Source organism: Dendrobates tinctorius, unplaced genomic scaffold (genome assembly GCF_039654945.1).
Source record: "Dendrobates tinctorius isolate UK_male_01 unplaced genomic scaffold, ASM3965494v1 ptg000135l, whole genome shotgun sequence".
Lineage (NCBI taxonomy): Eukaryota > Metazoa > Chordata > Amphibia > Anura > Dendrobatidae > Dendrobates > Dendrobates tinctorius.
Window position 1 is genome coordinate 13,990,750 of NW_027361803.1, and position 144,179 is coordinate 14,134,928.

Below are 144,179 nucleotides of genomic sequence, written 5' to 3' on the forward strand. Positions count from 1 at the left end.
AGACTGCCCCTGAGCCCATGGATGTAGGCGCCCTCTCCCTGAAGGATACGGAGAGGAAACGCCGGAAGTTATGCTTTTACTGCGGTAAAACGGGACATTGGAAAAGGGAGTGCCCGAATTGCCCGTCTTCAAACCCGGTCGGCGGGAAACGACTAGGTCTGGGTAGTCAACGGGGAGGCTGCTCAGACCCACCCTCAGGTACCATTTTCCTCGTTTGCTAAAGTAGTACTGCCTGTGGAACTGTTTGTGGATGGTAGTTCTTTTTCCTCTACAGCCTTCGTGGACTGCGGATCATCTATTAACCTTATTGACTCCCGATTGGTCACACACTGCAAGGTAGGGACAGTTAGGCTCAAGGTTCCGATCAAGGTGATGGCCATTGACTCATCTCCCCTCACTAAGGAGGGAATTCGCTTTATGTCTGATGTGTTTTCGCTCAGAGTGGGCGCTACTCATGTGGAAAACATAAGTTGTTTTGTGCTGGACAATCTACCTGCAGGGTTGGTGTTGGGCATGCCCTGGTTACAACGCCATAACCCAGTTATTAACTGGAAAACAGGGGAGATTGTACAATGGGGGTATAATGATTTTGAGTTATGTGATAAATCCGCACTGCTGGTTGAACCTGTTAAATCTGTGTCTGTATCATCTGTCGAGCTGGAAGGTATTCCGGAATGCCTGAAGGACTTCGAAGATGTATTCTCCGAAAGCGAGGCCGAGACGTTACCGCCACATAGACCCTTTGACTGCGCTATTGAGCTGGTCCCGGGGGCTAAATTACCCAAAGCCCGTCTGTTTAATTTGTCCGGTCCTGAGTGCTTGGCTATGAAGGAGTACATTACTGAAAGTCTGCGCAAAGGACACATACGTCCTTCAGTCTCACCTGTGGCGGCAGGTTTCTTTTTTGTAAAGAAAAAAGATGGCGGGTTACGTCCCTGTCTCGACTTCCGGGAGCTTAATCAAATTACTGTACAGAATACGTACCCCCTTCCGTTGATTCCCGATTTATGTAACCAACTATCAGGGGCAAAGTGGTTTTCTAAACTGGACCTTTGGGGGGCATATAATTTGATAAGGGTCCGAGAGGGTGATGAATGGAAAACCGCGTTCCTCACGACTGAGGGACTATTTGAAAATTTAGTCATGCCATTTGGTCTTACCAACGCCCCTGCCATATTTCAGAATTTCATCAACGTGGTATTCTCGGATCTCATTGGTCGTTTTGTCGTTATCTACTTAGATGACATTTTGATATATTCCCCGACAAGTATTCTCATTTGGAACATGTACGAACTGTGCTCCAAAGGCTGAGAGAAAATCATTTGTATGCCAAATTGGAGAAATGTGTATTCTGTGTACAAGAGTTGTCCTTTTTGGGGTTAATTGTATCCGGTGAGGGTTTTCGCATGGACCCCAAGAAGGTGCAGGCCATTGCAGATTGGGTGCAACCCCGAGATCTTAAGGGTCTTCAGCGCTTCTTGGGGTTCGCCAATTATTACCGCAAATTTATCCGGGGGTTTTCGCAAGTGGTCAAAACTCTCATGGATCTAACATGCAAAGGTGCGGATGTGAGAAACTGGTCCTCGCTCGCAAAAGAGGCCTTTGCTATGCTGAAAAAATGTTTTATGTCTGCTCCTGTGTTAGTGCAGCCAGATCCGTCCAAACCATTCGTCGTGGAAGTGGACGCCTCTGAGGTGGGCGTGGGGGCGGTGTTGTCCCAAGGGCCTGCCACTCTAACCAACCTCAGGCCATGTGCTTTCTTTTCCAAGAAGTTCTCTGCTGCGGAAAGAAATTACGACATAGGCAATAGAGAGCTTCTTGCGGTCAAATTGGCGTTTGAAGAATGGAGGCACTTTTTGGAGGGGGCCAGTCACCCGGTTACGGTGATCACGGATCACAAAAATTTGTCATACATTGAGTCTGCTAAAAGACTAATGCCCAGTCAGGCCTGTTGGTCACTTTTTTTTTCCCGTTTTCAGTTTACGATTACATTTCGTCCAGGGTCTAAGAATGTCAAGGCTGACGCCTTATCACGCAGTTTTCAGCCGGTGTCGCCCCCTGAGCCACCGTCCTCCATTCTTCACCCTGGGGTTGTGATAGCAGAGGTCTCATCTGAATTGGAACGGGAGATTCAGGGGGCCCAGTCGCGGGCCCCGGCGGCTTAGCCGGAGGGGAAGTTGTTTGTCCCAGAGCAACTTCGCCGGAAACTCTTGCAGGAGTTCCATGAATCCAAGCTGAGTGCTCACCCTGGTATTTCAGCCACACGTCTGGCGGTGGCTAGGATCTTTTGGTGGCCTACCCTTGGTTCGGACATAAAAAAATTCATTGCTGGTTGTGGGGTCTGCGCTCGTTCTAAAAGCTCTCATAGCCGGCCGGCAGGGGAGCTGATACCCTTGGCAGTGCCCGAAAGGCCATGGACTCACTTTTGTTACCAATCTCCCTCCATCTAAGGGTAATACAGTGGTATGGGTAGTGGTGGACAGGTTTTCTAAGCAGGCTCATTTCGTACCCCTGTCCGCACTACCGTCAGCTGAGACGTTGTCCAGGCTGTTTGTGCAGCATGTGATCCAGTTGCATGGGGTACCCCTGAATGTGGTGTCTGATCGTGGTGTGCAGTTTGTGGCTAAGTTTTGGCGTGCTTTCTGCAAAAAATTAGGTATGTCTTTGTCTTTTTCGTCTGCATACCATCCTGAGAGCAATGGGCAGACGGAGCGCACTAACCAGTCCCTGGAACAGATCCTCAGGTGTCTAACCTCTGCTAGACAGAATGACTGGTGCGATGCGCTGCCGTTGGCTGAATTTGCCTTCAATAGTCGGGTGAGTCAATCCACGGGTATGACTCCTTTTTTGATCAATTATGGGTTCTGTCCTCATTTTGGTGAGTTTTCTTGTCTGGACTCGGGGTGTCCCGGGGCTGAGGGCTCTGTTCAGCGATTACAGAATATGTGGGCAGAAGTTCAGTGGAGTATATCTAGGTCTCAGGGCAGGTATAAGTTTTTCGCGGACAGGAAACGAACACTAGGGCCCACGTTTCAGGTTGGAGACAAGGTTTGGCTCTCCACGCGAAACATTAAGTTGAAGGTTCCTTCAGCCAAGTTGGGGCCCAAATTCATTGGCCCATACAAGATTGTGGAAAAAATCAATCCAGTGGCGTATAGGCTGTGCCTTCCACCCTCTTTCAAGATCCCTAACGTCTTCCACAAATCTCTACTGAAACCTTTTGAAGCAGTCCGGGGAGACTCCGAGTCTGCTGCTCCTCCTGTTTTGGTCGAGGGGCAGGTGGAGTACGAGGTTGGTCATATCGTAGATTCCAGGTTGGTACGGCGGGCGGTACAGTACCTGGTTCATTGGAAGGGGTATGGACCGGAGGACAGGTCCTGGGTACCGGCCCGGTTGATGCATGCTGATCGCCTGGTGCGGGCTTTCCATGCTAAGTACCCGGGCAACCCTGGGGGTCCAGAGGCCCCCCCGTTGAGAGGGGGGTACTGTCATGATTTCAGTGCGGGTTTTACTCGCACACGTGGGGTTAATGTCTGGAACCAGTGCTGATGACTGGCATTTCGGGGGTTAAAGGTTGTGATCCCGATGCAGGCTTACCTGCACACCTGGGGCTATGATTGTGGCCTCTCCCTGGTTCTGGGGGAGGCTTCTTATAGCCTCAGAACGCTCCCATCCCTGTCAGTTATACTTTCGCCCTTGGCATTGTGTGGTGACCCCTGAGTGTGTTTGTGCTGTGTTCTGGTTACTTGAATCTCTGTGTATGACTCAGTCTGTTCTCTGGATATCGCTTTGGATTCTGCCTGGTACCTTATATGTCTGTTTGGTTTTGATCTCTGCTTGGCCCTGATTATCCGCTCTGCCTCATCCCTGGTACTGTACTGTGATCCTGTTATGACCTTTGGCTTTATCTGACCTCCCGTCTGTTTATCCCTCCTGTACCTCGCTGGTCGGTACTGTACATGACCTCTGCTTTGCCATAATCTGAGTTCTTCGACTTCTCTGACGCTAAGCCCCGCCCCCTTGCAGCCACATGACCGTTCACATGACCGAAGGTCCTATACCTGCTTTCTAGTCTTCTTAGTGGATTTCCTGGCTATTCTTGTCCCCGGGGGTCCCTGCGGTGCAGGTGAGTCCCTGCTTAGCAGAGGCTGCTCGCCGGCGCTGTCAGGACCCTGACATTTACGATGACCATGTCTTGTTAGTTAAAAAGTTTAGCTTTATATATGTTACACATTGTCTCATGTTTCCCGGACTCCACTCCCTTCTCCTGGGTCCGCTGCCCTCTGTTGTGCTCCACATTGGGTTTTTCAGGTTGCCCAGCGTGGATCAATGACATCATCTCCTACACTTATTTAAGGCCCACTAATCACACAGCTGTGTCAGGATTGAGACACGGATGTTCCTTCCTTGGTGTAACCTATTATTTGTACTACAGTGTTTCATTACTCATCTATCCCTGTTGGATTCCCCTCTATCTGTCCGTCTACTCCTGAGTTTTCAGTTAGTCCCAGTACCAATGATTCCACATATCCTCTAGAACAGTGATGGAGAACCTTTCTGAGACCGAGTGCCCAAACTGCAAACTAAAACCCAATTATTTATGATGACGTGCCAACACGTGCCAAATGCCCCATCATGATCCCATTCATGCAGAAATATGCCCTATCATGATACTATTCATGCACAAATATGCCCCATCATGATTCCCTTCATGTAGAAATGTGCCCCATCATGATCCCCTTCATGCAGAAATATTCTCCATCATGATCCCATTCATGCAGAAATGTAGAAATTGCCCATTCCACCACCTCCATCATTTCCTCCTCCCCATCACCCCATCATTGCCCTCTTCCCACCACCATCGTTGCCCTCTCCCCATCACTCCCATCATTGGCACTCTCCCCATCACTCCCATCATTGGTCCTCTCCCAATCACTCCGATCATTGACCCTCTCCCCACCACCGCCATCATTGGCCTTCTCCTCATCACTCCCATCATTGGCCCTCTCCCCATCACTGGCCCTCTCCCCATCACTCCCTTCATTGACCCTCTCCCCATCATTGACACACACACCACAGCAGCTTCACTGGCACAGCGGCCACACTCACCTCTCTGCGCGCCGTCAGCTTCCTTCCTCTCACTGGCATAGCGGCCATGGAGCTGAATGATGATGTCATCCAGCCGCGGCTGCGCGCCACTCAGTGTGTGAAGCGGGAAGCTGCAGCTTGGAGCTCCGGAACAAGGATGACGCGATGCCGCATTCCAGCTGAGAGGGCTCTGCATGCCCTCTCTGGCACGCGTGCCATAGGTTCGCCATCGCTGCTCTAGAAGCTTCATGAACACCCGTGGTCTATGTATCCACCCGAACCAAAGGCTTAGCGGGTTCACCTGACCTGTTGATCCCTTACAGTATACAGGGATGAGGGGGCCATATCTTAGGAACAGAGAGGAGCAGGTGCACAAATAAATAACTCCAGATTCAAGATGTGAGCGGCATTTATATGCCTGGTTGTGATGCAATCTCTGCCACATAAGTCAGCTTCAGTGGGTGTTAAAGATGACTAGCCAGTAAACCTTCCAGATCGAGGTGGGGCAGGCAGCTGCGAGCCTTGTAGAGAACTACATTGTGGCCACCACTGGCTTTCACCCCGAGGCAGGGTAAAGATGCATGTAATATCCTCACAAGAATACCAGGTGCAACAATACGGCGTCTCGAGAGGGGAGAATCAACCATTACTATACCAATCAAAATGCATCAACAGACGAGTCCAGGTCAGAGGTGATACAACCTTAGCCACTGTCACATGAGTTCATACAAATCATAAGAAAGCTCTTCCATCCTGGTGGTATCCATATCTTGTCTTCTGAGGTTCTTAGAAGTGTCCTTTCATTTGAGTCATTGCATGTCGCTCTACACTTTCATAATAAAGTCACCAAATCTCGTGGTCATTTTGAACCAACTGATATTGAAAATCAGTAGCAATTTTTAGAAAGTTGTGGGAAGCAGGGTGTGTTGCAGTCCGCGCTGCCGAGATTCACAAATCACCTGGGATGCAAGATGTTGTAGCAGTGTACTCCTTTATTTCCTCCTACGCGTTTCGGCGCCCTTCCTGGCACCTTCCTCAGATCCCTGAGGAAGGTGCCAGGAAGGGCGCCGAAACGCGTAGGAGGAAATAAAGTACACTGCTACAACATCTTGCATCCCAGGTGATTTGTGAATCTCGGCAGCGCGGACTGCAACACACCCTGCTTCCCACAACTTTCTGAAGGTTTTTCCACGTGCGAGTGGTTGGTGGAGGTCCTGCAGCAGCTGATTCTGTGATATGCTCTCAAGCCAGTTGTGGGTTACACAACTGGAATAGGTGAGTGGAACTGTATTATACCGCTCATACTTCTAGTGTCACTAGTGATAGGGCACTATTGCGCCTCTTGTTCCCCCCACCATTTTTGTATTAGTAGCAATTTTTAGACACAGCAAAAGGTGAGGCATCATATATATGTGAGAGTGGTGGCATAGCAAGGGTTGCCAGTGCTCAAGAGAAAGCAGGCATTTTCTGCCCCCCTATCCTGTGAACATTTAGGACTCGTTAAGTCCCTTCCATAAGTTCGGTATTGAACCTATTACCATCAAGAACACACATTGTATTTAGTAAATACATGTATGTGTATGGAGCAGGCTCAGGAGCTGAGCTCGCTCCTTATAGGACAGATGCCATCTATAATACACAGCCGGCATCTGTCTGTAACTGCAAAAATTGGTAATATCGGTGAGTGCTGCAGTTTAACTGTTTCAATGCCACGGTTGATCAGCAGCATTTAAATAAGTGTGAACGCCAATGCAGGCAATCAACTGCACCCACCGTGATCCATAAGGCACCGATGGGTTACTATGGCAGAGGGAGGCTTGCAGAATGCCTCCATCGAAGCTGTAATCCGAGCTTCAAAGGATGTATTGTAGTATATAGTAAAAGTGATCAAAGATTAAAGTCCTCTAGATGGTCTAAAAAATAAAGTAAAAGATTAAAAAGAATGTTTTTAAAATATAACAAATATAACATGTTAAATCATCCCCCTTTTCCCAATTTTTAAACAAATAAAAAATAACAATAAACAAAATTAAGTTAACCCTTATTTAACCCTTACTCTAAACCTTGTTCTAACCCTAGACCCAGTCCTAACCCTTTGTCTAACCCTAACCCTAACCTTTATGATAAATCTAGCCCCAGCACTAATCCTTGCCCTAACCCTTATTCTAACTCTATCCCTAACCCTGGTTAAGGTTAGAAAAAGTATGTAAAAATGTAAATGTTATAATGTTAGTGTGAAGAGTATTGGAGATATAATTTCATGTCAATCATTTATATCCTATTTAGCATGGGATTATGAACCCCCCCCCTTCTTTGAGCAGCAGGAGCAGGAAACCTTGCTCAGCAGGTCATCCAGCATTCCGAAAGCCTCAGGAGAAAGCTGGCAGCTAGCTCAGCTGGTGGTCAAGCCTCAAAAGGTTGTAAGTGACAGATCTCACAACTTTTGCCAGCTAAGCTCAGGACAAAGACTTGTTTGCAATTATGATACATGCTAGCTGCACATGGTGTATATTTCCAAGATCCCCAGAACAGGGCGAATGCCTTCCAGGGTCTCAATCCATGCTAGCAACCCAAGGGAGGGGATTAACGTAACATGGCTAGTAGGAGCCAGGTAGCAAATCCATGTTTGGTCTCAATGCGTAGTATGGGCCCGACTGGATCCGATGGCGCTAAAACTGCCTCCCTAGGATCGTCCATTAAGGAGTTATGACTCATCTTAAGTTAGGAGTTTTTAGCTGCTAGAGTCAATGGGAGGGTATTTAGGTTCAGCCCAGAAGGGGAGTAACCCAAAGGGGTTAAATGCATGTGTAAAGCATGACCTATTGCTTTTCTCTGTCTGGGAAAGTCGCGATGACATATTGTGTGGGGAGAAGTCAAGGAACAGAGGGGACTATCAGTCTCCCATGTGGCAGCCCCTCCCCTACAAGCCAGGCCTTTCACCTGACTGGTAATTGACTCTTATATTCTGCATACTTTTGTCCTACCACTATTTGTATTTGCATATCTGACCATTGTATGTCTAAAACCATTGTGTATATAGTGTTTTCTCTAGTGTGCCCTTAAGGTGATTAAATATATAATTTAACCTTGGGCTGTGTTCTCGGCTGAACTCTCCATGCTACTGGGGCTGGTTTCTAGTCCGATATTATACCATTAATAGACCGAGCCTATATCGAAAAAGGAACTGATGGCAGGCCAACCAGGCTGGTAGCACGCTGTTTCTCTGGTGCGAGTGGAAGGGACCTGTCAGGGTTGTGAATGAGTTTGGGACCACGTCAGTGGCTGCGTGGGCCACACTCCCTCACTCACTGTGCCTCCCTGGGCCTGTGTGGATAGGGGATGTCTGGGTAAAACTGTGCCAAGCTGACCTTATGTGTCCCCAGGGGGTGCGGAATGTCATGTTGGCGCAAGTGAGGAGACCCTACCGCGTGATCCTTCTGATGGAAAAGTGACGTCAGGAGGGTTGGCAAGGTGCGGGTTCTTCACATGTGACAGCCACGGTGGGATTCTGGGTGATCTCTTAGCTGCTGTTCTTCACAGTTAGGGATTGCAAAGAAGTTGCTGTAGCTTTACTCATTCAATGCCTCTAATTCCCAAGGGCAATAAAGACAGTTTTACTTTTAAGCCGTTTCATAAAATCCCATTGCGAAAGATATGTCTTCATTAAGCCGTGTTCACATGACGGAACAAAAGAAAAATCAGAAACGGATTTCATGGAAAATCCATGTCAGAAATACAAATTTTTAATATTAGGTTTCACTGCACAATACACAGCTAGGGGCAACTAAGGAGTGGCTCCGTAAGAAGCATTACAAGGTCCTGGAGTCGCCTAGCCAGTCTCCAGACCTGAACCCAATGGAAAATCTATCTATCTATCTATTATCTATCTATATATCTATTATCTATCTATCTATTAGCTATCATCTATTTATATATTATCTATCTATTATCAATCTATTATCTATCATCTATTTATATATTATCTATCAGCTATTATCTATCTATTAGCTATCATCAATCTATCTATGTATCTATCTATCTATCATCTATCAATCCATCTATCTATTCATCATCTATCCACATAGTCTTACATTCTCTGCTACAAGCCTGTGTTCCTGTAATCTGGATGTATCTCTTGAATGAACATCCCGATTCCTGGTCTCCAGGGAGAATTTCTTGGCTCGGAACTTGCCTGGCCTTCTATCATGTTGTGTGCAGTGAATGGCCGGAGATCTCGGGGCTGTGGGAGAGGTTATTATAGGGCGCTGATCTCCCACTGCGGAGCTGAATGTGTTCTGTGGATCTTACCAGATAGAAGGATTCAGTCCTCTATTCAATCCCTATGAATCATATCCATCCTATGAAAGACAATGGAGCAATAATACAAGAGGTAGTCGGGGTCTTTCATAATTTTCTTGGGGTTCAGGACTATTATTTTCCATTGCTTTGTAGTTTTTGCAAGTTCGTGTAACCAAGATCGAGCTTTCTTCTACGGTCAAAAAGACTCCTGTCATCTACAATACAAATTATCAAAGGAGACTGTTTCATTTATTTGGACCATTTGACATCTTCAGGGGCCCAGCCCCCAGTTCACCTGATTCTTCATTACAAGTCAAAACTTATAGATGGAAATTGTTAAAGGAATTTTCGGCTGTTGTGTAATGCCTGTACAAATGAAATCTTCTAGAACTTTCTAATATACTTTATGTTTAAGTTCCTCTCCATTTACTATATACAGTGGGTACGGAAAGTATTCAGACCCCTTTTAAATTTTTCACTCTTTGTTTCATTGCAGCGATTTGGTAAATTCAAAAAAAAAGTTCATTTTTTTCTCATTAATGTACACCCTGCACCCCATGTTGACCGAAAAAAAACAGAAATGTAGAATTGTTTTGCAAATTTATTAAAAAAGAAAAACTGAAATATCACATGGTCATAAGTATTCAGACCCTTTGTTCAGTATTGAGTAGAAGCACCTTTTGAGCTAGTACAGCCATGAGTCTTCTTGGGAATGATGCCACAAGTTTTTCACCCCTGGAATTGGGGATTCTCTGCCATTCTTCCTTGCAGATCCTCTCCAGTTCCGTCAGGTTGGATGGTGAACGTTGGTGGACAGCCATTCTCAGGTCTCTCCAGAGATGCTCAACTGAGTTTAGGTCAGATCTCTGGCTGGGCCAGTCAAGAATGGTCACAGAGTTGTTCTGAAGCCGCTCCTTTGTTTTATTTTAATAAACCAGAAATCTATTTTCAGTAAGCCAGGAGGAATAGACTGTTATCTATATGTTGACTTTTGAATTTATGTGTTTCTTTCTTCGGTTGGTCAAGAATCTGAAATGGTGATTCTTCTTCTAGGTTAAATTGATATTTGTAAATCGATGAATGGTTGTTATTTACCTCTTATATCAGCTCCTACAGTTTATTGTACTGTTATCTTTGCAAAACAGGTATGCAGGGTCACTGAACAATGATATTTTCTGATATATGAATTACACATTATACCAGACCATGCAGTTTGTTGACATGCAATCACTAAAGGATAAACTAAATTATTAAACAATGTGAGTTAATCTCATCACCTCTTCCTTTTGACCTGTGTATAATGGCTTGAAGAACAGTTGTGAACTATAAAAATGGGATATTCCACTGTAACAATATACATCCAGACATCCAAGAGATCCATAGACTACAAAACCAATGCCAGGAATACACTACAGGATAGCTGTCAGATCATGTCTCTATAATGAGGGACACAGATTTGACATTTTACAGGATGCTAGCTTAGGTAACCCCAGCCCCAGCTGAAAGAATACAGATCTGCTCCATTCACCATCACTGAACCCATGGGGAGGTCAGGATGTGGATCCACCTGTCACCTGAGTCCCATGGATACGTTTGGGAAAGACAGGATTGGGACCCATCGGTTACATGACTACATGGAGAAGTTTGAATAAGCCAGGTTGTGACCCTCCGGTCACCGGGCCTTGTAACTTAATGGGCTGTCAGCCTCCTAAGCTTGTAGTTACCTCCTCTCTGTGCGTGCCACAGGTGGGGTAGTTGGAAGCTCTGAAGTCACAGCTGCTCTTATCCCAGTGAGTCAGCGAAAGGGTGAGACTCTGCAATTTTGCACCATCTTGGGTATTTTGTTGGGACTATTCTATGTGTTATTAACTGTTAACTGTTTTGTAGCTCAATAAAGTATTTCCACACTTTTACCCTCATCCTGTGTTGTCTGAGTAGTATTACGCCCACGGTAAAAGGAGACCGGGCGTTCGGTGGGATGAGCCCTGGTCCATGCGGTTTCGGCTAGTGGACCAGGGCACCCCCCATGTCTCCACACAAGGGAAGATGTACTGTACAGGGTTAAATTAAAATATCAATCGTACAAATATGCACTCACAGACAACAGAATGGAACACCTGGAAGTAAAGGGATGAAAAAACAAATAGGAAAGAATGAGGATATGCACACAGACAAATAACCAAGCAACAGTCTTCTGAACAACACTCCAAACAACTCCTCAAATAACCAAACCTCCAACTTCAGAATCAAGCAGTAGAAGGCTAAGGCTGGCAATCCCTGCTTGCCAGAAGTGAGTATATATAGCAGAGGGGAGTGGCCCACACTAAACAGCTGAGACCAACAAAGCAGGAAAACTTCCAAGAGCTCTCAACTGAACAGATTAACCCCTGCACTGCAAACCTTCATGACCAGCCCAAATTTTACAATTCTGACCACTGTCATTTTATGAGGTAATAACTCTTGACTGCTGCAACGCATCCCACTAATTCTGTTTTTTTCGTGACATATTGTACTCCATTATAGTGGTAAAATTTCTTCGATGTCACTTGCGTTTGCTTGTGAAAAAAATGGAAATTTGGCTAAAATTTTGAAAATGTTGCCATTTTCAAACTTTAAATTTTTATGCCCTTAAATCAGAGAGTTATATCACACAAAATAGTTAACAAATAACATTTCCCACATGTCTACATTGGCACAATTTTTTAAACATATTTTTTTTTTGTTTGGAAGTTAAACATTAACCAGTGATTTCTAATTTTTTCATCAAAATTTACAAAACCATTTTCTTTAGGGACCACATCACATTTGAAGTGACTTTGAGGGGCCTACATAGCAGAAAATATCCAAAAGTGACACCATTTTTAAAAAAATGCACCCCTCAAAGTCCTCAAAACCACATTCAAGAAGTTTATTAACTATTCAGGTGCTTCACAGGAATTTTTAGAATGCGGAAGGCAAATTGAACATTTAACTTTTTCACAAAAATTTAACTTTAGACCCGATTTTTTTATTTTCACAAGGGTAACAAAAAATCAACCCGACCACAAAATGTGTTGTGCAATTCCTCCTGAGCATGCTGATACCCCATATGTGGGGGAAAACTACTGTTTGGGTGCATAATAGGGCTCGGAAGGGAAGGAGCACATTTGACTTTTTGAATACAAAATTGGCTGGAATAATTAGCAGACGCCATGTTGCATTAAGAGAGCTCCTGATGAGCCTCAAGGAACTTATCTAAATGTGTGGTGAGAACCTTGGTGAGAACCTTGAATCCGAATATGCATCTTAGAAGTTTACAACATTGAGCCGTGAAAATTTTTTTTAAAAAAATTCCCATAAAAATGTTTTTAGCCCCAAATTTTGCATTTTTATAAGGGTAACAGGAGAAATTGAACCACACAATTTGTTTTTGCAATGTCTCCTGAGTATGCCGATGCCCAATATGAAGAGGAAAACTAATCTTTGGGCTCACAGCACAGCTTGAAAGAGCACCATTTGACTTTTTTAATGCAAAATTTGCTGGAATAATTAGCGGACGCCATGTCACAAGGTTGTAGGTAGGTGTGCCGACTGGGGGGTGGTCCCTTTTTCGCCGCAAACAGACTGCAGACAGAAGCCAATGTGCGTTCAACAAGTCCTCTTTATTGGCCGTCCTCCCGATGACCACAGCAACACAACAGCAGCACGACAGCTTCTACGCACAGGCCCGGGTACCTTTCACCTTTTGCTTTGTCTTTTACAGTGACGTCCCTCGCGTCTCTTTCACTGTGGCTGCCTTAGGCCCACCACCACAGCGCTTCACTTGTTTGAGTCCATCAGTCTGGTACCCCCGGGCTTCTTCTTCTGTCCGGCGGCTCTCCTGTCAGGGCCACCCCCCTGACTGTTCCTCCCTCCAGTCCCCTCCCAGAGTTCTTCCTCTCTGTCTCTTCCTCCTTCAGTCTCCTGCTCTGCTGAACTCCTCCTCCAGGACTGGCTACCTTCTGGAATTCTCTCTGCCTATTTATTCCCCTCCCTGGGAATTTCCCTCTAGAGCCCCTGTAACTCCGCCTACCATGACTACGCGGTTTCCTAAGCTGCTGTTAAGCCCTTTCCTCACTGCTCTCTGCCTCCATCTTGTGGCCAAACTCTCATACTGCACCGTCTCCTTTTCCTGCTGTTCTTCGTCTCCCCCTAGTGGTCAAAACCCAATACTTTACCATCCTTCACTGTCTCTAGCTGTCTCCCCACATACATTTACCAGTCCACGTCAGGTACATTTATGGTACATCTTGCATTCACCTTCCTGCTGCAGACAGGTCCACAGGTCAGTCCACTTCCCTACAAGGTAGCAGGAGAATGTGGACTGCAAAATTTGTTGTGCAAATTCTCCTGAGTTTGCAGATACCCCATATGTGGTGAAAATCTACTGTTTGGGCACACGGTAGGGGTCAGAAAGGAAGGAGCGACATTTTGTAAAGCAGATTTTGATGAAATGGTCTGAAGGTATCATGTCGCGTTTGGAGATCCACTGATGTGCCTAAACAGTTGAAATCACCCAAAAGTGACCTTGTTTTGGAAACTAGACCCCTTGAGGAATGTATCTAGGTGTGTGTTGAGCACCTTGAACACCCCCCCCCCCCCCCCCGGGCTGCTTCACAGAAGATTATAACGTACAGACATGAAATTTAAAAAAAAAAAAAAAAAATCACATTCTTCCTATAAAAAATGTTATTTTAACCCCAACTTTTTTATTTTCACAAGGGTAACAAAAGAAAATGGAACCCAAAATTTGCTGTGCAATTTATCCTGAGAGCTGATACCCCATATGTGGTCAAAAACTACTCTTGAGGCACAGTGTGAAGCTCAGAAGGGAAGGAGCGCCATATTGGAGTTAAAATTTTGCTGGACTGATTTGAGGGTTCCATGACACATTGGCAGAGCCCCTGACGTGCCAGGACAGCAAAAAAAACCATGTGGCCCCATTTTACAAACTACACCTCTCAGTGAATTAATCTAGGGGTGCAGTGATCATATTGACACCACGGGTGGGTCACAGAATTTTATACAATTGGGCAGTGAAGAAGAAAATAATTACATTTTTCCCAACCAAATGTTGTTTTAGCCCCAGATTTTACATTTTCACACTGCAACATGGGTAAAAATGGCACCAAAATTTGTCCCACAATGTCTGCGGAATGTAGAAACACCCCATATGTGGCTGTACTGTACTGATTAGCCGTATGGAGAGACTCGGGAAGGACGGAGCGCTATTTGCCTCCTGAAGCACAGATTTTTCTAGAAAAGTTTATGGACTCCATATACAGAGACCCTAAGTGCTACAGGAGCAGAAACCCCGTCAGGTGACCCCATTTTGAAAATTATACCCGTTTGGGAAATTATCTACAGGTGTAGTGACAATTTTTTTCCAGAAACAATCAGCAGTGGATGTTGCTCAGTGAAAACTGCAAAACTGAGGTGTAGTGACCAGTAAGTAATGTGAGGTGGTCCCTAAAAAAATGGTTTTGTAAATTTTGCTGGAAAAATGAGAAATCGCTGGTCAACTTTTAACCCTTATAAAGTCCTAACAAAAAAAGAATTGTTTCAGAAATTGTGCTGATGTAAAGTAAAGATGTGGGAAATGTTATTTATTAAGTATTTTGTCAAAGTTTGAAAATTGCTAAATTTTCCAAATTTTTCACCAAATTTCCAATTTTTTCACAAATAAAGGCAAGTTATATCGAATAAATGTTCCCACTATCATGAAGTACAACATGTCACAAAAAAACAAGCGCAGAATCAGTGGAATCCGTTGAAGCGTTCCAGAGTTATAACCTTATAAAGTGACACTGGTCCGAATTGTAAAAATTGGCCCGGTCATTAACGTGCAAACCACCGTGGGGGGGTAAAGGGGTTAAAAAAAACTAACAAGAATTTTGGAAATGCAGGATTTAATTGGGATACTGTGCAGAGTTAGAGCATATGGAAACAGGCCGGCGGTTCATCGTGAGCGGCAGCAGTGCTGAATGTGGACAAAGCCGTAATGTAGCACTGGGCCAATAGAATAGTCAGGGTTTAATGTCGGAGGTTGCGTGTGGCTCTACTTCTCTGTTTGTTGCTGCTTCATAGTCACTTTTCTTCTTCAAATAATTCTGGAACATGAGCTTACTCATGAATAATCCAACGATGGCAATGTGGTCCCGAACCACAGGTCACAGCACATATTACCAGGTTCCTTGGTCTAATTGTGCATCTGCTTTACAATAAATCAAGACATCTTGTAGTAATGTCCAGAAGATGATATTACTGATGTCCTCCTAAATTCAGTGGTGTGTGAGGTTCTTACAAGAGAACAGAAGTTTCTTTCTCCCTGCCCTCCCATGTAGACCCACAGGGTGCCTTCTTTTCCTCACATTTGACCCAAGGTCATTGAGGTGGATACAGTGATGGACGACTCTGAAGATCTTCTGATGGTCTAGCATGGAAAGGTCAATTTCTTAACACATGGGCGAGTGACATATAGAATTCCTGAAATATGGGAATCCCACCCAACTGCCGTATCCACCAATCATCATCTTCTGGAGCTCAACATACTACAACCTAATGTTCACATCACTGCCTCACTTTGATGATAGTTACCACTACACTTTTCGTACAGAAGTATTGCTTTTCGAGAGACCTGGGTTGACCCAATGAAATCCCCCAACATATGTCAGAGTCGGGGTTGTATCAAGTTCTCCGCACGTGTCTAGTGCTGTTGCTTCAGACGGAAACTATAGTCCTCAGACTTCAGTGGGACTGGAGTCTTTATGGAGTCCCCCAACTTTCCTCTACTGCCCACCCCTGTGAGATAAGTGTCACCAAATGCTGCTTCTCTCCTTTGGTGACACCATTTATTATTGTGCATGTTTGACCCTTCCGGACTTTCATCTACATAAATATTTTACTGGTTCTTGTAATGCGAAGGATGGGCAAGGAGATGGGGTCCAGTTTTTGGTGGTGGTCCCACTACTGGTAAACTGGAGTCCAAATCAAATAAAGGGTGTAGAACATTGGACCAGAATTAGCCCAACAGTGAGCAGACGGTTGGTTTGGCTGCCACCGATTAGCGCAGGGGCAAGAAACATACTTTTTGCACTGCCATGTTGCAAGTTGGATGGCACCATTAGTGTAGGGTCCACAGAACTGAGGCAGTACGACACCTCCGTAAGCTGAAGGGAACCACATTGCAGATGAGAATGCACAAAGGGAATGCGCCGGCGCTGCAGATTTGTCAAGTTAAGAAAGGGATTTTGAAAGTGCAAAGGGTAAAATCTGCAGCAAAATCCACGGCGAAATCTGCATCTGATTTTGCTGCAGATTTTCCGCTTTACGGCCTCTTGCTCCTTGCAGCATGTATGAGACCGGACGGCGCGATGTGAATAGTCTGCAGGGTGTTGAGTAATGTAGACAGAGGGAAACATTCAGTCGCACTCGTCTCTCATCTGTCCAGCAGGTGAAAATAACATTTCTCGTTGCACACTGACCGTGTCCTAATAAAGGGTCTGAGCCTGCCTAAATCTGTCCTCAGGGTGAGAGGAGATCAAAAGAAAATGTGACCACCAGCAGCGGTCCCCCAATGGAGGCCTTTAAGGAAAAGCATGAAGAAGAGGATGACACAATGACTCCCTGCCCGTGCAATTAAAGGGTCATTTTTTTTGCTATAGAGGGGTGTAGGGTTAAATTTAACCCCTTCTTCATACAAACTCAGAAGTGTAAAGTAGACACCTGGCACGTTGGAAAAATGCCAGCCACCACTGTACATTCATGGGGTCTTCATGCAATTGTGCAATAAATTGAGTTATTTTGCAAAAAAAGAAATTGGATTTGAGACGCACAACACTTTGAAAGTTCAGGACAAAGTGCAACAAAGTCTGTGAGGTGCAAAGTTTCGGTGCTACGACATGATTGACATTTGCAATCACCGCCTTTTTTTTTTTTGTGCGAGCCCGGCACTGCTTACGCAGAGTAAAGCGGTCGAGATGAGTTTGTCATCAGCTGCTGCGCTCTGCATAGGCTTCAACCAAAATGACAATTAAAAAAAAATGCTTTGTTATCTCGGTCGCTACTTATGCAGAGCAAAGCGCCGGGTGACAAACGCATCTCGACCGCTGCGCTCTGCATAAGCAGCAGAGTCTCTGCACGGGACACCCCTCCTAGGTCCAGCCTATTAGTCACCTGACATCAACGTTCTGTGTGATGTCACTGCCAAACCACGTCCGCCGCGTCTCTGACATTTACATGTTATCACTTTTATCATCATCTTTCTATGGGAGTGGTGACCGCAGGAAACCCCACAACATTGGTAATTATAGATTACATACATTGCTTTTTATTGAGTTCTTTAGCCCCTTTGTGCAAAACTGTGTGATCATCTGCTGGAGGACGGCTGAAATGGACAACATGAACTCTGATGTCTTCAGAAAATGACTTACTGTGTAAATCTTGTAGTCATATTTAACTTTCTGTCCTTTCAGAAAGAGTTTTCAGGAGGCTAATTATCAACACAGGCAGGATTGCAATCATAGGTACTATTTACCTCTGTACATAGCAGATAACAACAGCTCACCTCCTCCTCCTCCTGTACAATGACTGATAACACCTCTATATATAGTAGATAACACAGGATCCTCCATTCACAATAGGTGATGTCACAGCTCACCTCCTCCTCCTGTGCAATGACTGATAACACCCCTATATACAGTAGATAACACAGGATTCACCATTCACAATAGATGTCACAGATCACCTCCTCCTATTCAATGACTGATAACACCTCTATATACAGTAGATAATACAGGATCCACCTTTCGCAATAGGTGATATCACAGCTCACCTCCTCCTCCTGTACAGTGACTGATAACACCTCTATATACAGTAGGTAACACAGGATAAAACATTCACAATAGGTGATGTCACAGCTCACCTCCTCCTCCTGTACAATGACTGATAACTCCTCTATGCAGATTACACACAGGATCCACAAGAGTTAATGTCACAGCTCACCTCTTCCCTTCACAATGACCTGTGCACACGCTCATTAGATGTCTCAATACAAAAACTGGGTCAGAATCTGTTGATTGTGGCTAATGTGTGATTTTCCAGATACAATAAAAAGTCTAAAAAGCCCCAGTGGCCGACATAAAAACTGCAAAATTTCTAATTTTTAATACAAATTGTGATATGGAAAACAAAAACTGCCAACATTAAAAAAAATACATTGAGAAAAAAACATGATATGAACAACTGGTCATTGATAAAGTGATATTGGCAGCAAGATGCCTGGCATTAGTCCCTGATAGGTCATATGTTAGGTAACCCCACATATGATTGTGCATACGTTATATCTGGAAAAAAATAAAAAATCGCTAGGAAGCAGCTGCACGATCTATGAGTGCTTGAACCTCTCTCCATCACTCTGCTCCTCACTCCTCCTCTGATCTCCTCTCCATAGACTTCAATAGGCGGATGTAATCTGATCCCTCAGTGAGTTGGCAGTCTGTCTTGTCTCGATCAATTTTCCTGCAAGGTATTAGACAATGTTCATATGTGTCACTACACAGTGTACGGCGCTGTGCTATTCTAGCTGTATACCTGCAGATCACTGGTGGCGCCAGACATGGGACCAAACACATTTTACACCCATGTTACATAGTAGTCAGTACACGGCCGCCATCATTTGTAAGGATTCTCATTAGGCCCAGAAAGTTTTTCTGTTCTTGGAGAATTCACCTGAAAATTTTTGTTGTTGCATTTTTACAGTAAAAGCCATGATCCATAAACAGCTGACAACACAGCAAAGGAATCTCATTGTGGAAAGTTATTAGCCAGGAGAAGGGGACCAAAACATTATCAAGGCATTAAATATAGCATGGATACCGTGAAGACATCATCAGAAGTGGCTTAAATTTGTCCTGACAGTGACATTACCTAAAACGGAACATCACTCAAAAATTGATGAAAAGACATGAAGAAAATTAGTCCGGGAAGCTGCAGAGAAGCCAACAGCAACATTAAAGGAGCTGCAGGACTTTATGGCAAGTTCTGGTTGCGTCCTGCATGTGACAGCAATCTCCTGTATTCTCCATACTGTATGTCTGGGCTATGAAGTAGGTGGCAAATCGGAAGTTTTTTTTTTTACAAAGAAAAACATCCTTGCCCAGTTAAATATTACCAAAATATACAGGAAGTCTGCCAAAAACATGTGGGTAACGAATTATGCCTGACAAGGCCAAGCGGTAACTTTTTGGTCATAATTCCTAAAGGTGCAAAGATAACACTGCGCCTCAACAGTACATCATCATACCCACAGTGAGGCATGGTGGCAGCAGTATTGTGCTTTGGGACTGTTTTTTGGCAGTTGGAACTGTTGTTTTCCTTAAGATGGAGAGAATTATGAACAATCTGAATTGTCAGTTAATTTTGCAACAAAACCTTCAGGCCTCTGCTGAACACCTGAAGATGAAGAGGAATTTCACCTTTCAACACGATAGTAACCCTAATTGACCTCCAAATCATCAAAAGAACGGCTTCCCCAGAAGAAGACAAAAGAATGGAAAGTTCTAGACCTGAGACCAATGGAAAATCTGTGGTGACCTGAAGAGGGCACTGTACACAGGAGATGCCCCAATAATCTGACAGATGTGGAGCTACTGCAAGGAGGAGTGGGCAAAGATCGCCAAGTCTAGGCAGACTCCTGCCCAAAAGGGCTGAATGCTGTCATACATTCACAGTGAGATATTTCAACAAAGTATTAGTATAAGGTTGTGCAGATTTATGCAACCACAGTTCTTTATTTTTATTTTTCTACCCTAAAATATTTCAGTTTATTTCTCAATGGATTTGTACAGATTATCCGTGACATTAAAGGTGGACAAAGTACTGAAATGATACTTCTTGGAAGGATTTTTTTACATGATAAAAACCTGTTATTTAAACAGGGGTGTGCATATTTTTTATATAGACTGTATAGGGTCTTGAATCCCCTCAAAAGCTAAAAATTGAGTGGGTCTTTAAGGGTTGAACTGATATATAAGATAAGTCCTGATATTCCATCAATTAAGCAATGAAGCAAATCAGAGTCAGGTATATGGAAAATTGGTCACATAATTCTTCTTGAATATGACAATGTCTCGGGGCCGCTGGGGGCCGCTCTGTAAGGACCAGCGTCCTCCTCGGCGCACGCTTCCTTCATTCGCTGCCTGCAGTGAAACCTCCCCGTGGATACAAAGACTTTGATTGTTTACACTCATGAAGCGGGGGGGGGGGGGGGATGAGGGCTTTTCCTGTGCAATGGAACCCACGTGAGACAAGCCCCCTCTTGTTTTCATATGTGTAGGTTAGTGTAAGTCTTCCAACATAAGAAGCTTCTCGATCTCCCATCTAAACAGGGAGGACTTTGTGATCAGATCGCTGGATGGGAAATTCATTGCTATTGTATCTATCACTATTGGAGTCCTCACTGTTAGTAAATATCAGCTTTGGCTACAGATACATTGTAACATTACAGTCACAGAGCAACGTTTCATAAGTGACAGCAGAGAGAATCAAAATAATGACATATTAACTGGCCCATTTATTTAGGACGTCACCATCATCACACCCCAAAATGAAAAAGTTGATCCCAATCCCTAAGCTAATACAGAACTCAAACAAATCCCCTAAACTAATACAAAACTCAAACCCAACCCCTAAACTAATACAGAACTCAAACCCAACCCCTAAACTAATACAAAACTCAAACCCAACCCCTAAACTAATACAGAACTCAAACCCAACCCCTAAACTAATACAAAACTCAAACCCAACCCCTAAACTAATACAGAACTCAAACCCAACCCCTAAACTAATACAAAACTAAAACCCAACCCCTAAACTAATACAGAACTTAAACCCAACCCCTAAACTAATACAGAACTCAAACCCAACCCCTAAACTAATACAAAACTCAAACCCAACCCCTAAACTAATACAGAACTCAAACCCAACCCCTAAACTAATACAGAACTCAAACCCATCCCCTAAACTAATACAAAACTCAAACCCAACCCCTAAACTAATACAGAACTCAAACCCAACTCCTAAACTAATACAGAACTTAAACCCAACTCCTAAACTAATACGGAACTCAAACCCAACCCCAAAACCAATACAGAACTCAAACCCATCCCCTAAACTAATACAAAACTCAAACCCAACTCCTAAACTAAAACAAAACTCAAACCCAACTCCTAAACTAATACGGAACTCAAACCCAACCCCAAAACTAATACAGAACTCAAACCCATCCCCTAAACTAATACAAAACTCAAATCCAACCCCTAATTATAAAGTAGCAGTAGGTGCGTTCGCAGCCCGGGTCCACCGTGCAGAGGTGGTAACTGCTGCTAGGCAATGGCGGAAGAATAGAGCGGCGTGAAAACAGTCACACGTGGGTTTCGTCACCCAGAGTGAACAGGAGCGGACTCTGTTAATTCACAGAGCCGCACAACCGCTGAACGTGGATGCCGGAGCCTGTTTAACTCACAGAGCCCGGCCAAAGAGCGCACAGCAAGCGGCCACAGGACTCAACCTCAAAAGAAGCAGAGTTAGAGTCCCTCTAGGCCCACTGAGCGCGCGGCGTCGCTGCCACGAACGCCGCTATAGACGCTGGCTATGAAGTGTGGAGCACTTGCACTGAGGCGTGCCGAGTCACTGGTGAAGACTAATCCCCGACTCAGACTCTGACCTACCTACGCCTAAGCCTGGGCGTTAGCAGGCTAGGCTGCGCAACACATGCGTACCAAGGGTAGGGGTTTCATAATGAGTCAGTCACCAGAGACATTCATACGTGAATTCATCACTCACTCTTTATAGTCTGAAAATACAGTCTTATCCTAGCGCATGGCCGAGCGGCCAAGCGAACCTTTTATAGCCGCGAGCATCCAGGACCTTCCTGGCTTCTCGGATGGGCCAATCCGAACAGGAGCAGGACCTGAGCACGTGACCTTCGATCTCCAATGGGTGATCACTCCACGGGCATGCTCAGTGGCCCGACATGAGGACTTAGTCCCTGGAGAATCTCGCTGCTGAGCAGCATGTATTGCCATAGCTGTGCCAGAGGTGGCAGCAGCAAGCAAACCCACGGAGCTGGTCTTGGCATAGCGCCGGGACTGGCGAGTTTGCTGAGCAACCTCCTCTGCGGCTGGAGAGGAATGCGAGACCGCTGGAAGTAAGGCTCGGGACTCCCGCTGTGCAGCAACAGGAACCCGACGCCTAACAGAAGGAGCACAAGGGGCATTATTACTTTATGGGGCAAGAAGTGGGTCCTATAACTTTCATGGTAGTACAGTCGACCATTATTATATCTACTGGCACATAGGGTTCATTATTTCTGTCTAGGGGTACTTTGTGGGAACACAATGGGAGCATGAGAATGGAGGGTTTGGGTAGGTCGGATAGCATGAATGTCTGACAAGGCTTTTAGAGGAGAATATGTCTATATGTTGTACCCTTTTTCCCCACAGAAGCTAATGGTGATTGAATATTGAAATCCATGTATACAAATCTATAATGCACTTACAGCTGCCATATAATGACCAGAGGCTGCAGATGTGGCAGTTCTGGAGCCTGATAAGAAGATACCAGCATTATAAATAACAGGAGCTTCAGCTTATGTCTGAGGTTACAATCATCTCTAAACTACAGTTGTATCTGTGGAGACACGTGGGGTCGGCAGATGCCCTGATTCACTAGCTGAAACCGCATGGACCAGGGATTGCCCCATATCACGCCCGCTCTCCCTTTAACGTGGGCAAAATGCTACTCAGACAACACAGGGTCAGAGTACATCGGTATGGCAATACTTTATTGAACCACAAAACAGGCAGATAACATGTAGAACAGTCCCAGCAAAATACCCCAAGATGGTGCACATTACAGAGTCTCACCCTTCCACTGACTTGCCAAGATAATGGCAGCTGTTACTTCAGAGCTTCCAGGGTCAACTACCCCACTTGTGGCATGCACACAGAGAGGAGGTAATGACAAGCGTAGGGAGATGACAGTCCATTGAGGTACAAGGCCACTTGACCCGAGGGTCACAACCTGGCTTTTCCGAACATCTTCATGTAGCCAGGTGACCGGCGGGTCCCAATCTTGGCTTTCTCCAAATGTTTCCATGGTTAAGCGATGGTCAATGGATCAAATCTATGTTCTTTCAATCGGGTACAAAGTCCCCTATGTGAGTATCCTGTAGAATAATAAACCTGTGTCCCTCGTGATGGAGCCATGATTGGCTGCTGTGCTATCTCTGGATGTCTGGATGTCTTGATGTTTTGCCTGAATCTCTGTCTGTCTCACTCTCAGAGAGACATATCACTCTTTTCATGTTTAACAAGTGTCCTTCAAGCCAGCAACACAAATAAGGGTAAGAATGGTGACGACTAAGTTGCAAAGTTTGATTATGTAATCTATCTGCATAGATTTTCCTCCTGTGTTACCAACAAACTATCTGGCCTAGACAATGCGTAATTAGAATATCAGTAAACATCACTAGTCATCAAGGATAAGAGCACAATATGTTACATCAAATGTCAACATACAAGTCAATATTTCAGGCTTACACAAGCAAAAGTCTGGTTTCTTGACCAACCAGAAATAAACACATACATTCAAAAGTCAATATATAGATAACAGTCTATTCTTTCTGGCTTGCTAAAAAATAGTCACCTGGTTAGTTAAGATACAATGCTGTGTCTTCACAACATCTAAGGGAAAAACTTTTATCAAAACTTAATTTTCTTACTTCTTTTTCATATCATGAATTACAGTCCGGGCAGAGAGTCTACAGTACAACAGAAGGAAAAATTCATTCCAGAATGTACTTTACATACAGGTCTATGGAGGCCGTGGGGGAAACCTGAAGGAATTCCATCTTCCTTACAGTCTATATGAGGGTCACATCAGAAGCATAACTAATAGAAAAAGAAAATCAAATATTTTTATTGGCACGTTACAAGTGCTTCTTTCTATAGCTCAATCACTGTACTATGCGCTACCTGCTGACGTGGGAACAAATGCCCTGTTCAGGTCTGTCACATAACCGCTGGCCAGACACAGATACATGCAATAAAGTCAACCACTCCAACCCCCTAAAAAATTAAAAAAAATCAATAACTGTACTGAAAAGTTGAAATAAAGTAATACAAAATATTAAAAACAAAATAATAATAATTATAATAATAATAATAATAATAATAATAATAATAATAATGTCCTAATTGTCCCATGCAATATACACAATCTAAAAACAAAACTATCTTGAAATCAATTATTACACATAACATGATTAAAAAATATATTCGTGTGCAATGTTCTGTGAGCTAAACATCCCAATTAACGGTCAGATACATTGCAGCAAAGCAGCAGAGATCTGTTTAGCTCACAGAGCATTGTCTACATTGGATACAATTGTATCAAATCATTTGAAACCTATTAACTTTAAATGGGATTATCATAATAGCAGAAGCATCCTAAACACATCAGCAGCTGCACAGATCTCTGCTGGATTGTTACAATGTATCAGTCTGGAGTCTGAGATGTTTCACTCACAGAGCATTGTCTGAACAGGATACAGTGTATCAGTCTGAAGTCTGGGATGTTTAGCTCACAGAGCATTGTCTGAACTGGATACAATGTATCAGTCTGGAGTCACAGAGCATTGTCTGCACTGGATACAATGTATCAGTCTGGAGACAGAGCATTGTCCGCACTGTATACATTGTATCAGTCTGGAGTCACAGAGCATTGTCTGCACTGGATACATTGTATCGGTCTGGAGTCACAGAGCATTGTCTGCGCTGGATACAGTGTATCAGTCTTGGAGTCACAGAGCATTGTCTGCGCTGGATACAGTGTATCAGTCTGGAGTCACAGAGCATTGCCTGCACTGGATACAGTGTATCAGTCTGGAGTCACAGAGCATTGTCCGCGCTGGATACAATGTATCAGTCTGGAGTCACAGAGCATTGTCTGCACTTGATACAACGTATCAGTCTGGAGTCACAGAGCATTGTCTGCACTGGATACATTGTATCAGTCTGGAGTCACAGAGCATTGTCTGCACTGGATTATTATTATTATTATTATTTATTGTTATAGCGCCATTTATTCCATGGCGCTTTACATGTGAGGGGGGTATACATAAAAACAAGTACAATAATCTTAAACAATACAAGTCATAACTGGTACAGGAGGAGAGAGGACCCTGCCCGCGAGGGCTCACAATCTTCAAGGGATGGGTGATAATACAGTAGGCGAGGGTAGAGCTGGTCGTGCAGCGGTTTGGTCGATCGGTGGTTACTGCAGGTTATAGGCTACGGATACAATGTATCAGTCTGGAGTCACAGAGCATTGTCTGCACTGGATACTGTTATGAATGAGTCACCATAGGAGGCAAAAACAGAAATACTAGCTAAGTCCAGAAAACCAGAGAAGTTGGCAGCTATCGGATTGCAGACCCCTGAACCTAACAACAACAACTAGCAGTAGCCGTGGGGGGTTCCTACGGTGCCCTAGACCCCTCGATCACAGCCGGAGAACTACATAGCCCAAAGACAGAAAGGGAAATCTCAACTGCCCCAGAGCAGACCCCAAAGCAATAGGCAGCCCCCAACATATAATGACAGTGAAGCAAGATGAAAAAACACACAGATAGAAAGATAGGCTGAGCAAATGATGGGGCCCAAGCTAACTAGATAGGACAGGATAGAAAAGCTGCTGTCTGCAATCTGCCAAAACCCTCTCAAAAACAAGAGCCAACAGACTGATAGGGAAAAAAGCCCTGAAGACGCTAGGCTTCAAAAGACTATATCAGTACTCAGGTATTATCTGAAGACAGAGCAAAAAGGAAATCACCTCACCCAGCAGGGAAAGGCAGAAATCCAGAAAAGCAAGGCAAAACAAAACCAAAACACAAATGCAAAAAGTAGAGCAGAAAACTTAGCTTTTGTGGAGCAGGAATCAGACTGGTCTCCAAGAATCCCTCAGTGTAATCACCCGCAAGGCAGAAGGGCGTCGGCTGCCTTATATCCAGTCAGCAATCCCAGTCACCCAATCATCATCATTCTGCTCAGGTGCTTTGTAATCAGTCTCACTACCTTCCTTTACCAGAAGAGGGAGTTCATCAGACCTCAATGGTGAAGGGGAAAATGAACTCACAACAGGATACATTGCATCAGTCTGGAGTCACAGAGCATTGTCTGCATTGGATACAGTGTATCAGTCTAGAGACACAGAGCATTGTCCGCACTGTATAGATTGTATCAGTCTGGAGTCACAGAGCATTGTCTGCATTGTATACATTGTATCAGTCTGGAGTCACAGAGCATTGTCTGCACTGGATACATTGTATCAGTCTGGAGTCACAGAGCATTGTCTGCACTGGATACATTGTATCAGTCTGGAGTCACAGAGCATTGTCCGCACTGGACACATTGTATCAGTCTGGAGTCACAGAGCATTGTCTGCGCTGGATACAGTGTATCAGTCAGGAGTCACAGAGCATTGTCTGCACTGGATACAGTGTATCAGTCTGGAGTCACAGAACATTGTCTGCGCTGGATACAGTGTATCAGTCTGGAGTCACAGAGCACTGTATGCACTGGATACAGTGTATCAGTCTGGAGTTACAGAGAATTGTCCGCACAGGATACATTGTATTAGTCTGGAGTCACAGAGCATTGTCCGCACTGGATACATTGTATCAGTCTGGAGTCACAGAGCATTGTCTGCACTGGATACATTGTCAGTCTGGAGTCACAGAGCATTGTTTGCACTGGATACATTGTATTAGTCTGGAGTCACAGAGCATTGTCTGCACTGGATACATTGTATCAGTCTGGAGTCACAGAGCATTGTCTGCACTGGATACAATGTATCAGTCTGGAGTCACAGAGCATTGTCTGCACTGGATACATTGTATCAGTCTGGAGTCACAGAGCATTCTCCGCACTGGATACATTGTATCAGTCTGGAGTCACAGAGCATTGTCTGCACTGGAAACATTGTATCAGTCTGGAGTCACAGAGCATTGTCTGCACTGGATACATTGTATCAGTCTGGAGTCACAGAGCATTGTCTGCACTGGATACATTGTCAGTCTGGAGTCACAGAGCATTGTTTGCACTGGATACAGTGTATCAGTCTGGAGTCACAGAGCATTGTCCGCACTGGATACATTGTATCAGTCTGGAGTCACAGAGCATTGTCTGCACTGGATACAATGTATCAGTCTGGAGTCACAGAGCATTGTCTGCACTGGATACATTGTATCAGTCTGGAGTCACAGAGCATTGTCTGCACTGGAAACATTGTATCAGTCTGGAGTCACAGAGCATTGTTTGCACTGGATACAGTGTATCAGTCTGGAGTCAAAGAGCATTGTCTGCACTGGATACAATGTATCAGTCTGGAGTCACAGAGCATTGTCTGCACTGGATACATTGTCAGTCTGGAGTCACAGAGCATTGTCTGCACTGGAAACATTGTATCAGTCTGGAGTCACAGAGCATTGTTTGCACTGGATACATTGTATTAGTCTGGAGTCACAGAGCATTGTCTGCACTGGATACATTGTATCAGTCTGGAGTCACAGAGCATTGTCTGCACTGGATACAATGTATCAGTCTGGAGTCACAGAGCATTGTCTGCACTGGATACATTGTATCAGTCTGGAGTCACAGAGCATTGTCTGCACTGGATACAATGTATGAGTCTGGAGTCAAAGAGCATTGTCTGCACTGGAAACATTGTATCAGTCTGGAGTCACAGAGCATTGTCTGCACTGGATACATTGTCAGTCTGGAGTCACAGAGCATTGTCTGCACTAGAAACATTGTATCAGTCTGGAGTCACAGAGCATTGTTTGCACTGGATACATTGTATTAGTCTGGAGTCACAGAGCATTGTCTGCACTGGATGCATTGTATCAGTCTGGAGTCACAGAGCATTGTCTGCACTGGATACAATGTATCAGTCTGGAGTCACAGAGCATTGTCTGCACTGGATACATTGTATCAGTCTGGAGTCACAGAGCATTCTCCGCACTGGATACATTGTATCAGTCTGGAGTCACAGAGCATTGTCTGCACTGGAAACATTGTATCAGTCTGGAGTCACAGAGCATTGTTTGCACTGGATACAGTGTATCAGTCTGGAGTCACAGAGCATTGTCCGCACTGGATACATTGTATCAGTCTGGAGTCACAGAGCATTGTCTGCACTGGATACAATGTATCAGTCTGGAGTCACAGAGCATTGTCTGCACTGGATACATTGTATCAGTCTGGAGTCACAGAGCATTGTCTGCACTGGAAACATTGTATCAGTCTGGAGTCACAGAGCATTGTCTGCATAGAATACAGTGTATCAGTCGGGAGTCATAGAGCACTGTCCGCACTTGATGTATTATATCAGTCTGGAGTCACAGAGCATTGTCCGCACTGGATACAATGTATCAGTCTGGAGTCACAGAGCATTGTCTGCACTGGAAACATTGTATCAGTCTGGAGTCACAGAGCATTGTCTGCATAGAATACAGTGTATCAGTCTGGAGTCATAGAGCACTGTCCGCACTTGATGCATTGTATCAGTCTGGAGTTACAGAGCATTGTCCGCACTGGATACAATGTATCAGTTTGGAGTCACAGAGCATGGTCAACACTGGATACAGTGTATCAGTCTGGAGTCACAGAGCATTGTCCGCACTGGATACAATGTATCAGTTTGGAGTCACAGAGCATTGTCCGCACTGGATACAGTGTATCAGTCTGGAGTCACAGAGCATTGTCTGCACTGGATACATTGTATCAGTCTGGAGTCACAGAGCATTGTCTGCACTGGATACAATGTATCAGTCTGGAGTCCAAGAGCATTGTCTGCACTGGATACAATGTATCAGTCTGGAGTCCCAGAGCATTGTCTGCACTGGATACATTGTATCAGTCTGGAGTCATAGAGCATTGTCCGCATTGGATACAATGTATCAGTCTGGAGTCACAGAGCATTATCTGCACTGGATACAATGTATCAGTCTGGAGTCCCAGAGCATTGTCTGCACTGGATACATTGTATCAGTCTCGAGTCATAGAGCATTGTCCGCACTGGATACATTGTATCAGTCTGGAGTCACAGAGCATTGTCTGCACTGGATACAATGTATCAGTCTGGAGTCACAGAGCATTGTCTGCACTGGATACATTGTATCAGTCTGGAGTCACAGAGCATTGTCTGCACTGGATTCAGTGTATCAGTCTGGAGTCACAGAGCATTGTTTGCACTGGATACAGTGTATCAGTCTGGAGTCACAGAGCATTGTCTGCACTGGATACAGTGTATCAGTCTGGAGTCACAGAGCATTGTCTGCACTGGATACATTGTATCAGTCTGGAGTCACAGAGCATTGTGTGCACTGGATACAATGTATCAGTCTGGAGTCACAGAGCATTGTCTGCACTGGATACAATGTATCAGTCTGGAGTCACAGAGCATTGTCTGCACTGGATACATTGTATCAGTCTGGAGTCACAGAGCATTGTCTGCACTGGATACAGTGTATCAGTCTGGAGTCACAGAGCATTGTCTGCACTGGATACATTGTATCAGTCTGGAGTCACAGAGCATTGTCTGCACTGGATACAGTGTATCAGTCTGGAGTCACAGAGCATTGTCTGCACTGGATACATTGTATCACACTGGAGTCACAGAGCATTGTCTGCACTGGAAAGATTGTATCAGTCTGGAGTCACAGAGCATTGTCCGCACTGGATACAATGTATCAGTTTGGAGTCACAGAGCATGGTCCGCACTGGATACAATGTATCAGTCTGGAGTCACAGAGCATTGTCTGCACTGGATACAATGTATCAGTCTGGAGTCACAGAGCATTGTCTGCACTGGATACAATGTATCAGTCTGGAGTCACAGAGCATTGTCTTCATCGGATACATTGTATCAGCCTGGAGTCACAGAGCATTGTCCGCACTGAATAGAATGTATCAGTCTGGAGTCTGGGATGTTTATCTCACAGAGCATTGTCTGAACTGGATACATTGTATCAGTCTGGAGTCACAGAGCATTCTCCGCACTGGATACATTGTATCAGTCTGGAGTCACAGAGCATTGTCTGCACTGGAAACATTGTATCAGTCTGGAGTCACAGAGCATTGTTTGCACTGGATACAGTGTATCAGTCTGGAGTCACAGAGCATTGTCCGCACTGGATACATTGTATCAGTCTGGAGTCACAGAGCATTGTCTGCACTGGATACAATGTATCAGTCTGGAGTCACAGAGCATTGTCTGCACTGGATACATTGTATCAGTCTGGAGTCACAGAGCATTATCTGCACTGGAAACATTGTATCAGTCTGGAGTCACAGAGCATTGTCTGCACTGGATACATTGTATCAGTCTGGAGTCACAGAGCATTGTCTGCACTGGAAACATTGTATCAGTCTGGAGTCACAGAGCATTGTCTGCATAGAATACAGTGTATCAGTCTGGAGTCATAGAGCACTGCCCGCACTTGATGTATTATATCAGTCTGGAGTCACAGAGCATTGTCTCCACTAGATGCATTGTATCAGTCTGGAGTCACAGAGCATTGTCCGCACTGGATACAAAGTATCAGTTTGGAGTCACAGAGCATGGTCCGCACTGGATACAGTGTATCAGTCTGGATTCACAGAGCATTGTCTGCACTGGATACATTGTATCAGTCTGGAGTCACAGAGCATTGTCTGCACTGGATACATTGTATCAGTTAGGAGTCACAGAGCATTGTCTGCACTAGATACAATTACAATAAATCAGTCTAGAGGTACAGAGCATTGTCTGCACTGGATACAATGTATCAGCCTGGAGTCACAGAGCATTGTCTGCACTGGATACAGTGTATCAATCTGGAGTCACAGAGCATTGTCCGCACTGTATACAATGTATCAGTCTGGAGTCTCAGAGCATTGTGTGCACTTGATACAATTACAATAAAGGAGTCTGAGGCACAGAGCATAGTCTGCACTGGATACATTGTATCAGTCTGGAGTCACATAGCATTGTCTGCACTGGATACATTGTATCAGTCTGGAGTCTCAGAGCATTGTCTGCACTTGATACAATTACAATAAATGAGTCTGAGGCACAGAGCATTGTCTGCACTGGATACAATGTATCAGTCTGGAGTCACAGAGCATTGTCTGCACTGGATACGATTACAATAAATCAGTCTGGAGTCACAGAGCATTGTCTGCACTGGATACACTGTATCAGTCTGGAGACGCAGAGCATTCTCCGCACTGGATACATTGTATCAGTGTGGAGTCACAGAGCATTGTCTGCACTGGAAACATTGTATCAGTCTGGAGTCACAGAGCATTGTTTGCACTGGATACAGTGTATCAGTCTGGAGTCACAGAGCATTGTCCGCACTGGATACATTGTATCAGTCTGGAGTCACAGAGCATTGTCTGCACTGGATACAATGTATCAGTCTGGAGTCACAGAGCATTGTCTGCACTGGATACATTGTATCAGTCTGGAGTCACAGAGCATTATCTGCACTGGAAACATTGTATCAGTCTGGAGTCACAGAGCATTGTCTGCACTGGAAAAATTGTATCAGTCTGGAGTCACAGAGCATTGTCTGCATAGAATACAGTGTATCAGTCTGGAGTCACAGAGCATTGTCCGCACTTGATACAAAGTATCAGTTTGGAGTCACAGAGCATGGTCCGCACTGGATACAGTGTATCAGTCTGGAGTCACAGAGCATTGTCTGCACTGGATACATTGTATCAGTCTGGAGTCACAGAGCATTCTCTGCACTGGATACAATGTATCAGTCTGGAGTCCCAGAGCATTGTCTGCACTGGATACAATGTATCAGTCTGGAGTCGCAGAGCATTGTCTGCACTGGATACATTGTATCAGTCTGGAGTCATAGAGCATTGTCCGCACTGGATACATTGTATCAGTCTGGAGTCACAGAGCATTGTCCGCATTGGATACAATGTATCAGTCTGGAGTCACAGAGCATTATCTGCACTGGATACAATGTATCAGTCTGGAGTCCCAGAGCATTGTCTGCACTGGATACATTGTATCAGTCTCGAATCATAGAGCATTGTCCGCACTGGATACATTGTATCAGTCTGGAGTCACAGAGCATTGTCTGCACTGGATACAATGTATCAGTCTGGAGTCACAGAGCATTGTCTGCACTGGATACATTGTATCAGTCTGGAGTCACAGAGCATTGTCTGCACTGGATACAGTGTATCAGTCTGGAGTCACAGAGCATTGTTTGCACTGGATACAGTGTATCAGTCTGGAGTCACAGAGCATTGTCTGCACTGGATACAATGTATCAGTCTGGAGTCACAGAGCATTGTCTGCACTGGATACATTGTATCAGTCTGGAGTCACAGAGCATTGTCTGCACTGGAAAGATTGTATCAGTCTGGAGTCACAGAGCATTGTCCGCACTGGATACAATGTATCAGTTTGGAGTCACAGAGCATGGTCCGCACTGGATACAATGTATCAGTCTGGAGTCACAGAGCATTGTCTGCACTGGATACAATGTATCAGTCTGGAGTCAGAGAGCATTGTCTGCACTGGATACAATGTATCAGTCTGGAGTCACAGAGCATTGTCTGCATCGGATACATTGTATCAGCCTGGAGTCACAGAGCATTGTCCGCACTGGATACAATGTATCAGTCTGGAGTCTGGGATGTATATCTCACAGAGCATTGTCTGAACTGGATACATTGTATCAGTCTGGAGTCACAGAGCATTGTCTGCACTGGATACATTGTATCAGTCTGGAGTCACAGAGCATTGTCTGCACTGGATACATTGTATCAGTCTGGATTCATAGAGCATTGTCTGCACTGGATACATTGTATCAGTCTGGAGTCACAGAGCATTGTCTGCACTGGATACATTGTATCAGTTAGGAGTCACAGAGTATTGTCCGCACTGGATACAATGTATCAGTCTGGAGTCACAGAGCATTGTCTGCACTGGATACAATTACAATAAATCAGTCTGGAGGCACAGAGCATTGTCTGCACTGGATACAATGTATCAGTCTGGAGTCACAGAGCACTGTCTGCACTGGATACATTGTATCAGTCTGGAGTCACAGAGCATTGTCTGCACTGGATACAATTACAATAAATCAGTCTGGAGTCACAGAGCATTGTCTGCACTGGATACATTGTATCAGTCTGGAGTCACAGAGAACTGTCTGCACTGGATACATTGTATCAGTCTGGAGTCTCAGAGCATTGTCTGCACTGGATACAATTACATTAAATCAGTCTGTAGGCACAGAGCATTGTCTGCACTGGATACAGTGTATCAGTCTGGAGTCACAGAGCATTGTCCGCACTGTATACAATGTATCAGTCTGGAGTCTCAGAGCATTGTCTGCACTGGATACAATTACAATAAATGAGTCTGGAGGCACAGAGCATTGTCTGCACTGGATACAGTTTATCAGTCTGGAGTCACAGAGCATTGTCCGCACTGGATACAATGTATCAGTTTGGAGTCACAGAGCATGGTCCGCACTGGATACAATGTATCAGTCTGGAGTCACAGAGCATTGTCTGCACTGGATACAATGTATCAGTCTGGAGTCACAGAGCATTGTCTGCACTGGATACAATGTATCAGTCTGGAGTCACAGAGCATTGTCTTCATCGGATACATTGTATCAGCCTGGAGTCACAGAGCATTGTCCGCACTGAATACAATGTATCAGTCTGGAGTCTGGGATGTTTATCTCACAGAGCATTGTCTGAACTGGATACATTGTATCAGTCTGGAGTCACAGAGCATTCTCCGCACTGGATACATTGTATCAGTCTGGAGTCACAGAGCATTGTCTGCACTGGAAACATTGTATCAGTCTGGAGTCACAGAGCATTGTTTGCACTGGATACAGTGTATCAGTCTTGAGTCACAGAGCATTGTCCGCACTGGATACATTGTATCAGTCTGGAGTCACAGAGCATTGTCTGCACTGGATACAATGTATCAGTCTGGAATCACAGAGCATTGTCTGCACTGGATACATTGTATCAGTCTGGAGTCACAGAACATTATCTGCACTGGAAACATTGTATCAGTCTGGAGTCACAGAGCATTGTCTGCACTGGATACATTGTATCAGTCTGGAGTCACAGAGCATTGTCTGCACTGGAAACATTGTATCAGTCTGGAGTCACAGAGCATTGTCTGCATAGAATACCGTGTATCAGTCTGGAGTCATAGAGCACTGCCCGCACTTGATGTATTATATCAGTCTGGAGTCACAGAGCATTGTCTCCACTGGATGCATTGTATCAGTCTGGAGTTACAGAGCATTGTCCGCACTGGATACAAAGTATCAGTTTGGAGTCACAGAGCATGGTCCGCACTGGATACAGTGTATCAGTCTGGATTCACAGAGCATTGTCTGCACTGGATACATTGTATCAGTCTGGAGTCACAGAGCATTGTCTGCACTGGATACATTGTATCAGTTAGGAGTCACAGAGCATTGTCTGCACTAGATACAATTACAATAAATCAGTCTGGAGGTACAGAGCATTGTCTGCACTGGATACAATGTATCAGCCTGGAGTCACAGAGCATTGTCTGCACTGGATACAGTGTATCAATCTGGAGTCACAGAGCGTTGTCCGCACTGTATACAATGTATCAGTCTGGAGTCTCAGAGCATTGTCTGCACTGGATACAATTACATTAAATCAGTCTGGAGTCACAGAGCATTCTCCGAACTGGATACATTGTATCAGTCTGGAGTCACAGAGCATTGTCTGCACTGGATACAGTGTATCAGTCTGGAGTCACAGAGCATTGTCTGCACTGAATACAATGTATCAGTCTGGAGTCTCAGAGCATTGTGTGCACTGGATACAATTACAATAAAGGAGTCTGAGGCACAGAGCATTGTCTGCACTGGATACATTGTATCAGTCTGGAGTCACATAGCATTGTCTGCACTGGATACATTGTATCAGTCTGGAGTCTCAGAGCATTGTCTGCACTTGATACAATTACAATAAATGAGTCTGAGGCACAGAGCATTGTCTGCACTGAATACAATGTATCAGTCTGGAGTCTCAGAGCATTGTGTGCACTGGATACAATTACAATAAAGGAGTCTGAGGCACAGAGCATAGTCTGCACTGGATACATTGTATCAGTCTGGAGTCACATAGCATTGTCTGCACTGGATACATTGTATCAGTCTGGAGTCTCAGAGCATTGTCTGCACTTGATACAATTACAATAAATGAGTCTGAGGCACAGAGCATTGTCTGCACTGGATACATTGTATCAGTCTGGAGTCACAGAGCATTGTCTGCACTGGATACAATGTATCAGTCTGGAGTCACAGAGCATTGTCTGCACTGGATACGATTACAATAAATCAGTCTGGAGTCACAGAGCATTGTCTGCACTGGATACACTGTATCAGTCTGGAGTCACAGAGCATTCTCCGCACTGGATACATTGTATCAGTCTGGAGTCACAGAGCATTGTCTGCACTGGAAACATTGTATCAGTCTGGAGTCACAGAGCATTGTTTGCACTGGATACAGTGTATCAGTCTGGAGTCACAGAGCATTGTCCGCACTGGATACATTGTATCAGTCTGGAGTCACAGAGCATTGTCTGCACTGGATACAATGTATCAGTCTGGAGTCACAGAGCATTGTCTGCACTGGATACATTGTATCAGTCTGGAGTCACAGAACATTATCTGCACTGGAAACATTGTATCAGTCTGGAGTCACAGAGCATTGTCTGCACTGGATACATTGTATCAGTCTGGAGTCACAGAGCATTGTCTGCACTGGAAACATTGTATCAGTCTGGAGTCACAGAGCATTGTCTGCATAGAATACAGTGTATCAGTCTGGAGTCATAGAGCACTGCCCGCACTTGATGCATTATATCAGTCTGGAGTCACAGAGCATTGTCTCCACTGGATGCATTGTATCAGTCTGGAGTCACAGAGCATTGTCCGCACTTGATACAAAGTATCAGTTTGGAGTCACAGAGCATGGTCCGCACTGGATACAGTGTATCAGTCTGGAGTCACAGAGCATTGTCTGCACTGGATACATTGTATCAGTCTGGAGTCACAGAGCATTCTCTGCACTGGATACAATGTATCAGTCTGGAGTCCCAGAGCATTGTCTGCACTGGATACAATGTATCAGTCTGGAGTCGCAGAGCATTGTCTGCACTGGATACATTGTATCAGTCTGGAGTCATAGAGCATTGTCCGCACTGGATACATTGTATCAGTCTGGAGTCACAGAGCATTGTCCGCATTGGATACAATGTATCAGTCTGGAGTCACAGAGCGTTATCTGCACTGGATACAATGTATCAGTCTGGAGTCCCAGAGCATTGTCTGCACTGGATACATTGTATCAGTCTCGAATCATAGAGCATTGTCCGCACTGGATACATTGTATCAGTCTGGAGTCACAGAGCATTGTCTGCACTGGATACAATGTATCAGTCTGGAGTCACAGAGCATTGTCTGCACTGGATACATTGTATCAGTCTGGAGTCACAGAGCATTGTCTGCACTGGATACAGTGTATCAGTCTGGAGTCACAGAGCATTGTTTGCACTGGATACAGTGTATCAGTCTGGAGTCACAGAGCATTGTCTGCACTGGATACAATGTATCAGTCTGGAGTCACAGAGCATTGTCTGCACTGGAAAGATTGTATCAGTCTGGAGTCACAGAGCATTGTCCACACTGGATACAATGTATCAGTTTGGAGTCACAGAGCATGGTCCGCACTGGATACAATGTATCAGTCTGGAGTCACAGAGCATTGTCTGCACTGGATACAATGTATCAGTCTGGAGTCACAGAGCATTGTCTGCATCGGATACATTGTATCAGCCTGGAGTCACAGAGCATTGTCCGCACTGGATACAATGTATCAGTCTGGAGTCTGGGATGTTTATCTCACAGAGCATTGTCTGAACTGGATACATTGTATCAGTCTGGAGTCACAGAGCATTGTCTGCACTGGATACATTGTATCAGTCTGGAGTCACAGAGCATTGTCTGCACTGGATACATTGTATCAGTCTGGATTCATAGAGCATTGTCTGCACTGGATACATTGTATCAGTCTGGAGTCACAGAGCATTGTCTGCACTGGATACATTGTATCAGTTAGGAGTCACAGAGTATTGTCCGCACTGGATACAATGTATCAGTCTGGAGTCACAGAGCATTGTCTGCACTGGATACAATTACAATAAATCAGTCTGGAGGCACAGAGCATTGTCTGCACTGGATACAATGTATCAGCCTGGAGTCACAGAGCATTGTCTGCACTGGATACATTGTATCAGTCTGGAGTCACAGAGAACTGTCTGCACTGGATACATTGTATCAGTCTGGAGTCTCAGAGCATTGTCTGCACTGGATACAATTACATTAAATCAGTCTGTAGGCACAGAGCATTGTCTGCACTGGATACAGTGTATCAGTCTGGAGTCACAGAGCATTGTCCGCACTGTATACAATGTATCAGTCTGGAGTCTCAGAGCATTGTCTGCACTGGATACAATTACAATAAATGAGTCTGGAGGCACAGAGCATTGTCTGCACTGGATACAGTTTATCAGTCTGGAGTCACAGAGCATTGTCTGCACTGGATACATTGTATCAGTCTGGAGTCACAGAGCATTGTCTGCACTGGATACAATTACAATAAATGAGTCTGAGGCACAGAGCATTGTCTGCACTGGATACATTGTATCAGTCTGGAGTCACATAGCATTGTCTGCACTGGATACAATGTATCAGTCTGGAGTCACAGAGCATTGTCTGCACTGGATACATTGTATCAGTCTGGAGTCACATAGCATTGTCTGCACTGGATACAATGTATCAGTCTGGAGTCACAGAGCATTGTCCGCACTGGATACAATTACAATAAATCAGTCTGGAGTCACAGAGCATTGTCTGCACTGGATACAATTACAATAAATCAGTCTGGAGTCACAGAGTATTGTCTGCACTGGACACATTGTATCAGTCTGGAGTCACAGAGCATTGTCTGCACTGGATACAATGTATCAGTCTGGAGTCACAGAGCATTGTCTACACTGGATACATTGTGTCAGTCTGGAGTCACAGAGTATTGTCTGCACTGGACACATTGTATCAGTCTGGAGTCACAGAGCATTGTCTGCACTGGATACATTGTATCAGTCTGGAGTCACATAGCATTGTCTGCACTGGATACAATGTATCAGTCTGGAGTCACAGAGCATTGTCCGCACTTAATACATTGTTTCATTCTGGAATCACAGAGCATTGTCTGCACTTAATAAATTGTATCAGTCTGGAGTCACAGAGCATTGTCTGCACTGGATACATTGTATCAGTCTGGAGTCACAGAGCATTGTCTGCACTGGATACATTTTATCAGTCTGGAGTCACAGAGCATTGTCTGCACTGGATACAATGTATCAGTCTGGAGTCACAGAGCATTGTCTGCACTGGATACATTGTATCAGTCTGGAGTCAAAGAGTATTGTCTGCACTGGATCAGTCTGGAGTCACAGAGCATTGTCTTCACTGGATACAATGTATCAGTCTGGAGTCACAGACATTGTCTGCACTGGATAAAATGTATCAGTCTGGAGTCACAGAGCATTGTCTGCACTGGATACAGTGTATCAGTCTGGAGTCACAGAGCATTGTCTGCACTGGATACAATGTATCAGTCTGGAGTCACAGAGCATTGTCTGCACTGGATGCAATGTATCAGTCTGGAGTCACAGAGCATTGTCTGCACTGGATGCAATGTGTCAGTCTGGAGTCACAGAGCATTGTCTGCACTGGATACATTGTATCAGTCTGGAGTCACAGAGCATTGTCCGCACTGGATACATTGTATCAGTCTGGAGTCACAGAGCATTGTCTGCACTGGATACATTGTATCAGTCTGGAGTCACAGAGCATTGTCTGCACTGGATACAATGTATCAGTCTGGAGTCACAGAGCATTGTCTGCACTGGATACATTGTATCAGTCTGGAGTCACAGAGCATTGTCTGCACTGGATACATTGTATCAGTGTGGAGTCACAGAGCATTGTCTGCACTGGATACAGTCTATCAGTCTGGAGTCACAGAGCATTGTCCGCACTGTATACAATGTATCAGTCTGGAGTCACAGAGCATTGTCCACACTGGATACAATTACAATAAATCAGTCTGGAGTCACACAGCATTGTCTGCACTGGATACATTGTATCAGTCTGGAGTCACAGAGCATTTTCTACACTGGATACAATGTATCAGTCTGGAGTCACAGAGCATTGTCTGCACTGGATACATTGTATCAGTCTGGAGTCACAGAGCATTGTCTGCACTGGATACATTGTATCAGTCTGGAGTCACACAGCATTGTCTGCACTGGATACATTGTATCAGTCTGGAGTCACAGAGCATTGTCTACACTGGATACAATGTATCAGTCTGGAGTCACAGAGCATTGTCTGCACTGGATACATTGTATCAGTCTGGAGTCACAGAGCATTGTCCGCACTGGATACAATGTATCAGTCTGGAGTCACAGAGCATTGTCTGCACTGGATACAGTCTATCAGTCTGGAGTCACAGAGCATTGTCTGCACTGGATACAGTCTATCAGTCTGGAGTCACAGAGCATTGTCCGCACTGTATACAATGTGTCAGCTGACAGCAGGTTTAGGGTCACTGCCTCTACAAAGGAGTATATGTCATTGACATGCGTTGAAAATGGAGAGAAGTAGAAACAATGATCACATATGAAAGTTGTAGAATTTGCAGAAATTAAACTTTTCAGTAGATCTTTAATTCCGTGCGGAGTCATTTCCGTGCGGATTTGATGCTTTGTGAATTGATGTATAGTTGAAAATCCAAAACAGAAGCCGCACAGTGTTTTTCCATCACGTGTGAACTTCCCTTGTAGTGACAGTGTGGAAGGTCCCCAGAGTTGTCCGGGGAGGAAATATGTCCTGACACATTATATGTAGAGTCAATATTATATGTACAGTCACATGTGGGAAAAATACACAGAAAAACACCTTTCACCCAGAGCGGGAAACAAGTGGATAATCCCACACTCATTGCAGAGTCACATCTGTGCGGGTAATGATAAAAGTACCGACTGTCTAAGGCTAGTTTCACACTTGCTTTTTTTTGCAGCGCGTTTTTCCCGCAAAAAAACGCATTGAAAAAACGCATACAAAAGCATACAACTGCTGCGATTTTTTCAAGCATTTTTATGAGCATGCATGAAAAAAACGCAGCGTTTTTAAGCGTTTGTATGCGTTTTTAGTGCGTTTTTACCGCGTTTGCGTTTTTTTCCAACATTTTTAGGTGGCCCCTCACACTACCCAAACCATGACTTTACTAACCCTAACCCTGACCCTAACCCTAACCCTAACCCTGACCCTAAACCTAACCCTAACCCTGACCCTAACCCTTAACCAAATCATACTTAACCCTAACCCAAACCCTAAACCCTAACTAACCCTAACCCTAACCCTGACCCTAACCCTAACCCTAACCCTGACCCTAACCCTAACCCTAACCCTAACCCTGACCCTAACCCTAACCCTAACCCTGACCCTAACCCTTAACAAAACCATACTTAACCCTAACCCTGACCCTAACCCTAACCCTAACCCTAACCCTGACCCTAACCCTTAACCAAACCATACTTAACCCTAATCCTGACCCTAACCCTGACCCTAACCCTAACCCTAACCCTAACCCTGACCCTAACCCTTAACAAAACCATACTTAACCCTAATCCTGACCCTAACCCTGACCCTAATCCTTAACAAAACCATACTTAACCCTAACCCTGACCCTAACCATAACCCTGACCCTAACCCTAACCCTAACCCTGACCCTAACCCTAACCCTAACCCTAACCCTGACCCTAACCCTTAATAAAACCATACTTAACCCTAATCCTGACCCTAACCCTGACCCTAATCCTTAACAAAACCATACTTAACCCTAACCCTGACCCTAACCATAACCCTGACCCTAACCCTAACCCTAACCCTGACCCTAACCCTAACCCTAACCCTGACCCTAACCCTTAACAAAACCATACTTAACCCTAATCCTGACCCTAACCCTGACCCTAACCCTTAACCAAACCATACTTAACCCTAACCCTGACCCAAAACCCAACCCTAACCCTGACCCTGACCCTAACCCTAACCCTAAACCCCCTTAACTAACCCTAACTCTAACCCAAACCCCTAAATTCCATGGTTAAAAAAAAAACGCATATGCAAAAAAAACGCTTACATGAGCATGCCAGTGCGCACATATGCGCATCCATAGGCTATAATGGCCATTTTTAGCGCAAAACGTGCGCATATGTGCGCATGCGCTTTTTTGCAGGGCCAAAAAATGCAACATGATGCGTCTGGAAAATCCAATCGCACACCCCAAAAAAACGCAGCGCATGAAAATCGCATACATGCGCTTACAAGCGCGCAGGTATGCGCACCCATGTTAAATATAGGGGAAAAAACGCATGCGCAGGTTAGCGTTTTTTTCCAGCGCTAAAAAACGCAAATGTGAAACCAGCCTAAGGGGTGAGAAATGAGAAAAAGAAATAAATGTTGCAATTTACATAGATTTAAAGATACAATAGTAAAAAAGGAAATAAACACAACTGTTTAAATAAAATAACAAAACATAAAACATAATACACTAAATAAATTTGACCCGTAATTGAAGAATTTGCAAAAATTTTTTACAAAATATTAAAAAATTATTCTCTGTCGGAATCCAGTGAAGCTGAATTTTTAATAAATCGTGTTGTCTTTCCACCTTTGCTTTCAATCATATTATATTGTGCAAATGTAAATAAAATATAAAGTTTACTCATAGCATTTAGTAAAAAAAAGAGTTTCTTCCGTTCTGTGTATACAGCTCCTCTGCAGGTTTGTGTGTTTCCATGGTGACAGGTCTAATCTTGCAGCACAATTCCGTACATTTGTCCTTTCCTTTTTTTCTGACACACTGGATGATGCACATATGCCTTAGACGGTAATACCATTGAAACATTGTGAAACATTGTTTGGCACGGAACACAGAATGATGGAAGCATAATTGCAATATCAGACTACGGGAGTTATTTGTTGGCTGTTACCATGGAGACACATGGGTTTGCATTGAAACTGTAGATTCAAAGTAGGGGGATTTTTTTATTTTATATATTTTTTAGGTGCAAAGGGCAATTGTGGAAAAAAAGTGTTTGGAGTCATCGACGATCTGTTTATGGTCAATATTGGCTTCAGCATCTGCTTGCTAAAACACAAGAAAACACAAAATGACAAATTTGCCAAAAATACTCTGCAGTAAAAACATGACAGTAATCAGCAAGTGCTGTATAACAAATACAGGGTATTTAGTCGATATGTTTTTTGCAAAAAATGTATACCAAGCTGCTTCACCACGTCATGGTAACCCTTCACGAAGCAGTCCCTATCTAATGTATTTAAAACCTAAACATGTGAACAGTGTCTAAATGAACAGGATACAGACAGGCGCCTCCTAGTGTATGGGCTTGTGGTGTAAGACAGCTGTCTTACACCACAAGCCCATACACTAGGAGGCGCCTGTCTGTATCCTGTTCATTTAGACACTGTTCAGGGTTACTGTGACGTGGTGAAGCAGCTTGGTATACATTTTTTGCAAAAAACGTATCGACTAAATACCCTGTATTTGTTATACAGCACTTGCTGATTGCTGTCATGTTTTAACTGCAGAGTATTTTTGGCAAATTTGTCATTTTGTGTTTTCTTGTTGTGTTTCAGCCATTGGGTGGTGTGAGCATTGTCTGACCGACTTGTTCACACTTGTGCATGTCACATATGTTTTTAATAGCATTTGCTTGCTAGTTGCACGAGAGATGCCGGCCCTTACTGATGGTGGCACGGCTCTCCCCCCGGGTGATGTATACCCCGCAATCCATCACCGGTCATAGATGCTTGATCTAGTTTCTCTGCTATTGGTGACTGAAAGCATTCCATACTTTCCATTTGATGCGTAGAAGATCATCACTGTTACAAAAAAACTATTCTATCATTTTTCATCATCCACAGAATGCAGAACAATTTTATCATTTTTTGGATTAAAACTAAGAAAATCTGTGAATTCCCTACATCAACCCTTGACCCCACGGTCATTTATTCTGTACATGATCCCAGAGGTGTCCGCTGTGTGATGTCATCGGGGGTCATATACGACAGATAGATAATAGATAGATAGATAGATAGATAATAGATAGATAGATAATGGATAAATAACAGATAGATAATAGATGATAGATAGATAGATAGATAATAGATAGATTATAGATGGATAATATGTAAATGATTGATAAGAAATAAATAGATAATAGATAGATAATAGATACCATAAATAATAGATAGATTATAGATAGATATAGATAGATAAATACACCATGTGCAGAATTATTAGGCAAGTTGTATTTCAGAGGATTCTTTTTATTATTGAACAACAACTATGTTCTCAATCAACCCAAACGACTCATAGATATCAAAGCTTAATATTTTTGGAAGTTGGAGTGGTTTTTTTTAGATTTGGCTATCTTAGGAGGATATCTGTTTTTTCAGGTAACTATTACTGTGCAGAATTATTAGGCAACTTAATAAAACCCAAATATATACCCATCTCACTTGTTTATTTTCACCAGGTAAACCAATAGAGCAACACAAAATTTAGAAATAAACATTTCTGACATTCAAAAAAAAAAAAAAAAACAATCTGTGACCAATATAGCTTTCACCTTTCTTTACGATGACACTCACCTTCCTTCCATCCATAGATTCTGTCAGTTGCTTGATCTGTTTACGATCCACATTGCGTGCAGCAGCCACCACAGCCTCCCAGACACTGTTCCGAGAGGTGTACTGTTTTCCCTCCCTGTAGATCTCACATTATATGAGGGACCACAGGTTCTCTATGGGGTTCAGATCAGGGGAACAAGGGGGCCATGTCATTATTTTTTCTTCTTTTAGACCTTTACTGGGCAGCCACGCTGTGGAGTATTTAGATGCATGTGATGGAGCATTGTCCTGCAGGAAAATCATGCTTTTCTTGAACGATACCGACTTCTTCCTGTACCACTGCTTGAAGAAGGTGTCTTCCAGAAACTGGCAGTAGGTCTGGGAGTTGAGCTTCACTCCATCCTCAACCCAAAAAGGTCCCACAAGTTCATCTTTGATGATACCAGCCCACACCAGTACCCCACCTCCACCTTGCTGGCGTCTGAGTCGGAGTGGAGCTTTCTGCCCTTTACTGATCCAGCCTCGGGCCCATCCATCTGGCCCATCAAGAGTCACTCTCATTTCATCAGCCCATAAAACCTTAGAAAAATCAGTCTTAAGATATTTCTTGGCCCAGTCTGGACATTTTATCTTATGTTTCTTGGTCGTTTTCCAGCCTTCCTTACCTTGGCCATGTCCCTGAGTGTGGCACACCTTGAGCTTTTTGATACTCCAGTAACGTTGCAGCTCTGAAATATGGCAAAACTGGTGGCAAATGGCATCTTGGCAGCTTCACGCTTGATTTTCCTCAATTCATGGGCAGTTATTTTGCGCCTCTTTTATCAACACGCTTCTTGCGACCCTGTTGGATATTTGCCATGAAACGCTTGATTGTTCCGTGATCACGCTTCAAAAGTTCGGCAATTTCAAGACTGCTGCATCCCTCTGCGAGACATCTCACAATTTTTGACTTTTCAGAGTCCGTCAAATCTCTCTTCTGACCCATTTTGCCAAAGGAAAGGAAGTTGCCTAATAATTAAGCACACCTTATACAGGGTAATACAAGAAATCTCCAACTCATAATACCTGATTAGTGGTGGAAAAATACCACCATGTTCAAACATGAACATATAAGCAACGACTATGAATACAATTAGAACAGATAGGAAAGATTGAGTCTAAGCTAATATAGAAAAATACGAAATTTTATTTGATCATAAAAGGGCTGACATGTACAAACATTAGTACAAGCAACATTAAATATCAGACATGAGCAGAACAAATTAAGAAGGATCGAGGATCAATCCTCAATGTAGTGACCTATAAACCCTAGATCGTAACAAATACCCTACCCATGGCAGAAGTACATATAGGACGGAAAAAGTGCCAGTAAATTATATCAGCTGTCTGTATGCGGAAAGAGTATAGTACAAAGAGTATAAATCATCCAGATAGTTGGCCGCATATTCAAAACAAGCCTGATGATAAGAATGAATAACTACATGCAAAAGTAAGAATAATTACCCGTCATAATGTAGTTCCCAGGGGCAGGGAAAAAGACCTTATATAGGGTGTTGATGTAATTAGACCACACCCCTCCTCATTACAGAGATGCAAACCACCTGTTTACATACTTGGCAGTTGGCTTTCAAGCCTATACAGCTTGGAGTAGGACAACATGTATAAAAAGGATGATGTGATCAAAATACTCATTTGCCTAATAATTCTGCACACAGTGTAGATAATATAGAGATAGATAAATAGAAATCCAGAGATTGGAGGTAGCGCACCATTCAATTGAAAACAGCTGGACCATTAAACAAGAAGCTTTTTTTCACTTGAGGTGTGCTGCCTCCAATCTCTAAATTTATAGTGAAGGTTTGGTAAATACCTGGGGAGCTTTGCACCCAAATACCTCTTATCTGAGCTGTTCTTACTTTTTACTTTTAGATAGATAGATAATAGATAGATAGATAATAAATAGATAGATAGATAATAGATAGATACTGTAGATAGATAGATAGATAGATAGATAGATGATAGATAGATGATAGATAGATAATAAATAGATAGATAATAGATAGATACTGTAGATAGATAGATAGATGATAGATAGATAGATAATAGATAGATAGATAGATAATAAATAGATAGATAATAGATAGATAATAGATAGATACTGTAGATAGATAGATAGATAGATAATAAATAGATAGATAGATGATAGATAGATAGATAGATAGATAGATAGAGTGGTTAGCACGGTACAGTTGCTCAGTGGTTAGTGCTGTACGGTGGCTCAGTGGTTAGCACTGCAGCCTTGCAGCGCTGGAGTCCTGAGTTTACATCTCTCCAAGGACGACATCTGCAAGGAGTTTGTATGTTCTCCCTGTGTTTGCGTGGGTTTCCTCCAGTTTTCTTCCACACTCCAAAGACATACTGAGAGAGATTCTAGATTGTGAGCACCAATGTAGACAGTGCAGATAATGTCTGTGGAATTAATGGCGCTATATTAGTGAGTAAAATAAATAAATCAAAGGGAGGTCACTTTGCCGTGGTTGATGGGCACACATGAATCGGCCAATTTCTGCGCTAAGAACCTTCACGTTTTGTAAGTACGTCGTACTGACTAGTAACATAGTTTAGCTTTAATGTTTTCAGCGTTTCCATATCTCTTGGCTCATACAGAGGCTGCTGTGTTTCCTTTCTATATATAATGCAGTCATCGCAGCTGGCACCTATTCACACTTGGGAGGTGCTGGTCAGGTTTTCCTTTAGTTAGACAGATGCCTTTTTTCCTTGGAATATAATTCTCTGGACAGCTGGGTGAACAAACATGAACAAACTGGAGCAAGTTCAGAAAAGAGCGACCAGAATGGTGACCGGTCTGCAAACCCTGTCTTATGAGGAAAGGTAGCAGGATTTGGGATTGTTTAGTTTGCAAAAGAGAAGACTGAGAGGAGACTTAATAGCTGTCTACAAATATCTCAAGGGCTGTCACATTGTAGAAGGATCATCTTTATTCTCATTTGCACAAGGAAAGACTAGAAGCAATGGGATGAAGCTGAATGGGAGGAGACACAGATTAGATATTAGAAAAAACTTTTTGACAATGAGTGGAACAAGCTGCCACGAGAGGTGGTGAGTTCTCCTTCAATGGAAATCTTCAAATAGAGGCTGGACAGACATCTGCGTTAGGTGGCTTCTTGAATCCTGCATTGAGCAGGGGGTTGGACCAGATGACCCAGGAGGTCCCTTCCAACTCTAACATTCTGTGATTCTATGATTCTATGATTGTTGTACCCAGATTGATTTATACCAGCGCTGCCTTCATTCTCTTGTAGATACATAGATACATCACTGCTATCTAGAATATTCTGAGAATATTCAGGCACCCTGACGCTACATTGGCCAGAGTGTGTGCGCCCACCGGCCACGACAAGGCGACCTCACTCTGACGGACAGTGACTTTCTCACGCTTGTCAGCTGTAGCTTGTCTCCTTAATGTTGGTGGCTATACTTGTGTCTTATGGGGCATTTTCCGGATGTTTCGGCGTTCTGATAACCGGCCGGTCGGGTCACATATAGAGCTGCTGCATATTTCAGCGCATACGCTGGTATTATGTTACAGCTGTATGGTGAGGCCCGGAGCCGCAGACTCGTGTGCTGCACATTCCCCAGTAAATGGGTCACTTTCCGCAGGGACCGGCGGCCACTCCGGTTTACGAAACTCTCAGGATCTTACATTCCAGGCTGATAAAAGCGTAAAATCCCGGGGTAAAAAAAAAAATAAAAGCAGGGGCCGAGGGGGGGGGCTGATCAATATTCCAGAAGCACAGGGCTGGGGTCTCCTCCTCACACACTGCTTTCTCCCTCTCTCTGTTGGTTGGGCTATCTCCTCCCCTTGCCTTAAGTCATAGACACACCAGCTTGCTGGAGAACACATGCTTCTTCCCAAAGTCCGCTCTGCCCTCTCTGAGTCCTCTTCTTGCTTTTTGGAGCTTTCTTGCCCCATCTCCAGCCTCCGCCACACAAAGGTGAGTCCCAATCTTCAGAAATATCCTTTATTTCGTGCCCAAAAAAGAGGGAATTTGGTGATTTTGGGCGTCCGGAAGCGGCGGAATGTTCGCTACAAGTTGATACATTGCATCGATTCGATTGTCAGCTCTGTCTCCGATTGTTTCCACATGATTTGTATCTTTGTGCTTCATTATCATTGATTCTATTGGCTTTTTTCAAACTTTTTTGCCAACTTTTATACTGCACACTCAGATGTAGCAGTGGCGGGTTCACCTTGCGCTCACAATGCAGCATGCAATGACAAAGTCAGCTCTGTTACATCTGTGTCGGGTTTTAGTTCTCCTATGTCATGAAAATAAATAAGTGCCCCCCCCTCCTCCGCCACCACGCTTCCCCAACGTGGAGCGTTCATTCATCAACTGTTTCGGGGGGGGGGGGGGATTTAGCACCAGAATCAAAGAATCACACGCATTCCTGCAAATCTGCGGATAATTCCCAGACAATCTGTTCTCTGTTGCTAGTGGGAGCCCCAGACGTGGCCAGAGCTCCGCTGATATCTCTACTGACGTAGCAGAGCTGAGTTTGTTGCCGCTTTTTCATTAGATAACGTTTTAGATTGCAAAATACTCCATGACAAACTCAGCTCTGCTACATTGAAGAGACAGAGCGCTCACAAACGTGCTTATAGCTAGACGTCACAGCACAATGTGATAATTCTACAACACAAAACGAGGTCAAATCTGCAGCATAATTCTGTGAGGAAGCAGAAAGCGCAAAATGTCAAGTTCAGCTCTGCTGCATCTGTGCTAATATTATTCCACCTAATGGTTTTGGATCAGGTTGGACTGGTATAGCACGATCCATCAACCATGACACGTGGCAGATTAACCTTCAGTCCCATGTAAAGCCGCTGATAGCACCTCTGTGCCACATGACAAACTCATCACTAAACTGTATGGGACATTCTCTGTGACTGTCAGGAAATGCTGGAAGTTGCAGTGTCACAACAGCTGGAGGGCGGCAGAACGCTGACACTGCTAAATCGATGAGTCGCATTATAATGGAAGGATGGAACTTTACAAAATATCCCATGTGCGGAGGGTTAATAATTAGTGACTTTAATTACTACGTCATCAGGATGAGAAAGAATTATCAGCGGAGTAACAGAAAATCACTGTAATATCTATTATCCATCAATGACTCATTCATCCAAGATCTGTATACGTCTGAAATCTATTATCTATCTATCCATTATCTATCTATCATCTATCTATTATATATCTATTATATATCTATTATCTATCTATTCTATATATATTTATATATCTATTATCTATCTATTATCTATCCATTATCTATTATATATCTATTATCTATCCATGATCTATTATCTATCATCTATCTATTATTTATCTATCTATCATCTATCTATCATCTATCTATCTATCATCTATCTATCATCTATCTATCTATCTATTATCTATCTATCTATCTATCTATCATCTATTATCTATCTATTATATATCTATTATCTATCTATCATCTATCTATTATCTATCTATCATCTATCTATCTATCTATCATCTATCTATCTATTATCTATCTATCTATCTATCTATCTATCCATTATCTATCTATCTATTATATATATTATCTATCTATCTATTATCTATCTATCCATTATCTATCTATTATATATATATTATCTATCTATCACTACCGATTATCTATCTATTATATATATTATCTATCTATCTATCTATCTATTATCTATCTATCACTACCGAAGATATCACCTCAACCATCACCGGAACTGCTGCAACCCCCCCAACCTACTGTCTCTTTTCCCACCATCCTGTAGCATGGGCCTCTTTCACACTTCCGTTTTTGACCATCAGTCAAAATCCGCCAGTTTTTGAAAAAAACGGATCTGCCATTTTTTTTGGCGGATCCGTTTTTTCCCCATTGAGTTGCATTACCGGTGGATCTTGACGGATGGCCATCCGTTGGAACTGTTTTTTTGTGGATCCGCCAAAATGTTTGTGTCCGCCGGCATGCCTGGACGGACCCTGCAACGTTTTTTGGCTGTAGGATCCGCACTTTACAGTGCGCATGCCCGGAGAAAGGAAGTCAGCTGGGAATCTCTCTCTTTCTCTCTCGTCCCCGGACTGCGGTTCCTTTAAATTTCTTCAGCCAACGGATCCGCCAAAAAACCGGACCGCTGACATCCGTTCACTTCAGTTAACAACGGATCCGCTTTCCGCCATTTTGGCGGATTTTAACTGATGAGAAAAAACTGAAGTGTGAAACAGGCCTAAGCCCCCGGGGGCAGGGTCCTCTCCCCTCTGTATCAGTCGGTGATTGTTAGTTTACTGTCAGTGATATCTGTAATTTGTATGTAACCCCTTCTCATGTGCAGCACCATGGAACCAATGGCGCTATAGAAATAAATAATAATAATAATCCATCTATCCCTCCGGATGTCGCTCTCCATCCCTCGTGTCCCTGCAGGATCTGTGGCCTCAGACTTGTCTCATCCCTATAAAAGCTCATTCACTTCTTGTGTTACAGCTCTTCTTCCTGGCCGACCTGCCGCCTTTGATCATCCGCTGGAATTTCCAGTAGCCATTAGACTAGGAGGAGAGGCGACTGTACCCGGCACAAATGACTAAAAGCAACGGAGAAGATCCGCGATCCGGGAACAGGATGGAGCGCTTCCAGCAAGGTGTGCGCCAACGCTCCATGATGGCCAAGAAGAAGGTGCAGAACATCTCAAAGGACGACGTCAAAAGTTTCCTCCTGAGGAATGGCTTCGTGCTGTTCACCATCATCGCCGTCATTGTCGGTGAGTACCGGATCCTCCTGTCATTTCAGCATTATTACAGGAATCCAAAATCAGGTTCTTTATGTTTTCATTTTTCAACAATGAGCACTTTTTTTTCCATTTGCAGACAGTAAATCTGTATATAGTTGTATCCAGAATAATCAATGCTCTGTGACAGCCAGGACTAAGGGTGACCGACAGCCAGAGAGGACTCTCATCCATTTATTATCTATCATGCATTGCTTATATAGCGCTAACATATTCCACAGCGCTTTACAGTTTGCACACATTATCATCGCTGTCCCCATTAGTGCTCACAGTCTAAATCAGTATGTCAGTATGTCTTTGGAATGTGGAGGAAACCAGTGTACCCAGAGGAAACCCACGCAAACATGGGGAAAACATACAAACTCCTTGCAGATGTTGTCCTTGGTGGGATTTGAACCCAGGACCCCAGCGCTGCAAGGCTGCAGTGCTAACCACTGAGCCACTGTACTGCCATCCATCAATTATATATCTGTCTATTATCCAACTATTATCTATCTATCTATCTATCTATCTATCTATCTATCATCTATCTACTATCTATCCATCTATCATCTATCTATTATATATTATCTATTATCTATCTATTTATTTATTATTTATTTCCGGTGCCTTTAGAGCTTGATTAGGCAGCACATGTTGTGCTTACTAGTGATGAGCCGACTGACCAGTCCCCAGTACAGACCCCGAGTCCTCCTCTCATTTTCACGTCACTCCTCTCATTTTCACCTCACACCTCTCATTTTCCCCTCACTCCTCTCATTTTCCTCTCACTCTTCTCATTTTCCCCTCACTCCTCTCATTTTCCCCTCACTCCACTATTTTCCCCTCACACCTCTCATTTTCCCCTCACTCCTCTCATTTTCCTCTCACTCCTCTCATTTTCCCCTCACTCCTCTCATTTTCCTCTCACTCCTCTCATTTTCCCCTCACACCTCTCATTTTCCCCTCACACCTCTCATTTTCCCCTCACTCCTCTCATTTTCACCTCACACCTGTCATTTTCCCCTCACTCCTCTCATTTTCCCCTCACTCCTCTCATTTTCCCCTCACTCCTCCCATTTTCCCCTCATTCCTCTCATTTTCCCCTCACTCCTCTCATTTTCCCCTCACACCTCTCATTTTCCCCTCACTCCTCTCATTTTCACCTCACTCCTCTCATTTTCCCCTCACTCCTCTCATTTTCCCCTCACTCCTCTCATTTTCCCCTCACACCTCTCATTTTCCCCTCACTCCTCTCATTTTCCTCTCACTCCTCTCATTTTCCCCTCACTCCTCTCATTTTCCTCTCACTCCTCTCATTTTCCCCTCACACCTCTCATTTTCCCCTCACTCCTCTCATTTTCACCTCACACCTGTCATTTTCCCCTCACTCCTCTCATTTTCCCCTCATTCCTCTCATTTTCCCCTCACTCCTCTCATTTTCCCCTCACTCCTCCCATTTTCCCCTCACTCCTCTCATTTTCCCCTCACTCCTCCCATTTTCCCCTCATTCCTCTCATTTTCCCCTCACTCCTCTCATTTTCCCCTCACACCTCTCATTTTCCCCTCACTCCTCTCATTTTCACCTCACACCTGTCATTTTCACCTCACTCCTCTCATTTTCCCCTCACTCCTCTCATTTTCCCCTCACTCTTCTCATTTTCCCCTCACTCTTCTCATTTTCCCCTCACTCTTCTCATTTTCCCCTCACTCTTCTCATTTTCCCCTCACTCTTCTCATTTTCCCCTCACTCTTCTCATTTTCCCCTCACTCTTCTCATTTTCCCCTCACTCTTCTCATTTTCCCCTCACTCTTCTCATTTTCCCCTTACTCCTCTCATTTTCCCCTCACTCCTGTCATTTTCACCTCACTCTTCTCATTTTCCCCTCACTCTTCTCATTTTCCCCTCACTCTTCTCATTTTCCCCTCACTCTTCTCATTTTCCCCTTACTCCTCTCATTTTCCCCTCACTCCTGTCATTTTCACCTCACTCCTCTCATTTTCCCCTCACTCCACTATTTTCCCCTCACTCCACTATTTTCCCCTCATTCCTCTCATTTTCCCCTCACTCTTCTCATTTTCCCCTCACTCTTCTCATTTTCCCCTCACTCTTCTCATTTTCCCCTCACTCTTCTCATTTTCCCCTCACTCTTCTCATTTTCCCCTCACTCTTCTCATTTTCCCCTCACTCTTCTCATTTTCCCCTCACTCTTCTCATTTTCCCCTCACTCTTCTCATTTTCCCCTCACTCTTCTCATTTTCCCCTCACTCTTCTCATTTTCCCCTTACTCCTCTCATTTTCCCCTCACTTCTGTCATTTTCACCTCACTCCTCTCATTTTCCCCTCACTCCACTATTTTCCCCTCACTCCACTATTTTCCCCTCATTCCTCTCATTTTCCCCTCACTCCTCTCATTTTCCCCTCACTCCTCTCATTTTCACCTCACACCTCTCATTTTCCCCTCACTCCTCTCATTTTCCTCTCACTCCTCTCATTTTCCCCTCACACCTCTCATTTTCCCCTCACACCTCTCATTTTCCCCTCACTCCTCTCATTTTCACCTCACACCTGTCATTTTCCCCTCACTCCTCTCATTTTCCCCTCACTCCTCTCATTTTCCCCTCACTCCTCCCATTTTCCCCTCATTCCTCTCATTTTCCCCTCACTCCTCTCATTTTCCCCTCACACCTCTCATTTTCCCCTCACTCCTCTCATTTTCACCTCACTCCTCTCATTTTCCCCTCACTCCTCTCATTTTCCCCTCACTCCTCTCATTTTCCCCTCACACCTCTCATTTTCCCCTCACTCCTCTCATTTTCCTCTCACTCCTCTCATTTTCCCCTCACTCCTCTCATTTTCCTCTCACTCCTCTCATTTTCCCCTCACACCTCTCATTTTCCCCTCACTCCTCTCATTTTCACCTCACACCTGTCATTTTCCCCTCACTCCTCTCATTTTCCCCTCATTCCTCTCATTTTCCCCTCACTCCTCTCATTTTCCCCTCACTCCTCCCATTTTCCCCTCACTCCTCTCATTTTCCCCTCACTCCTCCCATTTTCCCCTCATTCCTCTCATTTTCCCCTCACTCCTCTCATTTTCCCCTCACACCTCTCATTTTCCCCTCACTCCTCTCATTTTCACCTCACACCTGTCATTTTCACCTCACTCCTCTCATTTTCCCCTCACTCCTCTCATTTTCCCCTCACTCTTCTCATTTTCCCCTCACTCTTCTCATTTTCCCCTCACTCTTCTCATTTTCCCCTCACTCTTCTCATTTTCCCCTCACTCTTCTCATTTTCCCCTCACTCTTCTCATTTTCCCCTCACTCTTCTCATTTTCCCCTCACTCTTCTCATTTTCCCCTCACTCTTCTCATTTTCCCCTTACTCCTCTCATTTTCCCCTCACTCCTGTCATTTTCACCTCACTCCTCTCATTTTCCCCTCACTCCACTATTTTCCCCTCACTCCACTATTTTCCCCTCATTCCTCTCATTTTCCCCTCACTCCTCTCATTTTCCCCTCACTCCTCTCATTTTCACCTCACACCTGTCATTTTCACCTCACTCCTCTCATTTTCCCCTCACTCTTCTCATTTTCCCCTCACTCCTCTCATTTCACCCCACTCCTCTCATTTTCCTCTCAATCCTCTCATTTTCCCCTCACTCCTCTCATTTTCCCCTCACTTCTCTCATTTTCGCCTCACTTCTCTCATTTTCGCCTCACACCTGTCATTTTCACCTCACTCCTTTCATTTTCCCCTCACTCTTCTCATTTTCCCCTCACTCCTCTCATTTTCCCCTCACACCTCTCATTTTCCCCTCACTCCTCTCATTTTCCCCTCACACCTCTCATTATCACCTCACTCCACTATTTTCCCCTCATTCCTCTCATTTTTCTCTCACTCCTCTAATTTTCCCCTCACGCCACTATTTTCCCCTCACTCCTCTCATTTTCCCCTCACTCCTCTCATTTTTCTCTCACTCCTCTCATTTTCCCCTCACTCCTCCCATTTTCCTCTCACTCCTCTCATTTTCCACTCACTCCTCTCATTTTCCCCTCACACCTGTCATTTTCACCTCACACCTGTCATTTTCCCCTCACTCCTCTCATTTTCCCCTCACTCCTCTCATTTTCCCCTCACTCCTCTCATTTTCCCCTCACTCCTCCCATTTTCCCCTCATTCCTCTCATTTTCCCCTCACTCCTCTCATTTTCCCCTCACTCCTCTCATTTTCCCCTCACTCCTCCCATTTTCCCCTCATTCCTCTCATTTTCCCCTCACTCCTCTCATTTTCCCCTCAATCCTCTCATTTTCCCCTCACTCCTCTCATTTTCCCCTCACTCCTCTCATTTTCCCCTCACTCATCTCATTTTCCCCTCACTCCTCTCATTTTCCCCTCACTCCTCTCATTTTCCCCTCACTCCTCTCATTTTCCCCTCACTCTTCTCATTTTCCCCTCACTCCTCTCATTTTCCCTTCACTCCTCTCATTTTTGCCTCACTCATTTTCCCTTCACTCCTCTCATTTTCGCCTCACTCCTCTCATTTACCCCTCACTCCTCTCATTTTCCCCTCACTCCTCTCATTTTCCCCTCACTCCTCTCATTTTCCCCTCACTCCTCTCATTTTCCCCTTACTCCTCTCATTTTCCCCTCACTCCTATTATTTTCACCTCACTCCTCTCATTTTCACCTCACCCCTCTCTTCCCCTCACACTGCCCTTAACTTCCTGTTATGAGCACAGCGGTGTAATCCATGAGGCTCCTCCCTTTCCCTTGACATCAAGCCTCACAGGAGCAACTCCATTCTAGACACGACGGAGCTAGATGTGGCCTGTGCCTGCCGCACACCGATACTCTGAAGGTGGCGGCCCTGATTGTAGCTTGCAGCGGCTGGGACATCGCAGCAGATGAGTTTTGCAGGGTGGCTTTCGAGGTGAATGTGTCTCCGCCCGTGTGCACTAACAACGTTGGGTGTGTGGACGGGGCTTTGCGTGTGGCTATGCAGACGGCGTGAGGCTATGTGAAGTGGGCGTGGCTTGATACATACACATACATACACTCAGCTTTATATATATAGATTATTTATTATTTAGTTTTATTGTATTATTTTATGATGTGATGTTATTTTTCATTATTTTCTTATTGTTTTACATTATTATTACCATTTTAGCTTTGTTTGATGATTCGTTATCTAATATTATTTATTATCATTTATTATGTTAATGATTTCTTTGTTGCTTATTATGTACAACGTAAGTACATCAAATATATCTAGAGAAGTATCCGAGCAAATCCTATGACATACCATGGTAGATTGGCTTTTTACTATGTAAGTCATGAGGCTTTCTCTCCAGACGTCCACCCAATATGTTCCTCTTTTTATTATGCTTTATGTCTGGTTTTAATTTGTAGAGATTTGGAGCAGGAGCTAAGGATGTCACTGAAATGTTGTGTACAAAGAGAAATCAAAGAGACTCATTCACCATAAAAGGCCACAATTGTAATTATGATCTCACATGACGTCAAAACTTATACACAAGTCACATCCAAAGCTGCATACAAAATCTCTCTGCTTTCTTTCTGCACATGGATTTTTACCTAAAGTTTGAATGCTGCTCTGGATGTGAATGGAGTATGGAGCACGATATGGTGTGACCATGCGGCTGCTACGTTACTGCTGGTTAGAAAAGTGCCATCATCCAGTGCAATGCCAATGGCGTTTCTACTTTATTGTTGTGTGTTATCCACAGCATACAGGCTGCCATAAACAGCTCAATATTCTGATGACTACAGTGGGGAAAAAAAGTATTTAGTCAGTCAGCAATAGTGCAAGTTCCACCACTTAAAAAGATGAGAGGCGTCTGTAATTTACATCATAGGTAGACCTCAACTATGGGAGACAAACTGAGAAAAAAAAATCCAGAAAATCACATTGTCTGTTTTTTTTTCATTTTATTTGCATATTATGGTGGAAAATAAGTATTTGGTCAGAAACAAGCAATCAAGATTTCTGGCTCTCACAGACCTGTAACTTCTTCTTTAAGAGTCTCCTCTTTCCTCCACTCATTACCTGTAGTAATGGCACCTGTGTAAACTTGTTATCAGTATAAAAAGACACCTGTGCACACCCTCAAACAGTCTGACTCCAAACTCCACTATGGTGAAGACCAAAGAGCTGTCAAAGGACACCAGAAACAAAATTGTAGCCCTGCACCAGGCTGGGAAGACTGAATCTGCAATAGCCAACCAGCTTGGAGTGAAGAAATCAACTGTGGGAGCAATAATTAGAAAATGGAAGACATACAAGACCACTGATAATCACCCTCGATCTGGTGCTCCACGCAAAATCCCACCCCGTGGCGTCAGAATGATCACAAGAACGGTGAGCAAAAATCCCAGAACCACGCGGGGGGACCTAGTGAATGAACTGCAGAGAGCTGGGACCAATGTAACAAGGCCTACCATTTATAACACCCATCGCCACCATGGACTCAGATCCTGCAGTGCCAGACGTGTCCCACTGCTTAAGCCTGTACATGTCCGGGCCCATCTGAAGTTTGCTAGAGAGCATTTGGATGATCCAGAGGAGTTTTGGGAGAATGTCCTATGGTCTGATGAAACCAAACTGGAACTGTTTGGTAGAAACACAACTTGTCGTGTTTGGAGGAAAAAGAATACTGAGTTGCATCCATCAAACACCATACCTACTGTAAAGCATGGTGGTTGAAACATCATGCTTTAGGGCTGTTTCTCTGCAAAGGGGCCAGGACGACTGATCCGGGTACATGAAAGAATGAATGGGGCCATGTATCGTGAGATTTTGAGTGCAAACCTCCTTCCATCAGCAAGGGCATTGAAGATGAAACGTGGCTGGGTCTTTCAACATGACAATGATCCAAAGCACACCGCCAGGGCAACGAAGGAGTGGCTTCGTAAGAAGCATTTCAAGGTCCTGGAGTGGCCTAGCCAGTCTCCAGATCTCAACCCTATAGAAAACCTTTGGAGGGAGTTGAAAGTCCGTGTTGCCAAGCGAAAAACCAAAAACATCACTGCTCTAGAGGAGATCTGCATGGAGGAATGGGCCAACATACCAACAACAGTGTGTGGCAACCTTGTGAAGACTTACAGAAAACGTTTGACCTCTGTCATTGCCAACAAAGGATATATCACAAAGTATTGAGATGAAATTTTGTTTCTGACCAAATACTTATTTTCCACCATAATATGCAAATAAAATGAAAAAAAAAACAGACAATGTGATTTTCTGGATTTTTTTTTTCTCAGTTTGTCTCCCATAGTTGAGGTCTACCTATGATGTAAATTACAGACGCCTCTCATCTTTTTAAGTGGTGGAACTTGCACTATTGCTGACTGACTAAATACTTTTTTTCCCCACTGTATATATGCCTTACAAATTCCCTTCTGACAACTGCATCCTCAGAATACAGGCTGCCATAAACAGCACAATATTCTGATGACTATATATGCTTTACATATTCCCTTCTGAAAACTGCATCCTCAGAATACAGGCTGCTATAAATAGCATATAATCTGATGACTATAAAAGCATGATAGATCCCTGTCTCAATGCTTCATTCACAGAATACTGGCTGCCATAAGCAGAATTAAAATTTCACTGCTTCAGTCACTGTATAACAGCCCAAAACAGCTAAATATTCTGATGACTATACAAGCATCATAGATCCCTGTCTATATGTTCCATTTACACAAAAACGACTGTCATAAACAACATTGAATTCTATTTACTACTAAAGGATCCCAGATCCCCATCTCAATGCTCCATTCACAGAATACAGAATGCCAAAAACAGTAAATAATCTGATAACTCTAAAAGTATAATAGATCTCTATCTCAATATTCCATTTTCAGAATACAGCATTAAATTCTGATATAAAGATCCCCTTCTTAATGTTTCATCCTCAGAATACAGTCTGCGATATACAACATAATATTCTGATGACTGTATATGCCTTACAGATTTCCTTCCGAAAACTGCTTTCTCAGAATACAGGATGCAAACAATAGCACATAATCTGATAAATTTAAAAGTATTATAGATCCCTATCACAATGTTCCATTTACAGAATACAGGCTGTATATCTCAATGTTCTAGTGACAGGATACAGGTTGTCAAAGAAAGCTCAAAAAGTATTACTTTAAATGTGATGCAAATCACCTTCCGTAAGCTCCATTTGCAGAATACAGGCTGCCATACACAGCACTAAAATCACAATTCTCCATTCATAGAATACAGGCTGCCATACACAGCACTAAAATCACAATGCTCCATTCACAGAATACAGGCTGCCATACACAGCACTAAAATCACAATGCTCCATTCACAGAATACAGGCTGCCATAATCAGCACTAAAATCTCAATGCCCCATTCACAGAATACAGGCTGCCATACACAGCACTAAAATCTCAATGCTCCATTCACAGAATACAGGCTGCCATAAACAGCACTAAAATCTCATTGCTCCTTTCACATAATACAGGCTGCCATACACAGCACTAAAATCTCAATGCTCCATTCACAGAATATAGGCTGCCATAAACAGCACTAAAATCTCATTGCTCCTTTCACATAATACAGGCTGCCATACACAGCACTAAAATCTCAATGCTCCATTCTCATAATACAGGCTACCATATGCAGCACTAATGACTCAATGCTCCATTCACATAATACAGGCTGCCATACACAGCACTAAAATCTCAATGCTCCATTCTCATAATACAGGCTACCATATGCAGCACTAATAACTCAATGCTCCATTCACAGAATACAGGCTGCCATAAACAGCACTAAAATCTCATTGCTCCTTTCACATAATACAGGCTGCCATACACAGCACTAAAATCTCAATGCTCCATTCTCATAATACAGGCTACCACCATTGAAGTTTATGGGAGTTGCCAACCCACATCTCCACCGATTCTTGCAAAAATTCTCTTTCATGGAAATATATATGCTGTGACTGAGTATTCCCATCATTAGGACCCCTATAATCAGATGTCTATCCTGCATAGGTGACATATAATACAGTATGTCCCGACATATTTCCCCACTAGGGGCACTTTTCCTACAGAACCTCATATCTCAGCGTCCTGGAAGGGTTAATAGAGGAGATAAGGATATATGAGGTTAGGGGCACCGCCATAATATCCCTATTGTTATGGCCAATATGTGCAGCAGTTCTTCCGTGTGACTCTTCTTCTCCTTACCTACAGGTATCATCCTGGGATTTTCTGTCCGATCATATAAAATGTCCTTCCGGGAGATCAAGTACTTCTCTTTTCCTGGAGAGCTGCTGATGAGAATGCTCCAGATGCTCGTCCTTCCTCTCATCGTGTCCAGTTTGGTTACAGGTAGGAATGCGAGTGCCCTCCTTCTTGTTCAAGGAGCTGGACGTGTTAGACTTCTTTTAGAAATGGCGCCACCCCTGTCCTCAGGTTGTGCCTAGTATTGCAGCTCAGACTCATCAAAGTGAATATTGCTGCACTGCAATACCACATGCAACCTGTGGACAGGGGTGGCACTCTTTTAGGAAATTTTTGGATTATTGTCATCTTGATATTCGACCTAACAAAAGGACCTTGGAGTAATTTTACCTTTACATCTGGTACTTTTTTTTTGCATCTAACTGAACAAATGAAGCAGCAGTCTTCATAATGTATAGTGTATGCAGGTCTAATGCAGACCAATGCGACACGTTCCACCATGTGATGTGTGCACTTCTGTAGGACATACCCTCAAAATATGCCATTCGATTTACTGTTAGTGCCTAAGACCTCCTTACTACGCCTCAAAATGAATAAAGACCCCCAGACCATTCTCCTAACTAGACCCCCTAAAAAATAAAGACCTCAGAACAGACTGCCTAAATAAATACAGACTTTAAACAAGACCCTCTAAACAAATACAGACCCCCAAACCAGCCATCTAAACCGAGACCACAAGTCAGACCCTATAAATAAAGACCAGACCTCCTAAATACAGACCCCTGACCGACTTAACAAACCCAGGCCCAGACTACCTCAAGCCAAAATGGTGTGACCAATGCAGAATCCAAACTAGACCAAATACAGAGCCTAAACCCTCAATCCACCACCGACCCCAAGAGTGGCGCTGCGTGAGCTACCAGTGCCCAGGAGAAGGTAAGTATTGTTTGCCCCTCTAGCCAGTGGGCTCCCTGAAGATCTTCTACTATTCTTGAATTGAACCTCTTATCCCCCAAGCACATAATGTAATTATAGTTTGCTCCTTGATCATCTAGTTATTTTCTGCCTTTAGCTGAAATCTGACATAAAATGTTGAAAAGAGTTATACATTGTAATATTTGTAACTTATTAGATCTTTATTACATTTTTTCATTTTGTAACTATTTTCTTATCCTAGCCATAAAGCTAACCCTAGCACTATCCATAATCATAGTACTGTCTACCTTTAGAGCTAATGCTAACCCTTATCCTAACCTTAGCACTATCCCTAACCCTAGCACTATCCCTAACCATAGTACTATGCTATCCCTAAAGCTAACGCTAACCCTAGCCCTAACCTGGGCACTATTCCTAACCCTAGCCCTAACCTTAGCACTAACCCTAACCCTTGCCCTATCTCCAGCTCTATCCCTAACCCTATCACCATCCATAAGCCGAGCACCATCCCTAAGTCCCTAAGTCCAGGACGATCCCTAACCATAGTACTATCCTACCCTTAGAGCTAATGATAACCCTAGTCCTAATTTTAGCACTAGCCCTGACCCTGTCCTTAGCACTATCCATAACCCTACCATCATCCCTAAGCCCAGCACCATCCCTAAGCCCAGCATTAGCCCTAACCCTAGCACCATCCCTAAGCCCAGCACCATCCCTAAGACCAGCATCAGCCCTAACCCTAGCACCATCCCTAAGCCCAGCACTATCCCTAAGACCAGCATCAGCCCTAACCCTAGCACCATCCCTAAGCCCAGCACCATCCCTAAGACCAGCATCAGCCCTAACCCTAGCACCATCCCTAAGCCCAGCACTATCCCTAACCCTAGCAATAGCCCTAGCCCCAGCACTATCACTAATCTAATCATGGTTCTATCCTATCCCTAGAGCTAACGCTAACCCTAGCCTAAACCTTAGCACTATCCCTAACCCTACCATAATCCCTAACCCTAGCCATACCACTATTCCTACCTCTAGCTCTATCCATAACTCTCACTCTAATCCTAAGCTTAGCTGATCCTGCTTGCTGGTCCCTCACTACTAGAAGAAGAATCACTTGCCAGTCGCTCATCTAAGATTGCTTAGGGCAAGGGTGCTGGTAAATTGATCATTTTGACCGTGAGGGGTGAAATTTTTGCGCTCCTATTACATTTTTACGCCTTGGGCTACTCAGACCTCCTCCATTCTACATCACTGGACCCCAAGATGGGTAACATAACGGGAAGAGATATAACTAGAAAACAACATGTACCAATATGTAACATAGGATATGCTGCAATCAAGAAGATCAGTGCGTCATCGATCATCTAACAAGCATGGAGCCTCAAAAGAAAAAAAGACGTTCCCCGACCTCTGATCTTATGTAACCGCATCATCCAGAGATTATCCGGCTGCAAAGTCATGACCTCAGCGCTGAATGGTCCTCACCAAAGAACACGGGCTGCAAGCGGTGCTCCAGAACACTGAGCTGAATGGCTGCCCCATTACTGGAGGTGACTCATTCAGGAATGTCCATTGTCCCCCATCCTTCTTCACTACAATGATTTAGGCCGTGTGAATTTTTTTTATACCGTCCTAAATACAAGGATAGAAAAGAAAAGTGGTGATCACCCCCCCTCCCCACGCTCGCTGCCCACCATCGATCACATCAGAAATCAGTGTGCTATAAGGATAAAAGGGTCAAAAAACAGGGAAATGCTGATTTCAAAGACTCGGAGACAATCAGTCAAGTCTGGTACTCCTGCTTCATGTTCTCTTCCGTGGATAGAAAGAGTGGATGCTTTTGTTCAGAAACAGCGCCACAACTGTTCACTGGTTGTGTTTGGTATTGCAGCTCAGTTCCATTGAAATAAATAAGGATGAGCTGCAATACCTCACACAACCAGCGGACAGGTGTGGCGCTGTTTATGAAAGAAAGCAGCCACCGTAACTTTTCTTTTCATCTCTCCCTTGATATTGGAAGACGAGTTGTAGTTTTCAATCTATCATATAATGTATGGAAATATGGGGGGAAAAAAAAGTTTCCAGATGGGGTAAGAAGGTGAAAAAAAAATCTAAATTCTTACTTTGTTTTTTGGGCTTCATTTTGGTGTTCAATGTGCTGTAAAATGACCCGGTAATGTGATTGTTCAGGTCAGTACAATTATGCCAATACCAAGGTGGTATAAGTGTTATTTTATATTTTAGGGGTTAAAAAAATATGACATGGGTGACCGGTCTGCAAACCCTGTCTTATGAGGAAAGGTTGCAGGATTTGGGAATGTTTAGTTTGCAAAAGAGAAGACTGAGAGGAGACTTAATAGCTGTCTACAAATATCTAAAGGGCTGTCACATTGTAGAAGGATCAACTTTATTCTCATTTGCACAAGGAAAGACTAGAAGCAATGGGATGAAGCTGAATGGGAGGAGACACAGATTAGATATTAGAAAAAACTTTTTGACAGTTAGAGTGATCAATGAGTGGAACAGGCTGCCACGAGAAGTGGTGAGTTCTCCTTCAATGGAAGTCTTCAAACAGAGGCTGGACAGACATCTAACTGGGATGATTTAGCGAATCCTGCTTTGAGCAGGGGGTTGGACCAGATGGCCCAGGAGGTCCCTTCCAACTCTACGATTCTATGATTCTATGATTCTATGACATTTTTTGAAAAAAATAGGATTTACATTTTCTGAGACCCGCAACTTTTTTTTTTATTTTTCCATTGTTTTTATTGTTTTTTTTATTTGTACTTTTTTGATAGCTTTTTATTACGTTTTGGGGGGAAGGTGCTGCAGCACCGGAATTTTGATTTTTTTGTTTTTCTTCATGGTGTATACCTTTTAGGTAAAATTATTTAATATTTTGTTACAGAGGACGTTTGCAGATTTGGGGATACCAAATATGATATTTTTTTTAATTTATTTATTTACTGTTGTATTGGTAAAGTCAGATGATTTAAAATGATAATGTGATGACTCTGCACCTTCTGACCTAGTCTATTCAGCAAAGCTGACAAGTGAGCTGCAGGAGACAGGAAATATCAGCATGTTTGGATGTGTTCATATCTATTTATTTTAATGGAAAAACTTCCTTAATCAGTATTCTTGTGCTCAGTGGGGGTCTCAGGGGTTGGACACCCTCACCCCCTCCCCTGATTTAAAAATGATATTCTGTGTAGAATGACTTTAACTATGTAGCATGAAGTGAATTCAGGTCTGATATAGAGAAGCAAAGCTGCTAACGCAGCAGAAGGAAAAAAGGAAGAAATATGGAAGTTATGTAAATGATGGGATGTCAGGAGGATTGAGAAGATCTTGTATTGGGCGCAAAGTATTAAAGGGGTTGTACAGGACTTAAAAAAAAATGCTTGTTTTCTTTTAGAAACAGCGCCACATGTATATTTGGGTTGCGTCTGGTATTGCAGCTCTGCTCTATCCGCCTGAACGAAATTGAATTGCAATACCTCACCCAACCTGTGGATAGGTGTGGCGCTGTTTTTGAAATATAGCTGTCGTGTCTTTCTAATCCTGGGCTTTGTGGCACAGTGTCTATTGTTGGCTACAGGATGAGATAACTAAGAATCAGTTGGTAAGCTGGGTCTGATGGCAGAGTTTTGTAACTCTTTTATCTGTGTTTTATTGAGTGATGATTTATGACCACATCAAAGTTCAGCTCGATTTTGATGTAATTTGTTTTCAGAAATCAGCTCAATAAAAAAAGTTTACAAACTCTCCTATCAGAACAGACCTCACTGATTAATTTTTAGTTCATCTCATTCTGCAGCCAGCAATGTGCAAGGAAACAAACAATAATAATTAACTACCTTGTAAAATTCCCTGAGCTGTCCCGATACTGACGATTTTTTCCATTTTGAGCTACTTTGTTCCATTGCAGAGATAGTCACATTTGTTGCTTTTGGAGTGCAGTATGTGAAATTTCAACTTGCAGACCAACTGGGCGTTTCCTCAGAGTTTCACACCCATCCCAGATGCTGCATATCACAGCTCAGTAGCATCTGAGATTACTAGATCAGCTTCTGACCTGTGATTAGCAAGGATTGGGAGGGAGTGGTGATAGTGCAGCCCCCAGAGAAGACTCTGAAGAAACGCACAGTTGTGCTGCAAGAAGAAATTTCACATGCTGTGCTCCAAAAGCAACAAATGTGAATATCTCTGCAATGCAGCGACGCATCACAAAACGGAAAAAAAGTCATAGAATCGGGAGCTCAAGGATTTTTACAAGCTATTTAACTTTTTTGAGCAAAGGACAGGACCCCTTTAAAAGCAAAACAAATATAAAAAAAAATTAAAGAGACTTTATTGCAAAAATTATTCTTTGAACTAAATACACACATTTAGTTTAAAAAAATGCTCCTGAAGGAATCCATCTCGTTTAACCCCTTACTAACCTCTCCACAGTCCTACACCCTTTCACTGGTTGATGTTGCACTCGGAATATCTGGGTCTCTCTTTGCATTTCTAGTGTTATATATCTACAATGGCCACGATTGAGACGGACGCCCACGGGGGCTTTATCCAGCATTGTTTGATAGTATCAGTCAAGCGGCTATGAGCGGTTTACAGAAATTATTGTGGACTATTACTATTCTTAAAGGGGACATGCCTGTAAGTTATAATAGTATAATAGTATATAGCGGGATATGCAGCAGCTAGATCGGGGAAAGATGAACCAACGCGGAAAAATGGGGCCACGGCTCAGGCTTGACCCTTATCCACAGGCACACCAATCTTGGCAAATAAGGAAGAGAGTTTGGGTCATTCGCTCCTACATAGGATAAAAAGGGCAATCAGGAATATTTGGGGGCTTCCATGCCCTAGAAAAGGGGGTCTAGTGTTTTTTAATAATAACCTGAATACTTACCATCAGTCCAGATCTTACCAGGACGTTCCAACAAACTGACTTGCAAAATGTTTTCAGTAAAACTATGTCTCCTAAAGTGGGCGGTTTGGAAATATTTTGGAGGCAGAGGGATCCTAGAATGGGACTAGACGTGCCCCAAAGAAAAATGACATTTTGGGGGAGTCACAGATTATTTCCCTGAAGGGGTTGAGCGCTACTTTTTAGTAGCAGGGTCCCCTTACAGTAAGCAGAATAAGCCGGATCCTTATCAATCAGCTGTGATCTGTGAGAGTGTATCAAACAGCAAGCGTTTCATTTCCCTGCAGCGCCACCACAGGGGAAATACAGTATTACATTTGGTGTATTGAAATCAATGGTGTGTCTGGTCCTCCAGAGCTTCCTTGAGGTCAGTGGGCTGAATTGGGAGATGCCATTGATCGACTTCCCATCAGGGAATCTGAAATGTTTTTGCTAGTGCAGAAATCCTGGTACGATTAGGGTCTGCAGCACAGTATGTAACACTATATGGGGACAGCAGAGCACCCCCCCCAGCTGTGACCCATATGTAGCTATGTCTTGTGCGGAGGTCCCTGGATTCATTTCAGCATCAGCTGTTCGTGCACTTTGCCAAATATGTGAAAATGTATATGATGCCCATGGTGCCGGGGTGGTAAATGCAGCACATTCCTTGTGACATGCGCTGTATCGAGTGTCTGCGGCTGAAAAGCACGAATCCCCCGATGTATACTCATAACTGGGCCCCAATGCACGGTCTGGAACCGGGCACCTCTACCTTATTATGGGCCATTTATAATGCCGGCGTCTGCTTTTGTGGGCCTCTCAGGTACCAGAGTCCGGGTGCAAATGCCATCTTTGTATTTGCGCCTGTGTATGGAGTTTTAATGTCGTCACTGTATGTTGGTATTATTTCAGCACTGTTTGGCGACACTTTTGCAATGCATGGATGCGATGGCACTTGATAGCATTGATATTGTATATTAGCATAATAGTGCACTGTATGGAGGTATTCATTTTTGCAGAGGATGGTTTATGCGGTACTGGAAAACACTGCTGTATATAAGTTTTATTTGGCCGCTATATGTTGGTATCATTTCGGCACTGTATGGTGATATTTACTTTTGCAATGTATCACTATGGAAATACTGAATAGAATTCTTAGTTAGATATTTGTATGGAAGTTTTTTTTTTTACTCTATGTTGGTATTGTTTTGAGCAAGGTATGGTGGCATTTATGATATTAGGGCCCTATATGGTGCTATTTTTTGTCAGTACATGGTTGTGGATAGCACTGGGTAGCATTGGTTATAGTCAGTTGCAGGGCCGGACTGGCCATCTGGCAATATTTACTTTTGCATTGAATGGCTATGGTGGTATAGAATAGTATTTCCTTTTAGGCAGCTGTATGAAAGTGTTATTTTGTTACTGTCTCTTTGTATTATTTGAACACTATATGGCGGTATTTGCTGTTGCAATGTATGGCTGTGGAAAAACTGGATAGCAATGTTATTTATGCAGTTGTGTAAAAGTGTTACTTAGTCATTAGATGTTGGTATTATTTTGTGCACTGTATAGTGGTATTTTCTTTTATCAATGCATGGCTATAGTGTCACTGGATAGCACTGGCCTCCAGGCAGTTATATGGAAGTTTTATTTAGTCAGTATATGTTAGGATAATTGAGCACTGTATGGCGGTATTCAGTGTTGCAGTGTATGTTACTGGACAGCACTGTTATGTACACAACTGTATTATTTGGTTTCTGTATGTTGGTATTACTCTAGCACTATATGGTAATATTTACTTTGGCAGTGTATGGCTGAAATTAATTTTGTTTATTATTAGTATTATTATTATTATTATTATTAATTATAATGTTGTTATTATTATCATTAATTTATATTAATTGTACCACTATTTATTGAGCAGAAGTCTGCAGACTTGCTGCTACTGCTAATACATGTTATATTAGGGCTTATTGTAACTTGTATTCTTACCTGTAGCAGCGAATCAAAACCATATACCGGTAATATACTGCTTTTTAGAAAGTTTATAAATCAATTGCTCCCTTTATTCAGCCCTTGTACCTTGATTAACAGCTTCCCCCACACAGTATGGTCCCATCACCTCCCCCACACTCAGTATGATGTCCCCATAACTTCTCACACAAAGTATAATTACCCCACAGCCCTCCCCACCACACAATAAAATGTCTCCACACACATGATTTAATATTCCTACAGCCCCTCACACACAGTAGGATGCCCCTACACAGCGTAATGCTATCACAGCCCCCACACACAGTATAATGCCCCAAACAGACCCTCACACAGCATAATGTTCTCACAGCTCCTCACACACAGTATAATGTCCCCACACAGCATAATGTTCTCACAGCCCCCACACACAGTATAATGTCCCCACAGCTCATCACACACAGTATGATGCCCCCACACAGCATAATGTTCTCACAGCCCCCACACACAGTATAATGTCCCCACAGCTCCTCACACACAGTAGGATGCCCCTACACAGCATAATGTTCTCACAGCCCCCACACACAGTATAATGTCCCCACAGCTCCTCACACACAGTATATTGTCCCCACAGCTCCTCACACACAGTATGATGCCCCCACACAGCATAATGTTCTCACAGCCCCCACACACAGTACAATGTCCCCACAGCCCCTCACACACAGTAGGATGCCCCTACACAGCATAATGTTCTCACAGCCCCCATACACAGTATAATGTCCCCACAGCCCCTACACACAGTATAATGTCCCCACAGCTGCTCACATACAGTATGATGCCCCCACACAGCATAATGTTCTCACAGCCCCTCATACACAGTATAATGCCCCCACAGCCCCTCACACACAGTAGGATTCCCCTAGACAGCATAATGTTCTCACAGCCCCCATACACAGTATAATGTCCTCACACACAGTAAGATGCCCCCATAACTTCTCACACAAAGTATGATTACCCCACAGCTCTCCCCACCACACAATAACATGTCTCCACACATGATTTAATATTCCTACATGTTATCACAGCCCCCACACATTGTTTAATGTCCCCACAGACCCTCACACAGTATGATGTCCCCACACAGCATAATGTTCTCACAGCCCCTACACACAGTATAATGTCCCCACAGCTCCTCACCTACAGTATGATGCCCTTGGGTCGCCCTCCCGGGGCTGTAGGGTACTCGGTACCGGGCCAGTGTCAGCGGGATGTGTCACAGAAGCGGTGACCCGGTCCGTGGCCCCGGGCGCCCAAGCAATGGCGGAAATGTAAATAGTGGAATGTAGTTAATGGAATAGTTTGTGACGCCACCTGTGGTGTTCGGCAAGTGAGGTGTTGAGCCGACGCTGCAGACAGATCAACTGGGGCTGGTGGTGTGTTGCAGCCTAGATGGTGTAGCTCCCCACAGGTGAAGCTGTAGCCCCAGGGCAGCGTGGATGCAATGGAAGAGGAGAGGTGCAGGCGGTGTAGAGAATGGTACCCAGCTATAGCGGCCTGCCTCCGGGCCAGGTCCTCCGGGTCAGAGACTCAATCAACCTCCGGGCAAGTTAGGATTCTCCCCTCCAACACTCCGCCAACATGTACCTTTCTGAACGTCTCCTCTATAGCGCCTTAAAGTGTGAAGATCTCCTAGTACTGAGTTACACTGGAGTTCCTCCTATCAGATGTTCCCAATAACTCTACTTGTACGGCAGACAGCTGTAGTCTGCTTCGGGGACTCCCTTCTCTTGAATCCCGGCTCTCTATCCAATTGCTGTTGTTCCCCAAGTCTTAGTTGGGAGTAGTGCATTTACAGCCCACTACTCCACCGGTGTCTGCTCCAGAACCATAAGTGTCCATACAACCTCAGGGACCTATAGGCAGGGTTCCTCTTCTAACCCACGTCCTCTCTGTTCTCTCTACTCCTTCATTCCGTACTTGTCTTTCTTTCTTACGGAAGCTTAGATTTCAGTTCTACGTCTTTCTCCTTCTTTTCCTTTCCTTTCCCGTGCCAGTTAGCTCAGATCACTGAGGCAGCTGCAGCACTCCTTCCTCCATCCCTTCTTCCAGGGATCCTCACTCCTGTCTGAGTGACTTCCTACCCGACTGACCTTCTGTCAGACTGACCTGTCCTCCTACACTTTCCCACTCTTTTATGTATCTTAACTCCACCCACCTCCCAGCACGTCCAGTGTTCCAAGCAGGGAACCACCAAAGGTGCTCTGCTACTCTCTGAGCAAGGAGCCGTAATGTGGTTATGCAGAACTACCCTGTTGTGTGGGGTGCGAGCGTTGGAGTGTGGAAAGGAGTTCCCACCTTACCTGAATAGTGGGGCACTACACCTTAGGAGAAGGTGCAGTACCTCTGTGGCGACTGAGCCTCAGGGGCGCCACACCCTCACACAGCATAATGTTCTCACAGCCCCTCACACACAGTAGGATGCCCCTACACAGCATAATGTTCTCACAGCCCCCACACATAGTATAATGTCCCCACAGACCCTCACACACAGTATGAATCCCTCACACAGCATAATGTCCCAACAGACCCTCACACACAGTATGAGGCCTCCACAGACTCATACACATAGTATGATGACCCCACAGTTTCCCCCCAAGTACTGACAGACCTTGCTCTGTTCGCTTATTGCGCTGCTCTGCTGGGTGCATTGTGTGGATTGAGGTTCTTCTTAGTGTAGGTGCGATCCAGTGATGTCATTGCTTCTGCTTCACTGAAACTCAGACAAATAGGCTGAATGGTGGAAGAGGGAGCCATCTGTTCCACTATTATATTCAACTATATCTGTATTCTGAGGATGCAGATATCAGGAGGCGACGCCGGCCATGGTATGGTATACCACCATTTCCAGCCCTTTGGCTGTCCTGGCTTGTAAGCAGGCTGGGAACAGCCAAGGGGGCAGATGTTTCCTGTGGTCACAGTTGGACGAGGTCCAGTCTATGCAGTTGGACGAGGGCATTATTTGCTTAGACTAGAATACACCTTTCAGCTCCTAGGCTCCATCTAGTGGTGGCTGCAGGCAGCTAGAAATTGAATACTTAAGGCTGTTTGCACACATTGCGGATTGATTGCCGATCCACAGCGGATTTTCCGCTGCGGATCCGTAATTAATCCGCACATGTGTATCAAAACATTGTTAACCTATGGAAAAAAAATTTGCTGTGCACGTTTTTTTTCTGCATGTCAATTCTTTGTGCGGCTTCCGCAACCTTCCATTATAGGAATCTGCAGGTATAAAAACGCAGGCGAAATCTGCAGTAAATCTGCATAAAACGCGCAGATTTTGACCTGCAGATTTTGCCAAGAGATACAGATTCCGCGCAGATTCCGCGCAGAAAATTCCACACAGCAATCCGCAATGTGTGCACATACTGTAACTGTATGCCTTTGCAGGGGATGTTACTCACCTCTCCTGGCTCCAGCATATGTTTCCACTTTTCCCCACTGCTTCGGCTCTCTCTCTCTCTCTTTCTGTCCGTATTTGTGTGCATCCGGTGTCATCTTCTTAGGCTGGCGGATCACTGAGTATTGAGTTAAAGATGCACCCTGCTAAAGCCTGCATCACTATAACTAGCTACCTAATCAACTGCTATTACTATAATTCCTGGAGAGCAGTGCATTGTGCCATACAAATGCCAACGATACAGCCAGCCCGCCCAGCATCTGTTGTGGTGCCCGGGTATCACATCTCTCCTGTACAAAAGAGGATTACCTTCTGCTTAGGTGATCTAAACCTCTCCCATACAGTAAGAATATATTCCAGCGGCTTATGTAAGATGAGCACTCTGCCCCCTGCGATAAAGAGATAACAATAAGATTGGTGAATGGGCCGGGGAATAAGGCGAATCTTCATCTGATTATACAGTGTGGCAGGAGACTACGTGTATGTATATGAAAGGCTCTGGAAATTTATAGCATCAATTCTTTATGATTCTAAATCTCTGCCTAGTGTCAGTGAATTTAACAATCAGAAATATATATGCAAAGGCTGAAAGCGTGGAAAGACATAAAACTTTTGACATGCTTTCTACAATTGCAGCCAGTTTAGATCATCCTCTGTGAGCTCCACAGCCTGGATTCCTGAGAGATATACAATGTAACACTCATCAACAAGTGAGGGTATCCACTGCTGCAGAGGTGTGTGCTACAGAGATTTGTCTAGGCTAGATACATGCAACAGAGCAAACAGCAAGACAAGAGACGATATCCACTGCTGCAGAGGTTTGTCTGGACTGGATACATACAATTGAACAAACATCAAGACAAGTGAGGGTATCCACTGCTGCAGAGGTTTGTGCTGCAGAGGTTTGTCTGGACTGGATACATACAATGGAACAAACATCAAGGCAATTGAGGGTATCCACTGCTGCAGAGGTGTGTGCTGCAGAGGTTTGTCTGGACTGGATACATACAATGGGGGAAACTGTTGTGAATTCTCTCTCTGGCTTCCCTCTGGTGATTACTGAGGGTAGTGGAGCTGGTCAGATTGACAGAGGGGTTGCGAGTTCTCTTTCTAGACTCCCTCTGGTGGTTACTGAAGGTAGTGGAGCTGATCTGATTGACAGAGGCTTGCCACCTGATAATGAGGAAGACGATTGGAGATCTGGGGTTTCTGATTGGGATTTAAGACAGCCGACTCCCTCTATCCCTGCTGGTGATTTTCTTCCTGTTCCTGCTGAGGTCTGATGTCTCCTGCTCTTTCCCTGCATATTCAGCTAAGTGGTTCATTTGTTATTCTGTTTGCATTTGATCTGGTTTTGTTTATCTCTGCTTTGTGCGGGTCAGCCAGCTCCGTCTGGGGCTGTGCTGAATCACCACCCATATGTTACTGCATGTGCCAGTTTGTCTTGTCCCCTGTTATATTGGTCTCTTTTTGCTTTGCTTTCAGAATATACCAGAGTGCTGATATAGTGGGGGTGAAGTCATGCGACTTCAGTGTTTTTGTGCATCAGATGTGTTGGACTTTTTGCAGGGTTTTTTGCGTGATTGCAGACAGTGTCTTTCCTTTCCTGTCCTGTCTAGGCAGTGTGGGCCCCATCATTTGCTCAGTCTATTTTTCTGCCTGCGTTTGTGTTTTCAACTTATCTCACTGACAATATATGTTTGGGGGCTATCTATTCCTTTGGGGTCTGCTCTGGGGCAGTTTAGATTTCCCCTTTCTTGCTTTAGGCTTAGGCTCTAGGATCACCGTAGGCACGCTCCACCGCTACTGCTAGTTGTGTGGACAGGATCAGGGGTCTGCATCCACTTAGTTACCAACCTCTCTGGTGTTCTGTGGCTTAGCTTGGGCCTGCTATCCTCCTCGGTGCCCATTCATAACACAAACATCAAGACAAGTGAGGATATCCACTGCTGCAGTGGTTTGTGCTGCAGAGGTTTGTCTGGACTGTAAACATACAATCGAACAAACATCAAGACAAGTGAGGATATCCACCGCTGCAGAAGTTTGTGCTGCAGAGGTTTGTCTAGGCTAGATGCATACAGTGGAGCAAACATCAATACAATTGTGGATATCCACTGCTGCAGAGGTGTGTGCTGCAGAGGTTTGTCTAGGCTAGATGCATACAGTGGAGCAAACATCAAGACAAGTGAAGATATCCACTGCTGCAGAGGTGTGTGCTGCAGAGGTTTGTCTAGGCTAGATGCATACAGTGGAGCAAACATCAAGACAAGTGAAGATATCCACTGCTGCAGAGGTTTATGCTACAGAGGTTGTGTGTACTGGATACATACAATGGAGCAAACATCAAGACAAGAGAGGATATCCACTGCTGCAGAGGTGTGTGCTGCAGAGGTTTGTCTGGACTGGATGCATACCATGGAGAAAACATCAAATCAAGAGAGGATATCCACTGCTGCAGAATTTCAGTATACAGGGGAAAGCAATTGTTAAAACATTTTGTGAAACCCTAGGGGGTATCTGAATTTCTGCATGCATGACTTTTCTCAGAGTCACATTACTCTTTTTACAATAAGCTTCTACCTATAGCAACCTATCATTGCAGGTCTATAATGGGCAGAAATGCACTGTACAATTGGTATGTGCCCCACTCGTGATCATAGAGGACCCAGGTGCCATTTATCGTTCACCTGACACGTCCAGCATCTAAGTCAAGTGTCTATCTTGACCCCAGCACAACCCATACATGTCATTGTTTGCCCAAGCACCATAATAAGCGACTTGGACTTGGACTGTGGAGCTATACGACACTTCTATGTACTTCAAATAATACAGTTTCACTACAAGAGGATTTCGGTACGGGATCATACACATGAGCCGTAATAGGAAACTTGGACTTGGACTGCAGAGCTCTACAATACATACCTCTATGGACTTCTAACTGCAAATGGAGGTTTCTGCAGGAAAAAAGCGCATGTTTGGCATACTTGTTGTGAATGTCATGTTATAAAGGGAACATGGGCCCAATGGGAAAAAAACCTTCAATATTCCACTGTATGGAACACTATATGGCGCCATACAGAACTTCTGAGCGTCCTAAATACAGAACTGCAGGGACTGCCTATAGTGGTGGCTGTATAAATCTGTATGTAGTGAGCTCCCTATAGTGGTGGCTATATAAATGTGTATGCAGTGAGCTCCCTCTAGTGGTGGCTATATAAATCTGTATGTAGTGAGCTCTCAATAATGGTAACTGTATAAATTCATATGTAGTGAGCTCTGTTGTGAATTCACTTTCTGGCCTCCCTCTGGTTATTACTGAAGGTATTGAGCTGAACAGATTGACAGAGGGGTTGCGAGTTCTCTTTCTGGGCTCCCTCTGGTGGTTACTGGAAAAAAACCTTCAATATTCCACTGTATGGAACACTATATGGCGCCATACAGAACTTCTGAGCGTCCTAAATACAGAACTGCAGGGACTGCCTATAGTGGTGGCTGTATAAATCTGTATGTAGTGAGCTCTCCCTAATGGTAACTGTATAAATTCATATGTAGTGAGCTCTGTTGTGAATTCACTTTCTGGCCTCCCTCTGGTTATTACTGAAGGTATTGGAGCTGAACAGATTGACAGAGGGGTTGCGAGTTCTCTTTCTGGGCTCCCTCTGGTGGTTACTGGAGGTAATGGAGCTGATCTGATTGACAGAGACTTGCCACCTGATAATGATGATGACTATTGGAGATTTGGGGTTTCAGATTGAGATTTAAGTCAGCCGACTCCCTCTATACCTGCTGGTGATTTGCTTCCTGTTCCTCCTAAGGTCTGTTTTCTCCAGCTGTGTCCCTGCATGTTCAGCTAAGTGGTTTATTTGCTATTCTGTTTGCATTTGATCTGGTTTTGTCTATCTCTTCTTGGTGCGGGTCAGCCAGCTCCGGCTGGGGCTGTGCTGAATCACCGCCCATATGTTACTGCTTGTGCCAGTTTGTTTTATCCCCTGTTAGATTGGTCTCTTTTTGCTCTGCTTTCAGAATATGCCAGAGTGCTGATATAGTGGGGGGGGCGAAGTCGTGCGACTTCAGTATTTTTGCATCAGACGTGTTGGATTTTTTGCAGGGTTTTTTGCATGATTGCAGACAGTGTCTTTCTTTTCCTATCCTGTCTAGTCAGTGTGGGCCCCATCATTTGCTCAGTCTATTTTCCTGCCTGTGTTTGTGTTTTCATATTGTCTCACCGACAGTATATGTTTGGGGACTATCTATTCCTTTGGGGTCTGCTCTGGGGCAGTTTAGATTTCCCCTTTCTTGCTTTAGGCTTAGTTAGCTCTCTGGCTGTGCCGAGGCGTCTAGGATCATCATTGGCACGCTCCATGGCTACTGCTAGTTGTGTGGATAGGATCAGGGGTCTGCAATCCGCTTAGGTACCAACCTCTCTGGTTTTCTGTGGCTTATCCTGGACCTGCTCTCCTCGGTGATCCATTCATAACAGAGCTTCCTCTAGTGGTGGCTCTATAAATCCAAATGTAGTGCGCTCCCTCTAGTGGTGGCTATGTAAATCTGTATATAGTGAGCTCCTCCTAGTGGTGACTGTATAAGTCAGTATGTAGTGGGCTCCTTTTAGTGGCAGCTGTATAAATTCATATGTAGTAAGCTACCCATAGTGGTGGCTGTATAAATGCATATTTAGTGAACCCCACCTAGTTGTGGCTGCATAAATCTATATTAAGTGAGCTCCCACTAGTGGTGACTATATAAATCTGTATGTAGTGAGCTCCCCCTAGTGGTGACTGTGTTAATCAGTATGTAGTGAGCTCCTGCTAGTGGTGGCTGTATAAATTCATATGTAGTGAGCTCCCCCTAGTGGTGACTGTATAAAGCCATATTTAATGAGCTACTCCTAGCAGTGACATACAGTACTATGAAAAAGTATAATAAATGCAAGTAAGTAAACAAGTGACAAGCTTCAAATATAGAAATGTTTTAGTTTATTTTTACCAGTTAACAATATGCAACAGACAGAACTAAAGATAAATCTAATCTTCATAACTTCTTCTTATCACTTATATACAGTTTTTGAAGGAAATCGGCAAAAGGTTAACTTGTAACAAACATCTTGGAGACCTGACCTCAGATCTTCTGTGTAAGAGCCTTGTGCAGATCCTTCTGTCTCTTCATGTGATCCCAGACAGACTGGATGATGTGAGAACAGTGTTCTATGGAGCCGCACCATCAGTTTCAGGACTCCATGTTCTTAATGATATTGGCGGGATTTTGGGGATCGTTGTCCAGCTGGGGAATACATTTGAGGCCAATTAGATGTCTCCTGTTGGTGGTACATGATGAATAAATATCAGTCTGGATTTCTCAGCAATGAGAACACCAAGAAGTGGACAACATTGAGGACCATAGTCACAGTGATCGGCCAAGGAAACCTAGTGCAGCAGATGAAAGACACATGTCGATTCCTCTTCATAGACTCACTGGATCATCAGCAACTGGGCCTGAAAAGCTTCCAGCTGCTTGGCCCTTCCGCAGGTCATGAACCAGGCCAGGGTCCACAGTTTGAATTTCACGCTGTTTCCAGCTTCTCCTTCAGAGGGTCAGGTAACATTATCACCAAACCACTTGGTCTCACCCCTTCCTCCATTAGGGTGCATATCCACTGCTTCTGTGCATGCTCTATCTTTGGGGCTCCTTGGGCCATCGGTAACTTCCACTTCATGGGTGTCTGCTCCTTCCTCAACTTCCTACAGGAAAATGGCAGCGTCTGACTCACCCCTCTGCATTCTGCATCATGGCTCCACCTCTCTTTGGGTGGGTTTTTTTCCGGCTCACCATTCCATTTCTCTGACTCCTCCACCTGTTTTCTGGAATCACAACTAACCGGTTGGGCCTTCGTCTTCCACTTTGTTCTCCTAAAACAGTCACTCCTAACTGTAGGCTGACACTTCCAGTTCCAATACTTCCTCCAGTAGGCGTCACCTCTGGAGGGCTGGACATCGCTTCCCTACCTTTTGTTCCTTCCCCGACCACGTCTTGTCATTCTGCGCCACTAACCACCATTCCAGAATCTATTTTTGATGTCATTCTTACTGTGCAGGATTTTTCCATACCTGCCAAAAACTTTTGCACAGTACTGAACTCTACCTAGTGATGGCTGTATGCATCCATTTGTAATAATTTCTCTTTTGAGTGTATAAATCTATATGTAGTGAGTGCCTCCAAGTGGTAACTGTATAACTCTATACATAGTGATCTCCCTCTAGTGGTGGCTGTATAACGCTATATGTAGTGAGCTCCCTCTAGTGGTGGCTGTATAAATCTCTATGTAGTGAGCTCCCTCTAGTGGTGGCTGTATAAATCTATGTAGTGAGCTCCCCCTAGTGGTGACTTTATAAATCTGTATGTAGCGAGCTCCCTCTAGCGGTGGATGTATAAATCTATGTAGTGAGCTCATCCTAGTGGTGGCTATAGATAACTGTATGTAGTGAGCTCCCCCTAGTGGTGGCTATAGATAACTGTATGTAGTGAGCTCCCCCTAGTGGTGGCTGTATAAGCTGTATGTCGTGACCTCCCTCTAGTGTTGACTGTATAAACTGTATGTAGTGAGCTCCCTCTTGTGGTGGCTGTATAAATCTGCATGCAGTGAGCTCCCTCTAGTGGTGACTGTATAAACTGTATGTAGTGAGCTCCCCCTAGTGGTGGCTGTATAAATTGTATGTAGTGAACTCCTCCTAGCGGTGGCTGTATAAATCTGTATGTAGTGAGCTCCCCTAGTGGTGGCTGTATAACTCTATACGTAGTGAGCTTCCCCTAGTGGTGGCTGTATAAATCTGTATATAGTGTTATCCTCCTAGTGTTGGCTGTATATATCTGTATGTAGTGAGCTCCTCCAAATGGTGCTGTATAAATCTGTATGTAGTGAGCCCCCCTAGTGGTGGCTGTATAAATCTGTATGCAGTGAGCTCCCCCTAGTGGAGGCTGTATAAATCTGTATGTAGTGAGCTCCCTCTAGTGGTGACTGTATAAATCTGTATGTAGTGATCTCCCCCTAGTGGTGACTTTATAAATCTGTATGTAGTGAGCTCCCCCTAGAGGTGGCTGTATAAATCTGTATGTAGTGAGCTCCCCCTAGAGGTGGCTGTATAAATCTGTATGTAGTGAGCACCCCTAGTGGTGACTTTATAAATGTGTATGTAGTGAGCTCAGCCTAATGGTGGCTGTGTAAATCTGTATGTAGTCAGCTCTTCCTAGTGGTAGCTGTGTAAATCTATGTAGTGAGCGCCCCATAGTGGTGGCTGTATAAATCTGTATATAGTGAGCGCCTCCAAGTGTTGGCTGTATAAATCTGTATGTAGTGAGCTCCCCCTAGTTGTGGCTGTATAAATCTATGTAGTGAGCTCCCTCTAGTGGTGGCTGTATAAATCTGTATGTAGTGATCTCCCCCTAGTGGTGACTGTATAAATCTGTATGTAGTGAGCTCTTCCTAGTGGTAGCTGTGTAAATCTATATGTAGTGATCTCCTAGTTGTGGCTGTATAAATCTATGTAGTGAGCTCCCCCTACTGATGACTGTATAAATCTGTATGTAGGGAGCTCCTCCTAGTGGTGGCTGTATAATCTGTATGTAGTGAGCTCCCTCTAGTGGTGGCTGTATAAATCTGTATGTAGTGATCTCCTCCCTAGTGGTGGCTGTATAAATCTATATGTAGTGTTCTCCCCCTAGTGGTGGCTGTATAAATCTGTATATAGTGAGCTCCCTCTAGTGGTGACTGTATAAATCTGTATGTAGTGTTCTCCCCCTAGTGATGGCAGTATAAATCTGTATGTAGTGAGCTCCCTCTAGTGGTGACTGTATAAATCTGTATGTAGTGTTCTCCCCCTAGTGGTGGCTGTATAAATCTGTATATAGTGAGCTCCCTCTAGTGGTGACTGTATAAATCTGTATGTAGTGTTCTCCCCCTAGTGGTGGCTGTGTAAATCTGTATGCTGTGAGCTCCTCCTAGTGATTGCTGTATAAATCCAAATATAGTATGCTCCTCTTATAACCATCAAGCTCCCCCTACTATCAGATCTTTTAGTGGGGAATGAATCCAAATCTATATTTTGGACCTTATAATTTTTGCATGTGCCTTAAGTGAGAGAGGAACATCGTGAGAGATCCACCCCATCGATAAAGAATAACAGCACTATGTGCAGACTGTGAGATACAATGATCGTATACTACTCATCACCATCTCACATTACAGACATTGCTTCATACTCTTATTATTTCTAAATTATGCACCGAAAGCTATTAGAGCAGAACCCTTCATGGTTTTTACCACATTTGACTTATCAGCTTAGAATCTGATGGTATAATGTACTTAACCAGTTCAGGACTGGGTCATTTACCACTGTTGCCTGACCAGGGACATTTTTTGTTATAAATTTTGCTGATATTGGTGGGAAAATATAAGAAATAAGTGTTTTGGAATTTTTTTTTATGACCACAAAGGACCACTGAAATACATTTCAAAATGTGCTCCCCATTCTGCAACATCTATATTTTTTTTAGTGGATACTTTTTCCTTTTTTCAGAGGGGCAGGGGTAGTAACAGTGATTTTTTAAAAATATTTATTTCTCTAATTTTTATTTATTTACGTATTTAAATATTTTTTCATTTATTTTACACATTGTGTCTCCCCTAAGATCATAAAAGATCTTTAGGGGGTATTTCAATATTTAACAACTTTTTTTTTTAACTGATTTCCACTGTAACTGAGGCTAATATGTCAGCCCTAGTTACAGTGGAAAAGCAGCCTCCTGGCTGCATAGCAGACCTGATTGGGTCTCCTAAGACCCAGCAGCTCTTGTTGCCTCCCAGTGATTAGTGCTTCCTACTCAGCACTTCTTAAAAAAAGGGAAAGAATTGAAGCATAAATAGAAAGTTCTAGAACTTTTTTCATTTATACTGAATAAATTATTGTTTAGTAAGAAAATCCCTTTAATGTCGCTCTAGATGGCTGAAGTTAGGGTTAACCCTTTATTATTCTCCCATCATTCACATCCATCTCAATAGACCCCTTTGATTCCAGCATAATATGAATGTCCCTAAAATTAGAGCAAACGTGTAATATAATAGCCAATGTTTCGGGCCCGTTGCTCCAGTGCGGCCACCACCCGCCACAAAGGACACATCCACTTCCGCCCATGTTCTATGAAAATAATGAAGACGTTGGGTATAATATGCCGCAGGATAATATGTCTATTCACCAATGGCTTCCATAGCCCCAGGAAAGCCTCCGCGCTCCATCTTATGTAGTGTGAATACATAAAAAGGTATCATTTGGGGACGCCATTGTCCAGGTAGAGGTGATATCTCGTTACAGGAATCTGCGCTGCCACTTCTTTTTGTGTTCTCGGGATTTTAATTCTTGGCTTGGGGACAATCGACCCATTGTATTCTGCGATCCCAATGAGGTAACCAAAAAAAAAGAGTCTGAGCCCGGGACTGTCAGCTGTTACTAATCATTGCTCTATGGCTTTCCGAGAATGCCCTGCTTGCTTCTCACCCCTTTTTCTTCTTAACACCAGTAAAGAATTGAGTACAGTGCCCCCCCCCAACCTCACCCACATCCCCTTAAACAATGCAAAAATTAAAAACTTTTTATTATTATTTTTTTTATTTTCAAATTAAATATTTAATGAGTTGAGTTTTGACTAGAATATCATCAGCATGCTCTCCCCGCAGCTTTATTACCGGCAGTAGGTGACAGCTCCGCGCTGACGAAATGATTCAATGGCCATTATAAATTTCTCCTACTGAGTTTTTATCTTAGCAAATCTTAATGTCCCCAAATATTAACATTATATTTTAAAAGGAAGAGGAGGTGGGGGGTTAACAATCATAGGAGAAAGAAAAATCTGCATCATGCCTCATTGCGTCTCTTTCCATTAATGTAATGTGGCAGTTATGGTTTTAATTAAATACCTTGGGATCATTTCATTAGAGTGAGAAGAACGTAATGGATGACGGCACCGCCACACAGATCAGGACAAGTTTTATATAGAATCATTTTTTAATAAATTGGTGGTAAGTATTTTGTTGTTTTTTTTATTGGTTATATAGGGACAAAGGAAAGGCTGCAGAGGAGTGGGACAGCAGGGGAGGAACAAGGGGAGGAGTAGAAGAGAAAGACACCCAGTGTAATGACACCGATAATGTCACTGAGGAAGCCTAGGGGGCACTAGCAGGGGGCATGGGACCGAGCGCAGGGGGTGTAAGAAATAAGGCCCGCAGTGCGCACAGGACCTGAGGCTAAGCAGTCACGTGATCGCTGGAGAGACGGTGAGGGGCGGGGCCATGGCGCGTGAGGACGGGGAAGCAGCCGAGAGCACGGAGTACAAGGCACAGAACGATAACGTAGTCAGTGAGGAGCCGAGGGTCAAGAGCCAAACGAGAGAGAGGTACCTAGGGATAAGACAGAAGAGTAAACCGAAACGAGTCAAGGGGTCAGAGAACCAGGAAGGACAGGGCAGTACAAGGCAGGATACAGAGGCAGAAGTCCAGGGACAAACAGGGTCATACAAAGCAAAGCTCACACGCACAGAGGCACAACGATTACAGATGAGTAACCTGGGTCAGCTACCTCTAACCGAGTAAATGGAAGTATCACCGACACCAGACACAGGAACAACCAACATTAAATAGCCACCCCAGAACCAAAGAGAGGCGAACTAGAATTAACCCTGACCTGACCAGGACGGAGGCAGAACCATCCTGTCCAGAGTCATGACACTCAGGAGGAATAAGGGGAGGACTACAGAGGATAAGGACACCCAGGGGGAACAAGGGGAAAAACTGTAGAGGAGAAAGTCACCTAGGAGGAATAAGGGGAGAGCTACAGAGGATGAAGACACCCAGGAGGAACAAGGGGAAGACTGTAGAGGAGAAAGACATGCAGGAGGAATAATGAGAGGGCTACAGAAGATAAAGACACCCAAGAGGAACAAAGGGAAAACTGTAGCGGAGAAATACACCAAGAAGGAATAAGGAAAGGGCTACAGAGGATGAGGACACCCAGGAGGAACAAGAGGAAAACTGTACAGTAGAAAGCCACCCAGGAGGAACAAGGGGAAAATTGTACAGGAGAAAGCCACCCAGGAGGAACAAGGGGAAAACTGTACAGGAGAAAGCCACCCAGGAGGAACAAGGGGAAAATTGTACAGGAGAAAGCCACCCAGGAGGAATAAGAGGAGGAGTACAGAGGATAAGGATACCCAGGATGAAGAAAGGGAAAACTGTAGAGGAGAAAGACACCTAGGAGGAATAAGGGGAGGCCTACAGAGGATAAAGACACCTAGGAGGAACAAGGGGAAAACTGTACAGAAGACACCCAGGAGGAATAAGGGGAGAACTACAGATGATAAGGCTACCCAGGATGAACAAAGGGAAGACTGTAGAGGAGATATTTAATATGCAAATTGCCTCTTCAGAGAGAGAAAAAGGACTTGAACTCTACAGCGCCACCTGTTGGTAGTAGCAATCCTGCAAGTCACAATCGACCCTTTAACGAGTCTTGCAATATGACTAAGGATAAAAGCCAAATCAGAATCTCAATTTGCAGACACAGTGTTTCGGGCTATTGGTCCTCGTCAGTGCAAAGTATGAGAACTGATTTTGCTAGGTGAGAGGCTCTGGACTGAGGTCTAAGGGGTAAGGTAGAGGAGAAAGACACCTAGGAGGAATAATTGGAGGGCTACAGAGGATAAGGACTCCCAGGAGGAACAAGGGAAGACTGTACAGGAGAAATACACCTAGAAGGAATAAGGAAAGGGCTACAGAAGATGAGGACACCCAGGAGGAACAAGGGGAAGACTGTACAGGCGAAAGACTCCAGGAGAAATAAGGAGAGGACTACAGAGGATAAGGACATGCAGAATGAACAAGAGGAAGACTGTAGAGGAGAAAGACACCTAGGAGGAATAATTGGAGGGCTACAGAGGATAAGGACACCTAGGAGGAACAAGGGGAAAACTACAGTAGAAATACACATAGAAAGAATAAGGAAAGGGCTACAGAGGATGAGGACACCCAGGAGGAACAAGGGGAAAACTGTACAGTAGAAAGGCACTCAGGAGAGATAAGGAGAAGACTGTAGAGGAGAAAGACACCTAGGAATAGTAATGTGAGGGCTACAGAGGATAAGGACACCTAGGAGGAACAAGGGGAAGACTGAAGAGGAGAAAGACAGCCAGGAGGAATAAAGGGAGGATCATGGAGGATAAGGACACCCAGCATGAACAAGGGGAAAACTGTAGAGGAGAAGGACTCCTATGAGGAATAATGGGAGGACTACAGAGGATAAGGACACTCAGGATGAACAAAGGGAAGCCTGTAGAGGAGAAAGACACCTGGAAGGAATAATGGGAAGGCTACAGAGGACAAGGACACCCAGGAGGAACAAGGGGAAGACTGAACAGGCGAAAGACTCCAGGAGAAATAAGGAGAGGACTACAGAGGATAAGGACACCCAGAATGAACAAGAGGAAGACTGTAGAGGAGAAAGACACCTAGGAGGAATAATAGGAAGCCTACAGAGGATAAGGACACCCAGGAGAAACAAGGGGAAGACTGTAGATGGGAAGAACAGCCAGTAGGAAAAAGAGAAGGGTTTCAGAGAAGGACGACATCCAGGAGGAACAAGTGTAGGGCTGCATGGAAAGTGGATACCTGGGAAGAATAATGGGAAGACTCAGAGGAGGACATCCAGAGAGTGATAAGGCGAAGGCTATAGAGTAGGAAGAAACTCAGAAGTGACAAAGGAAAGGCTATAGAAGAGAAAGACACCAAGGGAAATAAAGGGGAGGTAGCATAGGAGGAGGACACTCTGCTCTAGCAAGTACAAGAGAGGAGGCTGCAGAGTGGGATGACACCCAGGAAGGAGATGGGGGAATGACAGGGTATGCCATTTATGCTATAGGAGCAACATAATGCAGACTACCATGTGGTAGTTATACATTAATTATTTTGCTACTAGGTGTCATAAACTTATGCATTACTTAACTCTCCAGCCTCAGCCTCTGTTTCCATATTTACTGCTGATATTGGTGGACCCCATTCCATATCCATCTTCTTTTTTACACACAGTTACTAGAAGGCAAATTTGTGTTAAAGAAAATGTCTCTTTTCCTCCATTGAGAAACCTGGGAAATTATCCTGGTTAGTGGAGTGACATATGGAAAGAGTAGACTTCAGTAAATCCAAACAGTGCAGGTTGCGGGTAAGTGATTTAATAAATGTTGTTTCAGATGGCCTCTAAAAAAAGTTCTGCAGCTTAATCAAAACTGTTCTCTCAATTGGGGGAAGACAGAGATTACCTATGGGGGTCATCATATGAAAGGGTCAGGATATACTAGTAGTCGTTGTTTGTGTTGCCCTCTGATGTGACCTGTTGTGCAAAGTGATAAGACAATAAAGATGGCCGAGTCTGTTTGTCCCCAAGTGGCTTTTGGCTTACAAAGGTTGAAGAACTTTTCAAAACTGTTAAGGAATGTTAAAAAGTGTCTAAGCTCTCAGCTTGTAGGACACGTCCGAGAGCATTTCCAGAAATACATTGTAACGTTCCCATAGGCCCCTGTTCACCAGAAAGGAGTCAAAGGTGTGTCGTTTCATCCTCCATCTGGCCACGGTGCCTCCACTTACCATTTATTTTACAGAGTGCCACTGCAAAAAAACTGTATGTCGTGTGATATAGTTTTTTTTTCAATGGGTCCCTTTGGTGGACAGATGCCCGGGCATCCTTTCTAACCATGGCCGCTGTCGGGCACATACCCCCGGAGTGTATGCATCTAACAGTGGGCATAATAGGGGACCCCTGGCATTCAGCTGGTTCTTTCACTACCTTTGCCTTTAAACGAAGCTCCAGGAAAACTCTTTCTACCCATTGTCAGGTTGAAACAGGAGGCAGGGGACCCCAATTCTAGAAATCAATAGGGGTCTAGACAGTTAGAACCAAACCAATCTTTGGATTTTAGCCTACAAAGTAAAGGTGATAAATGCCTCAGGCTGGAATATCCTTTGATCGGGAATTAAGACTTTGTTCACATCACTCCGATCTTTCCATCAGACGTATATGTTCCCCATAGACTCCCATATTAAAAAGTATCAGTGACGTCTCAAAGAATAACTGCATAGAGGTAATAGTAGTACCCTGTCATGGGTACCGGTGTATCTTAAGGTTTGAAGCCTAGAGGTAATTTTTTATGTTTTCATATTATTTGGAAAATAGTAAAAGTATTGTTAGAAGACTAATAAAAATTGTAGTTAATAAAAAGACACCTTAGAGATGATCTTCTTAAAGATTGCTGTGCAATGTATGTACAGTTTACTATAGAGCAGAAAAAACTGAGCAGATTGATATACACAGGCATGGCCGAAATTGTTCGCATCCTTGAAATTGTTCCAGAAAATGAAGTATTTCTCCCAGAAAATTATTTCAATGACACATGTTTTGTTATACACATGTTTATTTCCTTTGTGTGTATTGCAACAAGACAAAAAAAGCAGAGAAAAAAGGCGAATTGGGCATAATTTCACACAAATCCCCACAACATTGTTGACACCTTTCCAAAATTGTAGTTAAACAACTTTGTTTCAAGCATGTGATGCTCGTTCAAACTCACCTGTGGCAAGTAACAGGTGCGGGCAATATCAAAATCACACTTGAAACCAGATAAAAGGGGAGAAGTCGACTCAAGCTTTGCATTGTGTGTCTGTGTGTGCCACACTAAACATGGAGAACAGAAAGAGAAGAAGAGAACTATCTGAGGACTTGAAAACCAAGATTGTTGAAAAATATCAACAATCTCAAGGTTACAAGTCCATCTCCAGAGATCTTCATGCTTCTCTGTCCACGGTGCGCAACGTAATCAAGAAGTTTACAACCCATGGCACTTTAGCGTATCTCCCTGGGAATGGCAGCAGAGAAAAATTGATGAAAGGTTGCAAGGAAGGAGAGTCCGGTTGGCGGATAAGCTGCCCCAATCAAGTTACAAAGAAATTCAAGCTGTCCTGCAGGTTCAGAGTGCATCAGTGTCAGTGAGAACTATCTGTCGACACTTGAATGAAATGAAACGCTATGGCAGGTGACCCAGGAGGACCCCACTGCTGACACAGAGGCATAAAAAATCTAGACTGCCAAAATGTACATGAGTAAGCCAAAATCCTTATGGAAAAGTGTCTTGTGGACAGATGAGACCAAGATAGAGCTTTCTGGTACATTCTACTGTTTACCGAAAACAGAATGAGGCCTACAAAGAAAACAGCACAGTACCTACAGTCAAATATGGTGGAGGTTCACAGATATTTTGGTGTTGTTTTGCTGCCTCTGGCACTGGATGCCTTGACTGTGAGCTAGGCATCATGAAATCTGAAGATTACCAAAGGATTTTGGGTCACAATGTAGTGCCCAGTGTTAGAAAGCTGGGTTTGTGTCGTAGATCATGGGTCTTTCAGCAGGACAATGACCCCGAACATACCTCAAGAAGCCCCCCAGAAATGGGAAAACAAAGCGCTGGAGAGTTCTGAAGTGGCAGCAATGAGTCTGGCTCAAAATACCATTGATCACCTGTGGAGAGATCTGAAAATTGCTGTTGGGAGAAGGCGCCTTCACATATGAGAGATCTGGAGCAGTTTGCAATCGAAGAGTGGTCCAAAATTCCAGTTGAGAGGTATAAGAAGCTTGTAGATGGTTATAGGAAGTGATTGATAGCAGTTATTTATTCCAAAGGGTGTGCAACCAAATATTAAGTTGAAGGTGACAACAATTTTGTCTGGCTCATTTTGGGGGTTAAGTGTAAAATTACCATATGTCCAATTTGCCTTTTAAAACAGTTCAGTATATCCATGAACGATCAGGAAGAAATTTCTTTCTCCTAATGTGAGGCAATCGTACATCAATATAGGAAAGAGTTCTTTACAGTTAGGGCAATCAAAATGTGTAATGATTAGTGTTGAGCATTCCGATACCGCAAGTATCGGGTATCGGCCGATACTTGCTGTATCGGAATTCCGATACCGACTTCCGATATTTTTTCAATATCGGAATTCGGCATCGGAATCGGAAGTTCAGTTGATTGACGGCCTGACGTCATCATGATGCGCGGTGTGTGCGCATCATGATGCGCCGTCATTTCGGGCCTTCCGGGGGTCTCTGCCGGCCTGCCGGGGGGCTGTGCCGGCCTGCCGGGGGGCTGTGTGGACTGCCCGGGGTCTGTACCGGCCTGCCGGGGGGCTGTGCCGGCCTGCCGGTGGTCTGTGCACCCTGTGGGGGTCTGTACCGGCCTGCCGGGGGGCTGTGCCGGCCTGCCGGGGGGCTGTGCTGATGTCCGGGGGTCTGTGCAAGCATCGTCCGATGGGACTACAAGTCCCATCGGGCGATGCCTGCTACCATGACAGTGATTGACACATTAGCCAATGATGGGACAGTAGTAGTCCCATCATCCGGCTAATGTGTTAAATGTTAAAAAAAAAAAAAAAAAAAAAAAAATACTACATGCATGCTACATACATACTACATGCATGCTACATATATACTACATACATACTACATACATGCTACATACATACTGCATGCTACATACATACTACATACATACTACATACATACTACATATATACTACATACATACTACATACATGCTACATACATACTGCATGCTACATACATACTACATACATACATACTACATACATACTACATACATGCTACATACTGCATGCTACATACATACTACATACATACTACATGCATGCTACATACATACTACATATATACTACATACATACTACATACATGCTACATACATACTGCATGCTACATACATACTACATACATACTACATGCATACTACATATATACTACATACATACTACATACATGCTGCATGCTACATATATACTACATGCTACATACATACTACATGCATGCTACATACATACTACATATATACTACATGCATGCTACATACATACTACATACTACATATATACTACATACATACTACATATATACTACATACATACTGCATGCTACATACATGCTACATACATACTACATACATACTACATACATACTACATGCATGCTACATGCATGCTACATACATACTACATGCATGCTACATACATACCACATACATACTACATGCTACATACATACCACATATATACTACATACATACAATACATTCATACAATACATACATAGACATACAGTACATATAACATAGAGTAACATACTTACCAATACTTGTCACATTGTTCCCCGAAGCCATTGTCTATTCCGGGATAAATATTAACATAACAAACCACAAAAATACTCACCCACGATCCGAAGCAGTCCACGAGTGTGTCCCACGACGATCTTGGGTAGAGAACTGCAGCATCAGATGATGCTGCCGTTCTCTACGGGCTGTAGGAATCCAATGACGGAAGGTAGGTATCCTTCCGCACTGTATTCCTCCGCCACTTAAAAAAAAAAAGTCCCTAGTCTCACTTTATGCCATTACTGCGTGGGAATTTCCCACACAGCAATGGCATAAAGTGAGACTAGGGACTTTTTTTTTTTTAAGTGGCGGAGGAATACAGTGCGGAAGGATACCTACCTTCCGTCATTGGATTCCTGCAGCCCGTAGAGAACGGCAGCATCATCTGATGCTGCAGTTCTCTACCCAAGATCGTCGTGGGACACACTCGTGGACTGCTTCGGATCGTGGGTGAGTATTTTTGTGGTTTGTTATGTTAATATTTATCCCGGAATAGACAATGGCTTCGGGGAACAATGTGACAAGTATTGGTAAGTATGTTACTCTATGTTATATGTACTGTATGTCTATGTATGTATTGTATGAATGTATTGTATGTATGTAGTATATATGTGGTATGTATGTAGCATGTAGTATGTATGTGGTATGTATGTAGCATGCATGTAGTATGTATGTAGCATGCATGTAGTATGTATGTAGTATGTATGTAGTATATATGTAGTATGTAGTATGAATGTAGTATATATGTAGTATGTATGTAGTATGTATGTAGCATGCATGTAGTATATATGTAGTATGTAGCATGTAGTATGTATGTAGCATGCATGTAGTATGTAGCATGTAGTATGTATGTAGCATGCATGTAGTATGTATGTAGTATATATGTGGTATGTATGTAGCATGCAGTATGTATGTAGCATGCATGTAGTATATATGTAGTATGTATGTTGCATGTAGTATTTATGTAGTATGAATGTAGCATGTATGTAGTATGTAGTATGAATGTAGCATGTATGTAGTATGCATGTTGTATGTATGTAGCATGTAATTTTTTTTTTTTTTTTTACATTTAACACATTAGCCGGATGATGGGACTACTACTGTCCCATCATTGGCTAATGTGTCAATCACTGTCATGGTAGTAGGCATCGCCCGATGGGACTTGTAGTCCCATCGGACGATGCCTGCACAGACCCCCGGAGCCTGCACAGACCACCGGCAGGCCGGCACAGCCCCCCGGCAGGCCGGCACAGCCCCCCGGAGCCGGCACAGCCCCCCGGCAGGCCGGCACAGCCCCCCGGCAGGCCGGCACAGCCCCCCGGAGCCTGCACAGCCCCCCGGCAGGCCGGCACAGCCCCCCGGCAGGCCGGCACAGCCCCCCGGAGCCTGCACAGACCACCGGCAGGCCGGCACAGACCACCGGAGCCTGCACAGACCCCCTGGCAGGCCGGCACAGCCCCCCGAAAGGCCCGTACAGACCCCAGAGAGGCTGTACAAGGGCAGGAAAGGGTTTTTCTTATTCCGATACCGGAAGTCCCATAGACTTGAATGGGACTTCCGGTATCGGAATCGGCGATACCGATACTTTTTTTAAAGATCGGCCGATACCATCCGATACGATACTTTGAAGTATCGGACGGTATCGCTCAACTCTAGTAATGATAATAATCATGTATGCAATGAAAGCATTGATGGCTAATTAAAGGTTCATATTCAGAACTTGTCAGGGGAAATGTCTATCTATCCTCATGTAGGATCTGGAAGGAATGTCTCCACTCCTAATATGAGGTAATCATACATAATTATAGGAAAGGGTTCTTTACAGCTAGAGTAATCAAACTTTGTAATGTCCTACCCCAAGTGATAATTGCATATACAATGACAGCATTGAGGGCGATCATTATAGCGATGAAAGATGTTTAATTGACCAAAGGAAAAGCGCTTTTTGCCATGTAGATTCCGGAAGGAATTCATCCCTCTTAATGTCAGGCAATCATTCATTCGTGTAGAAAAGGATTCTTTACAGTTAGAGCGATCAAAGTCCCACCCCAAGTGATAGTAATTGCATATACAATGACAGCATTGAGGGCGATCATTATAACGATGCAAGTTGTCTAATTGATAAAGGGAAATGATATTTCTGCCGTGTGGGGTCTGGAAGGAATTTCAATCCTCCAAATGCGAAACAGAATTGACTACAGGGGGTTTTGTTTTGTCTTCCCCTGGATCAAAGGGATAAGTCTGGGGAATGTTGAACTTGATAGACAGGTAACTATGTAACCAGGCAGCTACATACTAGGAAAGTTCAATCCTGCGGCTTATACTGAAGGTTCTGGACCCCAATGGCAAGATTTGTCACAGGGCCACCAGTACCTGGTGCCATCCGTAATACTGGTATCTTCTTATGGGGCACAGGGGCAACCTTGGGCACCAGGTGCCACTTACTCCCTATGTTCTCCAGATCTCTACGGACCCCTGATAATATAGATAAAATGATGATGTAAATAGAATGAAAGCAGGACCACGAAGCTGAATAGCGGGTGAACCATCCTCCTCGCCTCCTGACGTTATGTGAACCATCCGAAAGAAAAGCATTGCAATTAGGGGGCCTCGGCCACATGTTAGTTTTGGATGACTGGGCACAAATACTTGACAAAGCACAATTAGTTCTTCCAGGCCGCAACTATTTCCTCTCGTTCATTCATTTCTAGCTCTTCTTTACTTGGAAAAATAATCACTTGTGCGTCCTTATGAAAATAGAAAAAAAAAAAAACTTGCTCTGAAATGTTTTTGAACTTAATTTTTTTTTTTATTGAGATTTATGTTTATACTGTCACGAGGCACAGGAGACAATCTGCGTCTCTCCTGTCATTCTGTGTGCTGACTACCGGGCTCAAAAACTCCACAGAATCAAGTGAATTTTGACAAATTTTCAGGTATTGGATAGTTCCCGAATCAGTGTGAATGGAGATGAGCGAATCTTTTGAAGCTTCGATTATTATTTTTTTTTTTTATTTGATTTGCAGTACATACAGTATATGACAATGTGCTGTCACGCGCTATCTGTACAGTTTATTCAGTATTTTAAGTCTTGGTTTCCTTATCTCGATTGCTAAGCTGCAAGTTTAAACCTCTTCTCACCATCTGAATTCACCCCAAAATTGCTGCTGCATTCCCTGCCTCAGCTTTTATACAGGCTATAATAGTCCTTCCTGATTGGCTGTGCTGTGCTATTTGGAATGATAGTTGTAAGACATTAGAGGAAAGACTGCCCCCATCATGTGAACCTTCTACAGGTGTTCCAATCTTCTGCAATGTGGAAAATCATGTGTTTCTAGGTAAAATAAAAATCATACTGGAGAAATCATACTCGCCTTCTTGGTCGACAGGTGTTTCCTTTCCGCTGTCAGTCTCTGTACTTCCGGATCTATGATATTTTGATACAGACAGTCACCACTGCAGCCAATCACTGTCCACAGATGTGTCTCAATACAACCAATGATTGGCTGCAGCAATTATATTTCTGTGTCACGACTTTATTCAGAGACTGTCGGGGGAATTGGGAAGTGTTTGGATTGAAAAAGTCAGTAGGACTTGGTTTATTTTTTTTTTTATGCCATGTTGAAAAAATACTCAGCTGGACAACTCCTTTAAGACTATAATGCAAAATCTGTCAAGGTGTCTATTTATATTAAAGGAAAGCAATCCAAATCCAACAAATTCTGCAAGATCGTTTCACTCTCTCATGTGTAAGGATGACACAATATCAGATGTCAAAGGAAAAAGGATTGGGCATGTTGGGTTTCCACATGCCCAGTCTTTTTTTTTCTGTGGAAGAAAAGCTGCCGCCAGAGGTTTCTGGCAGTGAATTGCTCTCCTTTCACCTAAGGCTAGTTTCACACTAGCGCTTTTGAGCACAGCGACGGCCTGCGCACGGCCGCTGCTAAGCCCCGCGCCTCCGCCGGTAGCTCCGCCTACCGGCGCAAGACGCTGCATGCGTCCTGCGTCCCCTATCTTTATCACTGGGGGCGCAGGCCGTGCGCAGTATGCGTTTGGCGGCGCATGCGTCCTTTTGACGGTGCGTCGACCTGCGCCAGTTTGGTTGCGCTCGGCGCACTGTCAAAAAGGCGCATGCGCCGCCAAACGCATACTGCGCATGGCCTGCGCCCCCAGTGATAAAGATAGGAGACACAGGACGCATGCAGCGTCATGCGCCGGTAGGCGGAGTTACCGGCGGAGGCGCGGCAGGGGACGGGGCTTAGCGGCGGCCGTGCGCAGGCCCTCGCTGCGCTCAAAAGCGCTAGTGTGAAACTAGCCTTAGAAAACAGATGCACTCTTGGCAGAGATGGTCCAATGGCTATATTTACACGTTGCATTTTTTCTGTGTTTTTTAAGCAAATTTTAACCTGCGTTTTACAGTAACAGCAAAAGCTGTGAGATTTCAGTAATCTCATACCCACATTGTTTTTTTTGTGTACTAAATTGGAAAACTGCTGTTTTTTAAAAACTGCAGCATGTCACTTCTTTCAGCGTTTTGGCAGTGTTTTTTTACCCATAGAAAGCAATGAGTAGGAACAAAATCACAACAAAAAAAAAATGGCAGGTATCAGGTTTTGCTGCGTTTTTAGTTAAAAAAAAACAGGTACAGTAGTATGTGAAACCCATTTATTTTTTGATTTCCCCAAATTTAAACCAAATGTCTTGGTCTCCTTACCGGAGAATAGCAGTAAGAATTAGTACAGTTTAATTAAATTAGTGATGTGTTATTAAACATTGGCCGACCAAGGTGTGAGATTGAACAATACCTGAACAACTCAAGGGCCGACCAAGGTGTGAATGTGCCCTACAAACTCAATGCTCTCCCAGTGTATTAGGTAAACTATTCCCGACCAATTCAACTCCCCTGCTTTCACGTTTGTACGAATGTGTTCTTTTTCATGATCCCATATAAATTCCGTCCAATCGGCTGGCATCCTTAGATCCTCTTTTTTTTTAGATTAGCCAGCCTGGGGGGACGTAATCTTTTTGGCAAGACGGACATGCAACATAGCACAAGACTGGGCAATCAAAAGGAGAGCCAGTGATGCCAGCAGGTAGGAGACGGTTGGCATGTCTCCCGTCCATCAGCCATAAATTACTGTCCTGACCTGGACAAGAATGAGTTAACTGAGAATCAGTCAGCCCGCTGTAACAGTCTGATATGGGAATTTTTTTTAACTCTTTTATCTGTCTTTTTCTGATTTCATCTTAATTGATTTATGAGCACAGATTACATTAAAGTTGAAAGCAAGAAGTCTGTAAAAGTCAAACGGTGCATAATTTATCCTGAAATCCAATTGTAAAAATTATTTATTTTTTTAGCCTCAAATACATGCGTGAAAGCAGAAGAAAATATCCTTTAACAGAAATTCATCTGGCTTCCACCTCCAGGCCAATCTTTAACCTGAAACGAGTCGATAATATAAGTAATTGACACTTGAATCTTCCTTAGCCAAAATATTGTTAAAGGAAGAAAAAATTCAATATTTATCTAGGACGAAGGCTGTATCGGGGGGATTATGCCGCCATCTCATGATGCACTGCCCAAGTATCACATAGGGATGTTGGGCTCTATCATATCTGTAAGAAGATTTATAAAGGAAAACATGAGAGTGATTGAGAGCTGCAGGTGTAAAGCCCAGGAGAGGCGGTAGACTGCGCACGGCGCAACAGCATGGAGCATGTCACAGGCAGTGTGAAAACTCCATTCCTATGGTTGTCAGTGTGTCCTATACTATGGGCCTGATGGCTGATATTGGGGTTCTATGGTTGTCAGTGTTTTGGGGTGTCCTATACTATGGGCCTGATGGCTGATATTGGGGTTCTATGGTTGTCAGTGTTTTGGGGTGTCCTATACTAAGGGCCTGATGGCTGATATTGGGGTTCTATGGTTGGCAGTGTTTTGGGGTGTCCTATACTATGGGCCTGATGGCTGATATTGGGGTTCTATGGTTGTCAGTCTTTTGGGGTGTCCTATACTATGGGCCTGATGGCTGATATTGGGGTTCTATGGTTGGCAGTATTTTGGAGTTCTATACTATGGGCCTGATGGCTGATATTGGGGTTCTATGGTTGTCAGTGTTTTGGGGTGTCCTATACTATGGGCCTGATGGCTGATATTGGGGTTCTATGGTTGGCAGTATTTTGGAGTTCTATACTATGGGCCTGATGGCTGATATTGGGGTTCTATGGTTGTCAGTGTTTTGGGGTGTCCTATACTATGGGCCTGATGGCTGATATTGGGGTTCTATGGTTGGCAGTATTTTGGAGTTCTATACTGTGACTATTATGATGAGATTGATGGCTGATATTGAGAATCCTATGGTTGTCAGTATGATTGTTACTATCAGCTTGACGACTGATATTAGGGGCCATATGGCGATCAGTGTTATTGGGGGTCCTATATTGTGACTGTTTCTATGGGTTTGCTAACTGATATTGTGGGTCCTTTGGTCATCTTTGCCTTGGAGCTCCAAAACTTAGTGAAACTCATGGGCCACAATGCAAAGCTCCCGATATCGCAAGTCTTTAAAAGTACTAGTCTTTTCTTATAGACCAAAGGGACTTTTTGAGCCCCTTAGGCTTCACGGCCGGGGTGCAATTGCAACGGCCCCTGCCTACACTTTGACAAGTTGTTTGGTAGCTGGTATTAGGTAACGTATGGTGATCATTGTTTTTGGGGGTCCTATACTATGATTGGTACTAAGTGATTTAATGGCTGATATTGGAGGTTCTGTGGTGGTCTCTGTTTTGGGGGGCCTATACTTTGGCTGTTACTATAGGTTGATGACTGATTTTGGAGATCCTATGGTTGTCATTATTTTTTGGAGTCCTATATTGTGACTTTTTCTATAGGTTTGATGGATGTTATTGAGGTGTCTTACACTGTCCGTGTTTACGGGGTCCTATGTTGTGACTGCTTCTATAGGTTTGATGGCTGATATTTGGTGTCTTATTGTTGTCTTTGTTTTGGGGTCCTACACTCTGACTGTTACTGGGGGTTTGATGGCTGATACCGAGGGTCCTTTGGCCAGCCATCAAGTATTTACTCAATTAAAAGTAACTTACTGATTGCTAAGGGTCTGACCTGTGGGATCCCAATCAAACCTGAGAATGGAGGCTTTGGATTCAGAGAATGTGGCCCTACAGAGCTCCATTCAAGGGAGGCAAAAGGGAGCTTACTGGCTCCATTCATTGTCTATGGAACTGTGGAAGAAAGTTGAATACAGCATTAACCTATCTTCTACAGTACCATAGACAATGAAATGGAGCATGCACACCTCCATTCCATTCTTGGGAGATACATATCTATAAGACAGAGGGGTAACTTTACATTTAGAATCATAGAATCATAGAATCATAGAATCGTAGAGTTGGAAGGGACCTCCTGGGCCATCTGGTCCAACCCCCTGCTCAAAGCAGGATTCGCTAAATCATCCCAGTCAGATGTCTGTCCAGCCTCTGTTAGAAGACTTCCATTGAAGGAGAACTCACCACTTCTCGTGGCAGCTTGTTCCACTCATTGATCACTCTAACTGTCAAAAAGTTTTTTCTAATATCTAATCTGTGTCTCCTCCCATTCAGTTTCATCCCATTTGAAGAAGCGCTGGTCCGCACATTCTTCAGAAAACAGAGATGCCATTTTAAAGGGTTATTTCCAAAAATAGCAAGTTATTCCCTATCCATAGGATAAGGGATAAGTTACTGATTGCTGGGGGTCCGACCGCTGGGACCTCCATTAATAGAAAAATCGGGGCTTTGGAATCCTGAGAACCAGCTCTGCTGCCCAATCTAAGTGGAGTGAGGTGCCCATGCTTGATTTTACTTCATTCATTCTCTATGGGGCAGTGCTCGTCCATTTCCACAGTTCCATAGACAATGAATGGAGTGGAGGTAAAAAATGTGCACATCAAGACAGGGCTACAAAGCCCCATACTTGGGGTTCCAGAGCCATGATCTCAGGATCCATGGGGGTCTTAGCAGTTGGACTACCAGCAATCAGGAAGTCATCCTCAGTCACATGGATAGGGCATGGCTTGTTTGTAGCTGTCGAGTAGAGAGAATGCTGATGTGTTTAGCTCACAGAGCATTGTCTACACTGGGTGTAATCATATCATTTCTCAACTGAGAGCAGGGCGAGCCGTGTACAGGATTATTGACTCTACATGGATACGAGAATACTCAATTAATTGTATTAGAATCTTATATAACACTTTATTTATACAATGTATCAGTCTGTAGTCCTGGATGTTTAGCTCTCAGAGCATTGTCTGCACTGGGTATAATCGTATCATTTCTCAGCTGAGAGGAGAAATGTACAGAATTTCTGACTACATGGACACGAGAACACTCAATTTAGTGTATTAGAATCTTATGGAACGTTTCGCTTCTACAGTGTATCAGTCAGGAGATCTGGATGTTTCGCTCACAGAGCATTGTCTGCACTGGATACATTGTATCAGCAGAGTCTATTAAAGAGTGTTCTCATTTACTGGCAGCAACCAAAAAATTAAAAAACAAGTTAAAACATTGTATTCTAGTTTTACGATCGAATGATTATGTTTTATGTATATAAAACCGGACCCCCTATTAAAGATCCCGCCGGCCGTACTGTATAAACGCGCCTTTGTATATTTCGGCGTACAATGCGGCGCCTGCGACTGTCACAAACGCTCAGTGTTATACGAGGGACTAATCACTGTCGGCGCTGAATGGGAATCTGACACGGATACTTGATGGAGGTGCAATAAAGTTAGTTCTGTATCCGTCATGTGTCGTGGGTCTTTGTATCCGTCCTTCTCTCTTTCACTGGCCGCTAGCAAAAGCCTCCATTGTTGCAAGGAGATGTATGTTCTCCTTTAATCCCCTGCAAATCTCTCTCCCACATCCCTAATATTGTATTCATCGCCATGCACGGTGGCCCCCTCCTCCCGCCCGCTCTCGCCTGTGACGGGCCCTGGGAAACTTGCAGCGCCAATGGACACCACAAACAAGGATGCCTCTCTTGTTGCCCCAGCAATTCCAAGTGTAGTCCGAGCGATTTTCTCTCCCCGCGCTGCACTCCAACGGTGAAAGGGATGACGTGAGGGATAAACAGAAGATGCAAACAAGAAAAATCTCCCTCAATCCCCTTTCTTTCTATTAGGCTCCCGGCCCCTTTCTCCTTAAGCGAGTGTGAAACGGTCACACTGAGTCGAGATAAAGACATAACAAGCACCTCTGGGGGCTACGAGGTAGGGAAAAAAATCCAGTTTAACTCTACATCAGCCCAGAACAAAGTCCGGGTGAATAGACGCTGAACAGAAGGTTTTCTATTCGGACGTCCTCACTTAAGAGTTCTCAGCACTTGAATGTTCGCCCCCCAACGGATCAACAATAATATCCCAAAAATTGTATTAGATAGGCATGGGCCCTATACCTGAGACCCCTTATATCCACAGGATAAAAGGGCTTGTAGAGAGTTTTTGCCCTTCGTGCTCATTGGACCATTCCTTCTTAGTTGCAGTTCCTCTAGGGCGGGGTTTGAGCAGTTTCTCCCACCCAATAGCAACAGAGATGGTACAAAGTAGAGCCTAATCCTGTCTTCGTGAAAGATTTGACTCCATAATATTAAAGTGATTTTCCAGTTCCAGCAAACCAGTTTCAGCAGTTTATTTCGAAATAAATTGTGCTTTATTCACCATCTCCAGGTCCAGCAATGAGTGTCCAGTGCTATTTCTAGTGTCTCCTATTATCTGCAGTGCAGCAGCCAAGTGAGCTTGTGCCATCAACACAAGCAGAACTGATTGGCTGCAGTGCTGTTGATGGGACACCTGTGCTATAGAATCAGTGATGCAGTCATGGACCTGTGGAGGGTGAGTAAAGCTCAGCTTGCTTGTATTAACTGCAGCTGGGAAACTCTTGAAGCACAGTGTAATGGCTACTCAAGGCCTATATACATCTCAATTATGATGGTGCAGACACGGAAATATACAGACGCCAATGTGCCAGAATTGTTTTTGGGAACCCTTGCTCTCCTTTGGCTCCTTTAAGACTACAAGTAATTGTACATCATGAAATTCATTGTCTTAGTCCCGTATGTGCAATTTATCAGTAGGATCTACTTTTAAAGTGACAGTGGGCCCTTATGTAAAAGATTGCATATTTGGTAATCTCCTCCTGCTATAAATGCAGGCCTTGCATCTGCTCTGGGGCTCTTGAAGAAAAGTAGTAGAACTATTGCTATTTAGGATGGTAAACGTGCACAGGATTGCCCTCCCCTAAGGATCTTTGTGGCAAACATGGAAACAGAGAATAAAACACAAAACCTTTTTTACTGAATTCTTAACCAAGAACCTAAGTGCAAAATTTCATAATACGTTTTTTTGGGGTGCCCTGGATCTCCATGCAAGTGCCACTTTGAATTGTATCTGCAACAACATGATACTGATACAATTGAATCCTGTGATAGAGCATGGAACCATAGTCTCCAAGTCTCCAACCTGTGGGCCACCAGCAGCTGTAGACCTACGGTCTATTAGATGTCAGTATCCCAGTGCAGGCTCCCAGTGCTGGCTCCCAGTGCAGGTTCCCAGTGCAGGCTCCAAGTGCAGGCTCCCAGTGCAGGCTCCCAGTGCAGGTTCCCAGTGCAGGCTCCCAGTGCAGGCTCCCAGTGCAGGCTCCCAGTGCAACCTCAGTACATGCACCCAGTGTATCCTCAGTGCAGGCTCCCAGTGCAATCTCAGTGCAGGCTCCCAGTGCATACTCGCAGTGCATCCTCAGTGCAGGTTCCCAGTGTAGACTCCCAGTGCAGACTCCCAGTGCAACCTCAGTACGTTTGGGACGCCCTCACACCCAGGGCTGTGCGGTACTCGGTACCGGGCCCGGTGTATCTCAATGGGAGTTGTCACGGTAGCTGTGGCCCGACCCGTGGCCCTGGGCGCCCATTGTAAATGTTCAGTGTCAATGTGTAAGTCGTGACACCACCTATGGTGTTCGGCAATGTAGATGTTAGGCCGACGCTGCAGACAGATCCTCTGGGACAGATGGTGTGGTGCAGCAGTAATGGTATAGCCCTCCACAGGCAGGGCTGTAGTCCCAGAGCAGTGTAGATATGGTTACACTTAGATGGTGTAGTGTTATGAAAGAGTCACCGTAGGAGGCAGACACAAAAATAGAAGCTACGTCCAGAAAACCAGAGAAGTTGGCAACTATCAGATTGCAGACCCCTGAACCTATCAACACAACTAGCAGTAGCCGTGGGGGGTTCCTACGGTGCCCTAGACCCCTCGATCACAGCCGGAGAGCTAAATAGCCTAAAGACAGAAAAGGAAATCTAAACTGCCCCAGAGCAGACCCCAAAGTAAAAGGCAGCCCCCAACATATAATGACGGTGAAGCAAGATGAAAAAACACTCACACAGACAGAAAGATAGGCTGAGCAAACGATGGGGCCCAAACTAACTAAACAGGACAGGAAAGGAAGGTTGCTGTCTGCAATCTGCCAAAACCCTATCAAAGACATAAGCCAACAGGCTGATATGGAAAAAGACCCTGAAGCAGCTAGGCTTCAAATGCTATATCAGCACTCAGGTACTTTCTGAAGACAGAGCTAAAGGAATTCAGCTCACCCCAGCAGGGAATGGCAGAAATCCAGAAAAACAAAGCAAAACAAAGTCAAAGCACAAATGCAAAAGGCAGAGCAGAAAACTTAGCTTTAGAAGAGCAGGAATTCAGACTGGTCTCCAAGGATCCCACAGAGAAATCACCCGCAGGGCAGAAGGGCATCGGCGGCCTTATATCCAGTCAGTCACTCCACTCAGCCAGTCATCATCATTAGGCTCAGGTGCTTGATAATCAGGCTCACTACCTTTCTTTACCAGAAGAGGGAGTTCATCGGGCCTCAGTAGTGAAGGGGAAAATGAACTCACAACAGTGTAGTGTCAGGCGCAGGGGATGTAGCAGTGCCGGGCAGGTTGACGCAGGAATAAGTGGAGGACACCAGGGCATGTAGTTCCAAAGCTTTACTCACAGTCTGTTGTACAAACAGGTGCCCGCTTCCGTGCCATGTCTTCCGGGTCTGGGACTCAGTCAACCTCCAGGCCAGATGGAATACTCCTTTCCAACACTCCGCCAACATGTGCCTTTCTGAACGTCTCCTCTTATAGCGCCTTTAGATGAAGTACTCCTAGTACTGAGTTACACTGGAGTTCCTCCTGTCCGATGTTCTTATGAACCTTACTTGTACGGCAGACAGCTGTAGCCTGCTTTGGGGACTCCTTGCTACTAAGTCCCGGCTCACTATCCAGTTGCTGTTGTGCCCCCAAGTCTTGTGTGGGAATAAAGTGGTCACTACTTCTATTCCTCCGGTGTCTGCTGCAGGACCATTAGTATCCGTACAACCTCGGGGACCGGGCCCCGGCCTTGCGCTTAGAATTTCTAGGAAGGGTTCTCTTCTCACCCATGTCCTCTGTTCTCTTTTACTCCTCACGTTCCATACTAATCCTTTCTTTCTATGGAGAATCAGGCTTTCAGTCTATGTCGCTCTCTCTCTTCCTTTCCTGTGCCAGCAGACCCAGGTCACTGGGATCTGCTGCAGCACTTCCATCCATCTATCCCTCTCTCTAGGGATCTTCTTCTCTCTCCAACCAACTACTGACTGACTAACTTAAACTCTTCCCGCTCCTTGAAATGTAATCTAACTCCACCCACCTCCCAGCACGTTTCGTGTTCCAAAGAGGGAGCCACCAATGGGTGCTTTGCTACACTCCAAGCAGGGAGCCGCCGAAGGTGCTTTGCTACACTACTTTGTGGTGTGGGGTGCAGGTGTTGGAGCGTGGTCAGGAGTCTCCACCTTACCTGGATGGTGGGATACCACACCTAAGGAGGAGGTGCAGTACCTCTGTGGTGACTGAGCCTCAAGGGCGCCACATATGCACACAGTGCATCCTCAGTGCAGGCTCCCAGTTCAACCTCAGTTTAGGCTCCCAGTGCAGACTCCCAGTTCAGACTCCCACTGCAGATTCCCACTGCAGGCTCCCAGTGCAGCTACCCAGTGCAGACTCCCAGTCCAGGCTTCCAGTGCAGACTCCCATTGCAGGCTCCTAGTGCAGCTCCCAGTGCAACCTCATTGCTGGCTCCCAGTGCAGCCATGCAGTGCAGGCTCCCAGTGCAACCACCCAGTGCAGGCTCCCAGTGCAACCACCCAGTACAGGCACCCAGTGCAGGCTCCCAGTGTAGGCTCTCAGTGCAGGCACCCAGTGCAGGCTCCCACTGCAGGCTCCCAGTTCAGGCTCCCAGTGCAACTACCCAGTGCAGCCACCCAGTGCAGGCTCCCAGTGCAGACTCTCACTGCAGGCTCCCACTGCAGGCTCCCAGTTCAGGCTCCCAGTGCAACCACTCAGTGCAGCCACCCAGTGCAGGCTCCCAGTGCAGACTCTCACTGCAGGCTCCCACTGCAGGCTCCCAGTTCAGGCTCCCAGTGCAACCACCCAGTGCAGGCTCCCAGTGCAGCCACCCAGTGCAATCACCCAGTGCAGGCTCCCAGTGCAGACTCCCAGTGCCGGCGGTGCAATGACACCAATGGAATAAGTGCAAACCATATTTTTTTGCACTGGTTGGCACAAAGGTGATATTATAAGTTTCAGAGGGAATACTCAGGGCAATCCTTACTTTGAATGGAGCACTTAGGGAGGCATAATTTGTTTTAAAGATAGCACTCAAATAGCATTATTGCTGGGTTAGGAGGTAGAATACTAGCTGCTGGCATCCCACCCTACACCATGTACTTTTTCCATATTTCCAGGTCCAGGATGCATTAACAGGTCTTATTTTTTTCTTTTTAGGCATGGCAGCACTGGACAGTAAGGCATCCGGGAAAATGGGAATCCGAGCTGTCGTTTACTACATGACAACAACGGTCATTGCAGTAATCATTGGAATTATCATCGTCATCATAATCCACCCCGGAAAGGGCAGCAAAGAGAAAATGCACCGGGAGGGCAAAATCGAGCAAGTCACCGCTGCGGACGCTTTCCTTGATTTAATCAGGTGCATTATTATCTATAAATCTATAAGTATCCGTATCTGGTGTCTTCTTATGTGACAGAGGGGCCTTTTATCTTCCTCAGGTACCAGGGCCCTGCAAATTATGTGCTTTTCCGGCCTAAGTTATTTGTGATACGTCACACTTCTTTTCATTGCATGATTATATACAATATATTATATTATGGTATATATTATATTACACTGTATTATTTTGTATTAAATTATATTATACAATATATTACACTTTAAATTATATTATGCTATATTATATATATTTTATATTATATGTATTATACATTATATATACAGTATTTATATATATATAAAATAATTCAGATTATACTATATAAAATATTTTATTTTATATTATCTATTTTATATTTAAATAATAAGTAATATAAAAATAGTAAATAAATCTAATATGTCATACATACTGTATATCATAATATTCCAATGTATTACATATATAATATTTATATATACTGTATAGATATATACTGTATATACAGTATATATATATATATATATATATAATATAAATACATCTAATATAGTATATATAATATTCTAATATATTGCATATATAGATACATAATAATATATATATATATATATATATATAATATGTATTACATAAAATTGCTTAATAAGGTAAATTATATTTTACTAGCTGAAGAGCCCGGCGCTGCCCAGGCATAGTAACTAACTGTGGTTAGTTATAGCAAATTATAATTCTCCTCCATCCCATAGTCCCGTGCCCATATACCCATCATACATAGCCACGATCCCATAGGCCCGTGCCCATATACCCATCATACATATCTCCTATCCCATAGCCGAGTGCCCATATACCCATCACACATTCTCCATCCCATAGTCTCATGCCCATATACCCATCATACATATTCGCCATCCCATAGTCTCGTGCCCATATACCCATCACACATCCTTCATCTCATAGTCCCATGCCCATATATCCATCATACATATCCTCTATCCCATAGTCGAGTGCCCATATACCCAACACATCCTCCATCCCATAGTCCAGTGCCCATATACCCATCACACATCCTCCATCCCATAGTCCCGTGCCCATATACCCATCATACATATTCGCCATCCCATAGTCGAGTGCCCATATACCCATCACACATCCTCCATCCCATAGTCCCATGCCCATATACCCATCATACATATTCGCCATCCCATAGTCCCGTGCCCATATACCCATCATACATATTCGCCATCCCATAGTCCCATGCCCATATACCCATCACACATCCTCCATCCCATAGTCCCGTGCCCATATACCCATCATACATATCCTCCATCCTATAGTCGAGTGCCCATATACCCATCACACATCTTCCATCCCATAGTCCAGTGCCCATATACCCATCACACATCCTCCATCCCATAGTCAACCATTATGACATCATAATGAGCGGCGGGGCTTGCAACCTATGATGACATCAGCATCGCCATGGCAACCATTATGACATCATAATGAGGGGCGGGGCTTGATACACACACACTTTCACACTTTTTCCCCATTATGTACTGTAGATAGGGGCAAAATTGTTTGGTGAATTGGAACGCGTGGGGTTAAAATTTCGCCTCACAACATAGCTTAGGACACTCTCGGGGTCCAGACGTGTGACTGTGCCAAATTTTGTGGCTGTAGCTGTGACGGTGCGGATGCCAATCCCGGACATACACACATACATACATACATACACACATACATACATACACACATACAGTACATACATACACACATACATACACACACTTGAGCTTTATATATTAGATTACATAACATTATTCATTATATTATACATATTATAACATTATATTACTTTTTTCTATGGGTTTCGTAACCTTTCTCTATTTCATCTCCTTCCTGACAGAAATATGTTCCCTCCCAATATGGTGGAGGCCTGCTTCAAACAGGTACGAGATCCACGATAACCTCTAAACATTATAAATGTGGCGTATTAGGCTATGTGCACACGCTGCGGATTCACCACGGATTTGTATCTGCAGATGCACAGGTAAAACCACAGCTAAAATGACCTGCGGATTGGCCTGCGGTTTTCCCCTGCGGTTTGACACCTGGACAATGGAATAGGCGGTAAACCGCAGCGGAATCCGCAGAAAGAAGTGACATGTCAGTTCTTTCTGCAGATTCAAAATCAAAACCTCAGCTTTTCCGCAGTTGAAAATCCGCAGCATGTGCACAGCAGAATGTAAATCCCATAGACTTACATGCTACTGTACACTGTCTGCAGAACTGCTGCGGATCCACAGAGGCCAAAGCCGCAGCGTGTGCACATAGCCTTACAGTTATTGCTGATATTTACTGTTTATTTATACTACTTCTATATACTATATTTACTATATTTCTTGTTGGAATTGAGTGGTAATCCCCATATTGCATAATGGCGGCCATATTGGTTGTCACCTAGACGCAGACATAATACACCCATGTAAAGGGTTCTGACATAGTTTGCGTACACAGCTCCGGTGCAGAGCTATGTGCCTTCCTAATGGTTCCACTTAAACAATGGAGAAAAGCACAGAGAAAATTAACTAATCTTTGACCGAACCCGTTCATGTCACACATTGTGTTTTGAGTACCGTCACGTTAAATGCGCGATGGCTTCAGTACCGCAACAAGAGATTATACAACAGCGATGTACAGCAAGCAAACTGAGCAGACACAGGACGAATCTAGCAATGTTCTGCCCTCATCACAAACACTGGGGTAGATGGTTGGAAACGGTCTGTTATAAAACCAATATGTCCGCCCATAGCAACCAATCACAGCACAGCTCTCATGTTATCAGAGCTGTTTATAAAATGCAAGCTGTGCTATGATTGGTTGCTATGGGAAACATGGACAGATGTACTTTTAGATAGTTTGGATAAACAAGAGCCACTGTCTCCCAGGACACAGTCTCACGTCCTGACACATGGAGGGCTATCTCTCTTCTTCCAGTCCCTGCCCTCTAGGGCTCCTTCTGTTCTTTATGCTACTGATTCTGCACCTCAAGGATCCTCCCTTGGAGAAATCTAAAGGGGACCACCTTTTGATCTTCTCTATTTATACTTATACTAACAGTTGGGCGGCTAAACACTTAGGCCCTGACTCTCAAGGGCTTTCACTCGCACTCCCTCCTTCCACTGTCTATTCTGCAGACCACTCTTTAGTTCATGTCACAGGTCGCCAGAGCAACCAGTGCAGACTCAACCGGACCCATGGTGACTCTCCTAAACCCTTTTCAGGACCCGACTACAGTCTCCCCAGATTAGGGTCTCTCAACTATTTCCACAGTCTCATCACACTCCAAAGAGCTAAGCCCACAGGCCCACGATACACTTCAGCCATTACCACTTACGTGGCGTTCTTGCAGACCTTCTTCCCTTTGAACTCTAGACCAGCATAGTCATCATCCATTCGGTCATTTACTTACATGGCCTTACATCGCCGAGGAGCCAAACTGCCTTTAGTTTCTGAAGTCCGTTCACGTTCCAACTGGTGACCGATCAGGCATGTCTCCCGACATCTGGTCCACCATTTTCACACCAGCAATCTTCCACATAGAAATCCTAGTAAAGTTCTAATGTGCCTGCCAATGATTAACACATTATGTTCCCACAATCGCATCTCTGATGCCGAGTGGGTGTGACAAGAGGGCCCAAATAGCTGTCTAACCATTTAGAAGCCATGGTCGCTGTTCACCATGACATCTAAGGAGTGTACCGCTACGATCAAAACCTATAGTTACTGGCAGATGTCTGCTGTGTAAAACTGTCAGCACCAGCCTGATATGTAGCAGGCTCAGTACTTGAGCCTGGTACATGAATATCTTCTATTTCTGCCTCTTGACGCTACCACCCCTCCTTGCCATGCGCTGAATTTTGGTTACAAGCCTTACCACCATTGGCGGTACATTTTCTACAACCTAAGCTTAGAAGGACTCACTTTCTTTACTAGGTGACCAAAGTCTTGATCTATCAGAGTCTCTTCTCTCCATTTCTCAGGTTACACCATGAGCTACCAGGACCCAGTCAGTCCGCCATATCTACCTTATGACAGTCGCCCAGAAGTCCTTCCTCCATCAATAGCCCGCCATATCTACTTTCTGACAGTCGCCCAGAAGTCCTTCCTCCATCAATAGCAACACACACATCATAGCCATACAGCACAATGAACCATGGAGACATATCGGTGTGCATATGTGTGATAGACCCAAAACAGTACTTAATTTTTTTTTACCAATTTTATTTGCAAAGTTGCTCCATTTTTTTTTATTTTAGATATATTGGAACAGAAATTCAAATTTATGACTATAATTCACAAGATTAGCACTTACTCTTATTTTTATGACATTTTTTATATGAATAAACCTTACATTTTTTTTCTTATTCAGTTCAAGACGAATTATGAGAAGAAACAGTTCAAGATTTATGTGCCTCAAAATGAAACCTTGTTGGCCTCAGTCATGAACAATGTATCGGAGGCCATGGAGTCATTAACCAAATTTCGGGAAGAGATGGTGCCCGTTCCGGGGGCAGTGAATGGCGTTAATGCGCTGGGACTTGTGGTGTTCTCGATGTGCTTTGGTCTGGTGATTGGAAACATGAAAGAACAAGGCAAAGCCTTAAAAGATTTCTTTGACAGCCTCAATGAGGCCATTATGAGATTGGTTGCGGTGATTATGTGGTGAGTATCCATGTATTACGATGATACATGAGGCCGCATAGACATAGCAGAGATGCGTGCGTGGACTTAAGGTGGCGCACAAGGTGCAGTTTCTTTATGACCAGTCCTATGGCGTTCTCTCTTACGGTAGATTTGCATATGTATTTGCTGCAGAATTTTGGGGCATATTCCTCTCCGAAGAACTGCAACAATTCACATTTCAATACATATGAGTGGGATTTTCAAAATCAAACAAAAACTGCAGATTTAAAGGGCTTGTCCCATTTCAACTAATTTTAGCGTGTAGGCTATAAAATAATAAACTGAGTTTTACTTACCCTCCTCAAGTTGATAGCTGCCTCTCGATGCTGCATCGGTCTTATGTTAGTCAACTTCAGCGCAGTAGCCAATCACTGATCCCATTAAAAACTATGGAATGTGTAATCCAGCTTTATTATTACGAGTATTTTGGTCATTTAAGCCTCACCCCGAAGGACCATGCAGAAATGCCCCCAAAATTCCTCAAAACGGCCACAGAACACTCAATTTTGGTGAGTCTGATAATGCCATTTCCCTTTTCTGAAGTTCAGATTTCCAAGAAGTATTTAATACTAATACTTTTTGTTATTGAATACTCCATACATGGTAAGTCCCCCACAACATCCAAGCGATGGCCCACACTCCCAGAGGAATGGGTGACTCTCTTGAAACATCAAGGGTAACATCGTTTACGATAGGTTTCTTCCATACAAGGGGTGCATAAAGAAAAAGGTATAGAGTGGACATAGTGTAAAAAAAGGGATATAGCTATTTGGTTGCACATTACACACAACGCATGAGTGTCCTGCTGGAAGGGCTTGCCTAAAAGATGGTTAGTGTGAATGTATATCATGACATTGTGTAGTTGATGTATGGTGACCTTGTTCCTAGGTATGCCCCCATAGGAATCCTCTTTTTGATTGCTGGGAAGATTGCAGAGATGGAAGACATGGGGGTGGTCGGAGGGCAGCTTGGCATGTACACCATCACTGTGATTATAGGGCTTCTTATCCACGCCATCGTCGTCCTTCCTTTGCTTTACTTCCTTGTTACTCGTAAAAACCCTTGGGTGTTCATCGGAGGATTGCTGCAAGCCTTGATCACAGCCCTGGGAACTTCCTCAAGGTAAGCACTCATCCAAACATAATTGTCATCTATTCATATTCCTCCCCTTATCAAAGTGCTATCAAAGTATATGGTGTAAGCAGAACCCTATGAAAGCCCCATATCTTTATATCTTCTGCATAGTGTAGCAAAACAAGGATCTACTGTGGCGCACTTTCACTTAGCGTCTAAGTTGACCAGAAAGCTGACCAAGAGAGACAGATGGGGTCGTATAAAGGGTTAATCCCAACATTAAACATTATCATCAATTTACAGGATAACTTTCTGATTGGTGGGGATGCAACTGCAAGGATCCCCACCCATCCCAGATATGCAGACCACCAAGTGCGGCGTTTGGCAATCTCCACAGTATCATACAGAGTCAATGGAGCATCGGAGCGCATGCGCGGTCAACTCTTCATTCTGAAGGGAATCATTATTGGAATCAGTAGGATTCTTATCTCTAGAATTAGTAACTTAGGTGATAGCCCCCAAAGCCGGTTTCCAACTCAACATGAGAGCCACCCCTCATGCTGGGCCTAATAATGGTGTCATAGTTTGTGTGGTTATATATGAGGCAAAGGTAGGAGTCACATCCAGGTCCAAAGAATCCTCCGCTACCTAAGAAGATACCAGTACTATAAATGTGACAAGGTAGATGGGGACATTGTACAGATTTTGCACTGGGGTCCAGGAGCTTCAAGTGATGGCTAAGCCGTCCTCAGTACAACGATGAGTTGTGCGCTTCTAATACGCAACCTCCAGTGCCTAAAGCATACGGACCAAAAGTCGAAACCAAGTAGAGGGGATTAGGCTACTCTGTCACTGGTGAGGAAGCAGATTGGAGCAGAAGAAACCTAAACCGCTTTCCTCCCTATCGCCTGCTCCATGCTGTTCAGCTCACATCTACTGTTTTGTTTTTTTTTGCAGCTCTGCAACTTTACCGATTACATTCAAGTGTCTGGAAGAAAACAATAAAGTGGACAAGAGGGTGACCCGATTTGTACTACCAGTAGGAGCTACAATCAATATGGACGGCACCGCCCTCTATGAAGCCCTGGCTGCTATTTTCATTGCTCAAGTCAACAATTATGACCTTAATTTTGGACAGATTATTACAATAAGGTAATTGATTCCATTCTTAGAACAGCAGGAGCTGCTCCACAGCTGCATTTACAATTCTACAGACTTCAGAGCAGAAATCTTCCTCTACTACATGCAAGCAGCTTATTTCAGATCTTTCTCTTTTGAGAAGTAAAAGCACGGATTTGTGTTGCTTATGTAAGAATTGCAAATACATTGCAAAACTTAAAATGACTACAGTTGATCAAACATTATGGAAGCTTTTGTCTTAAAGATTATACAGTGCCTTGAAAAGGTATTCATACCTCAGTAACTTTTCAACATTTTTCACGCTGCACTCACAAACATTAATTAATTTTATTGGGATTTTATGTGATACCAACACAAAGTAGAAAGTATTTGTGAAGTGTAAAAGAAATGACACATGATTTTCTAAATATTTTAAAAATATAAATCTTAAAATTGTGATGTGCATTTGTATTCAGCCCCTTGTATTTTGGTACCCCTTAATAAAATCCTGAATGCCTCCAGAAATCATAGTATTAGTACATTGAGTCCACCTTTGTATCATTTCTTCTCAGGATAACTACAGCTGTTCTGTGAAAGCCTCAGAGGTTTGTGTAAGAACATTAGTGATCAAACACTATCATGAAAACGAAGGAACACACCAGACAAGTCAGGGATAAAGTTGTGGAGAAGAGGAAAACAGGGTTAGGTTATAAAAAAAATAGCCCAAGCTCTGGACATCTCACACAGCACTGTTCAGTTCATTATCCAAAAATGGAAGGAGTATAGCAAACTGCAAACCTACCAAGACACGGCCATCCACCTAAACTGACATGCCAAACAAGGAGAGCACTAAATAGAGAAGCAGCCGAAAGGACCACAGTCACTGGAGGAGCTGCAGAAAACCACAGCTCAGGGAAGAGAATCAGTTCACTGGACAACTATTAGTCATATACTCCACAAAATGCGACTTCATGGAACAGTGACAAGAAGAAAGACATTTTTGAAAGGAAGCCATAAGAAGTTTAGATGGGGGAACCAGAACAGTAAAGTTCGGCATCCGTACCGAACATCTACTGTTCGGGCACAGATACCGAACACGGACTTCACCAGGAAGTCTGTGTTACTGTTTGGGTTCGGCCCTCCCATCACCCGATGTGTCTCACGCTGTGCATGACAAGGTGGCAAACACTGCCTCTGATCGGCGGTAAAATCATTGCCAGCTATCAGATGAAAGCGTGAGCCCGCAGCTGTGATCAGAGGATTACCTGCGGTCACTGGCGTCAGCTGATGGGACTACTGCTCTCATCAGCCTTTGCCTGCTGCCGCTAATAACAGTGAGGGCAGGCGGCAGCTGATGGGAGCATTCATCACCCGGCACCTGAGCTCTAAATAAATAACTTAAAAAAACAGCATGTGGACCCCTCTATTCTTGATAACCTTGCGGAAGCTGACACCTGAGAGTTGCTGCCCCAGCTGTCAATTTTGCCTGGCTAGTTACTCCCATCAGCCGCTCCTGCTCTTGATGTTATTAGCGGCAGCAGGCGTTGGCTGATGGAAGCAGTAGTCCTATCAGCCTCCGCCAGTGACTGGAGATAAACTTTTTACCTCCGATCATAGCTGTGGGCTCAAATGACAACGTGGGAACAGCGACTGTCTTACTGGCAGTAATGATTTTACCACCGATCAGAGGCAGTGTTTGCCGGGCTGTTATGCACAGGAGCAAACACTAGGGTGAATGGGGTTTGGGTCCAGGTACTCTTCTGGTACCCGAACCCAAACTTTTTTTTAACTGTTCGACAGAACCTGCTAGACCAGAACTTCCAGGGGTCCGCCCATCTCTAATAAGAAGTCCCATTTGCAATTTGCAAAAAACCATGTAGGGGACACCGCAAGCATGTGGAAGAAGGTGCTCCGGTCAAATGAGACCAAAGGAGGACTTTTTGGGCTAAATGTAAAACACTATGTGTGGTGGAAAACTGACACAGAACATCACCCTGAAAATACCATCCCTACCATCAATCATGGTGGTGGCAGCACCCTGTTGCTGGTCAGAGTTGATGGGAAGATGAATGGAGCGCAATCCTGGAGGAAAATTTGTTACAGTCTTCAGACTGGGGCATAGGTTCACCTTCCAGCAGAATGATCTTAAACATCTTGCTAGAGCTACAATGGAGGGTTTAGATCAGAGTATATCCATGTACATAAATGACCCAGTCACAGTCCAAACATAAATCCCATTGAAAATCAGTGGCAACACTTGAAAATTACTGCTCACAGATGCCTCTATCTAATCTAATTGAGTGACAGCGAGTGTGAAAAGAACAGGCAAAAATGTCATCTTTAGACATGGAAAAAGACTTAGGCATCTTAGTCAATAAGAAGCTAAATTGGAGTGCCCAGTGTCAGGCAGCTGCCACCAAAGCAAATAGGGTCATGGGATGCATTAGAAGAGGTCTGGGGACACAAGATGAAAACATAATTCTCCCTCTGTACAAATCACTCGTCAGACCACACTTGGAGTATTGTGTGCCATTTTGGATGCCTGTGCTCAAGAAAGACATTACTGAACTTGAAAATGTTCAAAGGCGGGCTACTAAAATGATAAATGGAGTTGGTTCACTACAATACCCAGAAAGGCTATCAAAATTAGGTCTATTTACTCTAGAAAAGAGAAGACTTAGGGGAGACTTAATATATATGTACAAGTACAGTATATCAGAGGGCAATACAGAGATCTCTCCAATGAACTGTTTGTAAAAAGGACTGTGACAAGAACAAGGGGGCATTCTCTTCGTTTAGAGGAAAGACAATTTCTGCACCAGCATAGAAGAGGGTTCTTCACGGTAAGAGCAGTGAGGCTCTGGAATTCTCTTCCTGAGGATGTGGTGATGGCCAACTCACTGAATGAATTTAAGAAAGGAATGGATGCTTTTCTTGTGAGTAACAGTATAGAAGGTTACGAATAACAGAATATTATAGGTAGATGGTTGACCCAGCTTAGGGGAAGGAATTTATTTCCCTATGGAGAAAATTAGCTTCTACTCTGTGGGTTTTTTGCCTTCCCCAGGATCAACAATGCAGAACAGCTGCACTAAAAATGGGCTGAACTGGATGGACATAAGGTCTTCCTTCAGCCTTCAAAACTGTGTTACTATGTTACTATGTAAAACTGGAAGAGACTGTAGCAGAGATTGCCGTGAACGGTGGTCCTACAAAGTATTGACTCGGGGGACTGAATACAAATGCATGTCAAAATTTTCAGATTTATATTTTTAAAGTACGGTAATTAGAAAACCCCATATTATTTCCTTTCCATTTCACAAATACTTGCTCCTTTGTGTTTTTATCACGTAAAATACCAATAAAATACATTTAGGTTTGTGGGTGTATCGTGAGAAAATGTGGAAAAGGCACTGCATATGAACTATTTTTGGAATTTCTGACAATGTTCTCAGTAAGTAATATAACTTGTTCTTTATTTGTAGTATCACAGCCACAGCTGCAAGTATTGGAGCCGCTGGGATCCCACAAGCCGGTCTTGTCACCATGGTTATTGTGCTGACATCGGTGGGATTGCCAACAGAAGACATTACATTGATCATTGCAGTTGATTGGTTTTTGTAAGTATTTACCAAAATTTTATTTGCAGGACTAGTTTGATCGTTTTGTCATCCCAGAAGGTTACAATTAGTTCTTATCAAGTCTCTGAGATATCTATTGAATATTTGATCTGGGGTTTCCTTTACCATGCCCCCTTCTGATCACCTACAAAAGCAAGTAATACTAACCCTAAAGCTGAAGTCCATTAATTAACTACCATACTTTCATACTGCTCTAATGCAGCAATTTTACAAATATATATTACTTTTAAAACTCTCTTACTATTGGGTGGCTATTGCTTCTTACAGACCCGAGTCTCCATAGTAACAGACTACAAACGATCTCTGTGTAGTCTGATTCTGCAGTCATAGAAGCTTCCATCTGGCCCTTACTGCTCAATTCTACATTTCTTAGGTTATCGAGAAAAGAAGGAGGAGGCGATGGAAGTGGAGTATCACATAACTACAAACTATACAGCAATTGTTTGTAGTCTGTTTGCATGGCAATTTATAAATTATGACCTGTAGACACTCAATGGTTGAATATTATCAATGAAGGCTAAAAAAGACCACAAACCAGCCAAGTGGTAGTGGTCAGATGGAAGGGTGTAGAGGTGTTGGGATCAGTAGAAAATCACCCCAAGGCCAAAACAATTCTCACCCTCATATAGAGCTCCTATTCCTCTGCTTAGACATAGATGTAACCCAAATCCTAAGTACTGAGTGGGTTTGTCTTTCATGGTCTACATCTTAAATTACAGGGACCGGCTTCGTACCACCACAAACGTGCTTGGGGACTCACTTGGTGCTGGAATAGTGGAGCATCTGTCCAGACATGAGCTGAAAAAGGGTGATGCTGAAATGGGCAACTCCGTGATTGAGGAAAATGAAATGAAGAAACCCTACCAGCTGATCTCCCAGGAAAATGAAACTGAAAAACCCATAGACAGCGAAACTAAAATGTAGACGCCCTCCATCATCTTCTGACTGGAAACACGCTCATTCTATATCATCTTAACTTGCAAACATATCGTCTGGTGCTAGTGTGACGCCAACTGTAGCCAGACAACCATCAATCATCGGTGCCACAATACCCGTTTTTTATTTTTTAATAATATTTTGCCAACGTGGCTCTGACCAGTTTGTGCTAACCGAAGATGAAAATACCATGCTTGTACGAGAGTTTTATTTTAGTAATATGGGGGTTTTATATCTCTTTTTATGACCTGGAAACCAAGGGTGTAGCAATCGGGGGTACAGCGGAAACAATCAGCCCCAAGTCCCGCCTCATAACATAGATGGAGGGCCTGTTGAAGATTTTGTATTGGAGTCCCTCTACTGTGTCCTAAAGGGTAGGACTTCACAATAATTGGTAATAATTAAAAGATTACCCTTTAGTAAGGGTTTGCTTATCACCAAGGCTGTTCATACAACTTCTAGAGGAGCAAATGGGTAGGGGGTCCTATGTAAGTTTTCATCAACACGTAGAAGGATGTTGAAAAGAGTTGTCCTTCATGGGATCTGCACTTTAGCAAAAAAGGGGTATAAAACTAGATCCTTTTGTTGAATCCTTTTTGAACTATTTTGTTCACAAAGAACATATAGTCAAGTGAGTGACCCTAAATAGAGGTCATGTGATGGGCAAGGCATGGTAGGGCCCCCCGTACTAAATTTTGATAATGGTCACTGCTATCTAAAACCATTGTTTTCCCTAAGAATGGTTAAATTGATACCTAGATTTCTGCCACCTAAATTAGAGCCATCTCTAAAAGTTACCACCGAGTGCTTATTAGACAGGGCGCCTAATATTCCAATTTACCCAAGGAGAAAAAAAAATTTGAAGGACCAAATTCACAAGTGTTTTTTTAAGTTAACTTTTACAATTTAGGGTCCACATCAATCATCCACAGGGTAGAGCGCCATTCTATCTGGGGGATTCATCACGTCCCTACATTGCATTGATTTCAGTAGGTGCTCTGTAATACTTCATTTCTCCTGTGGGGGCACTGTAAGAGAATTGAACATTTGCTGGGGGCTCCAGCATTTGAACACACTGTGATCGGTTTATCATTAACAGATTCTTCCAATTGAAAGAGATTTCCAATGTAGACACCGTCTTTAAATATAGGCTACTTTTAGTTATACCATTACTTTGAATTCTACAATAAAAAGGGATATAGCATTTTTATTAAAATTAATTTCCCATCTCATATCTATGCCTGTGGTTCACCGAACATTAAAGTTAATCATTATGATAAAATGGTTATTTTATGAAGGGTATTGCTGGAATTTTTTGATATTTTTTCTTCGATTTACTTGAAGGCTTCAGACTTGTCTCCCTTTGTCTTACAGAGTATAATAACATTTGGTGGCAGCTATGCCTTCTGCTATTTTTTTTTTTAATTTTTTTAACAATCTATTGATGCTGCTCTCAAGTCAAAAGTATCTTAGGGTGTGTTCACCTTTAAAAAAAATGATCAGAGATGTTCCCATTTATCTCTATGGGACTCAAACATTGCCACAGTTCATTGCCAGAGAACATCTCAGACCCCACTTGAAATGTCTATTGGGCCACAATTGGGAATGTGAAAAGTAAAAAGTTTTTTTTATTTACTCTGACATATTCCATTTTAGAAGTGATTTTGCTTGTGTTAATGAATTAAGACCCGTGAACACAAATTGTAGTGCCCTATATGATGGCACACAGAGTCCCGTAGATCCATACTACAGGGGAGATTGTCTCCAAAATACTTGTAGATCATATATGAATCCGTGATAGAATTGCAGTATGGGTCTATGTAGATAACAGTCTCTATAACTACATTGTAGGACTAGGGGGGGTTCTGCCTTACCTCCCTATTTTCCATAATGCAATCTTATCCAGCCGAAAAGAATGAGTGGTCATACTTCAGATGCCCATATACCTTACCTAGTGGTCAGCCGATGCACTTTATAGATTTATAGAGGAGTAAACTTCTGCCTGACACCTCTGGTGGTGGCATATCTCCCTGTGAAATAAAAGTATTGGGCGTTGACATTAAACATGCAGAATACATCACGGACGAATCATAGGCAGCTGTTGGAGTAGAGATCCGAATGTCAGAGATTGACAAGGCAATGATGGTTTACTACCATCTCTGCCTTCCCATTAAGATAGATGGTCAACCAGTCCTTCCAAAATGTAGTGAAAAAAACACTTCTCAAGATCACCAAACTGGATGTTTAATCACCAGAGTACGGGAAGGCTCCCACGGATCGGTCAGAGCAGACACACTATAGAAATCAGCAGATTGGAAAGAGATCCAGCATTTATGAAGGCCCAGGTAATTATATATAAAACTTAACATTTATTAGATTATTTAAAAATTCCAGGGTATCCACTCCGGCAAAAAATAGATAAGTACAGATAACTAGATGGACCTACACATTTCGGCCGTACGCCTTACTCATGGTCTCAAGACTCAAGACCATGAGTAAGGCGTCCAGGCAAAGCGTGTAGGTCCGTCTGGTTATCTCCACTTATCTATCTATATTTTGAAGCTTTGAAATAACCTATTAAAAGTTATGTTTTATATATATTTACCCGGGACTTCATACACGCGGTATCTCTTTCCTACTTGCCGATTCCAAAACCTAGCATTTGGAGGCCCTAAGAGCCATCATCAAGGCTAAGTGGAGAGAGCAATGCCTCCTCTCCTACATATAGGCCAGATAGGGTCTTGGTCCCAAAGGTGGAATCGGGGCCCAGAAAAATATCTCTTGCCAAGGAGCAACCACTAACCTTAATTTGTCTCCATAGAGAAAAACATTCATGTCCTTCATGTGCAATTTTGACTTACCAATCGCACATGTGATCAAATGTGTTATTATAAAAGACCAGTGCGCCTTGTAAATGTAGTCTTAAGATTACAAATTTAATGACGAAGGGTTTTTTTTAATGTTTTTCTGTAGGGTTCATGCCCATGGCAATTGAGAGTATCTCCATAATACACAATACATCATGCCATATTTTTCTCTCTCTCACAGATTGAGGAAAAGCCTCTGTGGGTAACACATGGGGACAATATTGGCCAATCGCAGCCCATGGGACCTGTGCATGAGCTGTATTATGACCCTGTGTATGAGCCCTTTAATCCAATGCCCTTTGGGTTTTTAAGTAAGACAAAACAAGTTTGAGCATTTTTGTCCATCATGATAGAGTTAACATAATTTTCAATGTGATATGAATACTCACCAGAAATTGAACCCAAATGTATCTCAGCCACTGTTCTTTAAAGGTTATGTAATTTCCGTTCTGTATATATATTGTGTAAAAGAAAAAGCGATCATTTTTTTAAGTGCAGAGTATGTACTATCCTGAGAAATATCTACGTTCGCTAGAAGTTTTAACTGGGTACCTTTTTAAAAAAGATCTACAGGCATTACACAAGTCAGAGATATACAGTACAATATAAATGCTATATTTTGCTAATATGAATAGAGAAATACAGATCTTATGAAATGTAAGTAGAGATATTTTTTATAATAGATACAAAAAAATTCTATGTACAAAACTTAACTTTAGAGAGTAACTGTGTGTGTTGTTTTTGAATTTTGTGAACATTTTGATAAAATTCTAATGTTGAAAATTGTCGTTTATTTGTTAATTTTTTTTAAATCATTTGTCTTTTTGTCATGTAACTAACTGTTTTCATGAATCAGGTACAATAGAAGTTTCTTTCCACATGTCCTTTACTGGTTCTGTTTTCATGTACCCAGTGTGGATTGAAGAATTGTACTTTGTAGGTGTATTTTCAATAAAAAAATAGATTCTAAAAGAAACCATTCTACTTGTTTGCACATTGTTTTTGGATGCTTTTATTTTAAAAATCAAGCCAAATCTAAAAAAATCAAATTTTAGAATTGATAGAGAATCAAAATTCAATTTGAAAGAGTATGTGAAATACATAAAAAATTGTAAATGACAAGATAGGGATTCTGGCATGGAGGAGAGAGAATAAGAAGTGAAAAAAATTACGAATTAGAAAAAAAATATAAAAAATATAAATTAGGTTGTGTGGTGGAATAAGATGAGAAAATAAACTGTTAATATGTGGTAACAAAGTTTTAGGTAAAAACAAAAATAGAAATCATAGCATTTAAACATTAGAACATTAAAATGAAAAAGGAGCAAAAAAATATATTTTAAAAATGTATATCCATAGCCAAGTTATCATTTAATAATGTTGCTAAACTTACATGCAACTCTATGCATGATGTGAGATCAAACCTAATCTCTGACTTCTAAATTAATTTAGACCTCACACCAGACCCCTAGATAAATTCAGACCAGACCTTTAAATTAATCAGAACCCAGATCAATCCTCTAAATTATTTCAGACCTCAGATCAGACTGCTAAATTAATTTAGACCCCAGACGGATTCCCAAATTAATCAGACCTCAGACCAGACCCCTTAATAGTTTCCAACATCAGACCAGGCCCCTCTATCTATTTCGAGTCTTTATTTTAGTCTTATTTTCATCACTTTGGGGCATTAATGATCACAAGTTGTGAGGCAAGCTGATGATTGGACCATTTGCCAGGCCCATATTTAAGTAGACCCCTTGGTGGTTACATTACTGACTGAACAGTTTGACTACGGGGTCTGTAGATAGTGTCGGACTGGGGTGCCAAGTGACCATCAGTAACCAACTTCAGGACGTCACTTTTCAGCTACATACAAATGTGACATTATCCTCAATCACAGAGTTATATAACAAAGAACTGGGTAGATTGGTAATAGAATAAGATGATGCCTTTATCTGTACATAGTAATTCAAGTATATTGTGCAAAGTACTGCTCATATATGAGGGTGGTGGCCCACTGTTACACAGGGGCCCACCAGAGGATTCTCTTGTTGTCCTGTGGGCCAGTCAACTCCTGTCTGTAGACACCTGGGACCACTAAAACTTCACCAATGGTTATAGTTATTTTCTTTGGTTACTACTCCTTCCATAGGCATGTATACATATGTGAGAAAGAGGAATATTAGCTTTACAATGTATTTTTATAAATTTTGAAGGTGAATTTCTTTATATTTTTTCCCAATGTAATAAGTTTATTAAAAATGATTAAAGATGCAAAGTAAGCAAATCAGTATAATAAACTAACACAAGCTACATGGTATAGATTTTGATTATACGTTAGAGAAATGTATTCTCAAAATAAAACAAGTGAGTAGTACCCACAGTCAGTGGTGTAACTCCAAGTTCATGGGCCCCAAATGCGAAATCGTCAACAGAAACCCCAACCATAAATGCTTTTTTACTGCCCATAGACCGTAAACGTCTGATTGGCATATTATTTTGGAATAATGATCTAAAATGTCATGGTATATTATGCAGATCATACAACTGCAGGAGCAGGGAACCGGCTGTAAGAGACAGCTAGACTCCCCATTGAGAAGGCAGAAATGGTATATTACCATCTCTGCCTTAATGATCGCTTTATTCACAACATCACAGCACTGATTATGAAGCATGAAGAGACTTTTCTTCCCGTGGATCCAGTGATGACATGATCATCAGGTGTAGATAGAAAGCCAGAACTGCCATCCTCAGTGACATTTGAATATATATATATATATATATATATATATATATATATATATATATATATATATATATATATATATATATATATATATGTTATGGCCAAAAGTGTTGTCACCCTTGAAATTGTTCCAGAAAATGTTTTTCTCCCAGAAAATTATTGCAATTACACGTTTTGTTATACACCCCTATTTCCTTAGTGTGTCTTGGAACAACACATAAAAAAGGAAAAAAAAGATAAACTGGACATTATTTCACACAAAATCCCGAAAATGGTCTGGACATAATCAATGGCATCTTTCGAAAATTATGGGTAAATAACGTTGTTTCAACCATGTGATGCTCATTCATACTCACAGGTGAGGGCAATATGAAAGTGACCCCTGAAACCAGATAAAAAGGGGAGAAGCTGACTCGATGACTCAATCTTTGCCTTGTGCGTCTGTGTATGTCACACTAACTATGAAGTACAGAAGGAGAAGAGAACCGTCTGAGAACTTGAGAACCAAAATTTTTGAAAAATATCAACAATTTCAAGGTTACAAGTTCATCTCGAGAAACATTTATGTACCCTTGTCCACAGTGTGCATCATAATCAAGACGCTTACAATCCATGGCACTGTAGCTAATCTCCCTGGACGTGGACGGCAGAGAAAAACTGATGAAAGGTTGCAATGCAGGATAGACCGGATGTAACAACCCTGCTGGCATCACTGCATGGCCTCCCATCCCCCGCACACCAACTTACTTTCTGCTTCAAGCCATGCTGTGAATTCTGTCTGTAGCCAGCCCTGAGCTTCTTGTGCTATGCCTCTTGTCTTCCTGCTTGCTCTCCATGTTTCCTGACTGTGTGTATAGGGGGGCGGCACCTGAACTCTCTGGTTCTTATGCAGTCTGGGTGCACCTGGCTAATGGGTCTCTGACCAATTACCTAGAGCCCTGGACTATTTAACCCTGCCACAGCCTCTGAAACATTGCCTGTGCAGTGTCTAAACTCAGTTAGCTCCTTGCTGCTGAGCCAGCCAGGCCCTGTCCTATGTCTTGCCTTCTCTGTAGGCTCTTACTGCGTATTCCTGTGTCTTGGTACCTTGCCTAGTACTTCTCTGTCCGCCTGCCAGGAGGCAGAATATCCTGGTCCTTGAGTCTTGTTCCCAGTGCCTTGTCTGTTCTCTGTCCGCCTGCCAGGAGGCAGAATATCCTGGTCCTTGTGTCTTTGTCCCTGTGTCTCTGTCTGAACTCAGTCTTACCTCTGTCTGTCAGTCTCCTTGTCTGTGGCTTCCTTCCCTGCTGTGTCTTTTCCTTGTGTCCTCTCTGTCTGTGCATCTGCACCCTCGCAGCTCTTCCTGTGTGGCTCCCTAGCCGCTCTGTCTGCACGGCTCCCTAGCCACTCTGTCTGCACAGCTCCCTAGCTGCTCTGTCTTCATGGCTCCCTAGCAGCTCTGCCTGCACGGCTCCCTAGCCACTCTGCCTGCACGGCTCCCTTGCAGAACAGCCTACTTCGCACCTCCTGTGTGAACAGGTCCAAACCTGTTCCTTCATATTCCACTCCTTCCTGCCTATATCCATACCTGCACCTCCGGTGTGAACAGGTCCAAACCTGTTCCTTCACATTCCACTCCTTCCTGCCTATATCCATACCTGCACCTCCTGTGTGAACAGGTCCAAACCTGTCTCTCATATTCCACTCCTGCTTGCCCAGTGTCTCCAAGCCGTGCCCACTTGCCCAGTGTCTCCAAGCCGTGCCCAGTGTCTCCAAGCCGTGCCCGCTTGCCCAGTGTCTCCAAGCTGTGCCCGCTTGCCCAGTGTCTCCAAGCCACGCCTGCTTGCCCAGTGTCTCAACCGTGCCTGTCGTGTCTACCTGCCTGCCAGTCTATAGCACCTGTCCAAGTGACTTATCCCCGAGTGGGATCAGCAGCCACAGCCAGACACCACCCTGGAGTGGCACCCGACAGCTACCTGCCGCACAAGCCTGACCTCACCATCAGAGGCTCCGAGGTAGCTGTCGTAGTCACGCCCCTTCCAGGGTAGTCTAGTTTGTGGCACAGTGGGGCCACAAACCTCCGGCTCACGCCATTCAGCCAAGGCGCGAGCGTGACACCGGATAATGGATAAGCAGCCCCAATCAAGCTCCAAAGAAATTCAAGCTGTCTAGCAGGCTCAGGGTACATCAATGTCAGCAAAAACTATCTGTCGACATTTGAATTAAAACAAAAATCTAAACTGTAGCTTGCCAAAATGCACGTGAGTAAGCCAAAATCTTTCTGGGAAAGCATCTAGTGGATCCATAAGACCAAGATAGAGCTTTTTGGTAAAGGACATCATTCTACTGTTTACCAAAAATGGAATAAGGCCTACAAAAAAGTACACAATACCTACCGTCAAATATGGTGGAGGTTCCAAGATGTGGTTGAGGTTGTGTTGCTGCCTCTTGCACTGGGTGCCTTGACTGTGTGCAAGCCATCATGAAATCTGAAGATTACCAAATGATTTTACATCACAATGTAGTGCTCAGTGTAAGAAAGATGGGTTTGCATCCTATGTCATTGGTCTTCCAGCAGGACAATGACCCCAAACATACTTCAAGAAGCCATCCAGAAATAGATGGATACAAAGTGATGGAGAGTTCTGAAGTGGCAGCAATGAGTCTGGATCTAAATTCCATTGATCACCTGAGGAGAGATCTTAAAATTGTTGGTGGGAGAAGGCACCTTCACACATGAGAGACATGAAGCAGTTTGCAAAAGAAGAGTGGTCTGAAATACCAGCTGAGAGGAGTAAGAAGCTTGTTGATGGTTATAGGAAGCAACTGATTGCAGTTATTTGTTCTGCAACACAATATTAAGTAGAGGGTGTCAACAATTTTGTCCAGACCATTTTGAGGTTTAGTGTGAAATTATGTACAATTTGTGTAATTGTAATAATTCAGTGAATTGGGCATTGCGGTGAGTATAAGTGTTTTTTGTAAATTTAGATTAATTAAAGAAGCCTATGTCATTATTTCAAATATAGGACTTTATTCTAGGTGTTATTTTTTTAACAATTTGACTATGGGGTTAGCAATGGGGGCGTCTTATAGATGCCTCTCCATTACTAACCTCTAGGCTTGATGTCACCTGACAATACAAAGGTGAAATCAACCCCAATACTATCACCACACTTTCCACCGCACCAGGGCTAGTGGGAAGAGCGAGGCTAAGTGCCAGAATTGGCTAATCTTATGGATGCAACATTTCTGGGCTGGCTGTGAGCTGATGTTTTTAGTCTGCGAGGGGGCCAATATCAATGGCACCTTCCTTGACTATTAATATCAACCCACAGCTGTCTTCCTAGCCTTTGCTGGTTAATTATAGGGGAACACTACATCATTTTTTGGGGAATTCCACATACTAATAGCCAGTAAAGTCTAAGTATACAGCTGTGAGCTGATATTAATAGCCTGGGAAGCTCCATTGATATTACCCCAGTACCAGGCTATAAACATCTGGCCCCAGTTGTCCACTTTCCCTCGGCAGGTTAATAACATTTTGGAAGACCCTACGCAAAATTTTTCAAAAATGAATTTATTTAGTAATAAAATACAGGTACAGTAATCTACACAGGCAATGCACTGATTAAACTGATCGTTTAATGACAGAAAAACCCACAATGGTCACATAAAAAACTTGAATCTGACAAAAGTAATAATAACTAAAAAATCTATGATAATGAGCAAATGAAAGTCAGACATTGCTTTTCAGCCATGCTTCCACAGAATTAAAAAAAAAATAAAACTCATGAAATAGGCCTGGACAGAAATGATGGTACCCCTGAAAATAATGTGACAAAAGGGAGATGTTAAATCGCGGTGTGTCCACTAATTAGCATCACAGGTGTCTACAATCTTGGAATCAGTGAGCGGCCTGTATAGAGGACTACAAATTGTCATGATCTCAGTGTGGGTTTGACTCGCACACGTGGGGTTAATGTATGGAACCAGTACTGATGACTGGCATTTCTGGGGTTAAAGGTTGTGATCCCGGTGCAGGCTTACCTGCACACCTGGGGCTATGATTGTGGCCTCTCCCTGGTTCTGGGGGAGGCTTCTTATAGCCTCAGGACGCTCCCATCCCTGTCAGTTATACTTTCGCCCTTGGCATTGTGTGGTGACCCCTGAGTGTTTTGTGCTGTGTTCTGGTTACTTGATTCCCTGTGTATGACTCGGTCTGTTTCCTGGATATTGCTTTGGATTCTGCCTGGTACCTCCTATGTCTGTTTGGTTTTGATCTCTGCTTGGCCCTGATTATCCGCTCTGTCTCCTCCCTGGTACTGTACTGTGATCCTGTGTATGACCTTTGGCTTTGTCTGACCTCCCGTCTGTTTATCCCTCCTGTACCTCGTTTAGCACTGCTTCTGTACTCAGGACATGCGCACTGGCTCTATGAGCAAGTGTAGTGCGGTGTCTCTGACATTATAACTGACCATTTCAGTTTTTGTTTTTTTTTCTCTGAAGAAAAAGAAAAAAAAAAAAAAGTGTGTGTTGTCCTCATGGATCCCATACAAGCCTTGGCTGATCAGGTCAAGCACCTGACCCAAATGTTCCATAAGCTCAATGTGGAACAACGCACGATGGCCCAGACCCAGCAACAGTTGGTGGTTACTGTGCAGGGGGCTGTCGATGCAGGGGCTTCTAGTTCTGGGGGTAGGGATGTGTCATTAGCGTCCCCCGAATCTCCGGTCAAATTGCCAGACCTTTTCTCAGGGGATAAAAAGGAGTTCAGGTCTTTCAGAGAAGGATGCAAGCTTTTTTTTTTCTCTAAGGCCCCGCTCCTCCGGGGATGAGTTCCAGAGGGTGGGGGTCATTATTTCCCTACTTCGGGGGGCTCCGCAAGCATGGGCTTTCTCTGTCTTCCTCTGCTCCTGAACGTATGTCAGTGAACGCATTCTTTGAGGCCCTCGGGCACATTTATGATGAACCTGATCGAGTGCGATTGGCAGAGGACATGTTGATGAGTGTCTTTCAGGGGAAACACTCAGCTGAGTGGTTTTGTTCTGAGTTCCGCCGCTGGGCGGCAGAGGTCTCCTGGAGCGACGCCGCACTCCGAGGACTCTTTCGCATAGGCTTGTCCGAGCGGCTGCAGGATGTCTTGGCGTTACATCCCCCACCTAACTCTATCGAGCATGCCATGACCCAGGCCGTCCGGATGGACCGCAGGCTGCGGGCCAGAGGGGTGATGCAGGTGGATACTCCATTATTCCCCAGTGGAAAAGAGACTGCCCCTGAGCCCATGGATGTAGGCGCCCTGTCGCTGAAGGATACGGAGAGGAAACGCGGGAAGGACAAGCAGTTATGCTTTTACTGCGGTAAAACGGGACATTGGAAAAGGGAGTGCCCGAATTGCCCGTCTTCAAACCCGGTCGGCGGGAAACGACTAGGTCTGGGTAGTCAACGGGGAGGCTGCTCAGACCCTCAGGTACCATTTTCCTCGTTTTCTAAAGTAGTACTGCCTGTGGAACTGTTTGTGGATGGTAGTTCTTTTTCCTCTACAGCCTTCGTGGACTGCGGATCATCTATTAATCTTATTGACTCCCAATTGGTCACACACTGCAAGATAGGGACAGTTAGGCTCAAGGTTCCGATCAAGGTGATGGCCATTGACTCATCTCCCTTCATTAAGGAGGGAATTCGCTTCATGTCTGATGTGTTTTCGCTCAGAGTGGGCGCTACTCATGTGGAAAACATAAGTTGTTTTGTGCTGGACAATCTACCTGCAGGGTTGGTGTTGGGCATGCCCTGGTTACAACGCCATAACCCAGTTATTAACTGGAAAACGGGGGAGATTGTTCAGTGGGGGTTTAATGATTTTGAGTTATGTGATAAATCCGCACTGCTGGTTGAACCTGTTAAATCTGTGTCTGTATCATCTGTCGAGCTGGAAGGTATTCCGGAATGCCTGAAGGACTTTGAAGATGTATTCTCCGAAAGCGAGGCCGAGACGTTACCGCCGCATAGACCCTTTGACTGCGCTATTGAGCTGGTCCCGGGGGCTAAATTACCCAAAGCCCGTCTGTTTAATTTGTCCGGTCCTGAGCGCTTGGCTATGAAGGAGTACATTACTGAAAGTCTGCGCAAAGGACACATGCGTCCTTCAGTCTCACCTGTGGCGGCAGGTTTCTTTTTTGTAAAGAAAAAAGATGGCGGGTTACGTCCCTGTCTCGACTTCCGGGAGCTTAATCAAATTACTGTACGGAATACATACCCCCTGCCGTTGATTCCCGATTTATGTAACCAACTATCAGGGGCAAAGTGGTTTTCTAAACTGGACCTTCGGGGGGCATATAATTTGATAAGGGTTCGGGAGGGGGATGAATGGAAAACCGCGTTCCTCACGACCGAGGGACTATTTGAAAATTTAGTCATGCCGTTTGGTCTTACCAACGCCCCTGCCATATTTCAGAATTTCATCAACGTGGTATTCTCGGATCTCATTGGTCGTTTTGTCGTTATCTACTTAGATGATATTTTGATATATTCCTCCGTCAAGTATTCTCATTTGGAACATGTACGAACTGTGCTCCAAAGGCTTAGAGAAAATCATTTGTATGCCAAATTGGAGAAAGGTGTATTCTGTGTACAAGAGTTGTCCTTTTTGGGGTTAATTGTATCCGGTGAGGGTTTTCGCATGGACCCCAAGAAGGTGCAGGCCATTGCGGATTGGGTGCAACCCCGAGATCTTAAGGGTAGAGTTGAGCGAAACGGGTCGAAAAATTTCAAAAGTCGCCGACTTTTGGCAAAGTCGGGTTTCATGAAACGAAACCCGACCCTAGGATGAGGTCGGCCACGAGGTCGGCGACTTACGTGCCAAAGTCGCGTTTCAAAAGTTTGTTTTGCGCTCTTTTTCAGCCAATCAGGATCCACGGACACTGTGGACAACGTGATGACATAGGCACGGGTCACCACCATCTTTCAGAAGGGCATGCAAGTGATTGGCTTGCTTTGGTGGGCGTCACAGGGGGTATAAAAGGGCGTGCACGCCGACCGCCATCTTACTTCTGCCGATCTTAGCATAGGGAGAGGTTGCTGCTGATTCTGTAGGGAGAGCGTTAGGCAGGGAAGAAGAAAAAAAAACTGCTTCTGCTGCTAGCGATTTTGCCTGTACAACACACCAGTCACTGTGTGTGCAGTGCAAGGGGAGGCTATATTGTGGTGTATCAGTGGTGTTGGTTGTTGGGCTGCCTTCTAAGGCTTCCTGACAGCTGCATTGCTGTTTACCCACTGCTCTGCAAACTGCTTTTTTAAAAGCAATCCCAATTTTTTTTTTTTTTGTCCTGCTGAGGTACTGAGCGTGCATTTTTTCACACCATACAGCGGTGTACGCTCCTCACACAGTACCGTGTAACGGCTGTTATCACAGCCACAGTGAAGCTATCAGTGTGTCACTCTGTGAGAATAAGTCGAGGACATGTTCCGTTCTTACAGACCTGCACTCTAGGGAGATTCCTATTCTGCCCAATTCTACATACACCTTGTAGTTTGTGATACACTAGCCAATTTCTGCCTGTGACATAGCGCTGTGATATTCAGTGGGCCTCACACAATCCAAAAGTGTCCAGTGTCCACAAGTGTCTGCAGAAATTCAAAATCTCCCTTATCCTCTAGTCACTTTTGTCACAGCTGTGCCATCGAGCCTGTGACATAGCGCTCAGATATTCAGTGGGCCTCACACAATCCAAAAGTGTCCATTGTCCACTAGTGTGAGCAGAAATTCAAAATCTCCCTTATCCTCTAGTCACTTTGGTCACTGCTGTGCCATCGAGCCTGTGACATAGCGCTCAGATATTCAGTGGGCCTCACACAATCCAAAAGTGTCCATTGTCCACTAGTGTGAGCAGAAATTCAAAATCTCCCTTATCCTCTAGTCACTTTGGTCACTGCTGTACCATCGAGCCTGTGACATAGCGCTCAGATATTCAGTGGGCCTCACACAATCCAAAAGTGTCCATTGTCCACTAGTGTGAGCAGAAAATCAAAATCTCCCTTATCCTCTAGTCACTTTGGTCACAGCTGTGCCATCGAGCCTGTGACATAGCGCTCAGATATTCAGTGGGCCTCACACAATCCAAAAATGTCCATTGTCCACTAGTGTGAGCAGAAATTCAAAATCTCCCTTATCCTCTAGTCACTTTGGTCACAGCTGTGCCATCGAGCCTGTGACATAGCGCTCAGATATTCAGTGGGCCTCACACAATCCAAAAGTGTCCAGTGTCCACAAGTGTCTGCAGAAATTCAAAATCTCCCTTATCCTCTAGTCACTTTGGTCACAGCTGTGCCATCGAGCCTGTGACATAGCGCTCAGATATTAAGTGGGCCTCACACAATCCAAAAGTGTCCAGTGTCCACAAGTGTCTGCAGAAATTCAAAATCTCACTTATCCTCTAGTCACTTTGGTCACAGCTGTGCCATCGAGCCTGTGACATAGCGCTCAGATATTCAGTGGGCCTCACACAATCCAAAAGTGTCCATTGTCCACTAGTGTGAGCAGAAATTCAAAATCTCCCTTATCCTCTAGTCACTTTGGTCACTGCTGTGCCATCGAGCCTGTGACATAGCGCTCAGATATTCAGTGGGCCTCACACAATCCAAAAGTGTCCATTGTCCACTAGTGTGAGCAGAAAATCAAAATCTCCCTTATCCTCTAGTCACTTTGGTCACAGCTGTGCCATCGAGCCTGTGACATAGCGCTCAGATATTCAGTGGGCCTCACACAATCCAAAAGTGTCCAGTGTCCACAAGTGTCTGCAGAAATTCAAAATCTCCCTTATCCTCTAGTCACTTTTGTCACAGCTGTGCCATCGAGCCTGTGACATAGCGCTCAGATATTCAGTGGGCCTCACACAATCCAAAAGTGTCCATTGTCCACTAGTGTGAGCAGAAAATCAAAATCTCCCTTATCCTCTAGTCACTTTGGTCACAGCTGTGCCATCGAGCCTGTGACATAGCGCTCAGATATTCAGTGGGCCTCACACAATCCAAAAGTGTCCATTGTCCACTAGTGTGATCAGAAATTCAAAATCTCCCTTATCCTCTAGTCACTTTGGTCATAGCTGTGCCATCGAGCCTGTGACATAGCGCTCAGATATTCAGTGGGCCTCACACAATCCAAAAGTGTCCAGTGTCCACAAGTGTCTGCAGAAATTCAAAATCTCCCTTATCCTCTAGTCACTTTGGTCACAGCTGTGCCATCGAGCCTGTGACATAGCGCTCAGATATTAAGTGGGCCTTACACAATCCAAAAGTGTCCAGTGTCCACTAGTGTGTGCAGAAATTCAAAATCTCACTTATCCTCTAGTCACTTTGGTCACAGCTGTGCCATCGAGCCTGTGACATAGCGCTCAGATATTCAGTGGGCCTCACACAATCCAAAAGTGTCCTTTGTCCACTAGTGTGAGCAGAAATTCAAAATCTCCCTTATCCTCTAGTCACTTTGGTCACTGCTGTGCCATCGAGCCTGTGACATAGCGCTCAGATTTCCAGTGGGCCTCACACAATCCAAAAGTGTTCATTGTCCACTAGTGTGAGCAGAAAATCAAAATCTCCCTTATCCTCTAGTCACTTTGGTCACAGCTGTGCCATCGAGCCTGTAACATAGCGCTCAGATATTAAGTGGGCCTCACACAATCCAAAAGTGTCCAGTGTCCACTAGTGTGTGCAGAAATTCAAAATCTCACTTATCCTCTAGTCACTTTGGTCACAGCTGTGCCATCGAGCCTGTGACATAGCACTCAGATATTCAGTGGGCCTCACACAATCCAAAAGTGTCCATTGTCCACTAGGGTCTAAGAAGTAAGGTTTCTCCTTGCGGAGAGTGACATGCCAGCTGTGGCTTGTCAAGGTAAGGAGACTTATTCGCCGTGCAATGCTCCTCTGGGAAAATAATATGCAAATTGCCTCTTCAGAAAGAAAGAGGACTTTAAGTCTACAGCGCCACCTATTGGTAGTAGCGATCCTACAAGCTTGTATCCTAAGTCATACTACAAGACTCGTTAAAGGGTTGATTGTGACTTGTAGGATCGCTACTACCAATAGGTGGCGCTGTAGAGTAAAAGTCCTCTTTCTTTCTGAAGAGGCAATTTGCATATCATTGTCCACTAGTGTGAGCAGAAATTCAAAATCTCCCTTATCCTCTAGTCACTTTGGTCACTGCTGTGCCATCGAGCCTGTGACATAGCGCTCAGATATTCAGTGGGCCTCACACAATCCAAAAGTGTCCATTGTCCACTAGTGTGAGCAGAAAATCAAAATCTCCCTTATCCTCTAGTCACTTTGGTCACAGCTGTGCCATTGAGCCTGTGACATAGCGCTCAGATATTCAGTGGGCCTCACACAATCCAAAAGTGTCCAGTGTCCACTAGTGTGTGCAGAAATTCAAAATCTCACTTATCCTCTAGTCACTTTGGTCACAGCTGTGCCATCGAGCCTGTGACATAGCGCTCAGATATTCAGTGGGCCTCACACAATCCAAAAGTGTCCATTGTCCACAAGTGTCTGCAGAAATTCAAAATCTCCCTTATCCTCTAGTCACTTTGGTCACAGCTGTGCCATCGAGCCTGTGACATAGCGCTCAGATATTAAGTGGGCCTCACACAATCCAAAAGTGTCCAGTGTCCACTAGTGTGTGCAGAAATTCAAAATCTCCCCTGTCCTATAGACACCTTGTACCTTGTTTTACATTACTATATAGTTTGTTGGATTTTGTCTACATTTCTACCAAAAATGAGGAAGGCTGGTGGAAGAGGCCGTGGAATTGGGCGGGGGTTGGCAGCTGGTAATGATGGTGTTGGTGGTGGATCTGATGGTAGTGGCAAGAGCAAAATAGGACCGAATGCAGGAGGTGTTGAGCCTGCGTCATCGTCTGGCTCCATAAGGTTTCGAAGGCTTAGTTTTCTAGGAGTTAGCAAACCGCTTTTAAAGCCAGAGCATCAGGAAAAAGTTTTGTCTTACATTGCCTCCAGCTCTATCGCCTCCTCTTCTTCAGTTGTAAAAAGTAAAAGCACTGAGTCGTCATTGGAGGCTCATGTTCATGAACCACACCTTTCCTTGTGTCCTTCACCCCAACCAAGATTGAAGGATGACGCAGGCCATACTACTGATTACTCCATGGAGCTGTTTTCACATACCATGCCTGGATTATCAAGTGAAATGGTGAATTACCCAGGCCAAGATGAATCTGACATGGAGTGCACTGATGCACAGCCGCTGATGGATGATTCTGCTGGTACATTCACTCAGAGCACTACATTGTCCTCGCAGTGTACAGAGCCAGATTCTGACCCTGATGAGACTCAGGTGCCCCTTCCCGCACACTATACCACCATACACGGTGACACAGAGGAAGGTGCACATGACATAGAAGAGGAGGAGATGGATGACCCAGTTGTTGACCCAGATTGGCATCCATTGGGGGAAGAGGGTGCTGCTTCCAATAGCTCAGATGAGGAGCATCCACAGCAGACATCGACATCGCAACAGCTGTTATCTGGCAGGCCCGGAGCACTCCAAAGACAGGTTCCAAACATCAAAAGAGTTGCTGGACAGCTTGTCCAGAGGGTCAAAAGATCACAGCGTGCTAGGCCGCAAAATGTCTGCCAAAGTAGGAAGAGTGCAGTGTGGCACTTTTTTGAACAAAATCCTCATGATCAGGCCAAGGTTATCTGTAAGAAGTGCGCAAAGACCTTTAGCCGAGGGAAAAATCTGAAACATTTGAATACCAGTTGCATGCTTAGACATTTAACCAGCATGCACTTGCAAGCGTGGACACAACAACAAACCTCAAGTGCCACATGTGCAACTGATCACAACGAAGGTAGTCAGCAACGCTACATTGTTTCCCCCACTGTAAGCCCACCGGTTAGCACAGCAGCAAATGTTGAGGTGTCGTTGCAAGGCCACAGCAGTCAGGGAATCCCACTGTTATATCAACGAAAGACTGATTCTAGGCCATCAGAAAGAACAACAACTCCATCACCATCATCAACCCTCTCTCAGTCCGCCCTGTCCACCGCTACTTCCACCATATGCAGCTCTCAAGTCCAGCTCACCCTCCCAGACACTATGAGTAGGTCAAGAAAGTACTCAGTCTCTCATCCCCGTACACTGGGTTTGAACGCCCACATTGCCAAACTAATCTCGTTTGAGATGATGCTCTTTCGGTTGGTGGAAAGCTCAGCTTTCCGCGAACTCATGGCCTATGCAGTACCACGCTATGACCTACCCAGTCGCCACTTCTTCTCTCGCAAAGCCATCCCAGCCCTCCACCATCATGTGAAAGACCGCATTGTCCATGCACTCAAGCAGTCAGTGAGCGGAAAGGTGCACCTCACAACTGATGCATGGTCCAGTCGGCATGGCCAGGGCCGTTACGTGTCCATCACTGCGCACTGGGTTAATGTGGTGGATGCAGGGTCCACAGGGGACAGCGGTGGTGGGACAGTGCTGCCTAGCCCACGGTATAGGAAACAGTTGGCTGTAGGCGTTCGACCCTCCTCCTCCTCCTCCAGAAGCGAAAGCTCGTCCACAGAGCGCAGTCGTACGAGCACTCCATCTGCAGCTGCCACTGTTGCACACGATGTGTCCCCCTATCGAGCAGCTAGTGGAAAGCGTCAGCAGGCTGTGTTGCAGATGATGTGTTTGAGCGACAGACACACCGCCGAGGTGCTGGTCGAGTACTTGAAGCGACAAACTGAGTCATGGCTGGGCAGTGTACATCTTGAGGCAGGCAAGGTAGTTAGTGATAACGGCCGTAATTTTGTGGCAGCCATAGCCCTTTCAAAAATCAGCCACATACCTTGCTTGGCTCACACCTTGAACCTGGTGGTGCAGTGCTTCCTCAAAAATTATCCGGAGTTAACAGCCCTGCTCCAGAAGGTGCGAAGACTGTGCGCGCACATCCACCGGTCGCCTGTACACTCCGTTCGTATGCAGAAGCTGCAGCGATTGCTCCACCTTCCCAACCACCGCCTCATTATCGACATTGCAACAAGGTGGAACTCCACCCTGCACATGGTGGAGCGGCTGTGCGAGCAGAGGCAGGCCATAATGCATTTGTGGGAGGATACACGGCCAGGCACTTTGAGAGCAGACATGGAGTTGACAGGTGTGCAGTGGTCGAAGCTGAAAGACCTCTGTAAAGTCCTTCAGTGTTTTGAGGAATGCACACGGCTGGTAAGCGCAGACGACACCATCCTAAGCATGAGCATCCCACTTATGCGTCTGCTCATGCAAACTTTGACGCACCTTAAGGAGCAGGCTTCTGCAGCCAATGTTGATGAGGAGGAAGAGGAGGAGGGAATCCTTGATGACATTCAGCCATTGTCTGCTCAGGGACCTCTCCTGGACGAGGTGGAGGAAGAAGAGGAGGATGATGATGGGGATGATTACTTAGGGGAGGAGGATGCATCTCGTGGGGCAAGTGAAAATGTTGGCGTGGCAAGTTCTGGTACAGCGTTTGTGCGTGACTGGAGGGATGTGGATTTGCCAGAAAGTGCTCCTCCAACCAGCACTCGCAGTGCATCATTGACACCGGGAACATTGGCCCACATGTCAGATTATGCCTTGCAGATCCTAAAAAGGGACCCCCGCATTGCCAAAATGATGAACGATGACGACTACTGGTTGGCCAGCATCCTGGATCCACGCTATAAAGGCAAATTACAAAACATCATGCCACAGGAGAACCTTGACCTAATATTGGCTAATAAACAAGCAACTCTGGTAAATCGGTTGCTTGAGGCATTCCCAGCACACAGCAGCGGTTATGGTTCTCACACGAGCTGTACGGGCCGGGGTCAGCTTGGCAGAGGTGTTCGTGGTGCACACAGCAGAAGTGGCGTTGGAGACAGGGGTTTCATGACAATGTTGTGGACTGATTTTTCAAGTACCGCTCACACAACTGGTAATACTGCATCGATGGAAAGTGACAGGAGACAGCAGTTGTCAACTATGGTTACAAACTACTTTTCCTCCCATATCGATGTTCTCCCACACAGGTCATTCCCCTTTGACTATTGGGCCGCTAAACTGGACACCTGGCCTGAATTGGCACAATATGCCTTACAGGAGCTCGCTTGTCCAGCTGCAAGTGTGCTATCGGAAAGAGTCTTCAGTGCAGCTGGATCAATCCTGACAGAAAAAAGGACCCGTCTGTCAACCCAAAATGTGGATGATCTAACCTTCATTAAAATGAACCACGCATGGGTTTCCAAGGATTTTGTCCCACCTTCCCCTGATGACACATAGGGTGACAGAAAAATGGCTTGCTTTGGTCCACCTCTTCCTGAGACTTGACCTATTTCACCTTTTGCATCAGCTGAATGTCCAACATCAACATATGCCACTTTCTAAAACTCCCTAACTGTGCTGCCTCCCCCCCCCATGGCCGGGGTCACCACCTAGCGCACGACACAGTGCGAGTGCCGTTGCCTTGGACAGGTGGCTAGGCCGACTCTTGGGCGCGGGCACTGGCACAGGGTCCCTCATAGTGCAATCAAGTGTCTTTGACGGTGGTGGTGCACACCCGCCGTCAGACACACCGCCGTACTATGAGGGGCCCAGTGCCAGTACCGACGCCCACGAGTGGGCCCCCCTTGCTTGGGCAGGGCCCCAGCATTTGCAATCTTTACCTCTCCCTGCTCCTCCGCTGTGTAGTCTGGGCCGTCAAATCCATACTGTGCCTGACACCGTTTGAGCCTGCCTCCTGATGTATAGACATATATTTTGAATGTGTACGCTATCCATACATGTTATCTGGGGATACGGTACCCTTTCTAACCTTTGTGCAATCACGTGCAATCCATACTGGGCCTAACACCGTCTGAGCCTGCCTCCTGATGTATAGACATATATTTTGAATGTGTACACTATGCTATCCATACATGTTATCTGGGGATACGGTACCCTTTCTCACCTTTGTGCAATCACGTGTAATCCATACTGGGCGTGAGAACGGCTGGCGAGCTGTTAAGCAAGCTACAGCACCTGTGGTTTGCACACGTAAGTTTTTCATTTTTTCAGGAATGACGGTTAGGCCTAATTCCGGAACTGCGGTTGACCTGCACTTACTGGGAAATCATTGTTCGCGGGTAATAATTGTAATCAGTGATCCCCATCACTAACGTTGTTCAGCGGGTTATCTGCACCTGTAAGCGACAAACGCTGGCCTTTTCAGTGTAGCGCACATGCAGCCACGGACATGTAAGGGCATGACACACCAGTTATTGGCCAATCTCATGTGCCAGAGCCTCACGTGTCCCTCTAGTAAGCCGGACTCGGACCGCGGGGCATGACGGAGTCTCGTTCGTTAACGGAATTAAGCTTGCAATGTGTGTATCTTTTCTGTAGCTGGCATGGTTGAGGTTGCCCGTGTTGAGTCAAATTACGCCGTAGGCTCCACTCCTGGTGGTGCCCTTCTGGACATTCCTTTAAGGTTCAGCTTTGCAACCATACTGCCCACGTAAAACAAACACTTTGCCTTCATGAACGCTGTTTGGAGGGTCATGACTCGTGGGAATAACGCCGCCCAATCAGTTAACCTGCTAGAGAGATCGTTCGTTGCTCCCAAGCATGACATCACACTCCCTAGGAGGAAGGTAATGCCACTGTGGCGACCGTACTCCTGGGGGCGACACAAGTGCACTGATGCCCAGCCACTGCTCGATGAATCTGCTGGTACATTGACCCAGACCACTACATTCCCCTCGCACGCTACACGGCCTGAATCTGACCCTGATGAAACTCAGGTTACCCTTCCCATATACAGTTCCATCTTACACGGTGACAAAGAGGAAGCTGCAGATGAAAGTGCAGGTTCGGCCCACCCGCCATCAGACACACCACCGTACTATCAGGGGCCCTGTGCCAGTGCCGTCGCCAACGAGTGGGCCCCCCCTGCTTGCTCAGGATCACAGCACTTGCAAGGTTGAAATACTGTGCAGTGAGGTGGAAGATAGGGACGACGAGGAGTCCAGACTAGTACAGGGATTCCCTAGCGAGGAGACTTATTTCATTGTTTTCAGTGTTGGGACAGCAATTTTTGGGGAGCACTATACTCTGGAGAATGATAGATGGGGCCCACCATACACTGGAACATTCCAAAGGTGGACATCACACACTGGAGCAGCATTTACAGGGCCCATTATACACTAGAGCATTAGAAATGGGGCCCATTATGTTTGGAGCATTATTTGGGCCCATAACACAGTGGAGCTTTATCCATGGGGACCAACATATACTGTAGCATTATGTGGAGCTCATCATATACTGTTTCAAACATTATATGGGACCAATGATTCTGTATGGAGAAATAGATGGGCCTCGTCATGAGATGTAAAAAGTGAAGTATTTTTCATTGTACTATACCGCTATTTCTCTGCCGTATCGGAGCATGATGAGTTGTGGCATGTGTTAAAGGGTCGCTCTTTCGCCCAGGGCACATGAAAATCTGGAGCCAGCCCTCCCCCCCACAACTTTAGCCAAATAACCCCCATTTTTCAGTGCGTAACTTGTATTATGAAGTTAATTAAGGTTGACAAGCTTAAGTAAGAAGAATTGATGCTTTTGGCATTCAAATGGGCACTGTAGGTGTGTTTCCTGTCCTCCTCTCACTGCCGACTTTTATTCCCCATTGACTTACATTGGGTTTTGTGTTTCGGGACGACCCCGACTTTTCCCTATAATCGGACGATCTTGCTCGACCCGACTTTTGGAAAAGTCGGGTTTAACGAAACGAAACTCGACCCTAAAAAACCAAAAGTCGCTCAACTCTACTTAAGGGTCTTCAGCGCTTCTTGGGGTTCTCCAATTATTACCGCAAATTTATCCAGGGGTTTTCGCAAGTGGTCAAACCTCTCACGGATCTTACATGCAAAGGTGCGGATGTGAGAAATTGGTCCTCGCTCACAAAAGAGGCCTTTGCAAAGCTGAAAAAATGTTTTATGTCTGCTCCTGTGTTAGTGCAGCCAGATCCGTCCAAACCGTTCGTCGTGGAAGTGGACGCCTCTGAGGTGGGGTGGGGGCGGTGTTGTCCCAAGGGCCTGCCACTCTAACCAACCTCAGGCCATGTGCTTTCTTTTCCAAGAAGTTCTCTGCTGCAGAAAGAAATTACGACGTAGGCAATAGAGAGCTTCTTGCGGTCAAATTGGCGTTTGAAGAATGGAGGCACTTTTTGGAGGGGGCCAGTCACCCGGTTAAGAGATCACGGATCACAAAAATTTGTCGTACATTGAGTCTGCTAAAAGACTAACGCCCAGACAGGCCCGTTGGTCACTTTTTTTTTCCTGTTTTCAGTTTACGATTACATTTCGTCCAGGGTCTAAGAATGTCAAGGCTGACGCCTTATCACGCAGTTTTCAGCTGGTGTCGCCCCCTGAGCCACCATCCTCCATTCTTCACCCTGGGGTTGTGATAGCAGAGGTCTCATCTGAATTGGAACGGGAGATTCAGGGAGCCCAGTTGCTGGCCCCGGCGGCCAAGCCGGAGGGGAAGTTGTTTGTCCCAGAGCAACTTCGCCTGAAACTCTTGCAGGAGTTCCATGAATCCAAGCTGAGTGCTCACCCTGGTATTTCGGCCACACGTCTGGCGGTGGCTAGGATCTTTTGGTGGCCTACCCTTGGTTCGGACATAAAAAAATTCATTGCTGGTTGTGGGGTCTGCGCTCGTTGTAAAAGCTCTCATAGCCGGCCGGCAGGGGAGCTGATACCCTTGGCAGTGCCCAAAAGGCCATGGACTCACTTATCCATGGATTTTGTTACCAATCTCCCTCCATCTAAGGGTAATACAGTGGTATGGGTAGTGGTGGACAGGTTTTGTACGCAGGCTCATTTCGTACCCCTGTCCGCACTACCGTCAGCTGAGACGTTGTCCAGGTTGTTTGTGCAGCATGTGATCCGGTTGCATGGGGTACCCCTGAATGTGGTGTCTGATCGTGGTGTGCAGTTTGTGGCTAAGTTTTGGCGTGCTTTCTGCAAAAAATTAGGTATGTCTCTGTCCTTTTCGTCGGCATACCATCCTGAGAGCAATGGGCAGACGGAGCGCACTAACCAGTCCCTGGAACAGATCCTCAGGTGTCTAACCTCTGCTAGACAGAATGACTGGTGCGATGCACTGCCGTTGGCTGAATTTGCCTTCAATAGTGGGGTGAGTCAATCCACGGGTATGACTCCTTTTTTGATCAATTATGGGTTTAGTCCTCATTTCGGTGAGTTTTCTCGTCTGGATTCGGGGTGTCCCGGGGCTGAGGACTCTGTTCAGCGGTTAAAAGATACATGGGCAGAAGTCCAGCGGCGTATATCTAGGTCTCAAGGCAGGTATAAGTTTTTCGCGGACAGGAAACGAACACCTGGTCCCATGTTTCGGGTGGGAGAGAAAGTTTGGCTCTCCACGCGAAACATTAAGTTAAAGATTCCGTCAGCCAAGTTGGGACCCAAATTCATTGGCCCGTACAAGATTGTGGAAAAAATCAATCCAGTGGCGTATAGGCTGTGCCTTTCACCCTCTTTCAAGATCCCTAACGTCTTCCACAAATCTCTACTGAAACCTTTTGAAGCAGTCCGGGGAGACTCCGAGCCTGCTGCTCCTCCTGTTTTGGTCGAGGGGCAGGTGGAGTACGAGGTTGGTCATATCGTAGATTCCAGGTTGGTACGGCGGTCGGTACAGTACCTGGTTCATTGGAAGGGGTATGGACCGGAGGACAGGTCCTGGGTACCGGCCCGGTTGATGCATGCTGATCGCCTGGTGCGGGCTTTCCATGCTAAGTACCCGGGAAAGCCTGGGGGTCCAGAGGCCCCCCGTTGAGAGGGGGTACTGTCATGATCTCAGTGCGGGTTTGACTCGCACACGTGGGGTTAATGTATGGAACCAGTACTGATGACTGGCATTTCTGGGGTTAAAGGTTGTGATCCCGGTGCAGGCTTACCTGCACACCTGGGGCTATGATTGTGGCCTCTCCCTGGTTCTGGGGGAGGCTTCTTATAGCCTCAGGACGCTCCCATCCCTGTCAGTTATACTTTCGCCCTTGGCATTTGTGTGGTGACCCCTGAGTGTGTTAGTGCTGTGTTCTGGTTACTTGATTCTCTGTGTATGACTCGGTCTGCTCTCTGGATATCGCTTTGGATTCTGCCTGGTACCTCCTATGTCTGTTTGGTTTTGATCTCTGCTTGGCCCTGATTATCCGCTCTGTCTCATCCCTGGTACTGTACTGTGATCCTGTGTATGACCTTAGGCTTTGTCTGAACTCCCGTCTGTTTATGCCTCCTGTACCTCGTTTAGCACTGCTTCTGTACTCAGGACACGCGCACTGGCTCTATGAGCAAGTGTAGTGCGGTGTCTCTGACACAAATACTGTGCTGTGTGGTGACATGGTGTGTATCACACTCAACATGGACCAGAGGAAGCGAAGGAAAGAGTTGTCTCAGGAGATTAGAAAGAAAATGATAGACAAACATGTTGAAGGTAAAAGTTATAAGACCATCAGAAGTCTCATTGACAGTTACAGGAATCATTTGATTGCAGTGATCGCCTCAAAAGGTTGTGCAACAAAATATTAAGTTAAGGGAACCATCATTTCTGTCCAGGCCTATTTCATGAATTTTATTTTTTTTTTAAATTCTGTGGAAGCATGGAGGAAAAGCAATGTCTGACTTTCATTTGTTCATTTTCATAGATTTTTTTATTTATTATTACTTTTATCAGATTACAAGTTATTTCTGTGACCATTGTGGGTTTTTCTGTCATTAAATGAGGGGAACCAACAATTTTGACCACGTGTGTATATATTTATAGATACATAGATGATAGATAGATAGATAAATAGATAGATACATAGATAACAGATAGATATATAGATAGATGGATGAATGATAGATAGATAGACAGATAGAAATGTAAAGGTTCATCGGATGCAGTGAACAGCCGGAGGCAGAGAAGGGGTTAACAAAATTTACTAAAGCAATTATTGAATAAGCATTGAGGGAGACCTTCCGCGCAGGGAGGTGTTGAGACAGGCAGTGAAATATACAAGAATACACAACAAGAAGTAAGAAGTGAAGATAAAGACTTATCGCTTGAAGATCTTATTGGAGAACGGTTGGAACAGTTCCCGATGGCGACGCAGTCCGTGAACAAGGTCCTTGGTTTGTGGCGTAAGAACGAGATGCACTGTCTCCTGACCGTGCCGAAGTATCCTGATCCGTTGGTCTTGGGGTTGTTGAGCTTGGGTCCGTTGAACTTGGGGTAAAGTTCCTACTGTGATTTGGTGAAGTGTGACGCGACACGCCGGGAGCACGGTGCCGGACAGCCTGCAGGTAAGACAAGGCTTCCTGCGGAGTCACAGTGTCCAGGGAAAGTAGAGTCTCTGAGTCCGGGTAAAAGTCAGAAAGTCGGCTGCACTACTCGTCACAGGTCTTGTATGTGGAAAGGCACTGGATAGAGTGCTCGAGAGGAGAATAGTCTGAGAAAGGCTAGCGTCAGTGGTGGTAGTAGAGGAGAGGGAGTCAACCTTCGTCCTGCTCTGTAGTTGCCTTCCCGCCAAGTCTCCACTTTTCCCGCACTTCGCTCCTTTTAAGCCCCCCCACGCCCCCTTCTGTCAGGTAATCGAGCTCTTCCCACCCAGTCAAGTCAGGCGCGTCAGACAAGTCATCCCCCTGCAACAGCGGTGACGGCCCCGGTAGTTACTGCTCCAGAGTGTATTTCTGTCCGATGACGTTATTTCTGTTCACCCCCTTACAGATAGATAATAGACAGATAGTTAGATAGGGATCCAAAAATCAGGAGCAGCACACCGTTTTTAGTGAAAAGAGAGCAATTTTATTTAGCCCATGATGGAGACGTTTTGGTCCAAAGATGTGAACCTTTTTCAAGCTTGTCAAGGTTCACATCTTTGGACCGAAACGTCGCCATCATGGGCTAAATAAAATAACTCTTTTTTCACTAAAAACGGTGTGCTGCTCCCAGGGCTGGACTGGCCATTTGGTAATTCTGGCAAATGCCAGAAGGGCCTGTCTGGTTGTGGTCTGCCTTGTCTGCTACATTGTTAGCAGAATCTGTGTTCTCAAGACACCCATACTGTTAAGAGTTGTGATGGAGCACAAAGTCTCTGACTCTGTCACTTACCAGTGGGCCACGGGTATCATTAGAAATATTGGTCTTATAGTAAATCTTGCTTTCCTCCAAGAAGGGTAATATTAGTAATGTATCCCATCTGGTGCTAGGGGATGGGTTCAACATGGGCCTGTGTGACTTTAAATGCTAAGGCTGAATTTCAGCCCCAGTCCGTACCTGGCTGCTCCTGATTTTTGGATCCCTACAATTTGAGGTTTGGTATTTGCCTGGGGGAGCTTTGCACCCGGCTCTTTGCCTTTCTTTGTGCTGCTCTGCTTTTTCTTTTTTCTTAGATAGATATAACTGTATTTTTTTTCCTTGCCTGTTTTTCAGTCTGAGAGAGCGGAGATGTCATGAAAACACATCCACTTTGCTAGGATATTTAGACTGTGTTCACACACATGTAGGGTAAATGCTGTGGGGTTTTTTGCACAGAAATTTTGCGGTATTTAAATGTCCAAGCAAAGTGAATGTGATTTTATGAAAAATCCTGACCGCTGTGCATCTACAGACACTGCTGAACTGTGCGGTTTTGGTGCTTTTCTTTTCTCTTGTCTTCTATGAGGAGCCTAAAAAAAATTGCATGTAAAAAAGCTTTTCTGTACTATAAAAAAACACATTAAAAACGCAGCTTCACATCTGCACCAAAAACGCATCAAATATGGGGGAGAAGGCCTAAAATATGCAGCAATAATCAGAGAAGATTGTTGTTGTGTAGTTTGGTGCGGATCCTGCAGAAAATAAAAACACAGTATTTTTGCAATGTGTGAACACGGCCTTACAGACACCAGAAGCCGGATGTTGTATAGTGACAGTACAGAAAGGTGAGAAAGTTCTGGCGGCTCTGACTGTGAAATGAACAAAAAATAATCCCCAGGTCCCAACTAGAGATTAGCAGGATGCACAGATGACATTGCGCTGCCCGGAGTGATCAAAGCTGCATCAGGGACCCCAGAAAGGGAGAAATTTGCAGCCTCCCATCCAGCTGCTGGGTACCACTGACATGAACACAGGATGGGAGTCCTGTGAATCCATCCGCTCATCTCTAGTCCCAACTGTCCTGGATACAGCAGACAGTCGTGGATTTTGGTCTATGCCCAGCAGTCTCAGGCATCTGCTGAATGTCCCTCACTGCCAGCGCCACTCTGACAACTCTTCCTGCCAGGAGAGAAAGAAATGGTAAATGTGAGTGGATTGGGGTGTGTCCAGGGGCGTGGCCAAAATTGGCCACAGCCCACATAACGCAACACATTGCTTGTCTCTCTTCCTCTTCTGTAAAAGTATACCAGGCACATGTAGCCTGTGCGGCACCTGAATGATTCCCTTATGTTTAATTGTGTAATGTTATGTATCACTTATGCCATGTAACTGCCATGTATTACTGTTGTGCTGTGTTTGCAATGTCCTAATGATGTATCACTGCCGTATATGTAATCGTAGTGTAGGGAAAGTAATGAGTTAAATGTGTGGGCTGGATTAGCAGCCTCAAAGAAACAGGAAGCTTCTGCTTCTTGGTCAGAGCCCAGGCATGGCTGCCTGAGGCAGGGTGTGTTTCCCCGTCTGGGACAGAAGGAGCCCCCATCTGGGGCATATGTGCATCCCCGTCTGGGACAGAAGGAGCCCCCGTCTGGGGCATATGTGCATCCCCGTCTGGGACAGAAGGAGCCCCCGTCTGGGGCATATGTGCATCCCCGTCTGGGACAGAAGGAGCCCCCGTCTGGGGCATATGTGCATCCCCGTCTGGGACAGAAGGAGCCCCCGTCTGGGGCATATGTGCATCCCCGTCTGGGACAGAAGGAGCCCCCGTCTGGGGCATATGTGCATCCCCGTCTGGGACAGAAGGAGCCCCCGTCTGGGGCATATGTGCATCCCCGTCTGGGACAGAAGGAGCCCCCGTCTGGGGCATATGTGCATCCCCGTCTGGGACAGAAGGAGCCCCCGTCTGGGGCATATGTGCATCCCCGTCTGGGACAGAAGGAATCCCTGGCTGGGAGCCGTGGACTCCCCTAGAGGGGAACAGAGAGTGCTTCCTTGGACCCATGGGCAGTGAAGGAGCCAACAGGACTTAGGAGTGCTCTGCCGAAGGGACTTTAAGCGTCCAGATACTGGCCACATCCATTACTACTGCTGCAGACGTTGTTTTGTCTAGGGACAGAAAAGGAATCATTCATCTCTTGTTCATTTCTACACCTTTATTATTAAAATACAAGTTGGGCCTTTCACAGTGTGAAGCATGGTTCATCCAGAGGACGTCGCCCCATTGTGGAGTACAGCTGCAGGACTGAGATAACCCACTGTGACTCAGGACTGGGATTAGGACTGTCATTTTTTATGTGACCTAGTGGACTCGTCTATGACTACCACCCCAGTCACCCTTGTTACACATATATTATGATGTCCACCGCAGCCTCTTTACACAGTTTGTTGCCTACAGTGGCTCCACACATAGTATGAGGTCTCCTAAAAAGGATCCCACTTGCCTGTGTCTCCTGCTTTGTTCAGACTGGCCTATCGCCTCAACGCATTAACCTAACTATCCCTGTGTGGCTCATTTCAAAATTTTTTACCATAACCAGGTTCCTCGCATCATGTTCTCACATGCTTTTTGCATTTAATAGCCCTCTGTGTCTGTACTGTTACATATTTAGACTGTTAACTGGTTCATCAAAATGCATTGTCTATATATGTGCTATGTTTTAACTTTTGTTCTTGTCAATAAAGATCATATTCTATCTAAACTCCTGTGGTCCTCTGGTTTTGAGCTATCTTCACAGTGGAGTGGTTTCGTGCACTTATAAGGTGTGTATTCACCTGGTGCTTCAGTTACTATGA

General features: G+C 44.3%; 1 protein-coding gene across 1 annotated transcript; it reads left to right on the forward strand.

The window, feature by feature from the left end:
• The first annotated feature begins 48,206 nt into the window (after positions 1-48,206).
• Positions 48,207-118,448, forward strand: SLC1A3 (solute carrier family 1 member 3). The gene is made up of 10 exons (XM_073543947.1): positions 48,207-48,354; positions 50,909-51,182; positions 60,447-60,584; positions 102,884-103,088; positions 104,996-105,038; positions 107,522-107,814; positions 108,724-108,957; positions 109,867-110,061; positions 113,514-113,648; positions 114,389-118,448. Exons 2-10 carry the CDS (start codon positions 51,002-51,004, stop codon positions 114,591-114,593), a joined length of 1,629 nt encoding a protein of 542 aa, XP_073400048.1. The 5' UTR covers positions 48,207-48,354; positions 50,909-51,001; the 3' UTR covers positions 114,594-118,448.
• The last annotated feature ends 25,731 nt before the right edge of the window (positions 118,449-144,179 follow it).

Excerpts from the sequence above, each read along its gene's own strand:
- SLC1A3 (XM_073543947.1), top strand. The coding sequence starts at position 51,002 with ATGACTAAAAGCAACGGAGAAGATCCGCGATCCGGGAACAGGATGGAG. Across the intron at positions 60,585-102,883 it reads CGTGTCCAGTTTGGTTACAG|GCATGGCAGCACTGGACAGT; the intron begins GTAGGAATGCGA and ends TTTTCTTTTTAG. Across the intron at positions 103,089-104,995 it reads GCTTTCCTTGATTTAATCAG|AAATATGTTCCCTCCCAATA; the intron begins GTGCATTATTAT and ends CCTTCCTGACAG.